Genomic DNA, 121896 nt, shown 5'->3' on the forward strand with positions numbered 1-121896 from the left:
ACCTCCGCATAAATCGCATCATCATGTCTTACAAACTTGATTGAGTTTTTTAGAAAAAGTAACAGAGAAGATTGATGAGGGCAGAGTAGTAGATGTGATCTATATGGATTTCACTGAGGCGTTCGACAAGGTTCCCCATGGGAGACCAATTAGCAAGGTTAGATCTCATGGAATACAGGGAGAACTAGCCATTTGGATACAGAACTGGCTCAAAGGTAAAAGACAGAGGGTGGTGGTGGTGGAGGGTTGTTTTTCAGACTGGAGGCCTGTGACCAGTGGAGTGCCACAAGGATTGGTGCTGGGTCCTTGACTTTTTGTCATTTACATAAATGATTTGGATGCGAGCATAAGAGATACAGTTAGTAAGTTTGCAGTTGACACCAAAATTGGAGGTGTAGTGGACAGCGAAGAGGGTTACCTCAAATTACAACAGGATCTGGATCAGATGGGCCAATGGGCCGAGAAATGGCAGATGGAGTTTAATTCAGATAAATGCGAGGTGCCGCATTTTGGGAAAGCAAATCTTAGCAGGATTTATACACTTAATGGTAAGGTCCTAGGGAGTGTTGCTGAACAAAGAGACCTTGGAGTGCAGGTTCATAGTTCCTTGAAAGTGGAGTCGCAGGTAGATAGGATAGTGAAGAAGGCATTTGGTATGCTTTCTTTTATTGGTCAGAGTATCGAGTATCGGAGTTAGGAGGTCATGTTGCAGCTGTACAGGACATTGTTTAGGCCACTTTTGGAATATTGCATGCAATTCTAATCTCCTTCCTATCGGAAAGATGTTGTGAAACTTGAAAGGTTCAGAAAAGATTTACAAGGATGTTGCCAGGATTGGAGGATTTGAGCTACAGGGAGGGGCTGAACATGCTGGGATTGTTTTCCCTGGAGTGTCAGAGGCTGAGGGGTTACCTTATAGAGGTTTACAAAATTATGAGGGGTATGGATAGGATTAATAGACGAAGTCTTTTCCCTGGGGTGGGGGAGTCCAGAACTAGATGGCATAGGTTTAGGGTGGGAGGGGAAAGATATAAAAGAGACCTAAGGAGCAATTTTTTCATGCAGAGGGTGGTATGTGTATGGAATGAGCTTCCAGAGGATGCAGTGGAGGCTGGTACAATTGCAATATTGAAGAGGCATTTGAATGGGTATATGAATAGGAAGGGTTTGGAGGGATATGGGCCGGGTGCTGGCAGGTGGGACTAGATTGGGTTGGGATGTCTGGTCGGCATGGACAGGTTGGACCGAAGGGTCTGTTTCCATGCTGTACATCTCTATGACTCTATCCAACATGTCCGCCACCTACAAATGGCCCCACCACCAGGGATATACTTCCCTCCCCACCCCTATCCGCTTTCCGCAAAGACTGTTCCCTCTGCGACTAACTGGTCAGGTCCACGCCCCTAACAAACTACTCTCTCCTCCAGGCACCTTCCCCTGCCACCACAGGACTTGCAAACCCTGCACCCACACCTCCCTCTCAGCTCCGCCCACGGCCCCAAAGGAGCTTTCCACAGCCATCAAAGTTTCATCTGCACTTCCACAACTCATTCATTGTATCCATTGCTCCTGATGCAGTCTCCTGTACATTGGGAAGATTGGACACTTTCTTGCAGAGTACTTCAGGGAATATCTCTAGGACACCCGCACCAATCAACCCCACCACCCCGTGGCCGAACATTTCAACTCCACCTCCCACTCTGCTGCGGGCACAGCTACTCCCTCATCACCTGATGCCTGGAGGAAGAACGCCTCATGTTCCCCCTCGGGGCCCTTCAATCCCATGGCATCAATGTGGACTTTGCCAGTTTCCTTATTTCCCCTCCCCCACCACCTTACCACAGTTCCAACCTTCCAGGTCAGCACAGTCCTCACGACCAGTCCCACCTGTCAATCCTCCTTCTCACCTATCCGCTCCACCTTCCTCTCTGATCTATCATCTTCACCCCCACCTCCATCCACCTATTGCGTTCTCAGCTACCTTCTCCCCAACCCCAGCTCCACCAACCCCCCCTCCCATTTATCTTTCCACCCCTGAGGCTCCCAGTCTCATTCCCGATGAAGGGCTTTTGGCTGAAACGTTGATTTTCCTGCTCCTCGGATGCTGCCTGACCTGCTGTGCTTTTAATGCACCACTCTAATCTTGACATGTAGCTTAATTAGCCGAACATATTCAATTCTGTCAATGGGTTTCTCTTCCTCTGCAAACGTCTGTCATCTTATTGCTGCATATCTGATTAAAGACGTGATGTTTTTGTAATTTTTTTAATAGATATTTTTATTGAAGAAAAAGGAAATTTTTAAACTTTTTTTACAAACTTACAAAATAACACAAACAAATATAAACATTAATATACCATTAAATATTAAATACATAATGACCAAAACACAACAAACACAAAAAGAAATGAAGAAAAAAAAACACTCAACTAAGAACTAATCTAACCTACAAATAACCAAAGCATATAATAGAATATCTTACATTACTCAAAAAAAAGTAACTAAATAATGAAGTACATGCTCAGAATGAATTAACATCAAGTCATAATAAAAACCATATTCATACGGGATTCCTCCCCCGGGGCTCCCCGGGCCAGCCAGAACCACTACCACAACTAGATAAAAGCCCGTTACAATATAGCCGAAATATCTGTATCTATGTAGTTCAGGAAGGGCTGCCATATTTTATAAAATAATTCAGTTTTTTGATGCACCACATTTGTAAGGAAGTCAAGGGAATACATTCCATGATTAACCTGTGCCAATTCGAAAGTCGTGGAGGGCCCTCAGCTAGCCAATTTACTAAAATATTTTTCCTTGCACAAAAGGAGAGAATGGAAAATAATTTCCTCCTATGCACATCCAGGGAGGGCAGGTTCGAAAAGCCCAAGAGAAGAGATACTGGATCTACTCCAATTTCCGCTCCCAAAATTTCTGTCAGCGCATTTGCTACTCTGGTCCAGTATTTATGGATCTGATGGCATGTCCATAAGCAGTGTGTGAGAGTGCCCACTTCTATTTTACATTTAGGACACTTTGGAGATGTTCCTGGCCTAAATTTTTGCCAGTTGTTCCGGTGCTGTGGGTCCTATGGAGTATCTTTAGTTGAATAGTTTGGGTTCTATTACAAATGGAGATCTTTCTGGCATTTTCCCAGATGTTGTCCCACATTTCTGAAGGGATTTCCAACCCCAATTCCGGATTCCATGTTTTAAACAATTGTTCCGTGTCTTTCAATACATGAATAATGAGTTCTGTAATGAGTGATAAAGAGTGCAGACCGAGGGTGGACCCATTGGCCATAACACTCTTCTTTCCCTATCCGATTTATAAGAGCTATCTAATAATATGGTCTTCTTCTGTATATAATCTCGAATTTGGAAATATCAAAAAAGGTCTCCATTAGGCAGTCCAAATTTCTGGTGCAACTGTTCGAAAGAAATCATAACCTCCCTATTGAACAGATCCCCTAAGCAAGAAATACGCCTGGACCTCCGGGTTTTTAAATGTAGCTTCTGTGTGCCCGGATTGAAAATCCCATGCTCCCACTAAAGGAGTATAAGGAGAGGTTTTTTGCGAATTACCCTCGTCTTGCCGCATTATTTTCCAGGATTTAATTGTATTTAATACAATCGGGTTTTTTTAATGGTCCATAATGACTTTCATCTTATCTAAAAATAAGAGATTAATGAGGGGACACTTTGCTTGAGAAACCTCAACGTCCAGCCAGATTGATTGCAGGTCACACGAGACGCAGTCGGCTACATAGCTTAATAGAGAACTCAGCTGATACTTCCTAAAGTCTGGAAAATCCAGTCCTCCCCTTGCTTGTGGAAGCTGCAGTTTCTTTAATTTAATAAGGGGCCGTCTATGATTCCAAATGAAAGAACCAAGCCAACTGTATAGTTTACACAATGCCGGCCTCGACAACATCACAGGGAGCATTCTCATAAAGTATAAGAGATGGGGCAAAATATTCATTTTAATTAGAGCTATTCTGCCTGACCAAGATATCGGGAGATCTCCCCAGTGTTGAAGGTCCTGCCTTATCCTCTCTATTAGGTGCACAAAGTTGGCTTTGTACAGCTGACCAAATACTGGGGTGATGAAAATCCCTAAATATAAAAAACCCTCCAGAGACCACCGAGAGGGAAAGCAAGACCCGTCGATAAATTGGACATAATAGCGAAGCCACCCATCGGCATGGCCTCTGATGTTGTGAAATTGATTTTGTAACCTGCGAATGCACTGAATAAATTGATTACTTGGATCAAACAGGGCACGGATAGCAAAGGATTACTAAGAAAAAGGAAAACATCGTCTGCATAAAGGGTAATTTTATGTTTACCCGAACCAATCCTCGGAGCCATTATATTAGAATCAGCCCGTATAGCTTCCGCTAGTGCTTCAATTATTAACGTGAATAATAACAGCGAGAGAGGACATCGCTGACGACAGCCCCTACCTACACTGAAGCTATCCGAGCCTAAACCATTAGTAATCACAGCTACCTTGGGTTCATTGTACAATATTGAGACCCATTTGGCGAATACCTCTCTGACACCGAACTTTTCCAGTGTGTAAAACAGATATGACCATTCAACCCGATTGAATACCTTCTCCGCATCTAAAGAGACTGCTATTCCCGGTATTCTTTCCTGATGACAAATTTGAATGACATTTAAAACCCATCTAACATTATTAGATGATCTACGGCCCTTGGTAAACCCCGTCTGATCCTCTTTTATGATGTATGGTAAAACCCTCTCCAGCCTTAATGCTAATGATTTAGAAAGAATTTTAAAATCTACATTTAGCAAAGATATTGGTCTGTATGATGTGCAATCTTCTGGGGCCTTTCCTTTTGTGAAAATGAGAGAAATATTTGCTTCTCTCATAGAAGGCAGGAGGCAGCCTTGACTATATGAATAATTATACATCTCTATAAGTGGACCAGCCAGTACCCCTGTAAACTCTTTGTAGGATTCAGCCTGGAACCCATCTGGGCCAGGTGCTTTACCGCTCTGAAGCTGCCTGATTGCATCAAGTACTTCCTGGGTTGTCAGGGGAGCATTCAGGATCGACACCTATTCCGGGGTTAAGTCCATAAAGGCCAGGTTTTTAAAAAATGACTCCATCTTCTTAACTGTCTGTGATTTATACAGATCAGAATTAAACTTTCTGAAGGCTGTATTGATCCTTTTGCAGTCATGAGTCAAAGTACCAGCACTTTCCCTAATGGACGTGATAGCTTATGGGGCCTTTTTTCTCCTCACGAGATATGCCAGGCTTATCACTGTATTTGCTTTGCAAATAATATTTCCCTCTTTGCTGTTTGGGTAAGCACGGTATTCAAGGCTGTCCTAAGGGCTGTAATCCTTTGTAACTTAGCAATAGAGGGCCTATCAACATATGCTATCTCAGCTGCCTTCAAACAAGTCTCGAGTAGACGCTGTTGTTCTCCCTTTTGTTTTTTCGGTGTCGCCGAGTATGAGAAAATGAGACCTCGCGCATCAGCCTTAATGGCCTCTCACACCCGAGTTAATTTCCAAAAAGGCTTTGAATTCTTAAGAGAAATATTTTACAAATTTACTATCCTTCATTAAGAAGGAATCCATACGCCAATGTCAGGGGCTTGTCTCATTGTCCCTAGTCTAAACATCCATATATACTGTATCATGATCAGATATTATTATATTACCTATTTTGCAGGATAATATGGAGTTCAAAAAGGTTGAGGGAGCAAAAAACATATCAATTCTAGTATGACACCTACGTGGCTTAGAGTAGAAAGTAAAGTCTCTGGCCTGCGGATGAAGGCACCTCCACACATCTACTAACCCTAGCTCCTTATTCAAATCCGCAAATTGTCTGGATCTAAGAGATATACCTGCAGTACTCTTGGGTATCCTGTCTATCTCTGGGCCCATAGTACAATTAAAATCTCCTCCTATAATTGTGTGATGTGCCCCAAAAGCCATCAGTTTGGAGAACGCTTCCGTTATAAATTTGAAGGGGTATGCCGGGGGACAATAAAGATTCAAAATTCCATACTCCTCTCCATTTATGAGGGCTTTGATCAGTATATACCGTCCAGATTAATCTTTTATCTGACTTAAGATTTTGAAAGGAAGGTTCTTCTGAATGAGAATGATTACTCCCCTACTTTTGGAACTAAATGATGAAAAGAAAGCCTGATCAAATTCTCCTTGTTGTAATTTCAAGTGCTCTTTATCCAGTAAGTGTGTCTCTTGTAAGAGAGCGATATCAACCCTTTCTTTTTTGAGGTTTGATAGTATTTTCTTCCTTTTGATCGGTGAATTACTTCCCTTGACATTCCAGGTCCACCATCTAATCGAATGATTAACCATTATTGTCCATGCAAGTCCAAGACCCCCCAGGAGGAAGAACCCGTCCCAAAACACCCTGAGCACAGACCATAGAAAATTCACAAAAGTAGAAGTTCTTTAATACATTAACGCCAATACAGTTAAAAACTATTTCTAAATAAGAAAAATATAAGGAGATTTTAAAAGGAGATTTTCCCCTTGTTCCCAGGGGGCATCACTACCTGTCAATAAACCCACCGTAATCTCTCCCAACCAGCACCCCGCCTTCGACCTAGGCACCACATACTAGAGTAAATAAATTCACGTGTACTATAAAACCGAAGTTAAAAGTGAGTGCCCCACCCCCAACAACACTTGAATATATTTCGTAAAGATAATACAAAGTATAAACATATAAAACTATAAAGTTACAATCCCAGCTAGTAATAGATAACTAAGTATAATAACAGAAGAAGAAAAAAAACACCCCTCTGTAAAAAAAATATTGAGGTAGGACAGAGCAAATGCCCCCCCCCCCCCCCCCCCCCCCCACACACACACACACACACACACACACACGAACGAATCAACTAAGTCGTCTGGCCTGTTTTAAAAAAAGAAAATCACATGGTGGATAACAAATAAGCCCCCCCCCCCCCCCCCCCCCCCCAGAGATGATATTAAACAATAAAGGGGATGAAAAGAGAAAGAAAAGATAAACCGGTGGGGGGCAGCAAATTAGCATCATTAGCCATATGGTTTAATTCTTACAGTCTATTTAGAAGAGTCCAAAAATTCTTTAGCCTTTTCCGTGATCCAAAGTTATAAACGGATCCTTCCTGGCGCGTTGCTGGGTAACGCAAGGAATATTATGTGTTTAAGGCTCGCAGACACTTCTTCACCTCATCAAATGCCCTCATTTTGCGGACCACAGCTGGAGAAAAATCCTGGAATAGCATAATCCTAGAGCCCTTGTACACCATGATTCCCCAGGATTCTAGAGGCTTCCAGGAGCATCTGTTTCTCTCTGTAACATTGGAGCCAGAACAGGATCGGGCGGGGGCGCTGGTCTGACCCGGGCCTGCATATAGCAACCCGGTGGGCCCATTCTATCCGCACCTGACTTGATCCGGATTCCAGCTTTAATATTTCAGGGAGCCATTGCTTCAAAAAACTGCCATCTGGCCTTCCTCTTCCCGTTCGAGAAGGCCCAGTAACCAAATATTTTTTCGACAACCCCGATTATCGAGGTCGTCGATGTGCTCCTCCAAGGTCCGGATTCGCTGTTCGAGAGCCCAGACCCAGCCCATGGCCAATTCAGCAGTAGTCTCCAAGTTCGTGGCCTTTAGCTCCACCCCTCCAACGCGATGGTCGAGCTTTTCAGTTTCTCAGTCGTGCTTTTGCAGCGTGACCGAGAGTGACTCCCACCTGCTCCTGGATCCTTCAATAAAGGGTCGATCCTCTCCTGCAGCTTGTTAATCATGGAGACCAAGCTCACCTTCGCAGGTAAGACCCCTGAAGCGGCCGCAGACGTCTCTGCTGCTGTCAAAGGGGGTGGGGGAGGCGTCCCCCAAACTGTTCAAGTTTGGTGCAAAATGTCTAAATATGTTGGGTAAAAGTTATTTTAAATGGTTTAGAGGGTGTGGTGGAGGCAGGTACCCCACTTTGCCTGAGTCTTGGGCAGAGTACTACAGACTCAGACTTGCTGGGTCACCGCCATCTTGAATCTCCCCATTTTTGTAATTTTAATAGCAAATTCTGTATAAAGACCGCTTGTTTGCAGCAATAAGAGGAGTAGCCTGAGAGAGCTCTTTGGGGTAAGAGCTGGCACTGCTACTATGCTAAATGTTTTAGAACCTTAGCTCAAGCCTATAGGTATCTATGTTATAGTGTAACATTGATGCCATTGGTAAATAAAGGTATAATTTAAACTAAACTGTCTGAAAGAGTTTTATATTCCAGACTACCTCAGAGTACGACCTCTGGGACGAACCAAGAAAGGCTACAGGTTGAGTCCATCAGAGATTCCCTGACCCGTCTCAAATATGTTTAGATTAGATTACTTACAGTGTGGAAACAGGCCCTTCGGCCCAACAAGTCCACACCGACCCGCCGAAGCACAACCCACCCATACCCATACATTTACTCCTTACCTAACACTACGGGCAATTTTTTTAGATTAGATTACTTTAGATTACTTACAGTGTGGAAACAGGCCCTTCGGCCCAACAAGTCCACACCGACCCGCCGAAGCGTAACCCACCCATACCCCTACATTTACCCCCTGCCTAACACTACGGACAATTTAGCATGGCCAATTCACCTGACCCGCACATCTTTGGAATGTGGGAGGAAACCGGAGCACCCGGAGGAAACCCACGCAGACACGGGGAGAACGTGCAAACTCCACACAGTCAGTCGCCTGAGGCGGGAATTGAACCCGGATCTCTGGCGCTATGAGGCAGCAGTGCTAACCACTGTGCCACCGTGCCGCCCAATTCACCTGACCCATACATCTTTGTATTTTAACAAAGGGATGATGTCATGAACAGCCAGTACAGTCCAAGATATACCAAAATAAAAGTACAAGTAAATCCCTGTTTCACTCAATAAAAGGGAAATGTTATACATCTCACAAGTGCTTGTCAGGAAGACTGAGCCGAAAAATGCTGGAAAAACACATCAGGCCAGGCAGCATCCGAGGAGCAGGAGAATCGACGTTTCGGGCATAAGCCCTTGTTCAGGAATGAGGCTGGTGTGCCAAGCGGGCTGAGGTAAAAGGTCGGGGGGAGGGAATTTGGGGGAGGGGCGCTCGGAATACAATAGATGGAAGGAGGTGAGGGTGATAGGCCGGAGAGGAGGTGGGGACGGAGAGGTCGGGAAGAAGATTGCAGATCAAGAGGGTGGTGCTGAATCCGGGGGTTGGGATTGAGATAAGGTGGGGGGAGGGGAAATGAGGAAGCTGAAGAAATCTGCATTCATCCTGTCTAGTTGGAGGGTTCCTAGGCGGAAGTTGGAGTGCTCTTCTCCAGGCGTCGTGTGGCCAGGGTCTGGCGATGGAGGAGGCCAAGGACCTGCATGTCTTTGGCGGAGTGGGAGGGGGAGTTGAAGTGTTCAGCCACGGGGCGGTTGGCTTGGTTAGTGCGAGTGTCCCAAAGGTGTTCCCTAAAAGGTTCCGCAAGTAGCGGCCTGTCTCTTCAATGTAGAGGAGACCACATCGGGTGCAGCAGATACAGTAAATAATGTGTGTGGAGATGCAGGTGAATTTGCGACGGATATGGAAGGATCCATTGGGGCCTTGGAGGGAGGTAAGGTGGGAGATGTGGGCGCAAGTTTTGTACTTCTTGCGGTTGCAGGGGAAGGTGCCGGGAGTGAAGGTTGGGTTGGTGGGGGATGTGGATCTGACGATGGAGTCGCGGAGGGAGTGGTCTTTCCGGAACGCTGATAGGGGTGGGGAGGGAAATATATCCCTGGTGGTGGGGTCTGTTTGGAGGTGGCGCAAATGACGGAGGATGATATGATGTATCCGGAGGTTGGTGGGGTGGAAGGTAAGGACCAGTGGCATTCTGTCCTGGTGGCGATTGGAGGGGCAGGGTTCAAGGGCGGAGGTGCGGGAAGTGGAGGTGTTGCGGTGGAGAGCATCATCGACCACGTCAGAGGGGAAATTGCGGTCTTTGAAGAAGGAGGTCATTTGGGTTGTTCGGTAGTAGAATTGGTCCTCCTGGGAGCAGATGTAGCAGAGACGAAAGAATTGGGAATATGGGATGGCGTTTTTACAGTGGGCAGGGTGGGAGGAGGTGTAATCTAGGTAGCTGTAGGAGTCGGTCGGTTTGTAGTAAATGTCTGTGTTGAGTCGGTCACCTGAGATAGAAATGGGGAGGTCTAGGAAGAGAACGGAGGAGTCCGAGATGGTCCAGGTAAATTTGAGGTCGGGGTGGAAGGTATTAGTAAAATGGATGAACTGTTCAACCGACTCGTGGGAACACGAGGTAGCGCCAATACAATCATCGATGTATCGGAGGAAAAGGTGGGATGGTGCCAGTGTAGCTGCGGAGGATGGACTGTTCTGCATATCCAACGAAGAGGCAGGCATAGCTGGGGCCCTTGCGGGTGCCCATGGCTACTCCTTTGGTTTGGAGGAAGTGGGAGGATTGGAAGGAGAAGTTGTTAAGAGTGAGGACCAGTTCAGTCAGTGAAAGGAGGGTGTCATTGGAAAGGGACTGTTTGGGTCGGCGGGAGAGGAAGAGGTGGAGGGCTTGGAGGCCTTCGTGATGGGGGATGGAAGTGTTAGGGACTCGATGTATATCGTGAAGATAAGGCGTTGGGGGCCGTAGAAGCGAAAATCATGGAGGAGATGGAGGGCGTGGGTGGTATCCCAAATGTAGGTGGGGAGTTCTTGCACTAAGGGAGACAGGACAGTGTCGAGGTATGCAGAGATGAGTTCAGTGGGGAAGGAGCAGGCTGAGACAATGGGTCAGCCGGGGCAGTCGGGTTTGTGGATTTTGGGTAGGAGGTAGAAACGGGCAGTGCGGGGTTGTGGGACTACGAGGTTGGAGGCAGTGGATGGGAGATCTCCTGAGATGGTGAAGTTATGGATGGTCTGGGAGATGATAGTTTGGTGGTGGGAGGTGGGGTCATGGCCAAGGGGGCAGTAGGAGGAGGTGTCCGCGAGTTGGCGTCTAGCTTCAGCGATGTAAAGATCAGTGCGCCAAACTACCACTGCGCCTCCCTTGTCTGTCAGTTTGATGGTGAGGTTGGGGTTGGAGTGGAAGGCTGCCTGTTTTGAGGGTGAGAGGTTGAAGTCGATGAGAGGGGTGGACAGGTTGAGACGGTCAATGTCGCGGCGGCAGTTGGATATGAAGAGATCGAGGGCGGGTAAGAGGCCAGCACGGGGTGTCCAGGTGGATGGGGTGTGTTGGAGGCGGGAGATGGGGTTGTCAGAGGGTGGGGCGAGAGTCCTGGTTGAAGAAGTAGGCATGGAGGCGAAAGTGGCGGAAGAAATGCTCGATGTCTAGCCACGTGTCGAACTCACTGATCTGGGAGCGTAGGGGGATGAAGGTGAGGCCTCTGCTGAGGACTGATCATTCATCCTCCGAGAGGGGGAGGTCTGGAGGGATGGTGAAAATGCGGCAGGGCTGGGAGCTAGGACCTAGGACCTGGTGTGGAGCTGGAGCTGGGAGTGGGGGGCGGAGTTAGACATGGGGGCGAAATTGGTCGTGGGGCAGAGATCGATGTGGGAGTGGCGTAGCGTGTGATGTGCTCCTTAAACAGGTGAGTGACGTCACTGGGGGCGGAAGTGGCTGCGGCGACGGCAACTCTGGGGGCAGAAGTGGCGCACCGGGCAGAAATGGCACTAGTCCCAGTGGCCGTGAATCCCGCGGTGGCCGCTTATCTGTCGGCGATGGTCTTCCTGGCGATCGTGGAGGCGGCTGTCTGGGCAGCGATCGCGGAGGCTGCATGGTTGGTGGTGGCTGTTGTCCGTGTGGGGGTGGAAGTGACGTCACTGTTCACCGCGGCGGTGGTGGCTGCAGCGGCCGCGTGGGCAATAGCGCCCGAGCGGCTCCGGAGGTCGCAAGAAGGTTCAGGAACGGTCGAGGAATCCAGAGTGGGGGGTGAGTACATAAAAGCTTTTTGTACTTACTTTCTTTAATATTCAATATGGCTAGGAAAAAATGTTTGTTCAGTGTATGAATTCTTCTGAAGATGAAGAACAGTAAAGGTCCTTTGCAGGTCTGGGAGAGTGTTGTCCTGAGCTGGGGAAGGGTTGACTGCCGGGAGTGTAGGTAGCGGCGCATGGCTGCGAGCGTGGACGGAGGATCCAGAGGGAGGTCTGTTGCTGGAGGTTTCGGATTTGTTGCAGATACTGGTTGTCCTGGTCGGGTCCAAATTGTGTTGGTCTGAATGTATTCTGGAGTCCATGCGGGGTCAGTCGATTCCGTAGGTAGGTGCTGAGGAAGGAGATGTGGCTGTGGTAGCGAGTCTGTTTCAGGACGTGGCTGAAGAGCTTCAAGGCAGAGGAGATGACCTGGAGGGTGCAGTGAGACAGGGACTCTCTGAGATCCTTGTAGAGGGAGGAGAGCTTCTTCAATGTAGGCATCCTTGCAAGAGAATTCGCAATAGGTTAAGATCAACTAGGAGAAAGTCAGGACTGCAGATGCTGGAGACCAGATTTAAAAAATGTGGTGCTGGAAAAACACAGCAGGCCAGGCTGCATCCGAGGAGCAGGAGAATCGACGTTTTGGGTATAAGCTCTCCTTCAGGAATGAGGCTGGTGTGCCAAGCGGGCTGAGATAAAAGATGGGGGGAGGGAATTTGGGGGATGGGTGCTGGGAATACGATAGGTGGAAGGAGGTGCACCGCCCTCTTGACCTGCAATCTTCTTCCCGACCTCTCCGGCCTATCACCCTCACCTCCTTCGACCTGGCTGTTCCTTGTATTACAGCCTTATAGTTTCCATACGCTTCGTTTATTATTTCATTTTAGTTTGTCTCTTTTATCATTTCATGAGACTCTGGCTGTTGTTCCTTACATTTCATCCTCATACAACTGTATCAAAACAAGTTCTTGTTTTTTTTTAAGGCTGATAATGTTGTCGAAGCATTTGAGAATTTTAAACAAAAGTGCAAATTGATGTCCAGGCATATTCTGAAAGGCACTAGTGAAAGGGATAGAGTCAACTACATCTTTTATGGGGAGGAGATTAAGGGGTAAATTTGTTTTAATCGTTGGAAATGGTGAAAATGTGGGGAAAAAAAACAGACAAAACCTATGTTAAATAAATGTGGCCCAAATTATGCCTCTAGAATTTGGTCTTTCTCAATAAGGTCCAAATTAGTCTGCCTTCAGTTAAAATCAAACCCTGTCATTGTTTACCAGCATCATAATGGTCATCTTTCAGGCACCTTTATGATGCAAGTCAATTTTTTTAATAGGTTTGGAGCAGTGACTTTGAAAACATTGCCATAATTGAGCTCAAAGCAGGATCAAAATGTGAAATCAGGTTTCAGGAGGATTTTGAAGTACATTGGACTGGAAATCAGGCAGAATGGATCAAATGTCACTTTGCATCAGCAATCTTATTTGGAAAATTTTTGCCCCATTACTATGAGTCAAAGTCAGGCTTCACAAAAAGATGCAGTGGCTTCCAAAACTGAAATGGAAGAATTGCAAAATCTAATTGCATAATTTAGTTGGCTAGCCACCAAATGCCAAATGCCAGTTTCATAAAAAAGGAACAAGAGGCCACTCAGCCCTTCAAGCCTGCTGTGCTATTTAATAAGACAATGACTTACCTGATTCTAATTTCAACCTGCATTCCTGCACATAACCTCTATCCCCTTGGTAATCAAGAATATCTACCTCTGGCTTAGAAATATCTAAAGATTCTGTATCCACCAGCTTTTGAGGAAGTGAATTTAAAAAACTCAAAACCTTTTAAAAGAAAAAAGATGTTTCCTTATCTGTTTTAGATGGGCACCCATGTATTTTTAAACCATGACCCCGAGTTCTGTATTCTTCCATAAGAAGAACTGTCCGTCTGGTTAAGTCACCTCTGACTCTAGTTCAAAACTCCAGAGGATATCAGCCTAGCCAGTCTAGTGTTTCCTCATAAGGCAATCTACTCATTACTGAATATTAGTCTAGTAAACTGAACTATTTCCAATGCATTCCCATCCTTCACTGGTGACTAGTGCCGTGTATAGTACTCTAGATGCATTTTGAATTAATAGTGTTGAATACAGCTATGGGGGAAAAAAGACAAGGTGTAAGATTTGGACAAACAAAACATTGAAAAAGTTAAAAATGGAGCATTGTGTTTTGAAATTTCCATTATCGAAAGGTACTAGAAATATGAAACCTTTTATGAAAATCCCTGTGATGAGTTCTCGAGTATACTTGTTCTTGTGGGAAAGGCATGGAAACATTGCCCTTTAGCTTAGAAGTTCAAAAGAACAAAAAATGATACAGCACAGAAACAGGCCCTTTGGCCTTCCAAACTTGCACTGATACATTTTACCCTTCCAGATTAAAATTTTCTTCACTTTCACAATTTGCATCCCTCTATTACCTTCCTATTCATGTATTTGTCTAGGTGCTTCTTGAAAGCTGCTATTGTGTCTGCTTCTACCACCTCCTCTGGCAGCACGTTCCAGGCACTCACCACCCTTTGTGTGAAAAATGTGCCTCGTACATCACTTTTAAACATCCCCCCACCCCCCCCACCTTGAACCTGTGTCCTGTAGTAATTCAAAGTTTGTGAGAAGATTTGGAGCTCAGGTGCTCGTTGTTGTGTTTCTGTTTGCCGAGCTGGGAGTTTTTGTTGCAAACATTTCGTCCCCTTTCTAGGTGACATCCTCAGTGCTTGGGAGCCTCCTGTGAAGCACTTCTGTGCTGATTCCTCTGGCATTTATTGTGGTTTGAATCTGCCGCTTCCGGTTGTCAGATGCTGTCCGCTGCAGGGTCTAGGTCAATGTGTCTGTTGATAGAATTTGTGGATGAGTGCCATGCCTCTAGGAATTCCCTGGCTGTTCTCTGTTTGGCTTGCCCTATAATAGTGGTGTTGTCCCAAATAGTGTTGTTTGTCATCTGAGTGTATAGCTACTAAGGATAGCCTGTAGTAATTGATAGCCATTTGGATACAGAATTGGCTCAAAGATAGAAGACAGAGGGTGTGGTGTGGAGGGTTGGTTTTCAGACTGGTGGCCTGTGACCATTGGTGTGCCACAAGGATCGGTACTGGGTCCACTGCTTTTTGTCACTTATGTAAATGATTTGGATATGAACACAGGAGATATGGTTAGTAAGTTTGCAGATGACACTAAAATTGGAGTTGTAGTGGACAGCAAAGAAAGTTACCTCAGAACATAACAGTATCTTGATCAGATGGGCCGAGGAGTGGCAAATGGGGTTTAATTCAGATAAATGTGAAGTGTTGCATTTTGGAAAGGCAAATCAGGGCAGGACTTATACACTTAATGGTAAGGTCCTGGGCTGTGTTGCTGAACAAAGTGACCTTAGAGTGCAGGTTCATAATTCCTTGAAAGTAGAGTCTCAAGTAGATGGAATAGTGAAGAAGGCACTTGGTATGCTTTCCTTCATTGATCAGAGCATTGAACATAGGAGTTGGGAGATCATATTGTGGTTATACAGGACATTGGTTAGGCCACTTTTGGAATATTGCATGCAATTTTGGTCTCCCTCTTATCAGAAGGATGTTGTGAAACTTGAAAGGGTTCAGAAAAGATTTACAAGAATGTTGCCAAGTTTGGAAGGTCTGAGCTATAGGGAGAACCTGGATAGACTGGGGCTGTTTTCCCTGAGTGTCAGAGGCTGAATAGTAAATCATGGATAGACAAAGTCTTTACCCTGGGGCGGGGGAGTCCAAAACCTGAGGCATAGGTTTAGGGTGAGGGGAGAAAGATTTAAAAGGGACCTAAGGGACACCTTTTTCACGCAAAGGGTGGTATGTGTATGAAATGTGCTGCCAGAGGAAATGGTGGAGGCTAATACAATTACAACATTTAAAAGGCATCTGGATGGGTACGTGAATAGGAAGGGTTTAGAGGGATATGGGCTAAGTATTGGCAAATGGGGCTAGATTAATTTAGGATATCTAGTTGGCATGGATGAGTTGGACTGAAGGGCTGTTTCCATGATGTATATCTCTGTGATCCCTCCACCCTGGAAAAAGCCTCATACTTTCTGCTCTATCTATGCCATTCACAATCTTACAAACTTCTATCAGGTCACTTCTCAACCTCCTGTGTTCCAGTGAAAACAAACCCAGTTCATCCAATCTTTCTCGTAGTTAAATTTCCCCATGCCAGACAAATCCTGGTAAACCTTTTCTGTACCCTCTCCAAAGCATCCACATTCTTCTGGTGGTGTGGTAACCAGAACTGTACGCAAAAAAAATCAGAAGAGTAACAAAAGGATCTTAGCAGTGGATACTGTCAATATTAATGACACAGTAGAAATGGAATAAAAGGGATTTAGCAGCAAACCCCAGCAATTATTGATGATATGGCACTCTGAGATAAGACACATTCAGTGAAATGTGAGAGTGATAAAAGATTGAGGATCAATATTGTAGTTTTAAAACTGACAGTGGAGAAGAGATAATCTCCAAATCAAAGCGGGTGGAAAGCAGCAATCCACTATCTGGTTATTTTACAAAGAAAGCAGCAAACTCTAAGAAACTGTAGGACATAGTGGAAAAAATGAAGCTTGAAACTTTAATGGGCAAACAAAGAAATGGGAATGTTATTTTGTTTTGTTATATTAGATTGATTAAGAAAAAGGTTACTGTGACTATGCCACTTAACATGGTCTGAAGGACTGCTTGAAACCAAATAGAATGAAAGAATAGGTAATGGATTAATTAAGGGTTAATTGGAATTGAATTGATTGTACAAATATGGAGAGCTAGTAATCAATGGGGTATGAGTATGATGGAGTGTGTCTTAACTATAACTCTCACATAAAAATGTGGACTTGAATTATATTTATAGTTACCTTTTGAAATATAACAGACAGGCAGGAGGGGAAAGGGGAAGGAGAGTATAAGTGAAACTGAGGGGATACATGGAAGTTACAAAAAAGAGATGTTAATAAAGAACACTCAGCTACCAGGAAAAAAACCCAGAAATCACTGATGTGATGAATTACTTGCAAATGAATGTAGAATCTCTAGCTTAAGACTGCTTATGCTCAGAAGCTACCATACAAGGAAAGTGCAGTGGATACTATTGTGACGATCACAGTTTCAAATCATTACATTTAAATCTGAGGTGCAATGAGAAAAGGTAGCAATGGTGCAATTTCAAGGATAGCAGTTATCTGATTAAGATTTTCCAGCATGTGATGGAAGTGACCTCTCCAATATGGAAGCTGTGTTTAGAATAAAATCATACTGTATAGAAAATGCCCTTAGGCCCATTGAATTTTTACTGCTGAAGCTACAGTAAATCCTACTTTCTAGTATTCAGCCATCGCCTTGAATGTTATGACGCTTTAAGTACTCATCCAAGTACTTTTAAACTTTTTCACACCTCCATTACCTTCCCAGACTGTACCCTCCAGTCCCCTACCACATGCAGGGTGAAATATATTTCCCTCAAATGTCCTCTAAACATCCTGTCTTTCACCTTAAAATTATACCCCCTTGTTAACGACCCTTTAATAACTAAGGAGAACAGCTGATTTTTGTTCACCTTGTCCATACTCCTCATATTCTTATACAGTTCCATCAAGTTCCCAGTCAACTTCCTCTGTTCCAAAGAATTCAAACCAAGCTCGTCCTGCTTTTCTTCATAGCTAAAGCACAATGGCAGCATCCTGGTGAATCTCCTGCACCCTCTCTACTACAATCACACTGCTTTTTAAGTATAAAACAGTGTGTTATTTTGAAAAAAGAATTACTACCTTGTAACTGTGGTCTTTTGATAATTGAAATACTGTCTCAGAATATTATGCTTTCCTTACATGTTGTGCCTTTAAATTTAATGTAGGTTTGATAATTGAGGACTTTTTTGAATTCTTCTAATTCTGTTTCTGTTGTGTCCAGATGCTCATAAATTTCACAAATAGAGAAAGTCATAACCATACCACCCAATCCATAAGTCAGTGAGAATGAAAAGATAGCCCCTGGATATAAAAAAAAAGCCCTTGCGAAAACCTCAAGATGAGCCCTCAAAAATTGTGATTACAAAGCATGTTGCATGCCAATCAATGAAATATAGTGGCTCAGATTTTTTTAAAGTTCAACAGTGGAGTCATTAACTTTAAAGCTAACAATCGTTGGAAATTTAAATTTCAGTCCAAACATAACAGGAGAGTTACCCAATACATTCTTCTACCGTTTCCTCTGAGAAAAAGCACTGTCATGTTAAACTTGCACAATGGTGGTCAATGTAATAATCAACTTTTCTTTGCAGGACAACACACCGTAGTTAACTATGCGCAGCAGGTCAGGCAGCATCCAAGGAGCAGGAGAATCGATGTTTCGGGCATGAGCCCTTCTTCAGGAATGGCTCCTGAAGAAGGGCTCATGCCCAAAACGTCGATTCTCCTGCTCCTTGGATGCTGCCTGACCTGCTGCGCTTTTCCAGCAACACATTTTCAGCTGATCTCCAGCATCTGCAGTCCTCACTTTCTCCACCATAGTTAACTACTAAGAAAGAAAACAAAGCTTACCGAACGATATCTAACTACCGAAAGCAGATTTTCAAGGAAAGAACTCCAGGAGCAAATGACTTTTTCTTTGTTTACCCACTTGGGATTGAGGTCCTCCTGTGGCTCATTTCTCCTCTAAGGTGCAGTCGACCACATGTACCAAAATGGACTTGACTCCATGAAAATAGAGGGGCATCTGAAATTGCCACCCCCACAATTCTTAGGCAAGTAGGTGATTGCTGAGTGAAGTCATACTACCTGTGCCCTTATCCTAGGGCTATAAAAATCCCAATGAGAGGTGGGAATCCTAGAAGCAGGTCCTGTCAATAATTTTAAATTCCTACATATCTACATTCCAACACAGACAGAGGTATGAATACTTGGGCATATTGTTTGATAACTAGTGAATTTTGTTGTGGAAAACATGACAGATAAGGGGAATTTCATACATTTCAATAAACATAAAGTGTCTTATACTTAATCTTTATTATATTACATCAGTTTCATTTCTTGGAAGACCACAAATAAAACACATTTCCGTACAATTTATTTTTTGGCAATGATGGAATACTCTCTACATTCACCTGATAATGATTATTTTGTGCATGTTTGTACAGAATTATAGGAGAATGTGGTTCTCTTTTTTTTAAAAAGGCACAATGACCTACTTTTGACCTGAATTTTCCTGAAGTGGCATTTTTGGCAAATGTTTGTGGTACAAATACAGCTATTGCATTTTATACTCTAGATGTTAGTGAACTAAGAGTTAACAATACATATGGTATTCCACTGTCTATTTAATGGAGACTTTGACCTATTTCATTTGCTTATTACAGCCCCATTGTCCATACTGGAGATAGTGTCTGCATTTCTGCTACAAATTCAGAATGAGGACAACGCAGGTGCTCTAATTATCAGCAGAGGTCATTTCACTTCACCACTAGTTGGTATTTATAGCACCTCCACTTTAACTTTTGGCTATCTAGTCCAAAGTCTGATATAATAATGCTGGAATTTAGAATTTATGTATGCTTTTACAAACAATGACAAAATGAAATTCTCTCTGATCTAGTACAGTGTTGGTTAGACGTGAATAAAGCATTTCCTCTTACATAGTTCCAACAGTACATCCCAACAATTTTAGAAAGGAAAACGATTATTATCATTTTCTTCACATTCTATACCTGGTTATTCAAAGACATTGATAAATTATTACCATACTAATGCTGTCAGCTTTTTCGAGAAGAAACTTGCTGAGGAAATATGTCCCTGCGAAGGATAGGCTAACTACTGTTTGTTCACATTTTTCTTTCCATTTAATGAGACAGACAAGCTCAAATGCAAACCCTAGTAGACTGTATGAGTACAATTATGTCGATTTCCTCATAGTACAGTTTCCAGATCACGTTAAGTACCAGAAATTGCACTTCCTGCACGATTTGATAACTGTGATGGGAGTCATATCACTTATTCAGTCTTTTTGCATTTCTTCTTCCTTGTCCCTTCATTAAGTTCCTCCTTTGTCTTGGCTGAGTATGGAGACAGATTGGAAGGGGTACAGCTCTGTACATTGTCGCGAGAGCAGACACGATCATGATCATCATAGATACCACAGGCATTCCCAAATATAATGGGGCAAATGAAGGCTTCAATTGGAGCGAAAGGTGACCCATGGGAGTGTGTTGCTGTCATGAATACCTAGAATGGTAGGTGTAAAAATTCAGTAACAAGTGATATCCATTTACTTGTCACATTCATTATTTTTCTGACATTATTTACAAGTTCAGAATAGGAGTTAGGCAGTAAGACATGTTCCATTGTTCAATTAGACCTTGGTTGAGCCGCACCTGAACTCTGCTTAACTAAGAAAAATCTAGTGAATGATCAGCATTGACAGTGTCTTTGAACAAAGGTCCAGATTTCCACTAACCTTTGCAAAATGTTTTCCTTGATTTCATTCCAAAATGGTTCAGATTATGGTCTGTTAACCAGGCCAGATTTATTGTTGTTAGATCTGACCTATTCAGCTTACTTGAATCTAGAGTTTGTTTTTGTCTTTTTTTTCAACTTTCTGCTCTTATCAACAGCCCTTATTGTTCCCTCTTAGTGTCGTCTGCACTAAATGACGAAAATCTGTTTATTTGTCCCCCTGGATTGTTTTTTTTCACATTTATTGACTGAACTTGTTTTATAAAGTGAAGCAATAAAATAAATAATCACAAAATTAGTGTTTTTAGAAGTAATAGTCTGAACTGTTGTTTTGGTAGCATTATGGATTTTTAAATTAATCAGTGCAGCACTGGCTTGGAATTTTCTGGATTATTTTTGAGTAGTATGTTCAGTACCAACCAAGGAGCAGGCTTTTTGTGTAATGATGTAGGATTAATTAATAACCTCATAGTGAAAGGAACCTCTAGCCAATACTGATCATAATATGATACAATCTCACTGGCAATCTGTGGCACCAATATTTTCCATCTACAACATGCATTTTATCAAATCACCAAGGCTCCTTTGACAGGATTTCATGCCTACAACCTCTGCTACCTAACAGGACAAAGCCTTCAGGGATCTGGGAACACCATCATATGCAAATTTTCCTCTGACTGAAACATTAATCTTTACTGTTAATGAGCTTTGAACTGGAAATCCTGCATTTCTCTACCTAACAGCATTCTGCATGTACATACACCACTTGGATCACAACAGTTAAGAAGAAGGTCCACCACCAGCTTGTCAAGGCCAATCAGGAATGAACAAGTGAAGGCTGACATTGCCAGTGACTTTTATTCCATGAGTGAATAAAAACCAAAGTGTCTTAATGGACAATGTATTAATGTACTGAAAGAAACATGAGAACTTTTTAATCACGATCAGTATTGAATTTCAATATTTCATTTTTTCATGAACTTTAGATTGGAAGGTAAATTAGCACTCTTGCACCCACTTGCCAAGGCAGTGCATACATAACACATTCCTTAAAACTGTTTTATTTTAATCATTTGAAAAGGCGTACTTACCTTTGTAACAACCATGAAGATGGTGAACAGGAACACAACATTGTGTTTGGATATGGGAAGCCAGCGGGCCTGCTGTAGGGTGAAGATAACTGCTCCAACCAAACTAGCTTTTGTTGGGCTATGAGAAATCAAAATAAAAACTTTACAATTTGTTTCACCAGCTGTGTAATATCTCTAGCTTTGTTTTCCTGAATTTTTTGTGACCATTGTTGTGCTTTCAGTTTCCTGATTTTTTTGGATGAACTATTTTTATAACTGAAAAGGCCTGCCTTCAAATTCTACAAATGTTTCAGGTCAGCAGCAATGTTGTTCATAACTCTTCTGTTTTCTTTTGGAGAGGCACCCTGTCTCTGCTCAAAGTCCTTATCATTTGCCCTCCACCTAACCCCCCGCCCGCCCGAATCCTTGCTTTTCCACATCGGCATGGCGAGGATCTGAAGAACAGGGCTGAACTTGTACATGTCACAGTCACCAAACACTCCATCTTTAATTCCTCCACCCAGAAATACTGAGAAGGTGCTAAGTTGTTTTGAAGGCAGCACAAACCAGCTTTGAGTTAATTGGTAACTACTTTGCATTCCATACTCCAAACATGATTTTCTTTTCCTAAATTGCTCAGGTTGTAAAAGAAGCTGCCCTTTTACTTTGTGCTGTAATTTTCACTTACAAGGACATGTTGAGAAATTCGTTTGTTTCTGGCTTCCAGACTCCACGAATTAGCTGCTCAAAGTTGGAGATCAGTGCAACTCCAGCACCTGTGGGGGAACAAAATAACAATGACCAGCATGTACTAATGGTCCACACGGTCTGGATATTTTGTTGCCTTCGACAATATAGCTGGGTTTCTTTCAATATGAACTGCAATTGCAATATCGTAAAATTGGACATTTTGTTTCAAGCCAATATCGATCCCTTTTCGGGTTTGACTTCAACAAGATGAATGTTGTTGGAGGAATATGCAGTTAGAGGGCAGTGTTTGGCTCTCATGCAATTTCCGTTAGTCAGGTGTCAGAAGGATGGGGATTGATCAACACAAATGATTGTTTGGCACTGTAATATCCAATATAACATCTCAAACATAAGGCGACAAAAGACAACTTAGGCCTCCAAGCAGAGCGCTTTAGGGAATATCTCTGGGACACCCACACCAATCAACCACGCCGCCTTTAGCCCAACATTTCAACTCCCCGTCCGACTCTGCCGAGAACATGGAGGTCCTGACCTGGGCCTCCTTCACTGCCGCTCCCTCCACCCGACGCCTGGAGGAAGAACGCCTCATCTTCCACCTCGGAACACTTCAACCCCAGGGCATCAATGTGGACTTCAACAGTTTCCTCATTTCCCCTTCCCCCACCTCACCCCAGTTCCTGACTCAGGCGACTGACTGTGTGGAGTTTGCACATTCTCCCCATGTCTGCGTTGGTTTCCTCCGGGTACTCCGGTTTCCTCCCACAGTCCAAAGATGTGCAGGTCAGGTGAATTGGCCATGCTAAATTGCCCTAGTGTTAGATAAGGGTAAATGTAGAGGTATGGGTGGGTTGCGCTTCGGTGGGTCGGTGTGGACTTGTTGGGCCGAAGGGCCTGTTTCCACACTGTCAGTAATCTAATCTAATCTAGTTCCAAACTTCCAGCTCAGCACTGTCCCCATGACTTGTCCTACCTGCCTATTTTCTTTTCCACCTATCCACTCCACCCTCCTCCCTGACCTATCATCTTCATCCCCTCCCCCACTCACCTATTGTACTCTATGCTACTTTCTCCCCACCCCCATCCTCCTCTCATTGATCTCTCCACCCTTCAGGCACTCAGCCTGTAGTCCTGATGAAGGGCTTTTGCCCGAAACGTCAATTTTACTGCTCCTCGGATGCTGCCTGAACTGCTGTGCTTTTCCAGCACCACTAATCCAGAAACTTACCTTTGGCCCATCCAACCAAAGCCATTATGATCCATCCGTGGTGGTATGCATGGTGTGCATGGACAACACCCATACTAATTTTGCGGACCCGCACCACCTCTTTCATTGCAGTGAGGATCAACTTCACAGGCATGAAGGCCACACACTTGTAGAAAAGGTTCAGTGGGCAATAAAAGATGAGGTACCTAAGTTGAAATCATAGTGTTTATTTCAATAATGACAAACTCTCAGTATTCATAACTAAATCTTATTTAATAGCTGATATGTCAACCATGTTAGTTTAAACAAATATATGTTTTTAATACGATTTTAATGTCCATAATATCATTCACTTTGAAGTTTTCTTTTCACTCATAGCAGATTGATACACTCGGCACAGGTTCCAGCTGTGCCAATTGTCTGCTGTGTTCTGAAATTCATTAAGCAATTAGTCAACTCCCTAATGGAAGCAGCTTAAAATAGAAGAGGGTAGAAATCAAAAGGTAAGGTCACTAACAGACCTCTCCTATTGTTTGATGATAAAAGTGTTAGTGAAGGCCTTGAAGAAAGACGATACATAATGTTCCGTTGGTCCAGTAAAGCTCTGTACTATGTTAAAAGAGAGGGAATCAAGCCAATAGGAGACACAGAAACCATGAGTTTATTCACTATTTAGTCGTTCACCACCTTCTACACTCCAGTATCCCTTTATATCTACCAAACAATTTAATAAGTTAATTCTAATTCTGGGCTCCCTGTGATTGGAAGGATGTTGTGAAACTTGAAAGGGTTCAGTAAGATTTACAAAGATGTTGCCAGGGTTGGAGGATTTGAGCTTCAAGGAGAGGATGAAAAGACTGGGGCTGTTTTCCCTGGAGGCTGAGGGGTGACCTTAGAGGTTCATAAAATCATGAGAGGCATGGTAGAGTAAATAGACAAGGTATTTACTCTAGGGTGGGGGAGCCCAGATCTAGAGAGCATAAGTTTAGGGTGAGAGGGGAAAGATTTAAAAAGGACCTAAGGGACAACTTTTTCATGCAAAGGATGGTACATGTATGAAATGAGCTGCCAGAGGAGGTGGTGGAGGCTGGTACAATTAAAACATTTAAAATGCATTTGGATGGGTACATGAATTAAGAAGGATTTAGAGGGATATGGGCCAAGTGCTGGCAAATGGGACTAGATTTGGTTAGGATATCTGGTCGGCATGGACGAGTTGGACCAAAGGGTCTGTTTGTGTGCTATTTCCATTTAACTACTTCCTATAATCAGATACCCTTTTCTTTAAATAAAACAAACAATCCTCCTTCTATATCTTACCTTATAATACAACTAATTAGTAATGATATTTTCATATTTCACATAATACAATCAACCTTCAGTATTCCTCTTTCTTTAAACAAAATGTTACATGGTTCGTCACAAAGCAGCCCAAAGTTGATTTTTATGTTCTTGTAATGCCTCATATCACCAGGTGTCCAAATTGAGGATCTGCAAAATTGCTTTTGTGAAACAATCTGACAACTAATGACTTATGAGCAAGCCAATTCTGAATTCACACGGCCAATTCACTGTCAATCCAATTCATCTTAATCTTCTGGATGAGCCAACTTGTTGAAAGCCTTACTAAAATCCATGGAGACAACATCAGCTGCTCTATCCTCACTGATCACATGTTTCACCTCAAAAAATTCAATCACGTTAGTAAGACATGACATTCCCTGCACAAAGCCATGCTGACTGTCCCTAATTGGACCACACTTTTCCAAATGCATCTAAATCCTATTCAATAGTTTCTCAACTACCAATGTGAAACTCATTACCCTATAGTTTTCCTGGATTGTCCCAGATTCCCTTTTTGAACAGAGGAACAACGTTAGCTATTCAGTGGTTCTCCAGGACTTCCCAGTGGTTAAGGAGGATACAAAGATCTTGGTCAAGGCTCCATCATTCTCATCTTGCCCCTTTCACTAACCTGGTATACATACCATTGGGCCTTGGGAAATTATACATTTAAATGCTCTTCAAGAGAGCCAACACTGCTTCTTTGTAGATCTCAAAATGCTGTAGCATATTAGCATGATCTACACAAATCTCACTATCCTTAATATCCTTCTCCTGGGTGAATAATAATGCAAAGTACTCATTTAGGATCTCACCCACATCCTCTGCCTCTAAGCACAAGTTCCCTCTTTTGTCCTTCAGTGGTCCTTCCTTCTAGGCAAAAGTGAGGACTGCAGACGCTGGAGATTAGAGTCAAGAGTATGGCGCTGAAAAGCACAGCAGGTCAGGCAGTATCTGAGGAGTAGGAGAATTGACGTTTCGGGCAAAAGTCCTTCATCGAGAATGAAGCCATGCTGACTCCCTAATTGGGCCAAGCTTTTCCAAATGCATCTAAATCCTATCCCGAAGAATTCTCTCCAATAGGTTCTCAACCACCAAGGTGAGACTCATTGTTCTATCGTTCCTGGTTTGTCCCTGTGATCCTTTTTGAACAGAGAAACAACATGATGAAAGGCTTTTGCCCGAAACGTTGAAACTCCTGCTCCTCGGATGCTGTCTGGTCCTCGCTTCTCCGAAGTCATCCTCTAAGTTTTGATGTAAGTATATAATATCTTGGGATTCTCTTTCACCCTACTTGCCAAGATCATTTCATGGCCCCTTCTTGCTCTATTGATTCCCTGCCTGAGTTCTTCCCTGCTTTATTTACATTCCTAATGGGGCCTGTCCGATTTTAGCTTCCGAAACCTTACATATGCTTCTTCTCCCCTTTTTGACTAAATTCACAACCTTCCTCGTTATCTAAGGATCTCATACCTTGCCATCCTTATCCTTCCTCCTTACTGGGCCTGAATTCTTATCAGCAGGTCTTTAAACACGTGTCAAATGTCGACTTGTCTGATAACAGCTCTTAGGAAAAAGTGAAGATTGCAGATGCGGGGGATCAGAGCACAGCAGGTCAGTCAGCAGCTGAGGAGCAGGGCAGTCAACATTTTAGACATAAGCCCTCATCTGGAATGTGGGTGGGGTGGTGCAGAAGGGGGCTCAGAGATAAATAGGAGGGGGGAGGGGGAAGGTAGCTGGGAAGGTGATAGATGGATGCAGATAGAGGGACAATTGTGATAGATTGGTGGAGCGGATAGGTGGGAAGGAGGATGAACAGGTAGGACAGGTCAAGAGGGTGGTGCCAATATGCACGCTTGGATCTGGGATGAAATGGCACAGAAGGGGAGATTTGAAACCTAATGAAGTTGATATTGATGCTATGTAGTTGACGGGTCCCAAGGCGGTAAGTGAGGCATTCTTTCTCCAGTCAACGGGTGGTTTGGATTTGGTGGTGGAGGGGGAGTTGAACTGGTCAGCCACAGGGCAGTGTGGTTGTTTTGTGCATGTGTCCCAGAAATGTTCCCTGAAATGTTCCATGAGTTGGCGTCCTGTCTCCCTGATGTACAGGAGACCACATTGAGAGCAACAGACACAGTAGATGAGGTGTTTGGATATGGAGGAAAGTCTCTGCTGAATGTGAAAAGATCCTTTGGTGCTTTGGACAGAGGTGAAGTGGAAGTGTGGGTACAGGTTTTACACTTCTTGCGGGGGCTAGGGAAGATGCAGGGTAGGTTGGTGGGGATCATGGACCTAATGATGGAGTCACAGAGAGAATGGTCTCTGCAGAATGTAGTTAGGGGTGGGGACAGAATTATATTTCCTGGTGGTAGGATCTGATTATAGGAAGCGATGGCAGAGGATAATGCACTGTATCTGGAGATTAATGGGGTGGAAGGTGAGGACCGAGGGGTTGTATCCTTGTTGCAGTTGGAAGGGTGGTGTTCAAGGACGGAGGTGTGGGAAATGGAGGAGATGTGCTTGAGGGCACTGTTGATTACGTGGGAGGGGAAATTGTAGTCCTTGAAACAGGAGGCCATCTGGGATGTCCTGGAGTGGAATTGCTCATTCTGAGAGCAGATATGGCAGAGGCAGAGGATTGGGAGAAAGGGATCACATTTTTACAGAGGGAAGATGGAGTCAGTGAATTTGAAATAGCACTCATGTTGAGCTGGTCGCTGGAGATGGAGACAGGGAGGCCCAATTAATACTCCCTAATTCCTGCCTAATATTGATGTAATAATTTGCCCTCTGCTAATTTAATACCTTACCCATGGTCCTGACTTCTCCTTACTCATAGCTGCTTAAGACCTAAGCAGTTGTGATCCCTATTTCCAAAATGCTCTCCCATTGGAAGGTCAGTCACCTGGCCAGGCTCATTCGGCAGTAAAAGATCCAGTATGACCCCTCCTCAAGTTGGATGATCCAACATACAGTTTCAAGAAACCCTCTTGGATGCCTTAGAGTCATAGAGATGTACAGACGGAAACAGACCCTTCGGTCCAACTCGTCCATGCCAACCAGATATCCCAAACCAATCTAGTCCTACCTGTCCGCACCCTGCCCGTATCGCTCCAAACCCTTCCTATTCATATACCCATCCAAATGCCTCTTAAATGTTGCAGTTGTACCAGCCTCCAACACTTCCTCTGGCAGCTCATTCCATACACGTACCACCCTCTGCGTGAAAAAAGTGGCCCCTAAGGTCTCTTTTGCATCTTTCCCCTTTCAACCTAAACCTATGGATTCCCCCACCCAGGGAAAAAAACCTTGTCTATTTATCCTGTCTATGCCCCTCATAATTTTGTAAACTTCTATAAGGTCACCCCTCAGCCTCCAACGCTTCAGGGGAAAACTGCCCCAGCCTGTTCTGCCTCTCCCTATAGCTCAAATCCTCCAACCCTAGCAACATCCTTGTAAATCTTTTCTGAGCCCTTTCAAGTTTCACAACATCCTTCCAATAGGAAGGAGACCAGAATTGCATGCAATATTTCAACAGTGGTCTAACCAGTGTCCCGTACAGCCACAACATGACCTCCCAACTCCTGTACTCAATATTCCAACGAATAAAGGAAAGCATATCAAACGTCTTCTTCACTATCCTATCTACCTGCGACTCGACTTTCAAGGAAATGTGAACTCGCACTCCAAAGTCTCTTTGTTCATCAACACTCCCTAGGACCTTACCATTAAGTGTATAAGTCTTGCTAAGATTTGCTTTTCCAAAATACAGCACCTTGTATTTATCTGAATTAAACTCCATCTGCCACTTCTCAGCCCATTGGCCCATCTGGTCAAGATCCCATTGTAATCTGAGGTAACCTTCTTCGACGTCCACTACACCTCCAATTATGGTGACATCTGCAAATATACTAACTATATTTCTTATGCTCACACCCAAATCATTTATATAAATGATGAAAAGTAGTGGACCCAGGATCCTTGTGGCACTCCACTGGTCACAGGCCTCCAGTCTGGAAAACAACCCTCCACCACCACCCTCTGTCTTCCTGCTTTGAGCCAGTTCTGCATCCAAACGGCTAGGTGTTCACGTATTCTGTGAGATCTAACCTTGCTAACACTTAACAAATTCCACCCCGTCTAAGCCTCTTGCACTAAGGAAGTCCCAGTCAATATTGGGTATGTTAAAGCCACGCACTATGACAACCATGTTGTTATTACATCTTCTATAATCTGCCTACGTGTTTATTCCTCAATGTCTCATTGGCTGTTGGGCGGCCTATAATCTAATCCAATTAGAGTGACTGTACCCATCTTATTTTTGAACTCTACCCACATTGCCTCAGTGGATGAGCCTTCCAATGTATCTTCTCTGAATGCAGATGGAGCATTCTCCTAATTAGTAATGCAACTCCTCCACTTCTTTTACCTTCCTCTCTCTCTTGTCTAAAAGCATGAAAGCCTGGAACATTGAGCAGCCAGTCCTGTTTCCTTCTCAACCAAGTCTCTGTAATGTAACCTTTTAAAATTTCCCATTCTCCCAGGCAGTATATTCCAAATACCCACCACCCTCTGAGTGAAAAAGTTTTTCCTTAAATTCCGTTTAAAGTCTGGCCTTTCACATTAAGTTTCCTACAGTGTGGAAGCAGGCCCTTCGGCCCATCAAGTCCACACTCTATGATTCTATGACCTTCTGAGGAGTAACCCACCCAGACTCATTTCCCTACAATTATCCCTGACGAATGCACCAAACACTATGGGCAATTTAGCATAGCCAATTCACCTAACCTGCACATCATTTGGAATGTGGGAGGAAACCGGAACAAACTCACGCAGACATGTGGAGAATGTGTAAACTCCACGCAGACAGTCACCTGAGGCAGGAATGGAACCCAGGTTCCTGGTGCTGTGAGGCAACAGTGGTAACCACTGAGCTACAATGCCGCCCTTAAAATTATGCTCCCATATTGTTGGCTAATCAAACTTCTTAACTGGTCTGTTACTTCCCAGACTGAAAACAATCAACTTTCTGTAGGGACTTGGCCAAATTTATTGGGATGCAATTAACCATTTCCAAGTAAGACTGTGAATCCAAAGTCACTCGTGATGTATCCAACTTAGTTTCTAAACCCTATATACTTAAAGGACTCAGAAGCCTGACTTCCAGTCTTAAATTCTCTTTTATCTAACATGCACTACTTCTAACACCGGCATCTCCAAATCATGCAGTATTTGAATTCCATAGAAACTCCCTCCAGATAATCATCAACATGCATCGTGAAAATGTCTGTTAGTTTCTCTTTATAATACCAGTAGTACATTACTAGGTCTTCTTTAAACTGAATGTAACCCACTTTCAATAATACAGATATAACAGAGAAATACCATACCCTCACTCAGCATTCAACCCATAAGCACATTTACTTTCATAGTTCCATACTTTCCCTTCTATACCACCTGCTTCTTTAGGTGGTTTCAAAAATGCTTCCCTTTGAAACTTGTCATCTTGCAAAAGGGCAACTTTTAAATGAAGTGACTTACATTCCCATGAGTATGTTAGTAAAAGAATGAATATCTTCAAGATCAATTTTCTGTGTTCGGGGAATTGACGTTGGTATCTGATTACCAAGCTTTTAGTTGAAACAATATTCTGTCCATACCCATCTTTATGAAAAGGCTGTGATCCCCTATTTGGTACCATAGTGTCTGCTAAATTCTTTCCAGCTCTCCAACTCTATTTGATTGGCATCCTTTATAAATTTCTGATTAATCTATAGTCACTAAAATGTGTCAATACTACATCTATTGGTATTGTCAGCATTTTTATCCTCTCTTTTTGTTTAGATTTGCTTTTTGTGTTGATGCTTTCAGCCTGTATCTGAATGGTTTCTTTTTGCCACTCCAATCGATTCCCCCATTCTTTATGATGTTGTTAAATATCCCAATTGAGCTTGTAGTGAACATGTTTCAAGGATTTTTTTAAGCATTTCTGATACCTTTTCCAAGATAGTATTTCTTTCTAAAAATGATTGGGACACTAGTTCGGAGAATGCTTTACAACTGATTATGTTTTTAGTAAGAAGTGGTAGAAGAGGCAATTACCTTCCTTTTTCTCTTAGTGTAGGCTCAACCTATGTACATATATCTACTTCATTTGTCCATGGATTGTAAGGATCAGCTTCACAGAATGTCACTGGGAAATCATAACACTTTGCACTGGTTTCAACACTCTTTGCTAAAGTAACTCCAATTATAATCTTCTGCCTGCAAAGAACTTTTAGTTTTCAATCTTCACTTTTAGGCTGCTCCCAATGTCAATCTGCAACCAAGTCAGACAGAAACCAAGACATCTTTCTTTGTCAATTGAATTTATTAATGATTCAGCCTTACAGCTTCTTCCCCATACAATCCCACTTATTTCCCCTTTATGGTCACATTAATTAAGTTGTTCAGTTATGTTTCAAAGCACCTCTGGGACATTTATGACTTGAACCCAGATCTTCTAGCTTAGAGATGGCAACACTAGCATTAAACAACAAGACTGTACCTATTTGCCCTTTACACCTACTCAGTCAGTTTAATCAATTAACCTCATATCTGCTGAACTACATTCCATATTAACAACTGCATTTACTTGCACAATGGTGTAACCATGGGTGGTAGAGACTAACAATAGTACCTCCTTGTCACCAAAAACACACATCTCCGTCTTTTGCACATGTGCTTCTCCAATTTCTCTGAAGGTTAATCAATGAAACAGTTGGTAAGTCGAGGCTTGATATCTTGTTAAATTGCATTATTTGACAACGGTGAACATATAGGTGGCACAGTGGTTAGCACTGCTGCCTGACAGTGCCAGGGACCCAGGTTTGATTCCAGCCTTGGGCAACTGTCTGTGGAGTTTGTATGTTCTCCTTGTGTCCAAATGGGGGTCCTCCAGTTTCATCCCACAATCCAAGGATGTACAGGTCAGGTAAATTGGCCACGCTAAATTGTCCATAGTGTTAGGGGTAAAATACAGGATAATAGGGTCGAGGAATGGGTCTGGGTGGGATACTTGTCGGAGGGTCGGTGTGGGCTAATTGGGCCAAATGGCCTGTTTCCATACTCTTTGGATTCTGTAGAGTAATGGCTGTGACCAGCTTCTTTTGAAACATTGATCTAACTTGTAATTATGCAAAAATGAAAATATATATAGTTTCCCCCTTTTTTAATTGAATAATTTAGAATTTTACTACATAAAAATAGACCTCCTCCTACATCACTCCTCCTCACTTTCTCAAATTATCTAGTTTCTTTATTAATTCCTCATATCAATCTCCCCTGACATAAGCACTCATTTCCAACTTCCAACTTTTTGTCAGATCTACTACTCCATAGTATTCTCATTTTAAAAATTGAGAGCAATGCGGCAGTTTTCAAACCCCTTTTTGACTATGTTTGTTCCTGTGTTTTACTTGCCATTTGCTTCACTATCAGTAACTGTTCTTTCAGTTGCCTAGTCCTAAAGGTTTGGAATACGTCATCCAACTCTCTGGCTCTCAACTTCACTTCCTCCATTAAGACATTTGCATAAGATACAGAAGCAGAATTAGGCCATTTGGCATCGAGTCTGCTCCATCATTCAACCATGGCTGATTTCTTAAAGCATTTGGTCATTTGACCTAACATTTCCTAATGTAGTTAGTGTCACACTTTGTGATAGAATGCTGTGCACCTTGTTGGCATTTGTTGATGTTTCATTATGTTTAAGGCACAATAGAAATAAATTGTAGTTTAGTTGCCAAGCATGTAGGACCAACAACTCTTCACTACAATAGGTATGAACTCTTTCATTTGCCAAAACTATTTTAACTCATTTACATCATAATTGCCTATTATTTCTATTCTTCTTTCTGTGAAGAGATTATGTTGCAACTGTACAGGACATTGGTTAGCCCACTTTTTGAATATTGTTTGCAATTCTGGTCTCCTTCCTATTGGACAGATGTTGTGAAACTTGAAAGGGTTCAGAAAAGATTTACAAGGTCATTGCCAGGGTTGGAGGATTTGAGCTATAGGGAGAGATTGAATAGGCTAGGGCTGTTTTCCCTGGAGCATCAGAGGCTGAAGGGTGACCTTAGAGGTTTATAAAATCTTGAGGGGCAGGTGGGACTATAGATTGGGTTGGGATATCTGGTCGACATGGACGAGTTGGACCGAAGGGTCTATTTCCCTGCTGTATATCTCTCTGACTCTATGATTAGAGTACAAAAAAAAAATTACAGACAAATGATTCAGCTAGACCTATCCAGTTGTGGTACCTTGCATTTCAGCACATATATACATCCCAGTTCATCCTCAACCATATAAAAGTAACAACTGATAAAAAAATTAAAATGAAGCCAATTAGAAATGGGAAAAAGACTCTGGAAAATTATTTTTCAACTCAAAACTAGTAAGCGAGAGTACTCTGGCCATGATTAATATTACAGGGTACCTATACTTGTACCAGGTGATCTTCATCCAAGCTAAAAACATGCCCAGCTTTTAGAGCATAGAACAGTACAGGCCCTTCAGCCCACAATGTTGTGCCAAGCATTTATTTTAGTCTAAAATCAACCAACCTAACATAGCCCTCAATTTATTGCCATCCATGTGCTTGTCCAGCAGTCGCTTAAAAGCGCAGCAGGTCAGGCAGCATCCAAGGAACAGGAAATTCGACGTTTCGGGCACAAGCCCTTCACAGGATTCCAGCAACACATTTTCAGCTCTGATCTCCAGCATCTGCAGACCTCACTTTTTACCCTAATGTCTCTGACTCTGCTACCACCGCTGGAAGTACATTCCACTCGCCCACCACTCTCTGTGTAAAGAACCTACCCTTGACATCTCCCTTTCACCATCCTCCAATCACCTTAAAATCATGGCACCTCGTGACAGCCATTTCTGCCCTTGGGAAAAAGTTTCTGGCTATCTACTCGATCTACATCTCTCATTACCTTGTATACCTCTGTCAAATCATCTGTCTTCCTGCTTCACTCCAGTGTGAAAAGCCTAAATTCACTCAACCTCTCTTCATAAGACATGCCCTTCAATCCAGGCTGCATCCTGGTAAATCTCCTCTGCACCCTCTCTAAAGCACCTACATCCTTCCTATAAGGATGTAATCAGAACTGGACAAATATTCCAAGTGCGGTGTAACCAGAGTTTTTTAGAGCTGCAGCAAAACCTTATGGCTCTTAAACTCAACCCCCTTGTTAATGAAAGCCAGAACACCATCTGCTTTCTGAACAACCCTATCAACTTGGGTAAAAGTTGCTGTAGTTAACACTGCCTCAGCCACTTCCACCCCCAACGACGTCACTCACTAAACACTGCTGACAACATCGCAAATGTCACGTGTTATGTCTCTTGCACCCCTTTGGATGCCACAAAAGACACCTCTTCCACCATCCCCTCCCACCCCACCCCTCTACCCCCATGGTGACCTTCCATTGTCATTTCCATTGATTGTGACACCCCTGATTCCATTACCACACCCACTCCAGAGACAGTCTCCACCCTCATTCCCAATTCCAGCCCCACACCAGGTCCTAGCTTCCAGCCCTGCCTTGTTTTTACCATCCCCCCCAGACCTTGCCCTCACTGAGGATGAATGATCAGTTCTCAGTAAAGGCCCATTTGCACCAGATCAATGAATTCAACATGCATTGCGACATCAAACTCTTCTTCCACCATCTCTGCTCCGTGCTTACTTTTTCCATCAGGGCACCCACCCTCCCTCCAAGGATCCCTTCTCCTGCCTCCACCACAACCCATCCACCTGGACACCCTGTGAAAAGTCTGTTACTTGCCCTCGATCTCTTCATTTCCAACTGCTGCCATGACATTGACTGCCCCAAACTGTCCACCCCTCTCACCTACTCCAACTTCTCACCCTCGCCACGTGCAGCTCTCCATTCCCTCTGCTCCAACCCCAACCTCGGCGTCAAACCAGCAGACAAAGGGAGCACAGTGGTAGTTTGGCCCACCGACCTCTACACTGCCGAAGCAGATGCCAAGTCGACCACAACCGCACCTCTCATCACCAAACCATTATCTCCCAGACCATCTACAACTTCATCACTTCAGGGGATCTCCCACCAACAGCCTCCAACCTCAGTTTGGGAATTCTGCACCACCCAGTTCTACCTCTTACCCAAAATTCACAAACCTGACTGCCCAGTCGACCCAGCATCTCAGCCTGCTCCTGCCCCACCGAACTTATCTCTGCATACCTTGACATTGTCGTGTACCCTTTGGTCCAGGATCTCCCCACATACATTTGGGACTTCACCCCCACCCTCCACCTCCTTCATGACTTTCATTTTCACAGCCCCCAAAACCTCATCTTCACCATGGACATCCAGTCCCGGTATACATCCATCTGTCATGACGAAGGACTGCAAGCCCTCCCACCAACACAACTAGTATCTTTCCACTGACACACTCATTCAATTGGCTGGACTAGTCCTCACCCTCAACAGTTTCTCCTTTGAATCCTCCCACTTCCTCTAGACAAAAGAGGTAGCAATGGGCACCTGGATGGGCCCCAGCTATGCCTGCCCCTTTGTCAGGTACGTGAAACAGTCCATCTTCCATAGCTACACCGGCACGATTCCCAATCTTTTCCTCTGCTACATTGATGACAGTATCAATGCCTTCTCGTGCTCCTAAGCGGAGATTGAATAGTTCGTTAACTTCACAAACATCTTCCATCCTGACCTCAAATTCACCTGGACCATCTTGGACACCTCTCTCACCTTCCTGGACCTCGCCATCTCTATTTCCGGCGACTGACTCAACACGGACATCTAATTCAAATGCACCAACTCCCACAGCTACCTGGACTACACCTCCTCCCGTCCTGCCACCTGTAAAAAATGCTATCCTTTATTCCCAATTCCTCAGCCTCCGCCACATCTGCACCTGGGAGGACTAATTCCACCACAGAACATCCAGATGGCTTCCTTTTCAAAGACTGTAATTCCCCCTCCCATATGGTCGACAATGCCCTCCAGCACATCTCCTCCACTTCCCGCATCACCGCCCTTGAACCCCACCACTCCAATCGCAACAAGGACAGAACCCCACCCCGGTCCTCACCATCCACCCCACCAATCTCTGGATACAATGCATTTTCATCTGCCATTTCTGCCACATACAAACAGATCCCGCCACCAAGGATATATTCCCCTCCCTCCCCTATCTGCTTTCCAGAGAGACCCAAACTTCCAACTTGGCACCACCCTCTTGAACTGTCTTACCTGTCCATCTTCCTGCCCACCTATCCGCTCCACCCTCCTCTTCGTTCACCCCCACCTTCATCTACATATCACACTCCCAGCTACCTTACCCCCAGCCCCACCCTCCTCCCATTTATCTGTTATCCTCCTTAGGCCACCCCTCATTCCTGATGAACAGCCTAAGCCCGAAACGTCGACTCTCCTGCTCCTTGGATGCTTTCTGACCGGCTGTGCTTTTCCACTTGTGTGGCATCTTTTAGGGATCTATGTACTTGGATCCCAAGATCCCACTGTTCCTCCATACTGCCAAGAATCCTGTCATTAGCCCTGTACTCCCCTTCCAAAATGAATCACTTTGCATTTATCCAGGTTGAACTGCATCTGCCACTTCTCAGCCCAGCTCTGCATCCTGTCAATGTCATGTTATAGCCTGAAACTGCCCTTGACACTATCTACAAAATCACCGATTTTTGTGTCATCGGCAAACTTACTAACACTCACCCCCTTCCACTTCTTCATCCAAGTCATTTATAAAATCTACAAAGAGCAGAGGCCCAAGAACAGACCTCTGCAGGACACCACTGTTCACCAACCTCTAGGCGAAATACATTCCAACCACTGTCAGATGCTGTCTTTTTTCGGCCAGGTGATTCTGTATGCAGACAGCCAAAATTCCCTGTATCCCATACCTCCTAACTTTCTGTATGAGCCTCCTAACTTTCTGGATGAGAATGTTTTTTAAAAAATTTGTTTCAAGAAATTCAATGAACCAGCATTCCCCAAACAAACCAACAACCTGTTTTGTAAATTTCTGTCCTTATACTGTCAGTAAAAGTGACCCCCATTCTCCCTAATATTTTCAGTTGGTCTCTGCAAAAACATTTTAATTCCAATAATTTTATAAATCTCACTAAAATTACCCTTTAAAATTTATGTTTCTCTAGGCATGCAACTCTTAGTACAATCTGGATAACCACTGTGTTTTAAATTGTAAACTAATCCTATTGTTCTTCTCAATATTTATTCCTCAATATATTTTACACCCTCATGTTTTCATCTGCCAACCAACCTGATTATCACACCTGCAGCAAAAAAGTGAATTTGACAAAGTGAATGACAAAATCTGTGTTTACTCACCAAACAGCAGTTGCCAGCAAGATGTGAGAGGTGTTGTTAAAATAATGGAGGGGTGATTCTCCAAGTAGTATATCAGCCATTATATAACTGGCAAAGCAATAAAGCATTGCACACATCCATGAGGCAATTGGATTACGACGGGACACTTCCACTGATCCTGGAAAAATAAAGAAGCTAATTAGCCATTTTTACTAGTCATTTAGGCTTTTACAATTGTCACTGAAGGTGAGAAACCTTTCCTCCCCTTAATGTCCATCATGCTCACATACTGTTGTAAAAATAACTGAAAATTTGTTCCTCTCTTCTTTCCATGTCACCCTGAAATTGATGGTGCAAGAGTTAAGGAAGACTTGCTTTTGTATAATATCCCTCATGAGCTCAGGGCATTTCCAAAGTGTTTTTCAACCAATTAAGTACTTTTAAAAGATAATTATTTTTTGTAATACAGCGAATTTCTGTTCATCAGTCATAGACATCAATGTGATCCTGTTAGTGACAAGATGAGTTAGGGATTGATGTAGACATCAGAGAGACCTCCCCTGCTATTATTCAAAATAGTGCCATGGGCTTCTTTAGGTCCGTCTGAAAAAGTCACTGAAAGACTAAACTGGGATTGTCAACCAAGATTTTGTGTTCAAGACTTTGGAACGGGATGTGAACTGACTCAGAAAGAAGTGTGTCTCAGAGACAAAGGTTTTATCATGGACAGACAGATAATGGCTATCAGGTATGAATGCCAATTGCCTGTGCCTTTCATTCAGGGTCTAAAATCATAACTGAGATTAAAATTTCGAAGAGGGCTGGGTGAGCTTGTGTTTAGAGCCGTTTGGTGCTGTAAACACCAAACCAATACACTCTCATTTTGACCCCTCTCCTATACCAATCAGCCAATTAACAAGTCGAATCCAAACACATTTGTTTAGTTTTCGAGCTGCAATTTACCCATGTATCTCTCACCTCCTATATCCTACATCAGCACAAACCTCTTAATTCCAAATAATAGAGTTGTTTTGAGTACAGGAATCATAGAATCTTGCAACACTAAAGGAGACCATTTCAAATTGAAGTAAGGTTCCAACTTCCCAGCATTCACCAAGACCTTTCAAATTAATCCTACTAAATTACTCATACAATGGCTAGGTTCTCTTGTTTCTTTTATATTAAAACTTATCATAATGTATGAGTTTTAGGAATCCCTGTAACCCCTGCTCTGGGTAGACCAATCCCAGTTTCTCAATGTGATTATAAAAATGAATTCTTAGGGTTTTGGTGGTAATGAACCCACATCTGGACCAGGTGATCCAGGTTCACCTGGTCCAAAGGTATGCGACAGTATGTCTGAACGTTGGGGGCGGTACAGTGGCTCAGTGGTTAGCACTGCTGCCTCGCAGCACCAGGGACCCGGGTTCGATTCCAGCCTTAGGGTGACCATCTGTGTGAAGTTTGCACATTCTCTCTGTGTCTGCTCCAGTTTCCTCCCAGAGTCCAAAGATATGCAAGTAAGGTGAATTGGTCATGCTAAATTACCCATAGTGTTCAGGGGAGTGTAGGTTAGATGCATTAGTCAGGGGAAAATGTAGATTAATATAGGGAATGGTTCTGGGTGAGTTATACTTTGGAGGGATTTGCTATGCCGAAGGGCCTGTTTCCACACTGTAGGGATTCTAATTCTTCCCTCCATGGAAATATCATGGGAGTTCTGTTACCCCTCCAGGATGTTAACACCATTCCTAACTATCCAAAATTGTATAAAACAATACTCCAGCTTAGGCCTAAACAGGAACCTGCCTTAACAACATGCTGTTCCTCCTTCCACTGCCAGATTTGGCAATATTTGCATTCACCAGATTAGTGCCTGTTAGATTCAACTGCCTTTCCATGTTGTTTTACCTCAGATTAGATTAGATTAGATTAGATTACTTACAGTGTGGAAACAGGCCCTTCGGCCCAACAAGTCCACACCGACCCGCCGAAGCGCAACCCACCCATACCCCTACATATACCCCTTACCTAACACTACGGGCAATTTAGCATGGCCAATTCACCTGACCCGCACATCTTTGGACTGTGGGAGGAAACCGGAGCACCCGGAGGAAACCCACGCAGACATGGGGAGAACGTGCAAACTCGCATCAGCGATGTGTTTGCCTATTTCATCAGTCTATCTGCTTTCACTGTTCTTTTTTAAAAACCAAATTGCCAAATTTAATATTGCCTCCAGAATCTGAAATTGTATTCACTATACTCATCCCCAGCTCATTTCCATAATAATAAAAAACAGTCTTAATATGAACCTTAAGTACCAAAACTACACCCGTCTATCCAGTCAGCAAAACAGCTGTTCACCGCAATGGTCTACATCTTATTCCAAGTTATAGCTGTGCCTTCTCGCATTTCAACCTTCTGTATGAATATGCCTTTTGAAATTTCACATTTACATTTACTGCAGTACTTTCAGCAATCCTGTAAGAAATAATGGGGTTTTAGAATTATAAGAAATGGTATTACGAAATTGGAAGGCCATTAAGGGAAATCTTCAGCAGCCTAAGTGAAACAGAATAATAGTGGTAATCAGGTCAAATGAGATTTTTCACAAAGACCCGCAATGTGACCAATGACATAAGCCATAAATAAGCCTTTGTGTGGGCATAGTGTGCCTGCTGAGAGGTTGGGATAGAAGCCTCAAGATCCCCATATCTAAACAAACTGCAAATTAAAAAAATATGCATACGCAAGATATGCAAAAACATCTGGAGTCTGTTCAGAGGTGTCTGTCTATGTATTCCTCACAACTGAACAGATAAATGTAATTGAACAAAGGATTATTGTGAGATATCCCCGCCCCCTCCAATGAAGTTTATAAATCAGCAGATCAGAAGAGAGGACCTGATGGAGGAGAACTCCCTGTTAATTTTGATTAAACAGCTCAACCATAGAGTCATACAGCATGGACACAGACCCTTCAAGTCCAACCAATCCATGCTGAACATAGTCCCAAACTCGACTAGTCTCACCTGCCTGCTCCTGGCCTATCACCCTCCAAACTCTTCCTATTCATATTTCTATCCAAATGTCTTTTCACCGTTTTCTCAGAAAATTCATTTCACATGCTAGCCATCCTCTGTGTAAAATATTTTGTGTATTCTTTAAATGTCTCTCCTCTCACCTTAAAAAATGCATCCCTTCATCTTGAAATCTCCCATCCTAGGGAAAAGGCAACTCCCATTAATTCTATCTACACCTATTTATTATTTTATAAACTTCTATCTAATCACCTCTCAAACTCTGATGCACCAGTGAGAAAAGTCCCAGCCTATCCAGCCTATTTTTACAACTCAAACTCTTCCATACCCAGCAACATTCTGGTAAATCTCTTCTGAACCCTCTCCAGCTTCATAATATCCTTCCTATAACTGGGTGACCAGAATTGGACACAATATTCCAGAAGAGGCCTTACCAATGTCCTGTGCAACCTCAACATGACTTCCCAACTCCTTTACTCAAAGGACTAAGCAATGAAGGCAATCATGACAAACACCTTTTTAACCACCCTAACGCTATATGTAACGCTAACTTCAAAGAATTATATATCTGCACCCCTCAGTCCCTGTGTTCTACAACACTACCCAAGGCCTTATCATTAATTGTACAAGCCCTACCCATGTTTGTTGTACCAAAATTCAACATCTAGTATTTATCCAGATTGAACTCCATCTGCCATTTTTCAGCCTATTGATCAAGAACCCTTTTGTAGTCTCAGAAAACCTTCTTCACTGTCTATAATGCCACCAGTTTTGGTGTTGTTCACAAACCTATGAACCATGCCTTCTATATTCATATCCAAATTATTTATTTATGTAAATGACAAACAAAACAGGACCCAGAACCAATCCCCGTGGAACTAGTTAGAGAGATTATCAAAGAAGAACCAATCATTACAATAAGCTGCAAAGATCGACCTATTCTGCTTCCACACCCATCAGTCCAATCTTCAATGGGAAGACCTTCTCAATTTTTACTTAAAGTCATCTTTATCAATAAACCGCTTGTGATTTCTTGACTCTAATAGGAGCGATCATTACTTAAATCTCTCAATAGCATCAAAAATGGGATCACAGCAGTAGGAGACATGCAGGTCTTGGTTTCTGATAACAAAACTTAATCAACCATGACCACTGCTAAGACTGGATAGGAAGGTGTTTTGAATAAGTGAAATCACAATTTCAATGGCATTTGCATTTCAGATGGATGAGTTGATAGAACACAAGACAGAGGAGCAGAGTAAGCCATTCAGCCCATCAAGTCTGCTCCATCATTTAATGAGATTATGGCTGAACTAATAATCCTCAACTTCTCTTTCTAGCTTTTGATTTCCATAATCCTTGATTCTCTCAAAGATTTAAAAATAATTGTCTACTTCAGTTCTAAATATATTTAATGACCCACCTCAAAGGTCCTCTGCAGTAAATGATTCTGGATAGGAGTGAAAGTAACAGGATCGTTGTTATGGGGGTCTTTAACTTTCCTAATATTGACTGGAAATGCTAAAGTTTGAATATCTTAGATCTGTCAGTTTTTGTCCAATGTGTTCTGGAGGGTTTCCTAACAAAGTATGTAGATTTTCTTTGTATTTCAAAAATATACTTTAATCATAAAAATATTGTGAAGATCTGTACATATGTAAACATTCCATTTCTTTGCATATTGAGATCAAGTAATCATTCATATATACAGGTCTGTACATTTACAATGCATATATTTAGCTGAGGCGTCAGCAGAGCCCACTTACTGCGTGGGCCCCCTGTTCTTTGGCAAGCAGACATTACGCGGTGGTCTTTCCCCACCACGCCTTGGCAGCAGCTGCCCAAGCTTCAGCGCGTCCCTCAACTCGTAGTCCTGAACCTTGGAATGTGCCAGTCCGCAACACTCAGTCGGGGTCAGCTCCTTCAGCTGGACGATCAACACGTTCCGGACAGACCAAAGAGTGTCTTTGACCAAGTTGATGATCCTCCAGGCACAGTTGATGTTCGTCTCGGTGTGCGTCCCAGGGAACAGACCGTAGAGCACGGAGTCCCGCGTCATGGAGCTGCTCGGGATGAACCTCAACAGACACCACTGCATTCGTCTCCAGACTTCCTTTGCGCAGCTGCTTCGAGGGCAGGGTACGGTGCGACAAAGAATCCGGGCGTGCATAAAGGATCTCACAGGCAGAGCCCTTCTCACCACCATGTCTTGGCGCTTGTTGGAAAGTTCTGGCGATGAGGCATTCTGCCTAATGACTTTGACAGTCTGCCCAGGGAACCGCTCAACAGGATTCACCCTCTCCTTTTCCCAAAGGGTCTCAAGGACACAACGTGCTGACCACTTCCTGATGGACTTGTGATCAAAGGCGTTTTTCTTCATAAATTTCTCCACAAAGTACAGGTGATACGGAACAGCCCAACTACTTGGAGCGTTCCACAGCAGCGAGGCCAGGCCCATCCTTCACAACACCGGGGACAGGTAGAACCTCAGTACATAGTGATACTTTGTGTTTGCGCACCGGGGATCCATGCACAGCTTGACGCAGCCACATACAAAGGTGGCCATCAGGGTGAGGGTGGCATTAGGTGTGTTTTTTCCCCCATTGCCTAGAGCTTTGTACATCGAGTCCCTTCGGACCCTGCCCATCTTTGATCCCCATACAAGTGGAAGATGGCCCAAGTGACTGCGATGACACAGGTTCTGGGAATAGGCCAGACCTGTGCCACATATAACAACACTGACAATGCCTCACACCTGATGACCAGGTTTTTCCCTGTGATGGAGAGTGACCTTAGCTTCCATCTGCCCAGTTTCTGCCTCACTTTCTTGACACGCTCCCCCAAGACTTGGCGCACACCCGAGCCCCTCCGAACCAAATACCCAACACCTTCAGGTGGTCAGTCCTGACGGTGAAGGAGATGAAGGATTGGTCAGCCCAGTTCCCGAAGAGCATGGCCTCACTCTTGCCTCAGTTGATCTTAGCCCCCGAGGCCTGTTCGAACTGGTCACATATGCACAAGAGTCTGTGCACGGACAGCGGATCCAAGCAGAAAATGGTGACTTCATCCACGTACAGGGAGGCCTTAACCTGCAAGCCCCCGCTGCCAGGAATAGTCACCCCTCTCAAGCTCGCATCCTTCCTGATGGGCTCAGCAAATGGCTCTATGCAGCACACAAACAAGGCAGGAGAGAGGGGACAGCCCTGCCTGACTCCAGATCTGACTGGGAAGCTATCCGATTCCCACCTGTTGATTGAGACTGCACTGACAATGTTGGTGTAAGAGCAGTCTGATCCAATTGCAGATTCCCTCCCCAAAGACCATTTTTGGAGAGAACATCTCTCATATAACTGTGTGATATCCTGTCAAAGGCTTTCTCCTGGTCCAGGCTGATGAGGCAGGTGTCCAAACCCCTGTCCTGCATGTAGGCGATCGTATCCCTGAGGGGTGCAAGATTCTCAGTGATCTTCTTGCCCAGTACAGTACAGGTTTGGTCAGGGTGGATCACCAATCCCAGAGCAGACCTGACCCGGTTGGCAATGACCTTTGCCAAGATTTTGTAATCTGCATTTAATAGTGAGATTGGTCTCCAATTTCTGATTTCCTCCCTCTCCCCCTTCTGCTTGTAGATGAGGGTGATGATGCCTTTCCTCATGGATTCACTCATGGTACCTGCCAGAAGCATACTGACATACACCTCCAGCAGGTCCTGGCCAATCAAGTCCCACAGACCAGAATAGAGCTCAACCAGTAAGCCTCGCTTCTGGGAGTTTTATTCTTTTCGAAGGACTCGTGGGCCTTGGTCAGCTCGTCCAGAGGTAGCGGCTAGTCCAGCCTCTCCCATGTTCTGTCGTCTAAGACCTCCGTGATAGAGGACAGGAACGACTGGGAGGCCGCGCTGTCGGTTGGCTTCGAGTCATACAGACTGGCGTAGAAGGATTTGCTGATCCTCATGACGTCAGCCTGAGACGACATTACTGATCCATCTTCTTCCTTCAGGCTGCTGAGTACAGAGCTCTCTTTGTGTACCTTCTGGAAGAAGAAACGTGAGCACATTTCATCCTGCTCCACAGAGCGGACCCTGGACCGGAAGATTATCTTGGAGGTCCCGAGGCAAAGAGAAAGGCTTGCTGGCCCTTCACCTCCTGGAGGTCCTCCGTGACATTGACCCCCATGATCTGCAGCAGGAGCAGGTTCTGCATACTTTCCTGTAGTTGGGACATTTTTCACCACCTCTCTCTCGCCTTCTGAACACCTTTGAGGATGAAGAACCTCTTGATGTTCCCTTTTACTGTTTCCCATCAGTCCGCTGGAGACTCAAAGAAAGGCTTCATGGTTCTCCAACCTGCGTAATCCCTCTTCAGCTCCTCAGTGTTTCCCAGGGTCAACAGCTTGGTGTTCAATTTCCACGTTCCCTTATCAGCCCGCTGCTCGTCCTGTAGGTGACAGTCGACCAGCAGGAGGCAGTGGTCAGAGAAGAACACCGGCTTAACGTCGGTGGATCTGACCAAGAACATTTGGGGTACAAACAGGTGATCTATTCTTGAGCATATAGACCCATCTGCCCGTGACCAGGTGTATCTACGCTGCGCTCCAACTGCAGGGATGCTGAAAACGTCGTGCAGCTTGGCATCTTTGACCATTTCCATCAGGACTCTGGACATGGTGTCCAGTTTACTGTCCCCCCCCCGCCGGATCGTCCATCTGCATCAATGATACAGTTGAAGTCTCTGTCCAGAATGACCAGCCTGGACGTAGCCAGCAACAGTGGAAGCTGCAGCAGGATGGCCAACCGTTCACTCTTACCCATTGGGGTGTACACATTAATCAGTCTCAGGGGAGCATTTCTGTGCATGACGTCAGTGACGAGGAGGTGCCCGCCCACCACCTCCTTAACCTCGGAGATGGTTAAGTTACCTCCTCACAACAGGATACCCAGGCCGGAGGCACGGCTATCGTTGCCCCCCGACCAAACTGACGGCCCATGGGCTCACGAGCTTGACGATCTCCTGTAGCTGCAGAGGTGCAGTATCCCACACTCCTGCAGAAACAGGAAAAAGGCCAATAAGAGGCGAAGCCACATTGATTTTGGTACTGGGTAATGAACTGGGCCAGATGTTAGATTTGGAAGTAGGTGAGCACTTTGGTGATAGTGACCACAATTCAGTTAAGTTTACTTTAGCGATGGAAAGGGACAGGTATAATTTGCAGGGCAAGAGTTATAGCTGGGGGAAAGGCAATTATAATGTGGTTAGGCAAGAATTAAGATGCATAGGATGGGAAAGGAAACTGCAGGGGATGGGCACAATTAAAACATGGAGTTTGTTCAAGGAACAGCTACTGCATGTCCTTAATAAGTATGTACCTGTCAGGCAGGGAAGAAGTGGTCCAGTGAGGGAACCGTGGTTTACCAAAGAAGTTGGAGCTCTTGTCAAGAGGAATAAGGAGGCTTATGTAAAGATAAGATGTGACGGCCCAGTTAAGGCACTTGAGTGTTACAAGTTTGCCAGGAAGGACCTAAAGAGAGAGCTAAGAAGAGCCAGAAGGGGACATAAGAAGTCTTTGGCAGGTGGGATGAAGGAAAATCTATGTTCCACAGATTCAGTACCATCTGACAGAAGAACTTCTTCATCTCTTTTCAAATGCATGAACTCTTTATTCTGAGATTATGCTCTCTGGTAGACAACCTAACAGAGATAAATAGGCTTAGAGGATGGATATCCTAAAAAGGTTAGATGAATGCAGTGGGGATTACAATTGCAGATTCACTAAGGACATCCAGAAATACATATTTAAGGTAAATATTTCGATAGGTTGTGGGGACACTTGTGCACCTCATTGCTAAATGAAAGAGAATGAAGGAATTGAAAGAACAATGAGCACAGGAGCTAAAACAAGCTGCTGAGATTATAGATCAAAAGAAGAGAAATGAACTTAAAGTTGCAAACATCACTGAAGCTGATAACAGATTTTAAGCAATAAAAATGAAACCAAATGAAAAATCACCAAGTGAAAGTTCCTTTTGTTTGAAGTCTCTCTTTAAAAGGTATTTGTGATTTATTATTTTCTGTAGCATTACCCATCTTGTGCAGTCTTGTCTTGAGTGTTAGCAGCATGCAGGCATATTTTATTTTAAGTCAAAAAGTGTGACACTGGAAAAGCACAGCAGGTCAGACAGAGTCTGACAAGCACGATAGTCGACATTTCAGGCATAAATCATTCATCAGGAATGTTGGGGAGAGGGGCCAAGGCAGCTGCAAGATAAATAGGAGGAGGGTGGGGCTGGGGGGAAAAGTAGCTCGGAAGACGATAGGTGGATGCAGGTGGGGGAGTGATGGTGATAGGTCGGAGTGGAGGGTGGAGCAGATAGGTGGGAAGGAAGATGGACAGGTAGGAGAAATTCAAGAGGGTGGTGTTGAGTTGGACGGTTGGATCTAGAGTAAGGTCGTGGGAGGTGAGACCAGGAAACTGGTGAAATCAATATTAATGCCCTGTGGTTGGAAAGTCTCTAAGCGGAAGATGAGGCGTTCTTCCTCCTGACATTGGGTGGCTAGCATTTGGCGGTGGAGGAGGCTCTGGACTTTCGGAGTGGGAGAGGGAATTGAAGTGGTCGGCCACAGGGCAGTGGGGTTGTTTGATGCATGTGTCCTGGAGATGTTCTCTGGAATCTTCCACAAGTTGACATCCTGTCTTCCCAATGTAGAGGCGATCATATCAAGAGCAATGGACACAGTAGATGAGGTGATTGGATGTGCAGGAAAAATCTCTCCTGGATGTGGAAGGATCCTTTGGCGCCTTGGATGGAGGTGAGGGGGAGGTATGCTGGCTTTGCACCTCTTGCATTGGCAAAAGAAGGTGCTGGTGGTGGAGGGTGGGTTTTTGGTGGCGGCACTGGATCTTGCAAGGGCATTGTGGAGGGAATGGTCTCAGTAGAATGCTGATAGGGATGGAGTGGGAAATATATCTCTGGTGGTGGGGTCTGACTGTAGGTGGTGGAAATGACAGAGGATGATGCGTTGTATCTGCAGATTGGTGGGTTGGAAGGTGAGGACCGGGGGGGGCTTCTATTCTTGTTGGTGTTGGAGGAGTGGTGTTCAAGGGCAGAGATGTGAGAAGTGGAACAGATGTACTGAATAGCATTGTTGACTACGTGGGAGGGGAAATTGCAGGATTTGAAGTAGGAGGCCAATTGAGACGTTCTGGATGGAATTACTACTCCTGGGATCAGTTGCGGCAAAGGAATTGGGAGTAAGGGATAGTGTTTTTACAGGAGACGGGGTGAGAGGAGGTGTAGTCCAGGTAGCTGTGGGACTCAGTGATTTGAAGTAGATGTCCATGTTGAGTCAGTCGCTGGAAATGGAGATGAAGAGGTCCAGGAAGGAGAGGGAGATGTCCGAGATGCTTGAGGTGAACTTGAGGCCAAGTGGAAGGTGTTCTTGAAGTTGATGAACTGTTCAATTTCCTCATGGGAGCACAAGGTGGCGCTGATACAATCATCAGTGTAGTGGAGAAAAAGGTAGGGAATAGTGCCAGGGTAACTATGGAAGATGCACTGTTCCATGTACCCGACAAAGAGGCGGGCAAAGCTGTTGCCCATGCTACCTCTTTGGTCTAAAGCAAGTGGGAGGATTTGAAGGAGAAGTTTTTGAGGATGAGGACCAGTTTAGCTAATCGAATGAGGGGTACTGATTGGGTTTATGGGAGAGGAAGAAATGGATGGCTTGGAGGCCTTCGTCATGGTGGATGGACGTGTACAGGGACTGGATGACCATGGTGAAGATGAGGCGTTGCAGGCTGGGGAACCGAAAATCATGGAGGAGGTGGTGTCCCAAATGTATGTGGCGAGTTCCTGGACAAAGAGGTTCAGGTCGTTGTCAAGGTATGAGGAGATAAGTTTGGTGGAGCAGGAGCAGGCAGAGATGATAAGTCGATCGGGGCAGTCAGCTTTGTGAATTTTGTGTAAAAGGTGGAACCGCAAGGTGCGGAGTTCTGGAACTTTGAGGTTGGAGGCTGTGTATGGGAGATCCCCTGAGGTGATGGGACTGTGGATGATCTGGGAGATGATAGTTTGGTAATGGGAGGTGAGATCATGGTCAAGGGAACAGTAGTGTTTATTAGTTGGCGCCTAGCTTCAGCGACATACTGGTCGGTGCACCAAACTACCACTGCACTCCCCCTTGTTCACTGATTTGATGGTGAGGTTGGGGTTGGAACAGTGGGAGTGGATAGCTGCACATGGTGAAGGTGAGAGATTGGAGTGAGTGAGAGGGATGGACAGGTTAAGTGTGTGTGTGTGTGTGTGTGTGTGTGTGTGTGTGTGTGTGTGTGTGTGTGTGTGTGTGTGTGTGTGTGTGTGTGTGTAATTAAGTCATATTTTTCTTTTCAAAAGGATCAAAAATCTAAACTTCTCTTTGCCTAAACTTCTGGTCTCCTTCCTATCGGAAAGATGTTGTGAAACTTGAAAGGGTTCAGAAAAGATTTACAAGGATGTTGCCAAGGTTGGAGGATTTGAGCTATACGAAGAGGCTGAACAGGCTGGGGCTGTTTTCCCTGGAGCATCGGAGGCTGAGGGGAGACCTTATGGAGGTTTACAAAATTATCAGGGGCATGGATAGGGTAAATAGGCAAAGTCTTTTCCCTGGGATGGGGGAGTCCAGAACTAAAGGGCAGAGGTTTCGGGTGAGAGGGGAAAGATATAAAAGAGACCTAAGGGGCAACTTTTTCACGCAGAGGGTGGTACGTGTATGGAATGAGCTGCCAAAGGATGTGGTGGAGGCTGGTACAATTGCAACATTTAAGAGGCATTTGGATGGGTATATGAAGAGGAAGGGTTTGAAGAGATATAGGCCGGGTGCTGGCAGGTGGGACTAGATTGGGTTGGGATATCTGGTCGGCAGGTTCAGGTTGGACCGAAGGGTTTGTTTCCATGCTGTACATCTCTCTATGACTATGAATCTAATATCACAAAAGGTTTGATTCTTCTGTAATCATAACGTATTCCAGAAATTCATATTTCTAAGGTGCATGTAAGTGTGACTGTGTAAAATGTGTTCATTTCAATTTGAGAATCTCCAGATTTGGCGTACTGCAGAAATGGAGTAATAAAACATTATAAATTAAAGATGATGTGGATTTATTTTGATTAAAATTTCCTTGTACAACTTTGAAAGGCACCAAATATTTTATTTTTATGAAAGAAGAATTTCAGTCCTGAAGTTACCTTTTCTGGAATGCTTGGTAAAGAATCAATTTGAACATTTATTTGGACTAATTTAATTTCAGTTGTATTTTTTATTTAAATTTTTGTCACAATTATGTGCATCTGAGAATGTTTCATTCCACCTTTATTGCAAACAAGCAGAAGTTTACCCTTTTCACTGACAGCTGATAGTTTATTCACCATGCAACAGATTTGCTTTAATAAATATGCATGTATGTATTGAGCACTATTTTTAAAGCTGTAGACAAACCAAGTGTTGCTGGTGTTTTTGCCCCTTACTTGAAGAGGAATGTGGTTGTATTGGAGACAGTTCACAAAATTGATTCCAGAGATGAGGGGTTTGTCTTATGAAGAGATTGAGCAGATTAGGTCTGTACTCTCCAGAGTTAAGAAGAATGAGAGGGGATCTAATTAAGGTATACAAGATGTTAAAGAGATTGGGTAAAGTAAACGTAGAGAGGATATTTCCTCATGTAGGGCAATCTAGAACAAGAAGCCTTAACTTTAGGATAAGGGATAGTAGATTTAAATCAGATGAGGAGAAATTACTTCTCTCAAAGGGTCATGAATCCGTGGAATTCACGAGCCCTGTAATATAGTAGATGCTAGTATATTGAGCAAATTTAAGGAGGAGCCCGACAAGGAGATAGACAGCATCAGTGACCTGGGTTCAATCCCACCCTCAGGTGACTGTCTGTGTGGAGTTTTTATGCTCTTCTTGTGTCTGAATGGGTTTCCTCTGGGTGCACTGGGTTCCTCCCATAGTCCAAAGATGTGCAAACTAGGTGGATTAGCCCTGGGAAATGTAGGGTTATAGGGATGGGGTGGGGTGCTCTTCGGAGGGTCGGTGTGGACTCAATGGGCTGAATGGTCTTCTTCCAAACTGCAGTGATTCTATAATTCATCCACATACTTTTTGAAGGTTGTGAGGTTTCCTGTCTCAACTACATTCTCAACTCCTGTCCCAGCAGTACATTCTAGACCCCCACCAACATCTGGATGAAATGCCCTTTAAATTCCCTCTCTTCCATGTTAAAATTATGCCCCTCCTATTATTGACACTTCAAATACGAGGAACACAAGCTTTCTATTCACCTTGCCCGATGTTCCTTCATAGTCTTCTAAATCTCTTTTCAGCTCCCCCACTCTTCACAGCTGAAATGCTTCATCCCAGGCAATACCCTGATAAATATCCTCTGCACCCCCTCCAGTGCAATGACATCCTCCCTGTGTTCTTATGCAGAGTGACAACAGTTTCTTTAAGCATTGCTGAGAAAGGAACAATGCTGTTGAAGCTTTTCTGATTTGAAATAAAAAATCTTGCCAGTTAATTCGTGCAATGTCCACAGTAACATGTCTGGATCAGAGTTCACTTGTTAATCAACGAACCTTCTTATGCAATATATAATGTTATTCTCTTTTGAAATCTCGTATTGTCTCAATTCTTGCAAAACAAAAACCTTCAATAACATGTAATTTTCTTCAGTAAACCTTAAGTTGTTTACCTTCAAGTGACTAATTGTTTATTTTCTTCTAACTTTAGAAAAATGAAAGGTGATCTCATTGAAATGTATCGGATTCTTAAGGGACTTAACAGGGTAAATGCTGAAAAGATGTTTCCCCGCATGGGAGAATCTAGGACCAGTGGGCCTTGTCACAGAAAAAAAGGGGTACCAATTTAGAAATCATAGAATCCCTGCAATGTGGAAACAGGCCATTTGGCCCAACAAGTTCACATTGACCCTCTGAAGAGTAACCCACCCAGACCCATTCCCCAGCCTATTACTCTACATTTACCCCTAGCTAATGCACCTAACTTACACATCCCTGAACACTATGGGCAATTTAGCTTGGCCAACTCACCTAAACTGCACATCTTTGGATTGTGGGAGAAAACCGGAGCACCTGGAGGAAACCCACACAAACACAGGGTGAATGTGAAAACTTCACACAGTTTGAGGCTGGAATTAAACCCAGGTCCCTAGCGCTGGGAGGCAGCAGTGCTGACCATTGAGGCTGAGATGAGGAGGAATTATTTTTTCTTAGAGGGTTGTGAGTCTTTGGAACATCTTGCCACAGAGCTATGGGAGAAGGATCCTTGTGTAAAATTTAAAGTTTAAATAGATAGTTGGATAGATAGATTGATAGATAGACAAACAGACAGACAGATTGTTGATCAGTTGGGGAATTTAAGCATTTTGGGGAAAAGGTAGCAAAGCGGATGTGAGGTAGACTGGATCAGCCATGATCCCATTGAATGACAGAGAAAGCTCAAATGGCCTACTCCTGTTCCTATTTCTTATGGTCTTAAATTGAGACTAATTGTTTTCTGTCAATGTGAAGAGGTCTAGTTGTTTTAAGAAATTAAGAACTCACCATTGAGGGTGGGATCAAATACTGGCAAGGGATTAAAAATGCCAGTACAAATCATTTTGCTGTATTCCTATCAATAATCCTGGTGCAGATGAGTTTCACCAGCTCTAAGGACTTGTCCAATCCATAAGCTGCATAACTAAGAGCTCATTTAGCTCTTGCTGAAGAAAGTCCAGGCGCACGGAGACAGACACATATTTGGGATCCAGTCATGCTGACCTAGGGAATCCATTGGACTCCATGAAAGGGAGAATTCCAGAGGAGGACTTAGCAGAAAACAGAGGGGGATCATTGTGTGAGCACATGATGTGGGCAGAGTGGTCATTGAGATCTCAGACCTTGTAGGGGTTTGGCATTTTGACGGAATTATGGAAGCATATGAAGGGGACAAAGCTTCCAAACATAATTGGGAGACCACCTGGGTACAAGGAAAATAGTAGCTGGAAAAGGGGATATTAGTTTATGATTATGCATCCGGTGTGGTAATGGTCATGGAAGACTGCAGAAGCTGAAAAATCCTGCAGGAATGCATTTCATTCCCTGCCAGTAATTATTAAAGTCACTTTGGATTAAAACTACAATTGACCTTGAACTTGTCTTGGCTTCTTTCTTGGTTCAGTTTTGAAGTTTAGTGGCATCTCACAAATGGCTAAACAACACAGCACTCACAAGTCATCTCACAGGTCAATGATGTCTTCTTTGCAAGTACATTCAGCTCCACACAGATGGAACCTCACTAGGGTTGAGAAACTTATCAGCCTAATTGAATGGCAGAGCAGACTTAGTGGGCTGAATGGCCTAACTTCTGCTCCTTAGTCTTATGGTCTCATCAATAAGACCTTCCATTTTTTTCAACGTTCATCTTGTTTGAAGACAAATCTCGAGCTTCCATCTTGTGTACTTTACTTTCCTCGTAATTTTATGTCTCCTTCCCCTGATAATCTAAGCTGCCACAGCTCCACCCCTAAATTCCATTTTTGAATTTCAATTGGCAAAGGCTATCCCTTAATGAAATGTCATTCACCTACAGTAAGAACTCAACATAGAATCATAAAGTCACAGATATATACAGCACAGATACAGACCATTCAGTCCAACTTGTCTATGCCATCTAGATATCCTAAATAAATCTAGTCCCATTTGCCAGCATTTGGCCCATATCTCTCTTAACCCTTCCTATTCATACACCCACCCAGACACCTTTTAAATGTTGTAATTGTACCAGCCTCCACCACTTCCTCTGGCAGCTCATTCTGTACGTACCACCCTCTGCATGAAAAAGTTGCCCCTTAGATCCCTTTTCAATCTTTCCCCTCTCACCTTAAAGCTATGCTGTCTAGTTTTGGACTCTGAAAATGTGTTGCTGGAAAAGTGCAGCAGGTCAAGCAGCATCTGATCTCCAGCATCTGCAGTCGTCACTTTCTCCTAGTTTTGGACTCTCCCTATTTACCCTATTCACACTCCTGCAATTCTCTAAAACTCGATCAGGTCATCCAACATTCCAGGGAAAATAGCCACAGCCTATTCAGCCTCTCCCTATAGCTCAAACCCTCCAACCCTGGCAACGTCCTTGTAAGTCTTTTCTGAATACTTTCAGGTTTCATAATATTCTTCCTATAGCTAGGAGACCAGAACTGTATGCAGTATTCCAAAAGTGACCTAACCAATGTCTTGTACGGCCGCGACTTGACTTCCCAACTCCTATACTCAGTGCACTGACCTGAAGCAATTTGCTCATTGAGACCATTATCGAACATCTTCTGAGGATGTGGTCCCCACGGCAGAACAGGTTACATAGCATGTGCATCATTCAGTGTCATCCTTTGTCAAGGGCCACCAAAATATAACTGCACTGGTGATGGATTTGCTTGTACAATGTGACAGTGAGCTCTGCTCTAACAGCACTTGGCTTGGAGATGATCAAATATTAGTCTTAACACTTCAGTGTCTGAATCTGCAAGAGACACTGAATGAGGGGAAACCATGCTGTAGGTTTTGGGCTTTTGCCTGCTCCATGTTTAGAAACTAATGTGAAACAGCAGCTATAGTGTTAGCTGCTATGGTGTATTTAAATCAGGCACGCAGTCTTGCAGTCCTACCTCTGTTTCTGCTGTTAATCATTCACCCAAAGTGACTTCCATATTATTAATAACCTAACTCCATGATAATTAAATGCTATGACTGGTTCTTCTTGGAGGTGAAACCTGGATCCGGAGAAACAGAGGAAACAGGAGGAAAATCTTGCCTCAAAAGTCACAGCATAGTAACAATTTGGATAAAAGTGTTTGCCTTACTAAGATTTCAAAAACTGAATTCCACTTGTTTTTTCCCTCGACAAACGTTTGGGGAAGGGAAATGTGGATGCCACCTCCAAATGTGCATACACCACCAAGCACTGTTAGTGACTACAAAAAGACTGAATTTAAAGGAAATACAGGGTAATCCCATTCTCAGTGAGAAGAAAGTGGTGGAAAGTGGAGTGGTATCAAGAAAGAGTTTTTTTGAGAGAAGAAATAAAACTGAATTTTGACATAATCTATAAGCTCAACAATGATTTGAAATTGGGGTAATTTTCAAATGATTAAAATGAGTAATCTGTGACGTTGAAAAATAGGAGCAGGATTAGGCTATTCAGTCTATCAAGCCTGCTCTGCTATTCAACATTATCATGACTGACAATATGGCTGATAACCCTTGAAGCCTTTAGTCTCTAAATATCTATTTATTAAATATGTTCAGTGACTTGAACTCCACAGCCTTTTGTGGTAGTAAATTCCATTGGTTGACCACCCCTGAATGAAGAAATGTCTCCTGATTTCAGTCAAAAATGTGAATCCAAAGATCATGATCCCTTGTCCTGGACAACTCAGCAAGGGATAAGATGGATATGTCCAGCCAGTTCAGCCCTGTCAGAATTTTGTATATTTCAGTGTAATCCCCTTTTATTTTTCTCAACTTCAATTAATGCAGATTTAGATTTTATTGTCACATGTACTCAAGTACAGGAGTACATGAAAAGTGTATAATGGTACACGGGTACCTGGATACAAAAAGTCTTTCTTAATATAAACTAGAAAAATAAAGTAATGAAGTTAGAAGTTCAACAGTCTTTCTTGCGTGCTTAGTTATGCTGGAGCCTAATTTTCTCCACTTAGCTTGCTTTCCAGGAGACCTCAGCTGCCTGTTCTTGCTGCAGCCACTGATATCGAGCACCTTCCTCCCTGCTCACCATGCTACGCCAGGTTGTGATTTCATTGCCGCTACTGCTACCACTGAAGCTGCTGCCTCTGATCTCCTTCAACTGCCTCCAAGAACATGTCAGGGTTCTATAAGTTGACTTAATCTCTCCTCACATGATGAGTCTGCCATCCCAAGAGTCAGGCTGGTGAACCTTTGCTGCAGTCCCTCTATAGTAAGTATATCCTCTTAAATAAAAAAAACTGCACCCAGTATTCTAGGTATGGTCTCACCAAGGCCTTGTAAGACATTCTGCTCCTGTATTCTTGTAATAAAAGGCAATTTCCTAACTAATTGCTGTACCAGCATGTTTTCTTTCAGTGACTGATGTACAAGGATACTGGTTTCTTTGCAGTTCCCAATCCATCACCATTTAAATAGCACATTGTCTTTTTGATTTTCCTCCCAAAGTGTACAACCTTACAGTTATCCATGTGAAACTGCATCTATCATGTAGTTCCCCACTCACACAACTTCTCAAAAATCACTTGGAAGCATCTTTACTTCCTCCTCACCACTCATAACTCCACCTAGTTCTGTGTTTCTTGCAAACTTGGAAATACATTTGATTCCTTCTTAAATAGTTGTTAAATGTTATTAATGGTTGGGGCCCGAGCACTGATTCTTGCCATATCCCATTCATCATCACATTCCAATTTCAAGATACCCTACTTTTACCCTCCTACTCAAAGTCTTGTTCATCCTTTGCTGAGTTATAAACTGCTCCCAATCCTTAGGTTTGCTACTTTTACTAGCAACTTTATACGACTCATTTTTGGATCTAACCATAGTAGGGCCACTTTTCCTGTTGTGTTCTTTCAGTTGAGAGAATTATATAACTTTTGCAATGCATGCATTGCTTCCTGAAATGTTACCCATTACCTATCCATCATCATGCCTTTTAATTAAGTTATCCAATCTATCATGACCAGCTCACTCCTCACGTATTTGTACATTTCTTTCAGATTAAAGTCCCGAGTTTCAGATTGGATGACTTCAATTTTTATCCCAATGAAACATTCCATCATGCCACAGTCACTTATTCCTGAATAACCTCTCTCAATTTTTTTTATATCCATTCATGGGATGCGGGTGGCAGTGGATAGACCAGCATTTATTCCCTCTCCTTAATTGCCCAGAAAGTAGTTAAGAGTCAGCTACAGTCTTATGGGTGTGGAGTCAAATGTAGGCCAGACCAGGTAAGGATGGCAGATTTCCATCCCTAAAGGATGTTAAGGAACTAGTACGGGTTTTTACAATAATTGCCGGTATTTACATGGTCACCATAAGACTAGCTTGTATTCCTGAGAATTTTTTAACAGTAAATTCAAATTTTACCATCTGCCATGGTGAGATTCAAACTGGTGTCCTCAGAATTACAGCCGGTGTTCTGGATTATTAGCACAGTCTCAGGATAACTGGTAGGCCATTTAGAATTGAGATGAGGAGAGGGTAGGAAACCTGTGGGATTCTGTACCGCAGAAGTCTGTGGAGGCTTATGCGAATAAAGTAGGAATATAGCATTAAGACAGAGGACTTGCCACAATAGTATTGAAGGGTGAAGTAGGCTTGAACCTCAAATGGCCTGCTTCTAGTTTATATTATTCTGTACAGGGTAGGTTTCACCAGATCTCCCAGAGAGTGAAAAACTCTCAGCAGAAAGAAATCCTTTATATTAAACCTAACATCTGTGGTAGGTAAGTTACTTGAGAAGATTTTGAGAGATAAAATATACATGCATTTAGAAAGACAGGGTTTAGCAACAGTCAACATGGCTTTCTACATGGGAGATCATGCCTCACAAATTTGTTAGAATTCTTTGATGAAGTGACCAGGAAGGTTGATGAGGACAGGATGGTACACATAGTCTATATGGATTTCAGTAAGGCCTTTGATAAGTAAGCTGGCAGGCTGCTCTGGACGGGGTACTGGCAAATTGGACACACAATTGGCTTGATGGTAAGAAGCAGAGGATAATAGTGGAAGAATGCAAGTCAGACTGGAGACCTGTGACTAGTGATATGCTCAGGGGTTGGTGTTGGGCCCATTACTGTTTCTTATCTATATCAATTATTTGGATGAGAATGTACAAGACATGATTAGTAAGCTTGCAGATGACACTAAAATAGGAGATATTGTAGGTTATCAGAAATTGCAGCAGGACCTTGATTAGCTGGAGAAGTGGGCTGAGAAATGGCAAATGGAGTTTAATATGGATAAGTGTGAGGTCTTGCATTTTGGAAAGTCAAATCAAGGTAGGATTTTCATGGTGAATGGCAGGGCCTTAAGGAGTGTAGTGGAACAGAGGCACTTTGGAATCAGGTGCACGGTTCTCTGAAAGTGGAGTCACAGGTAGACAGGGCAGTGAAGAAGGCTTCTGGCACACTGGCCTTCGTCAATCAGGGCATTGAGTGTAGAAGTTTGGAAGTTATGTTCAAGTTGTACAGGATATGGGTGAGGCCTCATTTGGAGTATTGTGTTCAGTTTTGGTCTAGGAAGGATGTTATTAAACTGGAATGAATGCAGAAGAAATTTACAATGATGTTGCCAGGACTCAATAGTCTGAGTTATAGGGAGAAGTTGAACTAACACCTTCCATCCCGACCTGAAATTCACCTGGACTGTCTCAGACTCCTCCCTCCCCTTCCTAGACCTTTCCATTTCTATCTCGGGCGACCGACTCAACACAGACATCTATTATAAACCGACTGACTCCCACAGCTACCTGGACTACACCTCCTCCCACCCTGCCCCCTGTAAAAACGCCATCCCATATTCCCAATTCCTTCGTCTCCGCCGCATCTGCTCCCAGGAGGACCAATTCCAACACCGCACAGCCCAGATGGCCTCCTTCTTCAAAGACCGCAGATTCCCCCCAGACGTGATCGACGATGCCCTCCACCGCATCTCCTCCACTTCCCGCTCCTCCGCCCTTGAGCCCCGCTCCTCCAACCGCCACCAAGACAGAACCCCACTGGTTCTCACCTACCACCCCACCAACCTGCGCATACAACGTATTATCCGCCGCCATTTCCGCCACCTCCAAACGGACCCCACCACCAAGGATATATTTCCCTCCCCTCCCCTATCAGCGTTCCGCAAGGACCACTCCCTTCGTGACTCCCTTGTCAGATCCACACCCCCCACCAACCCAACCTCCACCCCCGGCACCTTCCCCTGCAACCGCAGGAAATGTAAAACTTGCGCCCACACCTCCACACTCACTTCCCTCCAAGGCCCCAAGGGATCCTTCCATATCCGCCACAAGTTCACCTGTACCTCCACACACATCATCTATTGCATCCGCTGCACCCGATGTGGCCTCCTCTATATTGGTGAGACAGGCCGCTTACTTGCGGAACGCTTCAGAGAACACCTCTGGGCCGCCCGAACCAACCAACCCAATCACCCCGTGGCTCAACACTTTAACTCCCCCTCCCACTCCACCGAGGACATGCAGGTCCTTGGACTCCTCCACCGGCAGAACACAACTACACGACGGCTGGAGGAGGAGCGCCTCATCTTCCGCCTGGGAACCCTCCAACCACAAGGTATGAATTCAGATTTCTCCAGCTTCCTCATTTCCCCTCCCCCCACCTTGTCTCAGTCGGTTCCCTCAACTCAGCACCGCCCTCCTAACCTGCAATCCTCTTCCTGACCTCTCCGCCCCCACCCCACTCCGGCCTATCACCCTCACCTTGACCTCCTTCCACCTATCCCACCTCCATCGCCCCTCCCCCTAGTCCCTCCTCCCTACCTTTTATCTCAGCCTGCTTGGCTCTCTCTCTTATTCCTGATGAAGGGCTTATGCTCGAAACGTCGAATTCTCTATTCCTGAGATGCTGCCTAACCTGCTGTGCTTTGACCAGCAACACATTTGCAGCGGAGAAGTTGAACGAGCAAGGACGTTTTTTTTTAGAGCACAGGAGACTGAGGAGGCATCGTATAGAAGTGTATAAGATCATGAGAAGTGTATAAGATCATGAGAAGTGTATAAGATCAGTCTTTTTTCCAGGGTTGGGGAATTGAGGACATCAGTTTGAGGTTAGAGGGAAAGGATTAAAGGAAACCTGAGGGGCAACGTTTTTACACATATGGAATGAGCTGCCAGCAGAAGTGGTTGAGGCAGGTACATTACCGACATTTAAAAGGCATTTGGACAAATACATGGATAGGAAAGATTTAGAAGGATATGGGCCAAGTGCAGGGGAATGGGGTTAGCGTGGATGGACATTTTGGTTGGCATGGACCAGTTTGGGCCGAAGGGCCTGTCTCCATGCTATAGGATTCTATGACTCTAATTTTTAATCTCTGCTGACTGCATTTGCTCTAATTCTGTCACCAACCTTGAATCTTCAATCACCGTTATGCTGTATAACTGACATTGTGTTTCCATCCCCCAGCAAATTGATTTTTAAACCTTTTTCCTCATCTCCATGTGTTTCTGTTCTGCACAGCTTCATACTTCCCCAAACTTACAAAACCAATTTACATCTAGTTACTGCCTGAACACTCCACTCTTCCAATTACCTGCTTTTGCATTTCCCCATGTTTAACTGCAATCCCATTTTTCCCCAAAATCTCTTATTCTGCTAGCTGTAGGTGTCCAGTAACTCTCAGCATTTTGGCTTCTTGATTTTCATACATAACTTGTCCAACTGTATGTGATTTCTCTGCTTTTGGCAGATGGGTGGAAAATCAGTCATGGCATCATGTCACATGGCCAACAGTGCCTTCTGAATATGTTCTCATTTATACTTACACATAAAGCATTGTGATTCTTTAAAATTGTTCTCCCCATTTTGAAATGATGTTTCTGATTTATCAAGAATTAATGAAAGGAAACAGGTAGGATGACACTACATTATTTTATCATTTGATACACCCATATTCACAAGTACTTGCAGCAGAGAATCTCAAAAGTTTGAATTTGAAGCCAGTAGAAATTCCCTAAGACAAACAGGGAAAAGAATGAGAACTTGGTTATCTGATAGAGATCTTGCCTGGTCTAGTATTTCTCTACAGTGCTATCATAGTGGCTTCAGCATAGCTAGTGGAGGGATGCTGGTATTCAGTGAGACTGAAGCTGGCTTTGCAGGATAACCTTGAAGACCTCTAGACCTTGAAGATATGGTTGCAAACTGCAACAACTCAGCATCAGTGCAAACAGCAAGGTCAATGGTGTAACTGCAATGAGAGCAGGATAAATGCTGCCATCTTGTAAAAGGATAGCAAATTTGTATTCTATGATACTATTATCTCTCCCCCAGGATGGCAGCTTGCTGCCAGATCCTGCAAGCCTCTGAAGACTGGTGTCCACAGTCATGATAGCAGCCGAGTGAGCCTTCATGGCATCTAGCTAAAATAGTAATCCAAACTCGCACAACACTTGGCTGAACTTCCATGACATCAGCCAGAATTTCTACTTCAGCAATTTGGATGGTTTTGGTTTGCTCTGTACTGGAAACTGAGATATTAGTCATGAGACATTGCATCATGGTTGAGTCTGCAAGTATAGAGTGGGCCATCATGGGCTTCAAAGGTCTGCAGATAGCTCCATGCCTGATTGATGCTAGACTTCTCAAGCTCTGTGACATGCTTGCTAGTGCATCAAGTATGTCATTGTACAAAATGACTTCTTCTGCTTAGTCTCCCATTAAAGTTTTCTTCTAAGTATTCTGCAAATCTCAAGTGTAACATTGCCTTCTGACATGGTGTGGTACCATGTGAAGATCCCTGTCTCTAAGCTTTCCTTTAAATTACATAGAGTGTCAATGCCTGAACTGGTGGCTGAAAGTGTGATATCGAGTGATGATGTTTCTTCATCATCACTGCAAGTGGCATTTCTTGGTTTCTAGAAGGAAGAAAACAAAGGTAAGGTTATAGTGAGGGATGGGGAGGAAAACAAAAGGTACATATTGGAACACTGGTATTCACAGTTTTCAAATCAGTAGTGATTGTGGGATGGGGCAGTTCATGGAATATGAGCACAGGATCCAGGTATAAGCACGCCAGCCTCACTGCTGGGGCTAATCTCAGTCATGACCACTCAGACGATAATGAGTGTTATAAACAGACCATGCATTCTACTCCTCTTGCATTGTGTTCTTGTGTTTCTCTATTGCTACAAGGTCATGTAACCGTACCTGTCTCATTGATTAGAAACCAATTTAGGTTTCCTTGTCCTGCAAAGAGAGGCAAGTGTGTCAGTGATTGCAGTCAGGGTGATGTGACTATCATGATTGAATATGTAAGTTGTAAGATGTGGGTGTAAGACTGTGTGAAGTGTGTGAGGGTGAGATAAAAGTGTGAGTGAATGTAACATTGCGATAGGAGTTAAACATTATTCATGAGGATGTGGTGCATTGAGCAGTGGATAAGACTAATAGGAAGCTGTCCATGGGAGTAGTCTAAAAGCAGCAGGCAGAGAAGTTCTTACAGTACTTTGCTTCTGCTGCTGATCTACTTTATGTGCATAATTTTAGCTCAGCACATTTCACAGGGTATTTCTGTTCAAAAAGAAATTAGAATTCTAGGTGTTCTGATAAAAGTTTTGCTATTGACATCTAATAGCAATTTATCACTCAGCAGAATGCAGGATTTGTATGAAAGTATGTTACAAGGTACAATGCATAGACAGATTAGAGATTTCAGATGTTTATTTGCTGTAAGCATTTTAGAATCACGTATTATGTGGCCTTAGAGAATGTTGCCCACTTTGGAAGTGTCCTGTCAGCCAAAGCAGCTATTGATGAAGGGATCCAGCATCACCTCCAGCGTGCTAGCACAGCTTTCGGCTGCCTGAGGGAAAGGATGTTTAAGAACAACAACATCAGTTCCAACAAGATGATTACGCTTTACAGAGCTGTGCCCTCCTGCATGGCTCTGAGATGTGGACTGTCTATAGCAGACACATCAAGGGACTGCAGCAGTGCAACCAACGCTGCCTGAGCAAGATCTTGCAAATCCACTGGGAAGAAAGACACACCAACACCAGTGTCCTTGGCCAGGCTCACATCCCCAGCATTGCGGCACTGACCACCCTTGATCTGCTACGATGGGTTGAACACATTGTCCACATGACCGGCACAAGATTCCCCAACCACATGCCAACTTCCAACTACTCCCAACTTCAAAACAGCAGATGAGCCCCATTGGACAGAGGAAGCATTTCAGTGATACCCTCCAGACCTCACTGGCGAATTGTGGCATTTCCACAGACACTAGGAATCACTAGCCAAAGACCATCCAAAGTCAAGGAGGAACATCCGGCATTGCGCACCTTGAGATTTGCCGTTGGGGAGAAAATGGAAGCCGAATGAAATCAACGAAAGGAGCATGCTGCCACACCAATGCCCCAGTCACTCTTTCCTGTGACCACCACCTGCCCCAAGTGTAATAGAGCCTGCAGTAGCCGCATCTGTCTGTACAGCCACCTACAAACTCACCCTGAGAGTTGAAGAGAGTCATTCTCGCCTGCAGGGAATCACCAATGATGATGATGAAATCACATAAATAAAAGGTATGTCTGGGAAAGATTTTGAGAAATATGATAAATATCAAGTATAATGTCAGAATTTGATTGTGGTATGGAAAAATATAATCATCCCCTTTCACTGCAATACTACACCATGTTAGATTGTTCACTGCAGCATTCTCGTGAAAACACTTTGACATACAAATGCACATCTTTCTACTCTGGCTTCCATACACATTTATTATCTGCTACCTCAGTTATATTGCACAATGTGGAATATCTGTATTGCATTGAATGAATGATAGCTGAGAATGTCATATATCAGAGTGATTCATTGAGAAGTGAAGATCAGAGGGATCTAGTGAAGGATATAATCCATCATACTGAGGCCAGTTGCACACTAGACAGTCATGTGAGGCACATTGTTTTCAGTATTATTTAATAATTGGTGTGGAGAAAAGAGAGAACGACGTATATTGACTTATGTTTGACTTTAAAAATGTTTCACACATTAATTAAGAGTTATACTGATATCATGGGTGAGATATGTATTATTTTGAGTAGTGTGGTATGTCAGAGTATCACTGGGAGGCTAAAGAGGCTGCTGTATCTTCAGCAGGTTCTTCCAATAGAAATATTTCTTGTTGGTATTTATGTTTACAAATATTTTATTCTTTGAAGAATTGTGTGTGTCACTTGGCAATTTATTGCTCATTCCTAATTGCCTTTTACCTTGCTTGGCCATTACAGAGGACAGAATCAAGTGTGTGGTGCTGGAAAAGCACAGCAGGTCAGGCAGCATCTGAGGAACAGGAGAATTGACATTTGGGACATACGCCCTTCGTTAGGAATCTGATGAAGAGCTTATGCCTGAAACGTCAATTCTCATGCTCCTTGGATGCTGCCTGACCTGTTGTGCTTTTTCAGCACCACACTCACGACTCTGATCTCCAGCATCTGCAGTCCTCACTTTCTCTCATTACAGAGAGCAGCTAAGAGTCAACTATATTGCCATGAATCTGGTGTCACATGTAGTCCTGGAAAAGGTTGGCAGATTCCATTTCTTAAAGAACATAATGATGGTTTTCTGGTCACCAGTTGAATTGAAATTTCACAAGCTGTTATGGTGCGATTTGATCTCATGTCTGTGATGCAGTAGTCTGGCCTTCAGATTATACTCTAGAGTTGTTACCACTATACTACTGTCTACCCTTCTCTTTCAAGTAGCTGAGAAACTAAGGAAGAGATTGTAGAATATTTAATTACATCACAAAAAATTGTTAAATAATGGCAAGACATACGAACTTGGGTTCAGCTCTTCTTATTATTAGATAGAAGCTGGATCTGAAAGGATAATAGAATCAGAGGCTAATGCACCAAGCTCCATTTACCCAATATGTGTTTTCAAATCGGTCAACAGTAAGAACCAAGTTGTTTTCTAGGATTCCATTTGATAACAGTTTGTTCCCAACACTGTACTGAACTCCTGTTTAATACAAATATTTATTATCATTATAACATTAAGATTACTTTTTAAATCTCCTCCAGTTCACAAAAAATTTAAGTATTTTCTTCTGAGTTCTAGATCTCCATTCTGGTCTTGTCAATCGTAAACAAATTTATTATTAACTGTTTCTAATAATTCTCAATGTACTTAAAGACTAGGAGTTAATCTTCCCAAACAGCTGCTCTCAGTTAGGTCCATTACAGAATGATGAGGCTGCAGATCATGTGTAAGAGATATGGGGATTCTAAAAATACCATGATATGATCATTTCCAACACCCTTAACCTGAATACCACCACTCCCATCCACTGTCACCTGCTATACTTCTTCACCCAACTCGTCATCATGTCAGATAGAACCAAAAGCAACACACATCTACTTTATGCGAAGACCAAAAGCAGTGAGATAAATTTTTGAAGAATAACTAATTGTGTATTTCTTAGATCTAGTTAGTGGCCTTGGTAAAGAAATAAAGTAGATTGTGTGTGTATATATAGGTCAAAAGCATTAATAGTTTGAAATATTAATTTTAACTGAACTGGCCAAATAGCAACCCACTGACTTCAATGGAAACTGATTTTACACCCATGTAATTTTAATGTTAAAACCCAATTACATCAGCTGTTGAATGGGATGATTGTTTAATTACCCATGCCAAAAAATGCAAGACTTATTTTAAAAAATCAAACTGTTGAACACTTTTGGTGTGTTTGCTTTGTAATTTGGAGATAAATACAATAACAAATATTTGAAAGAAGACAGATCAGTCTGTGAGACTGTTCTTTTCTTTTTATCAAATTTATAGATTGAATAATTATGTTCATTGCTATGTTAATTCATACCATATTTGAAGGAAGGAAATGGTTTCACCACTAAATCAATCATGTTGAGTCAGGAGTTGTGTGAAGGACACTACTTAAATCTGAGTTTTTAATCAAAAGGCAACAACCTTCATTGATATGTTTCTAATGCATTATCAGATATTATGAAATCATTTGCACAGGTAACTTGTTACTAGTCTGGGATCATAACCATTAGACTGTCACATCTATGGACGTTCATCACAATCTAAATACAACAGTGTTATTCTTGAATGTAAATTTGATTTAATGTGAGTTTATCCAGCAGTGAAAATGTTTGCCTTGTTCAGGAACAATGGCATTTACTGTTTTCTCTGGGACTTGTTCATCAGAAGCATAGATCAGCAACACAAACATTTCTAACAATCTCTTATCTTGCTGCTTCTGTTTTATTTTAATCCTATAACCTCTATTTGGTTCATTGTTCAGTCAAAATTAAAGAGTCTCCATATGTCCACACCATCTGTATCTCCCAACACTTCAGATACCTGAACTATCATTTCCCTGCCCCTAACACACACTCAAACTTAATTGCTCTATTAATAGTTCACTATTTCCATTCTCTCCTCACACGTCGGAACCAAATAGCATAGAATCATCGCCAATAGAAGTGGGAGTAGGCCATTCAACCCTTCAAACCTGTTCTTCCATTCAATATGATCATGTCTTAAAATCCAATTCAGCATCCTGTTTCTACTTTTGCTCCAAACCGTTTGATCACTTTATTCCCAAGAATATTATCGAATAATCCAGAAATCATCTGGACTGTTATTTGCCCAACCTGCTCCAAATACAAAATTCCACACAATTCAAACTCATCATCAATACTGAAGAATTCTTAGCATCAAACATAATCAGCAAAAAAAAAGGCAAGTGTAGTCATTGGAACCAGTTGGATCTTGTTGACTACGAGATCCTTGATTGGGGTTTGTTAACCTGGGCCGGGGACTGACTCTGTGTTGGTTGGTGTTACAGTTGGTTTCTACTTCTCTCATTTTTTGGGGAAAGGGGAAGGGGATTATTTAGCCAGTTTGTTAACTGACATTCCTCTTAGTGAGGACTGATTGTTAAACTCCTGATGCACGTAATGTGTTTCAGGTGTAACTCAGTTCTCATTAGGGGGTTGTTGTTTCACACTGGCTGCTTACAGCCTGTGTTACTATTTCTCTTTTTTTTTTGAGAAAAGGACAATGTTAATTTTATGGTAGGGTTTAGCCCTTGGACTCTAGTTTTTGCTTTTTTGTATGTGTCTTCACTTTTTATTGGTGGTTGGACTGAGCCTTTGTGGAAGACATACATTCTATCAGAGGAGCTGTTCCTGTGGGGAGGCCTAGCCCTGGGACTGGGCCTCTGAAGATTGAACACCTGTGTGTGTGCTGGGAGGTGAGCAGTTGCTGTATCCTGGAGTTTGGGAGAACACCTTTCCCTCAAGAGTGGTCCAAACTGCTGTGAGTTAACTGCACCTGTACAATGTACTGTTCCTGTGAGTGGGCCTGTTTTTCCAAGGCTGGGCCAGGACTCTATGGAGACTAAATAACCGTGTGCTGTGGGGTGTGCATTTGCTGCCTTCAGGAGTGGACTCTGCCCTTGGTTGCATTACTTGGTTTTTAGTAACAGACTCTGCAGTTTGGAGCGGACTCTATTTCTGACCATCCACGTCGTATACTGGAGTGGACTCTTCCTGGCAATGGATTCTATATCTTGAAGACTCTATGTATAGATTTGAACTGTGTACCAGAGGACTTTTTTTTGTGTGGTGTTTCCTGGATCTATCACCTGCACTGCCTTGTGTCCCTGGGTCTGGCAGGCCTTGTTGTGAGCTGGGAGGCTCATGCGTTGCCCTGAAAGCTGTCACCCTGAAAACTGAAAGGTGGGTAGGCCATCCTGTGAACCTGAAGGTTGGTAGGCTGTCCTGAAAGCCAGAGGGTAGGTAGGCCACCCTGATGCCAGTCACCCTGAGAGCCAGATGGTGAGCAGGCTGTTCTGAGCGCTGTCGTCCCGATAAGGGGTAATCGGGACGGGCTGTCCTAGAGGTGGTCGAAAGGTGTCAGAGCAGCCGAGAGCCAGAAGGCGCATAGGGGTGGGCTGAGATCCGGAAGGCTTGTGGGCTACCCTACACGCTGTCGTCCCAGGGAAGGGGACGGGCTACCTTAGAGGTGATTGAAAGGTGTGCTAGGATAGCCCACTGGTCAGAGGTGCAACAGGGTGGGTGATAGCCCAGTGGTACGTAGGGGCAGACCGAGAGCCAGAAGGCGGGTAGCCCTCCTCCGCGCTGTCACCCTGGGCAGGTACCGGGGTGAGCTGCACTAGAGGCGGTCGAAAGGTGCTGAGGTTGGTTAATGAAGCTGGAAGGTGGGTAGGCCGTCCTGACCACTGTCACCCTGGGCGGGCTGTCCTAGAGGTGGTCGAAAGGTGTCAGGGCGGACCGAGAACCGGAAGACGGGTAGGGGTGGGCTGCCTTAATGGTCAGAAGGTGGGAGGGATGGGGGCTTGCTGGGTCTGTATTGTCTGCACTTCTGTATGTAACAGTATTGTCTAATGTACAAATGTTGTTGTCACTGTCTTATGTGGAACTGGGATTTGAGGTGTGTCCTCCTCTCCCTGTAAAATGGTCGAACGGTAGGATTTGGGGCTTAGCTTTGCTGCTCCTCTCCCTGTAAAATTGCTGTCTCTTGTACAGCTGTAAATGTTTTTGTAAACTGTTTTGTAATTTGTTTAATAAAATAAAAAAAAACAGGAGATTGAGTCTTCTCAGTTTAGGGACTGACTCTGTGTTGGTTGGTGTTACAGTTGGTTTCTACTTTCTTTTTTGGGGGAGGGGAAAGGAAACATGATTACTGAACTGGCTGAATTATTTAGCCAGTTTGTTAACTGGCATTTTTTTCTAGTGAGGACTGATTGTTAAACTCCTGATGCACATAATGTGATTCAGTTCTCATTAGGGGAGTGTTGTTTCACTGGCTGACAGCCTGTGTTACACTTTTTTTTGAGAAAAGGATAATGTCAATTGTGGTAGGGCTTAGCCCTTGGACTCTAGTTTCCTTTGTTTTGTGTAAGTGTCTTCACTGTTTTTGGTGGTTGGACTAAGCCCTTGTGGAAGACATGCACTTCAGCAGAAGAGTGGTTCCTGTGGGGAGGTCTAGCCCTGGGACTGGGCCTCTGAAGATTGAACACCTGCGTGTGCTTGGAGGTGAGCACTTGCTGTATCCTGGAGTTTGGGTGAAGACCTTGCCTTCAGGAGTGGATCAAACCACTGAGTTAACTGCACCTGTACTATGTTCCTGTGAGTGGGCCTGGTTTTCCAAGGCTGGACCAGGACTCCATGGAGACTGAACACCTGTGTGCTGTGGGTGTGTATTTGCTGCCTTTGGGAGTGACTCTGCCCTTGATTGTGAAGAACTGGAAGAGGCATGGGGTGGACTGAGCTAGAAGGTATGTAGGGGTGGGCTGCCTCAGTGGTTGGAAGGTGGGAGGGACAGGGGCTTGCTGGGTCTGTACTGTATGTACTTTTTTATGTAACTGGATTGTCCTTTTTTATGAAACTGGGGTTTGAGGTTTGTCCTCCCTGTAAACAGGTTGAATGGTAGGGTTTGGGGCCTAGCTTTGCTGCTCTTCTCTCTTGTAAAATTGCTGTTGTATACAGCTGAAAATGTTTACAGTTTTTTGTACTTTTGTTTAACAAAATATTATAAACAGGATCCCTGCTACTGCAGATTGGTGGTTCACGGACTCTCAGCCCAACTGTTTGTTCTGTGTTGCTCTGGAGTCTGTCAACCATGTGTATATACTGGTGTGGGCATTTGCACTCTTTTTTTGGCTTTTTTAAACTTTCTTCTGTTTATGGTTGTACTTCAGTCCTATGCTCCTGATCTTTGGGCACCCTGTGCAGAGTGGGAAGGGCAGGTCTGAGGGCCTCCTCGTGGGCCTGGCCAAATTGGAGGGAGTTGTTATGGCCTATTGCTTGGCCCTCTTTCGCAGTTATATTAGAGCCCAGGTGTCTCTGCAGAAGGAGCACATGTCAACAACCCTGGAGTTCAGGGAGTGGAGTGTATTTCCCTGTCCAATCTATTTTGATTTGATCCCTGCCCTTCACTGTTTGATCACACAGCATTGCCCTCTGTGAACGGCTCTGCTTCTCACTGGCCAGTTGGGTGTTTCCTTTCTTCCTGGCGGTGGAAACTGAATAAAGATTTGTACATCTGTCATCTTTCGCTGTCTCTCTCCTCCACACCCAACACAGATGCTGGGGAAATATAAGCACTATCACAGTTAGGTGGTAGTGAGGGGGGGTGGGGGGGTGGGTTGGGGGGTGTGGGCAGTGGGCAGTGGAGTGGGTGGAGGAAGAGTAAAAAGGAAAAACCTTTAAATATCCAGGAGATTTGGAAAAATTAAACTGTTCAATGAAAGAAATATAAACAGGGGATTAATTGTTTGTGGACCAGAGTGGGCTAGTCAGTAAAAGCTGCCTGAGGTAGTTCAGTCAGCATGCAGGGCAACTGGGAGCTGAGTGGTCATGAAGGGGAAAGCAGGCCTGGGGAGGGTCAGTCAGTACATAAGGCAGGAAGGCTAGTCCAGAACGATCTGATCGGTATGTTGTGCAGATGAGTGTCAGGTGTCTTTTATAGCTATATTGGGTCTGTGATGTATGTACTAATTTGATTGCACTCTTGTCTGTCTGTTTGTTACTGTTATCTTTGTGATGAATGGAAGTGAGATTTGAGATTTGTCCTCATCTCTCTGAAAACTGATTGAATGGTGAGGTTTGGCTTTGCTGCCCTTTCCTGTGTATAGCATTTTGTGAACTGCTGCTTTGTTTAGTATCAACTGTATTTTGTACTGTTTTAATAAAATTTCAAAAATTAAAAATATAAATGGGGGATTTAGACCCTCCTTGGTCTAGGGGACTGACTCTGAGCTGACTAGCCATAGCCAGTGAATACTGTTGTTTTCGGGGATACCTAATTCCTGAACTGGCTGATCTATACAACCGGTTTGTTAACTGATACTCCTTTTAATGAGGACTTATTTCTAAACTGGCTGTTCTTCAGTCAATCTGTTTCAGGTATATTTCAATTCTCAACAGGAAACTATTATTTAACTGGCTGGTTACAGCCTGTGTTGCTCTTTTTTTACTTTGAGAAAAGAACTACACTGATTTTGTGGCAGGGTTTAGCCCTTGCCCTCGGTTTTTTGGTGATTGGACTGGGCCCCTGAGAGGCAACTGTACCTTTTTTTTTCCAGATGAACTGTTCCTATGGGTAGGCCTGGCCCTCTGTGGGTGGACTAGACCTCTAAAGACTGAATACCTGTGTGCTGGGAGGTGTACAGTTGTTGCATCCTAGAATGGACCATTCCCTGTGAGTTAACTGTACCTCTACAATGAACTGTGTTCCTGAGAGTCAATCTGGTTGTGTGGATAGACCAGGCCTGAGGTTGAATGCCTATTTGCTGTCTTCAGGGTGGGACTCTGCTTTTAGTTGTGGACTCTCTCTGACATTGCATTCTGCATACGGGAGTGGACTCTGCCTTCTGTTGTGGACTGTTTCTGGCAATGGACTCTGCATTCTGAAGAGAACTGTTTGGGAATGGACTGTGTACCAGAAGGGACTCTGTTCATTGGTGATTGACTCTGTCATCCTCATTGTCTTCTCTATCCCTGGGACTGGGAGGCTCACAGGTCGTCCTGAAAGCTGTCACCCTGAGCTCCGGAAGGTGGGTAGGCCATACTGAACACTGTCTTCTCAAGAAGGGGTAATTGGGACGGGCCATCCTAGAGGTGGCCAGGAGGGGTCAGAACAGCTGAGTGGCAGGCCAAACTCCAGACAGCCTATGGGCTGCCCTGTGCGTTGTTCCCCCCAGGAAGGGGGACAAGTTGGTCTAGATGTGGCCCTGACATCTCTGTGCAGCCCACAGGCCAGTTGGAGCATTGGGGTGGGTGAGAGCTGATAGTATGTAGGGGCAGAAGAGAGCTGGAAGGCAGGTAGGCCGTCCTCAGTGCTGTCACCCCAGAAAGGTACCAGAGTGGACAGAGTGCATGGGTGGTTAGGGAAGCCAGAAGGTACATAAGCCATCCTAATTGCTGTTGTCCTAGGGTGGGGTAGTGAAATAGGACAGGCTGTCCTAGAGGTGGCTAGAAGGTGTCAGGGTGAACCAAGAGTCAGGAGCGAGGCAGATTGAGAACTAGAAGGGGCAGGCTGCCTTTGAGTGACTGGAAGGTGGGAGGGTTGTGTGGTTTGCTGGGTTGCCAGGGCTGTTATATGCACTGTTCTATTGTTTGGTTTATTGGACTGTATGTCTGTTTCCTTTTGATAGCCACAAAGTGGAATTTGAGGTTAATCCTCTCTTCCCTGTGAATTGGTTGTATGGTGGGGATTGGGGATCTGGCTTTCTCTAAATTGCTGTTTCTTGTAACCTGCTGTTTATTGTTAACTGTTTGTAACTTGCACTGTTTTTAAAATTTCAAATATAAACAGGAGCTTTAGAAACTCTCTAGTCTAGGGGACTGACTGAGCTGGCCACAGCCAGTGTACAGTGCACAAATAGTGTGGATTTTTGGTGATGGGATACTGGCCTCTGTGGTTCAGCAAAATACTGATTGGAAACTTCCAATCATAAACTGATCCAGCATAGAATGAAGCTATTCAACCCATTGAAAGAGCTCTCCAGTTAGTCCTATTGTGATCTTTCAACAAAAGCTACTAAATCTCTCTTTTACATAGTGTATATGTTCCCTTGTAAACAAGCTGATTTTCTTTAGTTCTCAATTTTGCCATCTTTCTAAGAATCCACAAGTGAATGTCAAAAGAAAATGAAATTTGGTTGGCATAAAACATCTATACATTTTAGGGGGCCAGTCCACAATTCTAGATCATGACTGATTGTCCATCTCAGTACCACATTCCTTGCCGTATTCCCATACCTCTTGATGTCATTAACATCTAGAAATCTGATTAACCTTGTCTCATACATGCTCATTGAGTTTCCATAGCTGAGGTAGAGAATCCCAAAGACGCTCTCCTTCAAGTGAAAGAATTTGTCCTCATCTCAGTCCTAATTGCCAGATATTGCAACACTGTCTCCTGGGACAAGGGAAACATCCTTTCTGGATCTACCACATCAAGCCCTTTAAGAATGTTTTAAAATTCAATTAACCATTTGACATTCTTAACTCTGAATCTGTGTTCCTTAATGTTTCAATCTTTTTTTTGAAGTATGTACATCATTCCCTCCTACAGAGCTTATTGTTGACTATACATGTTTTTAGGGAGGTTGCTGAATAGTCTGTGTGAAGCAGAACAGAATGAAATCAATGAAGATTCATCTTTAACAACAATATCACCTATTTCTGGACTACTAGTGAAACATTGAATGGAAGGAACAAAGTGAATGTGAGGACACTCACTTGTTTTCTGATATTATTTCAGATGACATGTTTTCTATCCAACCATTTTGTTTTAGCAGGGCCAATCCTGCTAAAACTTGATCCCAAACTCTTAACATCTATCTATCCATGCTTCTGCTGTTCAGTGACAACCAGCTTCCCTCTAAGAAACAAACAAATTGCTGAAACAACTCAGTTCTGAAGAAGGGTCTCTTGACCCAAAAAGTTTTGGGTCTGCCTTCTCTTCACGGGTGCTGGCAGAAAGTTTTTCTATCAATCTCTTGTTTTTTGCTTCTGGTTTTGAGCATCCACAATTCTTTTAGTTTTCCCTCTAATGAATTTAGTCTTCTCCCTGCCCCTGTATACAGATACCATTACATTCATTAGAATTTGTTCAGATCAGCATATATTGGTCCCTATGGCCTAAGATGCTGCATCAAATTCATATTTAGCCATCTAACTATTGTCCTGCTTTTGTTATCCAGTGGAGCACTAGGTCATGACAGATGAGAAACATCCAGCTTATCCATCCAATTTGAAAAACCTATATTAATCTTTTACATTAGTCCTTAGTAACCTCTGCTTTAGGGTGTAGGTTTGCTATCCATATGTTTTATTACCTGGCTAGGTAACATCAGCGGTGACCTCCTGTTTTTCAAAGTTCGTCTGTGCTGCAGTGTGTGGTGGCTCGTTGGAATAGTGTTCTGATACAGCTTCATTTGTGTGTTGGGATGGTTACATCAGAACACTATTCCAATGAGCCACCACACACTGCAGCACAGACGAACTTCAAAAAACAGGAGAACTACCTTGTCGTGTCCACAGGCGACTGACTGTGTGGAGTTTGCACGTTCTCCCCGTGTCTGCGTGGGTTTCCTCCGGGTGCTCCGGTTTCCTCCCACAGTCACAAAGATGTGCGGGTCAGGTGAATTGGACATGCTAAATTGCCCGTAGTGTTAGGTAAGGAGTAAATGTAGGGGTATGGGTGGGTTGCGCTTCGGCGGGTCGGTGTGGACTTGTTGGGCCGAAGGGCCTGTTTCCACACTGTAAGTCTAATCTAATCTAATCTTCACCTATACGATGTATTCAAGAACGGATGCTCAAAATCACTGCGCAGATTCCTCAAGAACAAACCACGACAAGCAGACCAAACACAGCCACAAAGTCTAACCACTTTACCATATACCAAGGAAGTTTCAAAAATGACAGCCAGACTACTGAGACCCCTCGGAAGCCTAGTAGCACACAAACCCACCAACACACTCAAACAAAAACTAACAAACTTAAAAGACCCAGTACAACCCATGGACAAAACCAACGTCATCTATAAAATTCCATGCAAGGACTGCCACAAACACTATGTAGGACAACCAGGAAGAAAGTTAGCCACCAAGATACACGAACACCAGCTATCCACAAAAAGACACGACCCCCTCTCCCTCATAGCCCTACATACATGAAAAAAACCATTTCGACTGGGACAACACATCTATCCTGGGACAGGCTAAGCAAAGACATACCACAGAATTCCTAGAGGCCTGGCACTCCAACCACAATGCCATAAACAAACACATAGATCTAGATACCATTTATCAACCCCTCAGAAAATGAACAGGAAATGACATCACCACAAACCCCAGGAACCCCATCCAGGGCAAACAAATAGAAAGCTGGAGACAACAGCTTCGCTTCACTTGGAGGTAGCCACTGATGTTACCTAGCCAGGTAATGAAACGTCTAGATAGCAAACTTACACCCTAAACCTCAACCTGAGCTACAAACTTTAACGAACATTGCGAGAACCTCTATACTCCATTTCTGCCAGACCTGCTTTCAGGTTCCCAATCATTAGTTTTAATTATCATATAACAAGGTTTGCAGATGATACTAAACTTGGAAGAACAGCAAACTGAGAATACACTAGAACTCCAAATGGATCTTGACAAGTTGGTGGAGTGAGTAGATAGGTGTCAAATGAGTTTTGAAGAGAAGCATAAGGGGGTGTATTTTGGTCAGAAGACAATTGAAAGACAAAAATAGAAGATATAATTTTAAAGAGTGCAGGAACAGAAGGTATTGGATGTACTGATGTATATAGAACATTGAAAGTGGTGGGACAGTGGTGAAGAAAGCCATAAATAAAAGTGTATTGGACTTCATTAAGTATAGAATACAAGAACAGGGAAGTGATTTTGAACCTGTACATAACACTTATTGTTGGCTGTGGACTCCACATTATCGATGAGAGTGCAGGAACAAATTACAATGATTCCAGGGATGATGAACTTCAGTGGCAATGATACATTGAAGAAGTTGGGACTGTTTTCCTTGGAGAGAAAAAGGAGAGGAGATTTGATAAAGGTTTTCAAAATCAGGGAGAAGCTATTTCTGTTTGTAAAAGGAACAAGAATGAAAGGGCACAGATTTAAAGGAAGCAAGGGTGATATAAGGAAAAGATTTTTCACATAGTGAGTAATTTAGAGTCTGAATGCACTGCCTGGAACTGTGGTGGAGTTCAGTTGAATTGAGGCTTTAATGAGGATATTGGATGACCATTTAGATAGAAATGGTGTGCAAGATTATGGGAATAAGGCCAAAAAATTGGCACTAGGGAATAGCATGAAATGCACTAATGATTCTGTCAACAGTAAGTGCACAGATTCTGATATTTAGAATTAGGGGCAATTCAATATCATAAACATCTCCTTTTGAGTAGTATTTAACCTCAAGGGTTAATTTCACTTTGAGGTAAACTGTTCCTTCAATGCCAAAGATCATAGTTGGGATTTAATGGAGGTAATAAGGGTCTGTGCCAATGAGAGTTCCATATTACATTCCACAGGGTATGACTGGGCATGAGCAGATCCCTGAGATCTGCTTTGCTGATCGGAGGCAGGCAGCTGTGTAATTTTTAAGGGACAGTGATTTATGTTAGTAATGGACTGCAAGGAGGTGGAGGATGACTGAGGCACCCAGTGTACGGGGGGGAGGGGCACTGGACATGATGAGGTGGGGTCACAGAACAAGGCAGTAGCTGTCAGTGGGTGATCCCCTCCAATGTAGCATCCTTCAATCTCCCAAGTACATTTTCCCTTCCACGATCTCTAAAATTATTTTTCTCATTTCCAGCTCAAACAATTCAAAAGCTGTTCCACTGCAATGATTTCAAACACTAAGTTAGATTTTGAAAGCATTGACTCGTTCCTTGATGCTTGAAGACTGGCTCAGAGTGGCAGTGAATCCTATTTGTACATAACATCTGTCTAAATATCAGTAGAGGCTGGGGTTGAAATCACATGCTGTTATAAGAATTCAGTTTTGACCCACAGTTATACCAAATTATTTCAACTGTTGATCTGACAGTGTAGAACATTATAGGTCTCTGAGAAAATGAACACAAACCATGGTCTATGCCCTGTAATCTCAATACACTCAACAGGGTTTGACCTCTATTGTAAATTATACCAAGAGATTCTTACTGGAGCCAATGTCTTGCTATAACTCTGAAAGGAGTGGAATGGAGATTTGGATGGGTGTAACTTAGGATGTGGCAGAGTAGGTGGGTTTGGACTGGAACCATGATCTCTAACATTAAGGAAGACAATACAAGGTATACTTGAAAGCCAATGCTGATGGGCAAAGATGCAAACAATGGTTGAAAGAAACAGACAATTGGTAAGATTATGGAAGTGTGCAGCCAACTCAGTTTTCAGAAATCAGCATCTGGGGAAAAAAAAAGAGACTAAGGAAATAATGTCCTCCAATGTGTGTGTTTGCTTCTCAGTCTGATAATGAGAGACAAAAATGAGATTTGACGTCTGAGAAAAGAATGGTTTGTAATACCAATATAATGCAATATATAGATTCAGCATAGTTGTATACCCAACTATTCTTTTAAGTAGAAAATTGTATTGAAAGATACAAGGCTGCTTGAGACTAGGTTAGGTCATTAAATGGGTGCATTTGGGAGGCAGCAGTAATATGGCTTGGGTTACAGACAAAGGAGGAAACATGAACTAATGGACACAGATCTATTTTTTGGTGTGAGGTGAGGCCAGTTGGTTGATGCTGCTCATGTGTTTTCCTCAAGCTTGTCACCAAAACAAATAGCTAAAGGAAGTGCCTTGTCACAATCAGACTAATTTTATAAGGAGAAATATAGAGGATCATTCACCCCAATACATCTCCACTGCCCTTTCAGTCCCCCATCCCTGCTTTTTGTCTGTCCTTGATTCTCTCGTACCTGTTCGACTGCTTTTTGCAATTATTTCAGGAATCTATTTCCACCACCTTTTTGGATAGGGCATCCTGGACCTAACAAGCAGAAGGTTAGAGTAGTACACTGTCTGTTACTTGACCAGTAGTCCAGAGTTCTACACAAATAAATCTGAGGACAAGTTCAAATTTTACCACAGTAACTCAAATTCAAACTCAATTAAATAAATCTGGAATTAAACATTATAAAAGTTATAGTTTTGGGATGGAATTTGCCATTGTTACCTGCCCTCTACGCAAGTCCAGACCTGTTGTTGGCTCTGGAATGGCCTAATAATTAGTTATCTCAATTCATTCTGGCCTTACCAATGATATCCACATCCATTGAATAATTTAAAAACCCCAACAAGTCTCTAAATGAAAAATGTTTGCTCGTCTCCTGTTCTGATCATTCTTCAAACATTGAATCCCAGTAAGGATCTGCTCGACAGATGGAATATTGTTTCTTTATTTAGTTCATCAAAACCTCTCCATCTTGAAAAGTTTCAGTGAAAATCATATCTTAACCTTCTCTATGTACAGGAGAACAGTCCTAACCTTTCCAATGCCTCTTCACATTAACACTCCTCACCTTTTCTATTCCCTTTACATCTCTCATGAAATCTGGTGCTCAGAATTATCCATAATACTCCAGTGAGTCTTTAGCCACTGTCTTACATTTGAGCAAAATCTCTTAGCCTATATATTCTGTCCCTTTTATTTACAAACTCAAATAATCCATGTCATTTTGATTACCCTATCAACTGGACTGACCACCTTTTTATAAATGGACATCAACGTCATTGAATCAGGCAGTGCAACAGAGGCCCTTTGGCCCATCCTCTATACTGCCAAAATTATACTACTACCTAGACTAGTCTCAATTTCCCACTTCTATCTATCTCCATGGTTTCCCAAAGTGAAGGCAGAACCCCAAGTGGGATTATGAGATGACACAAGCTCAGAAGCAGCAATGACCACAATATAGATCTGATCAAGTTCCAACAGTTGAGCTCCCAATTCAAAAACTCCTTACTCTCATGGTGACTTCTTCCCCAGCTCCATTTTCACATTTCCCTCTGAGGGGTTGGATGCAACGATTTTTAAGCTTTGAAATGGGTCACAATGGGACAACATTTGGGAAACATTACTGCTGTAACTTGTCACATGTTAGCCACGTTGGCTTTTAGACTTTGGGAGGGCAAATACAATCATTTCACACTTAGAGGATAAGAGAAGAGTTGACAAATAAATAACAGTGTCTTTAAGTGTTGAAGATAAAGACAGAAGACTTGAACAATACTGCATTTTTGGTGATGGGCTGCATGCTCAGACGTGGAGATATGAAAGAACAAGAATGAGAAGCTTTGATCATGCTTCCATTGGCACTGACACCTTTTGAGCAGATTGTCCATTTTCCCTCTCAGAGCATGACACAGGCAGATTCAGCACTTGGGTGGCACCTGTCCAGATCAGGGAATTTTGGGCCTTTTTATATCAACAGTGTTATCTTTGATCAACAAATGTTTCAATTGATTTGTTTAATGACAGCCCTTCCCCAGAGTAATTACAACATTCGGTCTCTGATCAGCAACATTCATGAAGCATTAAGATGTATTTTTTTTCTTTCAAATCCTGCTACTATTTGCTTTATTTCCCTTTTTTGGTTTTCTTCCCATTGGAAACTGTTCGGTAAGGAGATAGATGTGAAGGTCAAGCTCCCCCGTATCTATATTAAGAATAACTATGTAGCCTCGTTGCTTCTACTGGGGATTGATAGTTATAATCCAGACAGCTGCAGCTATTCTCGGAGAATTCCAGTTGGACTCTTTCCTCCTGACACATTAGAAGAATCCTGTAGATTCTCACTATCCCCAAGTGTGTCATAAATGCCCCATCCAACGATAGTTTGATTCCAGTTTTAAGAAAGAAATTGGGTGAAGGAAAAGACAATTGTTTTTAATTCTAGCAGCAGCTCTCGTTGTAGATGGAGCTAAATCCCATTCACAAGGTGGAAAGGGACTCCGTGCAAGACACGAGTCTGGCCAGCGTCCTGCAGTTTCTGGGATCACTGCTGTTGTTCCCCTGAAGTTATTTTAATCAACAATGTAAATAGAACAGAGTCATACCTTTAAGACCCATCGTTTTCTGGTTCACGGGAAAACGCCCCTTGCATTGACAAACCGGTTAAAACAGCAAATCCCATGCATTCACAGCGCTGTAAACGATGCTCAAACAGCGAAAATAAAACATTTGTGCCATCACCAAAACTGAATACAGTGTGTACTGCCCCCAGTTACAGCAATCAGAGTGAAATGTACAGACCTGGTTCGTATTTTAGGTAGAGAATGGACACGATGTAATAAGCCAGGTCAAACAGCGGGAACATGGACATCTTAGAAAAATAAAGAGCGATTTCGCTCAGGTTCAACACCGCCAGGATATCCATACTGAAGTTCGGTGTTTGCAGCTCCTGCGTGTGATTCTGATAGCTGCTTCGACCCAATACCTCTGAGTCTCGTCTCCAGTTCCTGGTCTCTGATATCTATCTATCTATCTCTCTCTCTGTCTATATCTATCTATCTGCCTTTCCCCAGCCACGGTTGACAGTGTAACTGCCCCCGGCTCTTCCTCAGCTATCACAAATAACCCCTTGACGTCAGGACCACAGCACACAATTGCACAGCCAACGTCTGATCCAAGCCAATCAGGGACTGAGTGTAGCTGCAGCAAAAATAAACACCACATACACAGAGCCCTAAAAAGGCAGAGGAAGCAGTGATCAGGTATAGCCTAGTCAATATGCAAACCTTCACTGAAGGCAAATATCTCCACGCACTCCCGCTTGGCCTGTTGTTTGGGGTGGGGGAAAGAAGGGGTGCGAATTTTGGAGGTTCACGAGGGGAAGATGCGAGCCTGAGACTCCAGAAATTCTGATCACAAATTTTGAACCCGAATTCAATATGTACGTTTTGTTAAACAGAAGGAAGATGCCGCAGATCATGGAAACTTGAAACTAAAACACAACAGATAACACTGCAAATATTCAGCAGCGTCCCTGGCGAGAGACTCGGAACTGCTGCTAAATGCGGTAGTGCCTTTTCAGAGGAGGATTCTTGTGAGATCGGGGCGTAATCCGAACCCCGGAAGAATAGGGGGAAAGCCTCTCCCACCTGCAGATAAACCTGTACGGACAAGTTTAAAAACACACACTTAATAGTCACACAGCACGGAAACAGACACTTCGTCCCACATGGTTCGTTCCGACCTGGTTTCCTAAACTGAACTAATCCTATGTACTATACCTGCATTTGGCTCACGTCACCTTTAAACCTTTCCTATCCATGGACCTGTCCAAAAGACTTTAAATATGGTGGTTGTACCAATCTGTACCACTTTGCACTTTCTGACATTAAACTTTCATCCCTAGTAACTACAGTGCAGAAGGTTTTCAGTATTTTTCTACTGCATCAAATGAAACACAGCTCCTCTCTTTAACATAGTACAGGCCCTTCGGCCCTCGATGTTGCGCCGACCCAAGCCCACCTAACCTACACTAACCCACTATCCTCCATATGCCTATCCAATGCCAGTTTAAATGCCCATAAAGAGGGAGAGTCCACCACTGATACTGGCAGGGCATTCCATGAACTCATGACTCGCTGAGTAAAGAATCTACCCCTAACATCTGTCCTATACCTACCACCCCTTAATTTAAAGCTATGCCCCCTCGTAATAGCTGACTCCATACGTGGAAAAAGGTTCTCATGGTCAACCCTATCTAAACCCCTAATCATCTTGTACACCTCTATCAAGTCACTGCTAAACCTTCTTTTCTCCAATGAAAACAGCCCAAGTGCCTCAGCCTTCCCTCATACGATCTTCCTACCATACCAGGCAACATCCTGGTAAACCTCCTCTGCACCCGTTCCAGTGCCTCCACATCCTTCTATAGTATGGCGACCAAAACTGCACACAATACTCCAGATGCGGCCGCACCAGAGTCTTATAGAACTGCAACATGACCTCAGGACTCCGGAACTCAATTCCTCTACCAAAAAAAGCCAGTATGCCATATGCCTTCTTCACAGCACTACTTACCTGGGTGTCAACTTTCAGTGATCTGTGTACATGGACACCAAGATCCCTCTACTCATCCACACTACCAAGTATCCGACCATTAGCCAGTACTCCATCTTCTTGTTACTCTTACAATTACCTACATTGAACTCCATTTGCCACCTTTCTGCCCAGCTCTGCAACTTATCTATATCCCACTGTAACCTGCCACATCCTTCCTCACTGTCAACAACTCCACTGAATTTCGTATCATCCGCAAACTTGCTCATCCAACCTTCTAGCCCCTCCTCCACGTCATTTATAAAAATGACAAACAGCAATGGTCCCAAAACAGCTCCTTGCGGAACACCGCTAGTAACTGCACTCCAAGATGGACCTTTACCATCAACTACACCGTGGGCGGCACGGTGGCACAGTGGTTAGCACTGCTGCCTCACAGCGCCTGAAGACCCGGGTTCAATTCCCAACTCAGGCGACTGACTGTGTGGAGTTTGCACGTTCTCCCCGTGTCTGCGTGGGTTTCCTCCGGGTGCTCCGGTTTCCTCCCACAGTCCAAAGATGTGCGGGTCAGGTGAATTGGCCATGCTAAATTGCCCGTAGTGTTAGGTAAGGGGTAATGTAGGGGTATGGGTGGGTTTCGCTTCGGCGGGTCGGTGTGGACTTGTTGGGCCGAAGGGCCTGTTTCCACACTGTAAGTCTAATCTAATCTAATCTACTACCCTCTGTCTTCTTCCAGCCAGCCAATTCCTAATCCAAACCTCTAACGCACCCTCAATGCCATACCTCCGTATTTTTTACGGTAGCCTACCACGGGGAACCTTATCAAACGCCTTTATAACAGAAAATGTAATTTGTATTTCAATAGGCCTGTCATCTCCTCAAGAATATCACGGCCAATGAATTGGAGAAGCCGGTGTTGGACTGGGGTGTACAAAGTTAAAAATTACATAACACAGGTTATAGTCCAACAGGTTTATTTGGAAGCACTAGCTTTCAGAGCGCTGCTCCTTCATCAGCTGGTTGTGGAGTGTAAGGTCATAAGACACAAAATTTATTGCAAAAGTTTAGTGTGATGTAACTGAAATTATATATTGAAAAAGACCCGGATTGTTTGTTAAGCCTCTCATTTTTTTTTAGAATGAACATATTGGTTTCACTTCTTTCATATGTAAGTTGCAGAACTTCTTAAAAGTTACATTCTCAAGTGAACTTTAACAACTGGTGCCATGTCAGCCCAGATAATGAATTGAAAGTGTGAAGTGCCCTGTGTGAGACTGTCTGTGCCACAATGTTCAGACTGATTCTAATCCAAAAAACAGGTTTAAAGAACCTTACATGGATTGATGCAGTTTTTGAGCAAAATAAAATGTAATTCTGCAAGTACAAATTCACCCCACAAACTTATATGTGTATGTGTGCATGTGGATGTATGTGTATTGGGTGGGGTGTTATGAGTGTCTGTGAGAGGGTGCATGTGATTGTGGGAGTGTATGTGTGAGAGAGGGTCTGCGTGAGTTTATGGGTCTGTAGGAGTGTGTGTGTGTGTGTGTGTGTAGTGCAGCGGGTCACCTGTAGTGTGACATGAACTCATGCTCCTGGTTGAGGGGATCCCCATTAGTATGAACTTGGCTATCAGCCTCTGCTTGCTACTTTGCGTTGTTGCCTGTCCCGAAGTATGCCTTGGAGGACGGTCACCCGAAGGTCGAATGTCCCGGACCACTGAAATGTTCTCTGACTGGGAGGGAACACGCCTGTCTGTTGATTGTTGTGCGGTATCCATTCATCTGTTGTCGTAGCCTGTGCTTTGTCTCGCCAATGTACCATGCCTCAGGGCATCCTTGCCTGCAGCATATGAGATAGACAATGTTGGCTGAGTCACTTGAGTACCTGCCATGTACATTAGACAATAGACAATAGGTGCAGGAGCAGGCCATTCTGCCCTTCGAGCCTGCACCACCATTCAATATGATCATGGCTGCTCATCCTTAATCAGTATCCTGTTCCTGCCTTATCTCCATAACCCCTGATTCCACTATTCTTGAGAGTTCTATCCAACTCTTTCTTAAATGAATCCAGATACTGGGCCTCACTGCCCTCTGGGGCAGAACATTCCACACAGCCACCACTCTCTGGTTGAAGAAGTTTCTCCTCATCTCTGTCCTAAATGGTCTACCCCATATTTCTAAGCTGTGTCCTCTGGTTTGACACTCACCCATCAGCAGAAATATGTTTCAAGGCTCCAGAGTATCCAATGGTGGGAGGTGTCCCCACACGTAATGATGGTTATCCATGTCAACACAGCATCGACCGTGACAGGGTTGTATGGTGTTGTCCTGAAAGCCAGGCAGTTTGCTCGAACAGTGATTTGTTTGAGGTTTGGTGGTTGTTTAAAGGCGAGGCGTGGAAGCATGGGGAGGGTCTTGGCGAAGTGCTTATCCTCATTGATAATGTGTTGCAGGCTGCGAAGAACATGGCGTAACTTTTTCGATTCCTGGGAAGTACTGGAAAAAGAAGGGTACCCTGTCGGTTGCAGCGCGTGTCTGTCTCCTGAGGAGGTCATTACAGTTTCAAACAAAACTTCTTCTCTATGCAGGACCTCCAATCAACTCTATACACCAGGTACATTGATGACATTTTCTTTCTCTGGTCCCATGGCGACGAGTCACTGAAAAAATTACACAAGGATATCAATGGATTTCATCCCACCATCAAACTCATCATGGACTACTCTCTACTATCTGTCGAATTTTTGGATACATGCATCTCCATCAAGGATGGGCACCTCAGCACCTCATGCTACCACAAACCCACAGATAACCTCACAATGCTACACTTCACTAGCGTCCACCCGAAACATATTAAAATAAAACTGAAATATCAAGTGTGTGGAGATCTAAAATAAAACAGAAAGTGCAGGAGAAGCTCAACTATGGAAAGAGAAACTACCCTTCGCTCCAATTCATCCATGCTGACCATATATCCCAACCCAATCTAGTTCCACCTGCCAGCACCTGGCCCATATCCCTCCAAACTCTTCCTATTTGTATACCGTCCAGATGCCTTTTAAATGTTGCAATTGTACCACCCTCCACCACTTCCCATGGCAGCTCATTCCATACATGTACCACCCTCTGAGTGAAAAAGTTGCCTCTTAGGTCTCTTTTATATCTTTCCCCTCTCACCCTAAACCTATGCCCTCTAGTTCTGGATTCCCCCAGCCCAGGGAAAAGACTTTGTCTATTTATCCTATCCATGCCCCTCATGATTTTATAAACCTCTATAAGGTCACCCCTCAGCTTCCAATGCTCCAGGGAAAACAGCCCTAGCTTATTCAATCTCTCCCTATAGCTCAAACCCTCCAACCCTGGCAACATCATTGTTAATTTTTTCTGAACCCTTTCAAGTTTCACAATACCTTTCCAATAGGAAGGAGACCAGAATTGCACGCAATATTTCAACGGTGGCCTAACCAATGTCCTGTACAACCGCAACATGACCTCCTAAGTCCTGTACTCAATACTCTGACCAATAAAGGAAAGCATACCAAATGCCAGTGCAGTCACGATGGGCCAAATAGGCTCCTGCGCTGTAATAATTCTGTGAACTCATGGTTTGAAGATGCTGAACTCAATGTTTGGTCCAGAAATTGTGGAAGCAGTTCGAAATTGAAAATGAGTTGCTGTTTCACAATCTTGCAGTGGACTTCACTGTCCTAGGCCTGTGACAGAAAGGTGATGGTGGTGACCAGAAGATTGGGAAGTGGATAAAGAGTGGAAACGATAAACAAGCAGCAGGTCAGGCGGCATCAGATGAGAAGGGGAGTCGATGCCAGAAGATTGGGATCATGCATGCAGGCAGAGTGAAACAGTAAACCAGTCTGTGTTTGGCCTCTCCAAAGTACAGGAGCTCACATTGTCAGCATATTTTAAGGAAGTACGAGTAAAACACCTAGAAGGAACATTTAGGGCCTTGAACACCTGGAGGTGGTGGAAGTGGATGATCTTATGAATAGAGAGGCTGGTGGAGAGAAGGTGAGGTAAGGTGAATCCTATTTTGGTTCTGAAGGAGAAGGAGTAGGGGCAGAAGTGCGAAGAATGGGTCAGACCTGAGCCATGCCATTCTATGCTGGGTGGCGTGCATGGCTGGTGGGGGGATTATCATTGGTTGAGAAAAAAGAAGACAAGTTAATGTCACTGCTATGGATGATAGTATCAACTGGGAGATGAAATTTAATCTTTACAGGAGGCAGGGTGTGAAATGGTGCAGCTATGGTAACTGTGGGAGTTAGTGGGTTTGGAATGTATATTCACTAAATGTCCTCTCTCTCGAATGGAGGCAGAGAAGTCAGAGAAAAGAAGGGAAGAGTCCGAGATGGACGGTGAAAATGAGACAAAGGTTAGAAGAACAATTGATCAATTTTTCTTTTCCGGACAATGACCAGAAAGTGACACCAGGACAAGTTATCCATGTTATTTCATCTACAACTCCTCACATCCTGCTTCCTGTAGCAGCTTAATTTCATTTTCCTCGGTCTCCTTCACTGTCACATCTGTTCCAGTGATGTTACCTTTCATAATGATTATGATATGTCATCGTTTCCTCTTAAGTGAGGATATTCTCTCACTTCTCTGCAGTTCTGTCCTCAGTCCTTCTCCTCTCTTCCAGGACCAAGATAGATTTTCTCTTTTCCTCACTTTCCACACCCCACCAGTCTCTTTTTTCAAAAGATCAACCTCTGCTATTTTTGCTACATCGAGAGGGATGCCACCACCCAAGCACGTCTTCACTCCCTGCCCGTGTCTTCAGGGTCCATTCCTCCATCACTCCCAACACCTCATATTCCCTTCCCACAACCCTTTCCTGTGAAATCTCAGGATGTAAAACATTTGCCCTTTTACCTCCTCCTCCCTATTGTCTGAGGTTTAGCCACTTCTTTCAATGATTTACTTCTTTCAATCTGGTCTACTATGTTTGCTGCTTACAATGCAGTCTCCTGTACACTACACAGACCAGAACACCAGCCTTGGTGACAGGTTTGTAAAATGTCTCCACTCAGTCTGTTAGAATGGCCTCAATCTCCCAGTTTCCTGCTGTTTCAATGCACCATCTTGCTGTTTCGTCACATTTCTGTCCTCAGCCTACTTCAATGAAGTCCAGTACTACATGGAGGAACAGCACCATATTGTCAACGTTGGTATTTTACAACCTTCTGGATGAACCTCTTTATTTGTTCACAGGATGTGTTACCACTGGCTGGGCTAGCATTTATTGCCCATTCCAAATTTCATCGAGGGCAGTTAAGAGTCAACTTTACTGCTGTGGATTTGGAGTCACTTGTAGGCTTGATCAGGTAAGGTCGACAGATCTCCTTTCCTGAAGTACATTAGTGAACCAAGTGGGTTTTTACAAAATTGATTAATAGTTTTATGTATTTTTCAGGCTAACTTTCCATTCCAGATTTTTATTGAATTCAAATTTCACATCAACCTTGTTGGTTTAACAAATTCAGGTTATGAACAGTGGCCTGCATTTTCATGCTTTAGTTTCTCTATCCTGCTTTTGTGTTTCAGTTGGAGCTGACCTTTAACCTACCATTACTACTGTGACTTCACCCTGACAATTACCATTCAATCACACCTTTGATCTCTGGTCTCCACTAATCTCTAACCTTTCCCTGACTTTCTTTTTGGGAGAAAGTGAGTACTGCAGATGCTAGAGATCACAGTTGAGAGTGTGGTGCCGGAAAAGCACAGCAGGTCAGGCAGTATCCGAGGAGCAGGAGAATTGATGTTTCGGGTATAAACTCTTCATCAGGAATAACTTTCCTTTGTCAAGTCCTGTCCACCTTCCCCTTTCAAGAGCAGAAAACCCATCACATTTCCCGCTTCAGTTCTGAAGAAGTCATATTGGACTTAAAATGTATCCTCAGATGCTGCCAGACCTGCTGATTTTCTCCAGTGCCTTCTGGTTGTATTCTTGTAAAAGACTAGACTGCTCAGAGATTTGTCCAGGAGATTAATCTGTACCATTGCAATTCTGAAGGGTTTCCACCTCAAGGTGCAATTTACTTACTAACTGCACTGAGATGAAAAGAGAATTTTATTGTTTTAGGTGCATTGAGAGTGACTGCTCTTGGCATCCAAGGAGCTCTAGCAAAACTGGAATCAATGGGAATCAGAGGGTTAGCTCTCCCCTGGTTAGAGTCAGATCCAACACAAAGGAAGATGCTTGTTTGAAGTCCGTCATCTCAGCTCCAGGATATCTCTGCAGGGGTTCCTCAGGGTAGTGTCCTACAGCTAAACATCTTCAGCTGCTTCACCAATGATCTTTGCTCCATCATAAGATCAGAATTGGTGATGTTCGCTGTTGACTGCACAATGTTCCGCACCATTCACAACTCCTCAGATACTGAAGCAGTCCATGGTCAAGCGCAATAAGATTTGGACAATGATGTTCTGGGGCTGCCATTTACTGACTTGAAACAACCACAACTATCTTCTTTTGTGCCAGGTATGTCTCCAACCAGCAGATGTTTGATTCTTTTCCTGAGGTTTCACACATTAGATGCAATTCGCACACACCAACCTCTGCAAACATTTAAAGCTTATTAAAGCTTATACAAGCTAGGTGACCTTACTGACACACTTCGCTGGCCATGGGAAGTCGAATCAAAAATTAGGCCCTGAACAAAGAAAACACATCCCCTTTATATAGGTCAGTTGGTAATGCTTACAGGTACTCTGGCCACTCTCCCTCATGACCACATGTCACCCTAGGTACAATGGTAGGATGAGATAATCCTCAGAGATCATGTAAATGTAAATGTCCTAACCCTGGGGAATCATTATGCAGTCGATTTCCTGAATCCGTGATTCCCCAAGATAATGTAGGTGTGATACGTCCTAGCTTCGGGGCAGCCCTGCAAACGGGTTCTGGCTCCACTACTTCCCCAGACAATGTAGGTGTGATATGCTTCAGTATCAGGGATGTTCCCGCAAGCGAACCTGATTGACTGGGGGTTGGCTATGAAAGTATTTCTGAATGGAAGGGACTGAATGAGAGTTTAATTTGATAATAGTAGGAGAATAGTAGTAAATGACTGCCTAAATGAAGTGGAAGTCGCCCACATTCCTGCATGAATGTTGTCTCCACCCCCTTCCAGAATGTTCAGCTTCTGGAGGAAAACAGTACAATTTAACCCTTTTAATATTATATTAATGTCTAGAGGAGATAGTCCAATTTAATCCATTAACATTACACAGAGTGCTCTTTCCCTGATTCCCATTGACTCCAGTTTGGTGCCATATTCTTTCAAATACTGTGTTTACCTTATTACCTACATGTAATCTGTATTGCCACATCAATAATACCTTTACAAGCTGCTAATTTTGAAATATATTTGTTATAAATTCAGATTCTTGTTACTTCAGATACAATTTGCTATTAATCAATCAACTGAAGAAAAAGACCAAAGATTCCATCATTGTTTGTAAGACCATAGAAACAGCCATTCAAGTCTGCTCCACCACTCAATGGAATCATGACTGATTTGATAATCTCAAGTCCAGTTTCTTGCCTTATCCCCACAATCCTTAATTCCCCTACTGATGAAAAATCTCTCTATCTCAGCCTTGAACATACTTAATGACTCCTGACTCTCAGATTATACTGCCTGGTTCTAGACTCTCCCACAGGGAAAACAAAGTTAAAAATCACAAAACACCAGGTTATAGTCCAACAGGTTTAATTGGAAGCACACTAGCTTTCGGAGCGACGCTCCTTCATCAGGTGATTGTGGAGGTCTCGATCGTAACACAGAATTTATAGCAAAAATTTACATCATACTGCAAATTTTTGCTATAAATTCTGTGTTACGATCGAGCTCTCCACAATCACCTGATGAAGGAGCGTCACTCCAAAAGCTAGTGTGCTTCCAATTAAACCTGTTGGACTATAACCTGGTGTTGTGTGATTTTAACTTTGTACACCCCAGTCCAACACCGGCATCTCCAAATCATGACAAGGGAAAACAATCTCCTAGTATCTACCCTGGCAAGTCCCCAAAGAATTAGAGTCATAGAGTCAAATTTAACAGAAACAAAAAGTCTCGAGAACATCAGAAAGTCTGGCAGCATCTGTGGAAAGCAAGCTGGGTGAGCATTTCGAGCCCTAAGAATATTTTGTTTCAATAAGGTCTCCTTCAAATCTCCAATGTGTACAAATCCAACATACTCAACTTTTCCTCTTCAAAAATCCCTTGATATCAGGGATCAACCAAATGAACCTTTTATAGGCTACCTCCAATGCCAGTATGTTTCCACGAGATGAGGGAATTCCTGAACAGATTGTTAGAGTATGCGCATTGGTCATTTCAAACTGGAATAAGGAGATATTCATTCACACAGAGGATGGTCAACCTGTGGAATTCCCTGCCACACAAGACTATAGAGGTGAAATCACTAATTTTCTTCTAAATTCATTCATGAAATGAGTGTTACTAACTTAGCCAACATTTATTCCCTATCCCTAGTTGCCCTCGAGAAGGTAATGATGACCTGCCTTCTCAAACAGCTGCAGTCCATATGCTGTAGGTAGACCCACAATGGTATTATGGAGGGAAATTATGGCTTTTGACCCACTGACACTGATGGAGCAGCAATCTATTTCCAAGTCAGAATGGTGAATAGCTTGGAGGGGAACTTGAAGGTGGTGGTGCTGCCTTTGTCATTCTCGATAGTAGCGGTCAAGGTTTGGAAGGTGCTGTCTAAGGATCCCTCGTGAATTTCTGCCACTACTGAGCATCAGGAGTGTAGAGAGTGGATGTGTGGCCAATCAAATGGGCAGCTTTGTCCTGAAAGGTAACAAGCTTCTCGAAAATTGTTGGAGCTCATCCAGACAAGTGGCGAGTATTCCAACACACTCATTAGTCGTGCCTTGTGGATGGTGGACAGGGTTTGGCCCAAAAAAAAACATTGAATCCTTAAGGCTAAAGATGAGGGTTCAGAAAAGATTTACAAGGATGTTGCCAGGGTTGGAAGATTTGAGCTACAGGGAGAGGCTGAACAGGCTGGGACTGTTTTCCCTAGAGCATCGGAGGCTGAGGGGTGACCTTATAGAGGTTTACAAAATTAGGAGGGGCATAGATAGGGTGAATAGGCAGAGTCTTTTCCCTGGGGTCAGGGGATCCAGAACTAGAGGGTATAGGTTTAGCGTGAGAGGGGAAAGATATAAAAGAGACCTAAGGGGCAACGTTTTCACACAGAGGGTAGAACATGTATGGAATGAGCTGCCAGAGGAAGTGGTGGAGGCTGGTACAATTGCAACATTAAAAGGCATTTGGATAGTTATATGAATAGGAAGAATTTGGAGGGATATGGGCCGGGTGCTGGCAGGTGGGACTAGATTGGGTTGGGATATCTGGTCGGCATGGACGGGTTGGACCGAAGGGTCTCTTTCCATGCTGTACATCTCTATGACTCTATGACATGCATTATCTGCCACTGTTTCAGATCTCCAGACTGTAAATACAGCAGCATTTTACACCAGTGCTTCCACTGTGACCCGATTTCGAAACTTGAAAATTGTAGCCACACTTTGGTGGAAAATGTCAGAGTGGGTGACATTCACTGTGAAAGTAGGGGTCTTCTTTGGGACAAGGAGCATAAGCATTATGATTTGTTCAGAGCTTCATGCTTAGAGAAAAAAAACCTGCAAATGCTAGAATCTAGACAGGCAAGGAGGCTGGAAGAACACAGTAAGCCAGGCAGCAATTACTGCTGTAGAGTTCACAACCCCAAAACGTCAGCTTTAAAATTGGGAAACAACGTTTTAGTGTTAATGATATTATTCTCTAGATGAAAAGGTGTTACTTGAAGCTCAGATATTTCTGCAACGGAAGCTCCTCGAATCTATTTTTTGCAGAATATTTGATGATCAGCAGCCACTGACAGATTCTCAAGTTTACAAAACTATGGAGAAGAGATCAGCAACTCAAATTCAGTTTAGCTGTTGTTAATTTGGGAGAATTTTGCACAATTTATGTTCACAGATTTTCATTGTATGACGTATTGACATGAAAACAATTAGAAATTTCTTGAAAATTTAAAAAAAAATTTTCTCTTTTAGAGTCAGAGTCTTAGAGATGTACTGTATAGAAACAGATCCTTCGGTTCAACTCATCCATGCCAACCAGATAACCTAAACTGATGAGTCCAATTTGCTAGCATTTGGCCTGTATCCATCTAAATCCTTCTGTTTGGAAAGGCAAGGACTGATTACAGATAGTCAACATGGCTTTGTGTATGAGAAATCATGTCTCACGATGTTGATTGAGTTTTTTGAAGAAGTAATGAGAGGACTGATGAGAGCACTGTGAGGTCATGCATTTTGGAAAGGCAAATCAGGGAAGGACTTATGGTAAGGTCCTGGGAGATATTGCTGAACAGAGACTTTGGTCTGCAGGTTCATAGTTCCTTGAAAGTAGAGTCGAATATAGACCGGATAGTGAAAAAAGCATTTGGTATGCTTGCCTTTATTGGCCAGTGCATCAAGTGTAGGATTAGGGAGGTCATGCTGCAGGTGTACAGGACTTTGATTAGGCCAATTTTGGAGTATTGCATTCAATTCTGGTCTCCTGCCAGAAGAAGGACATTATGAAACTTGAAAGAGTTCAGAAATTATTTACAAGGATGTTGGAGGGGTAGACAAGGACTTTTTCCTGAAAGCATAGATTTAAGGTGAGGGGGGAAAGTTGGACTGAAGGGTCTGTTTCCGTTGTGTACCGCTCTATGACTCTTTTCATATACCCATCCAGATGCCTTTTTAAATGTTGTTATTGAAACAGTCTCTACCACCTCCCTTGGCAGTTCATTCCAGACACATACCACCCTCTGCATGAAAAAGTTGCCCTTTTGGTCCTTTTTACGTCTTTCCCTTTGCATCTTAAACCTATGCCATCCAGTTTTGGACTCCAGTGCCCTGGGAAAATACTTTAGCTATTCACCCTATCATGCACTTCATGATTTTATAAACCTCCACCTCAGCCTCCAATGCTCCAGGGAAAACAGCCCCAGCCTATTCGACATCTCCCTATAGCTCAAATCCTCCAACCATAGCAACATCCTTGTAAATCTTTTCTGAACCATTTCAAGTTTCACAACACCTTTCCTACAGCAGGGAGACCAGACTTGAATACAGTATTCCAAAAGTGACATAACCAGTGTCATGAAAAGATTCTAGATTAGAGTGGTGCTGGAAAAGCACAGCAGGCCAGGCAGCATCCAAGGAGCAGGAAAATCAATGTTTCGGGCATCCCTGATGAAGGGCTTTTGCCTGAAACGTTGATTTTCCTGCTCCTCGGATGCTGCCTGACCTGCTGTGCTTTTCCATCACCATTCTAATCTAGACTCTGATATCCAGCATCTGCAGTCCTCACTTTTGCCCAGTGTCTTGTACAGTCACAACATGATCTCCCAACTTCTAAACTCAATGCACTGACCAATAAAGACATGCATACCAAACATCTTCTTAACTACCCTGTCTATCTGCAACTCCACTTTCAAAGAACTATGAACCTGCACTCCAAAGTCTCTTTATGTGGCAATACTCCCCAGGACGTTACTATTAAATGTATAAGTTCTGCACTGAGTTGCCTTACCAAAATGCAGCACTTCACATTTATCTAAATTAAAATCCATCTGCCGCTCTTCAACTCATTTGCCCATCTGATCAAGATTTCATTGCACTCTGACATAACCTTCTTCGCTGTCCACTACACCACCAATTCTGTGTCATCTGCACTTCCAGTGTTTACATCCAAATCATTCACATAAATAACAAAAAACAGTGGACCCTGCACTGATTCTTGCGGCACACCATTGGTCACAGGGTTCTAGTCCAAAAAGAGTCCCTCCACCACCACCCACCCTCTGTCTCCTACCTTATAGCCAATTTTGTACCTAAATGACTAACTCTCCCTGTATTCCATGTGACCTAACTTTGCTAGCCAGTCTACCATGAGAACTTTGATGAACACCTTGTGGAAGTTCATATAGACAGCATCCACGAGTCAGCCTTCAATTTTCTTTGTTGCTTCTTCAAAGAACTCAATTAAATTAGTGAGACATGTTTTTTCCACGTGCAAAGCCATGTTGACTATGCCTAATCAGCTCTTAACTTTCCAATTTCATGTAAATGCTGTCCCTTTGAATCCCCTCGAACAACTTACCTACCTCTGATGTCGGGCTCACTGGTCCATTGTTCCTTGGCTTTCCTTACCACCTTTCTTAAATAACGATTAAACAAATAATCAATAAATGGGATTCAAGTCATTTAACACCCCCTGAGAAAAAGAACATGAAATGACATCACCACAGGAAATGACCTCACGAACTCAAGGAAACCTAAACACATAAATAAAAAGTGGGCCATACCACCAGTGCTTCATCAGAGGCTCACTGATTATGTTACCTAGCATGGTAATGAAATGTCTGAAAACAAACCTTCCAGCTCAGCGAGCAAACTTACATTCAGAACCCCAACCTGAGCTACAAATCTCTCAACACTCGCTAATATTGCTATTTATTTCTCCAAGTTATTTAGCTTCCATAGTAAATACTGATGCACTGATACTCAGTTAGTATCTCACTCATCTCCTACATTTCCATACATAAGCAACCTAAGGGGCTCTATTCTCTCCATAGTTACTCTGTTGTCCTTAATGTATTTGTAGAATCTCTTTGGATTCTCCTTAACCCTAATTGCCAAAGCTATCTCCTTGTAAGTCTTTTCTGAACCCTTCTTTCCCTCCTGATTTCCCTCTTGAATGTATTCCTACTGCCCTTATACTCCTTCAGGGATTCACTCAATCCCTGCTGTCTATACCTAACATATGCCTAATTTTTTTCTTGACCAGAGCTTCAATTTTTCTAGTCGTCCAGCATTCCCTCCACCTCCTAGCCTTGCCCTTCACACTAACAGGTACAGACTGTCTCTGCACTTTTACGCTTCCTGGGATGACAGAACTGACATATGAAGAAAAACTGGGTTGACTAGGCTTGTACTCACTGAAATTTAGAAGAATAAGGGGGATCTCATCGAAACATACAAAGTCTGAACAGGCCAGATATGGGAAGAATGTTTCTGATGTTGAGGTCCAGAACTGGGGGTCACAGTCTAAGAATAAGGGGTAAGCCATTCAGGACTGAGATGAGGAAGAAGTTCTTTACTTAGAATTATGAATCTGTGGAATTCTCTCCCAAAGAAAGGTCCAGGGGGCAGTTTGTTAAGATATATTCTAAAAGGAAGTGTACGTGGTCCTTACAGCTAAAGGGATTAAGAGGTATGGAGAGAAAATGGGAATGGGATATTGAAATTGCATGATCAGCCATGCTCATATTGAATAGTGGTGAAGACTCGAAGGGCCAAGTGGCCTTCTCTTCCATCTATTTTCAATGTTCTATGTTAATTCATTTTTGAGGGCCTCCCAATTTCCAGTTATCCCTTCACCTGCAAATAACAGCCCCCAACCAACGTTTGAAAGTTAGAATTAGAGTCATACAGCATGGAAATAGACCCTTCAGTCCAACTTGGCCATGCCAACCATGTTCCCAAACTAGTCCCACCTGCTGCACATGCCCCATATCCCTCCAAATCTTTTCCATTCATGTACTTATCCAAATGTCTTTTAAACATGGTAACTGTACCTACAACCACCGCCTACTCTGGCAGTGCATTCCACACACTAACTACTTTCTGTGTAAAAATGTTGTTCTTCGTGTCCTTTTTAAAATTTTCTCCTCTTTCCCTCAAACTATGCCTCCTAGTTTTGAATTCACACAAAGGAAAAGACTCTTGTTATTCACCTTATCTACACGCCTCATGATTTTTTAAACCTCAATAAAGTCACCTCTCAACATGGACTTTAGTAAAGCCTTTGACAAGGTTCCGCATGGTAGACTAATTAGTAAAGGTAGATCACATGGGATTCAGGATGACCTTGCCAACTGGATACAAAATTGGCATGATAGTAGGAGACAGAGGGTGGGGTGGAAGGTTGTTTCTCGGACTGGAGACCTGGAAACCTCAGTGGTGTTTCATTACCCATTGTATTATTCTATTTATCCCATAATGGCCATGATCAATAACTTTTTAAGAATTGATACATTTACAAAATTATTTAATACTTTGTTTTATGTTCTTTGATTAGTTCACGGTTCCTTTTCACTGTCCAAGTGTCTTTTAGATATGTCTTTGAAAGCTCCCTAATTGTGATCTCTGCTGTCGATGTGCTTAATAGATGCCTCTTTCTTAAACGTTAACTATTGCCTTATGGTTAAAGTCATTCCTGGAATTGATGAGTGATTGGTTTCTCATCTCCATTGAGTGGAGTATACTTTTCTTGTCGTCATCCTACATCACTGATTGCGAATATTACAGAAACATAGAAAATAGAAACAGGATTAGGAGGTTCAGCCCATCCAACCACCTCCACTTTTCAACATCGTCACTGCTAATCATCACTCTCAATGCCATGCTCCCCCTTTTCCCTCTGACCCTTGACACAGAGTCATAGAGATGTACAGCAAGGAAACAGACCCTTTGGTTAAACCCGTGCTTGCCGATCAGATATCCCAACCCAATCTAGTCCCACCTACCAACACCCGGCCCCATATCCCTCCAAACCCTTCCTATTCATATACCCATACAAATGCCTCTTAAATGTTGCAACTGTACCAGCCTCCACTTCCTCTGGCACTCATTTCATACATGTTCCACCCTCTGAGTGAAAAAGTTGCCCCTTAGGTCTCTTTTATATCTTTTCCCTCTCACCCTAAACCTATGCCCTCTAGTTGTGGACTCCCTGACCCCAGGGAAAAGGCTTTGTCTATTTACCCTATCCATGCCCCTCATAATTTTGTAAACCTCTATAAGGTCACCCCTCAGCCTCCGACGCTCCAAGAAAAACAGCCTCTCCCTATCGCTTAAATCCTCCAGCCCTGGCAACATCCTTATAAATCTTTTCTGAACTTTTTCAAGTTTCACAACATCTTTTCGATAGGAAGGAGACCGGAATTGCATACAATATTCCAACAGTGGTCTAACCAATGTCCTGTATAGCCGCAACATGACCACCCAACTCCTGTACCCAATAAAAGAAAGCATACCAAACACCTTCTTCACTATCCTATCTACCTGCAACTCTGCTTTCAAGGAGCTACAAACCTGCACTCCAAGATCCCTTTGTTCAGCAACACTCCCTAGGACCTTACCATTAAGTGTACATGGGGAGAAAGTGAGGTCTGCAGATGCTGGAGATCAGAGCTGAAAATGTGTTGCTGGAAAAGCGCAGCAGGTCAGGCAGCATCCAAGGAACAGGAAATTCAACGTTTCGAGCATAAACCCTTCTTCAGGAATCCTTCTTCTCTCCTGCTAAGATTTGCTTTCCCAAAATGCAGCACTTCGCATTTATCTGAATTAAACTCAATCTGCCACTTCTCTGCGCATTGGCCCCTCTGGTCAAGATCCTGTTGTAATCTGAGGTAACCCTCTTCGCTGTCCACTACATCTCCAATTTTGGTATTATCTGTGTGTTGAGAAAATTCAAATGGGTTTTTTTGGGAGTGAATGTCCTGGGAAACAGCCTTTGCATAGAATTTTTAAGGATGTGCATTTTTCAGGTATTTGGGCTACTTGTGTGTGATGTTTAGATTCCTTACAGTGTAGTAACAGGCTCTTCAACCAACAAGTCCACACTGACACTCCAAAGAATAACCCATCCAGATCCATTCCCCTATCTGACCATATATTTTATCCCTGACTAATGTACTTAGCATTATGCTAACATTCACCATTTGGACTGTGGGAGGATGCCCACACAGACAGGGGGAGAATGAGCAAACTCCATACAGTCTAGATCTCAAATGTGGGTCCCTGGCACTGAGGCTGCCAGTGCTAACCACTGAACCATCAGATGGTTGGGGGAGAGTGAAGTTAAGGTTGCTGAGGATTTTGTGGCCAAGGGAATTTTGGTAGAACTAAGAATCACAGAATCCCTACAGTGTGTAAGTGTAAGCAAGTCACGGAGTCTACATGGATCCTCTGAAGAGCATCCCAGCCACTCCTTCCCATGGCCAATCTGCCAAACCCGCGCATTTTTGGACGTGGAAACCGACACCCGAACTACATTGCGCATTGCGCCTCATGGGGGATCGAACCCGCGGTCGCTGGTGCGGGGAGGCAATACGTCATAACTACTGACGCACCACGTAGCGTCAGCGGGAGGAAGGCTGTCTACGCTGTGGGTGAGCTTCGTGGTTGCCGGCGTTGATTTGAATATGTGGGCGGGGCAGTGGCCGAGTGACGTCAGGCTCCGGCCAACCGAACATGCTCGCGGGGACCTCCCTTCCGGCAGTTCCGATTGGTGGACGGCTATGAAGCTTGCGCCGTGATTCGTTGTTCGCTGCTGTCCGGTTAGGTTGCACGGTGACGAGTCGAAGGAAAATGATCGGAGACTTTCTGCTGTTCGGGTAGGACCCCTCAAGCCCGCCCCCCCCTCCCCAGCATCCCCGCCCGAGGGACAGGACCCGGGAGGGTAAACACAGGGTGGGCGCAGGACAGAGTGAACCTGAAGGGAAGGAGGTTAGAAAGGAGGAGGGGGAGTCAGATTGATCATGGAGGGGTGGGGAGAAGGATCCTGTGGGGGTGGGGGAGGGGAGGGAAGAAGATGGGTGGTTAGGGGGCGAGAGGTGGGACAGGATCCTGGGGGAGGGGAGAAGGAACCTGGGGGAGCAACAGTCAAAACCTTTATTGACTCTGCTTGTTGGAAAACGAATTCTGTAACTACTTTACAGGGTTTTTTTTTGCTTTTCTAAGGCAGCTTTTGAATCTGTGTGGAATTTTCATCCAGAACATTTTTCTTGTAAGTTAGTTTGATTTGAGGACCAGTGGCAGCAATTAGTGTGCAAATCTGATATGTGTTACAGAGTCATAGAGATGTACAACACGAAAACAAACCCTTCGGTTCAGCCCATCCATGCCAACCAGATATCCCAACCCAATCTAGTCCCATTTGCCAGCACTTGGTCCATATCCCACCAAACCCTTCCTATTCATATACCCATCCAGATGCCTTTTAAATGTTGCAATTGTCCTAGCCTCCACCACTTCCTTTGGCAGCTCATTCCACCCTCTGTGTGAAAATGTTGCCCCTTAGGTCTTTTTTATATCTTTATGACTTTTAAATGTTACAATTGTATCGGCCTCCTCCACTTCCTCTGGCAGCTCATTGCATACATGTTCCACCCTCTGTGTGAAAAAGTTGCCCCTTAGGTCTCTTTTATATCTTTCCTCCCTTACCCTAAACCTATGCCCTCTAGTTCTGTATTCCCCCACCCCAGGGAAAAGACTTTGTCTATTTATCCTATCCATGCTCCTCATGATTTTATAAATCTCTATAAAGGTCACCCCTCAGCCTCTGATGGTCTGGGGAAAACAGCCCCAGCCTATTCAGCCTCTCCCTATTGCTCAACACCTCCAACTCTGGTAACATTCTCAAATCTTTTCTGAACCATTTCAAGTTTCAAAACATTCCTCCGATAGGAAGGAGACAGGAATTACATGCAATATTCCAAAAGTGAATTAACCAAAGTCCTGTACAGCCACAACATGATCTCCCAACACTCAATACTCTGACCAATAAAGGAAAGCACACCAAACGCCTTCTTCACTATCCTATCTACCTGCAACTCTATTTTTAAGGAGCTATGAACCTGCACTGCAAGGTCTCTTTGTTCAGCAACACTCCCTAGGATCTTACCATTAAGTGTATAGGTCCTGCTCTGATTTGCTTTTCCAAAATGCAGCACCTTGCATTTATCTACATTAAACTCCATCTGCCACTCAGCCCACTGGCCCATCTGATCAAGGTCCTATTATAATCTGAGGTAACTTCCTTCGCTGTCCACTAAATCACCCTCAATCCCATGCCTCCATATTTTAATGCAAAAGCCTACCGTGGGGAACCTTATCAAATGCTTTACTGTAATCCAGATCAACCGCTTTACCCTCATCCACTTGTTTGGTCACCTTCTCAAAGAACTCAGTAAGCAATGTGAGGCACTACCCTTCATAAAACATCCACTACCACTTGTTGTCTTCTTTCAGCCAGTCAAGTCTGTATCCTATACCTTCTAACGTTCTGAATGAGCTTACCTTATCAAATGCCTTCCTGAAATCCATATCCACCAGATCTACTGCTCAACCTGTCTCACCACATCCTCAAAAGAACTCAATAAGGCTTGTGAGGCATAACCTGCCCCACATAAAGCCATGCTGACTATCTTTAATCAAGCTGTTTTTCTAAATAGTCATAAATCCTATCTCAGAATCCTTTCCAGTACCTTGCTTACCGCAGACATAAAAGTTTTACCATCAAAGTTTTACCTGCACATCCACATGTCATGGAATGGCATCAACTGTATCCATTGCTCCCGATGTGGTCTCTCTGTACACTGAGGAGACAGGGGACATCTCTGGGACACCCGCACCAACCATCCCCATTGCCCCATGGCCGAACACTTCAATTTCCCCCTCCCACTTCACCAAGGACATGCAGATCCTGGGCCTCCTCCATTGCCACACCTTAACCACCCGACGCAAGGAGTTAAATCGCCTCATCTTCCACCTTGGAACCCTCCAACTAGTTTCCTCATTTGCCTCTCCCCATCTTATCCCAGTTCCAACCTTCCAACTCTGCACTGCCCTCATGTCCTGTCCATCTTCTTTCCACCTATCCGCTCCACCCTTCTCTCCCATATATCACCTTCACACACACCTATCGCACTCTCAGCTACCTCCTCTCCCCCCCCAGCCCCACTCACTTCCATTTATCTCTCTACCTCCTCAGCTCACAAGCCTCATTCTTGATGATGTGCCTTGCCCAAAACATTGATTCTCCTGCTCCTCGGATGCTGCCTGACCTGCTGTGCTTTTCCAGCACCATATTCTCAACTCTTACCACAGATGTAAGCCTGACTGGTCTATAATTCCCAGGGATTACCCTATTCCCTTTCTTGTAAGAGGAACAACACTTACCTCCCTCTAATCAGCCAGTACTACTCCCGTGGAGAGTGAGGATGCTAGAGGCTCAGCAATCTGACTCCTTGCTTCCCATAGTAATCTTGAATATATCTGATCTGGCCCTCTCTCTAGTGAATACTGAAGCAAAAAACTCATTTAGGGCCTCCCCTCCCTCTTCAGACTCCAGGCACAAGTTCACTCCACTATCTGTGATCAGCTCTACCCTCTCTCTGACCATTCTTTTGTTCCTCACAAGTGTGGAACTTTGGGTTTCCCCTAATCCTTCCCACCAAGACTTTTTCATGTCCCCTCCTAGCTCTCCTCAATCCATTTTTGAGTTCTTTCCTAGCCACCCTGTAATCCTCTAAAGCTGTGCCAGATCCTTGCTTCCCCAACCTTATGTCAGCTTCTTTCTTCCCCTTGACGAGAAGCTCCTCTTCTCTTGTCATCCAAGGCTCTTTCACCTTGCCATTCCTTGTCTGTCTCAGTGGGACAAGTTATCCAACACTCGCAGCAGATCTTGGAAAGGTGCAGATGTAACAGAGTTGTTGTTATGGGTGACTTCAACTTACTCAATATTGATTGGAACCTCCTTAATGCAGGTGGTCTGGGTGGAGCCGATTTTGTCAGGTGTATCCAGGAGGCAATCCTGACTCAATATGTTAGGCCAACTAGTGGAAGGCTGTATTGGATTTGGTGCTAGGTAACAAGCCAGGCCAGGTGTCAGATCACTGAACAGATTGATTAGAAAACATTTAAAATTCATTGCTAATCCAACTTGCTTCATTGCTTCAAAGTTTGCAAATATGGAATAGCCTTTTCGATTTCAAAGTATTCATATTAAAACTGTATCTGTAGAAAAGTTTATTTTCATTAATCACCTTGAGCTGTGCAATATTGCGTTAGCTGTGGATGATGTTTTATTTGACACTTCCTTTCAAAAGCAAAGTTTAATTTAGTTATGCCAGCACTGTTCCAAGTACACATGAAGTCCAGGGAGGGGAATGTATGAATAATCTTTTAATGCATTTCTAATACAAAATAACTTGGCTTCTTACATTATTGTGTGATGCCTTATGCTCTCAAATCAGACCAGTATGTCCTGTCTGAACTGTTCAACCTCACCTCAATGCACCTTAATTTCCCTTCTCTTCTATCTCACCTGAAATGCGAGTAAATATAATGTTTTTCATACAGGATTAAAAAAAACTTTTAGCCCTGAATTTCATTTGCCTAGTTTTGAAAGGAGAAAACTTAACAAAAGCACAATTTTCGTTCGATGTGTCCGGTTGTTTGCTGAATGTGATTTTTATCCGTTCAATCCATTACCTCAGACTCTTCCACAAGAAACAGTATCTTAAATGTTAGCTGTGGCCTGCAGGGAGCACTGTTCCCTCTGATTCAGAAATTAGTTCAAGTCTGACTCGAGATTTAAGCATATAACCTAGGCAGACACTCAAGTCCAGTATTGTCCTGTCCTTGGATGAAATGTAACCCTGAACCCCTCAAACAAAAAAATCTGTAATTATCTCATGGGTGTTGTTGGGCTATTGGCTGCTGCTTTTCCTGCATTTCAGAAATACTTGGTCATAAAATCCTGGAGCTTTTTCAATTATGAAAGGGGCTATTAATACAATTTTTTAAAAGAAATATGACATCATTGACATTTATAGTAAATTTTTATTCGGTTATTAATGAAATTTTTGTTTTGTAAGTATATTTTAGCCTGAGTAAATGAATGCAGTTGACAGGCAATGATAAACATTTCAGGAATTAATTCATCATTTGCAATGATACATTCCCTTAACAAATAACTATCTCTCATATAGTTCAATCGTGACAAATGAGATGAGTAATAAACCTGATTGATAGGAGAGCGATCAGGAAATTTATGATACAAGTAAAGATAGAATATAAGAGTCAAAAATGGATTTTAAAAGTTTCTATAGGTATTTACGTAAAGAGGAGATGAATTTGAAGTGGGTTTCAGCAGCAGGGACAGAAAAAATCAATAAGAACCTTTTTTGTAAAAGGTGATTCACAAGCTGTGGGTGTCACTGGCTAGACAAGGGGCAAGCAGTCCCCAGTTTACAAAGGGGGTCAGTTCACAAGTCGAAATGTCTGACTTGCAAATGCAATAAAGAACAATATAAAGGAGTAGTTATTAAGTACAGGAAATATTCGTACGTTGAATCTTTAAAATTATGTCTCTGTGTAGGATTGCATTCATAAGTTTGAGCATTTGTAAGGCGAACGTTCATAAATCAGGAACCCCCTCTAAATGAATATTTGTAACTAATATCAGATTAGAAAACTCTGTCTCAGCATCAAATCAAAAGAAGTTCAACATTTCAGAATGTTTGTGGAAAATTCTTAAAATTTACTGCAACAGGAAAACTTCCTGAAGTAATCACATTTCTCCTCGTCAATGAGATAGACAATAGATGCAGGAGTAGGCCATTCTGCCTTTCGAGCCAGCACCACCATTCATTATGATCATGGCTGATCATCTTCAATCAGTATCCTGTTCCTGCCTTATCCCCATAACCCTTGATTCCACTATCCTGAAGAGTTCTATCCAACTCTTTCTTGAAAGTATCCAGAGGCTTGGCCTCCACAGCCTTTTGGGCCAGAGCATTCCACACACTCACCACTCTCTGGGTGAAGAAGTTTCCCCTCAACTCTGTTGTAAATGGCCTACCCCTTATTTTTAAACTGTGTCCTCTGGTTTGGGACTCGCCCATCAGCGGAAACATGCTTCCTGCCTCCAGAGTGTCCAATCCTTTAATATTTAGTAATTACCAAAGTTTAGTCAGGTCCACCAAATAGAGTAAATGCAAAATGCAACCAGCGTGAATAAATGTAAAGACTGGTAAATTAAATGTGTGTCTTGTGTTCACTCTGTTTAATCTCTTGCAGTACCTTGCTGATGAATGCAGGAGCTGTGCTGAACTTCAAACTGTGAGTATGCAAATCTGTATGGAGGTGGAATCACACTATAAAATGTGTACGTGTCCTGTTTAGAGATGAGGTTGGAGGTCATCTGTGCAGGAGAGTACATCTACCAGAGACATTGTGGGCACAGGGTGCATTCATGGCACAGTACAGTGGGCTGGTCATTAACCCAAGAGTTCTTCCACCAACTCCCAAAGGGAGACAAATAGGGTGTTTGGAGCGATACCGTATAAAAAAGTCTCCCATTACCATGGCTGGCACATTCCCCTCCCCCCACTTTCACCATCCCACTGGCCCCTTCCAAATCATCTCTCACTAGCTGGTTCCCAACCGCCCCCCCCCCCCCCCCCCCCCCACCCACTCCCACCACTCACTCCACCCTGCCCCTGCTTTGCCATCGCACCCGGCCTGTATCCTAGCGCTCACTAATTTCCATTCACCTACCATCTCTGAGCTCACTGATCTAAGTTGGTTCCCAATCTGGATACCTCTTTGTGCCTGTACCCCAACCTCCTCCTTTGAGGTCCCTCTCTGCTCAAACTTTGGGTTCCACCTCCATTGGGCAACACAGTGGTTAGCACTGCTGCCTCACAGCACCAGGGACACAGGTTCAATTCCTGCCTCAGGCAACTGTTTGTGTGGAGTTTGCACATTCTCCTAGTGTCTGTGTGGATTTTCTCCAGTTTTCTCCACAGTCCAAAAACGTGCAGGTTAGGTGAATTGGCCATGCTAAATTGCCCGTAGTGTTAGATGTAGGGGAATGGATCAGGGTGGGTTGTTCTTCAGAGGGTCAGTGTGGACTTGTTGGGCCAAAGGGCCTGTTTCCATGCTGTAAGGAATCTAATCTAAAATATTTCTTCATCTAACCAAGTGTCATATTTAGTTTAACGTTTCTGTGAAGGTCCTCAGATCATTTGACCATATTATAAACACTATAATTCCAGTTATTAAAATTGTCAGGCTTGTGTTAAATCCTTTCACTGCCTGACTCTGTAACATTCTCCAACACTCTCAGGTCGGTGTGTTTCTCGAATTCTGGCCTTTTGTTGAGCCCCTGTTTCTCGTGCTCCAAAACTGGTGCACCAGCTCCAGCCGCCTGGTATTATCTTCTGAAACTTCACCTTGTTCCTCTTCTTGTTTTTCCAGGGGTGGGGGGAGATGTTGTGTATGGTGTGGGGTTAGGCAGGAAGGTGGAGCTACAGACACAATCCAATCAGCCTTGATCCTGTTGAATGGCAGAACAGGGTTGAGGGCTGAATGCTTTACTTCAACTCCTTAAAATCTTGAACACTAATCAAAACTCATCAATGGTCACCTGTCCTGTGATCTCATCTGACTCAGTGTCCTGTCTTATTTGACACTGTTGTGAAGTTCCTCAGGTTATATCACAAGGTTAAAAAAAAGCCGAAGTTTAATGAATAGCCATGCTCAAAGTTTGGGAGAAAATTTGTAGCTCGGGTGCTCGTTATTGTGGTTCTGTTTGCCGAGCTGGGAATTTGTGTTGCAGACGTTTTGTCCTCTGTCTAGGTGACATCCTCAGTGCTTGGGAGCCTCCTGTGAAGCGCTTCTGTGATCATGTTGCTTGTCATCTGCGTGTGAATTCGACTGGGACAACACTACTATTATAGGACAAGCCAAACAGAGAACAGCCAGGGAATTCCTAGAGGCATGGCACTCATCCACAGATTCAATCAATGAGCACATCGACCTGGACCCAATATACCGACCACTGCAGCGGACAGCTGGAACTGACAACCGGAAGTGGCAGATTCAAACCACTACAAATGCTGGAGGAAAGATCACAGAAGCGCTTCACAGGAGGCTCCCAAGCACTGAGGATGTCACCTAGACAGGGGACGAAACGTCTGCAACACAAATTCCCAGCTCAGTGAACAGAACCACAACGAATAGCCATGCTGTCAATGCAAGGTTTACAGATGATATGTTTGGTGGGAGATAGCAGTTTAGACTGTATCCTCATGGAGTACTTGAGCAAGAGAGAGACAGGCCACATTTTAATTGGCTCCAACTCAGCAGTGAAACATTCTGTGAACTTCAGTCCATTGTGACCATTGCCACAGAAGATCCATGAGTACCCTGTTTATATTGAGCATTGTTCTATAGAGCTCATATCCATGCTTGGATTCTAGTAATAAGTTACCTGCCAAATTCAGGATAAAATATATTGGTGACAATTGACCAAACCCATCATTGGAAAAGGTAGGCTTCCCTCCCTCTGCTGATACGCTACCACAGTTGGTTATTTTATAAGCTGGTCACCCAGTGTGTTGTGCCGAACATTTGTCCTAGCTTAAGCACCTATTCATGTACCTATCCAATTGCCGCTTAAAGGTCACCAATGATTATGACTCTGCCACTCCCACAGACAGCGCATTCCACGTCCCCACCACTCTCTGGGTAAAGAACCTACCCCTGACATCCCTCCCATACCTTCCACCCTTCACCTTAAATTTATGCCCCCTTGTAACACTCTGTTGTACCCGGGGAAAAAGTCTCTGACCGTCTACTCTATCTATTCCTCTGATCATCTTATAAACCTCTATCAAGTCACCCCTCATCCTTCGCCGTTCCAATGAAAAAAGGCCTAGCACTCTCAACCTATCCTCGTACGACCTATTCTCCATTCCAGGCAACATCCTGGTAAATCTCCTCTGCATCCTCTCCAAAGCTTCCACATCTTTCCTAAAGCGAGGTGACCAGAATTGCACACAGTACTCCAAATGTGGCCTTACCAAGGTCCTGTAGGGCTGCAATATCACCTCACGACTCTTGAATTCAATCCCTCTGCTAATGAACGCTAATACACCATAGGCCTTCTTACAAGCTCTAGCCACCTGAGTGGCAACTTTCAAAGAGCTATGAACATAGACCCCAAGATCCCTCTGCTCCTCCACCTTACTAAGAACCCTACCGTTAACCCTGTATTCCGCATTCTTATTTGTCCTTCCAAAATGGACAACCTCACACTTGACAGGGTTGAATTCCATCTGCCACTCCTCAGCCCAGCTCTGTATCATATCTAAGTCCCTTTGCAGCTGACAACAGCCCTCCTCACTATCCACAACTCCACCTATCTTCATATCGTCTGCAAATTTACTGACCCACCCTTCAACTCCCTCTTCCAAGTCATTAATAAACATTACAAACAGCAGAGGACCCAGAACTGATCCCTGCGGAACTCCACTCGTAACTGGGCTCCAGGCTGAATATTTACCATCTACCACCACTCTCTGACTTCGACTGGTTAGCCAGTTCTCTATCCTACTGGCCAAATTTCCCACTATCCCATGCCTCCTGACTTTCCGCATAAGCCTACCATGGGAAACCTTATCAAATGCCTTACTAAAATCCATGTATTCTACATCCACTGCTCTACCCTCATCCACATGCTTGGTCATTTCCTCAAAGAATTCAATAAGACTTGTAAAGCAAGACCTACCCCTCACAAATCCATGCTGGCTGTCCCAAATCAAGCAGTGTCTTTCCAGGTACTCATAAATCCTATCCCTCAGTACCCTTTCCGTTACTTTGCCTACCACCGAAGTAAGACTAACCTCCCCTCTGGTCGGACAATCTACATACTGAGTTAGAAAAGCTTCCTAGACACACTGCACAAACACTGCCCCGTCCAATCTACTTGATCTAAAGAGCTTCCAGTCAATATTTGGGAAGTTGAAATCGCCCATGACTACTACCCTGTGGCTTCTGCACCTTTCCAAAATCTGTTTCCCAATCTGTTTCTCCACATCTCTGCTGCTATTGGGGGGCCTATAGTAAACACCCAACAAGGTGACTGCTCCTTTCCTATTTCTGACTTCAGCCCATACTACCTCCAAAGGCAGATCCCCCTCAAACTGCCTTTCTGCAGCCGCTATACCATTTCTAATTAGCAATGCCACACCCCCACCTTTTTTACCACCCTCCCTAATCTTACTGAAACATCTGTAACCAGGAACCTCCAACAACCATTCCTGTCCCTCTTCTATCCATGTTTCCGTGATGGCCACAACATCGTGGTCCCAGGTACCAATCCACGCCTTAAGTTCACCCACCTTATTTCTGATACTTCTTGCGTTGAGGTATACACACTTGAGTCCATCTCTGTGTCCACAAGTATTCCCTGTCAGTGCTATCTTCTCCACAGCCTCCCTACATTCTTGGACATCCTGAAAAACAGCTAACCTACTTGCTGGACTACAAGTCCTGATCCCATCCCCCTGTCAAATTAGTTTAAACACCCCCCCCCCCCCCCCCCCGAAGAGTGTTAGCAAACCTACCTCCCAGGATATTGGTGCCCTTCTGGTTCAGGTGCAACCCGTCCTGCTTGTACAGGTCCCACCTTCCCCAGAATGCAGTCCAATTGTCCAAATACCTGAAGCCCTCCCTCCTACACCATCCTTGCAGCCACGTGTTTAACTGCACTCTCTCCCTATTCCTTGCCTCACTGTCACATGGCACCGGCAACAACAAGAGATGACAACTCTGTCCGTCCTAGCTTTTAGCTTCCAGCCTAACTCCCTGAGCTCCTGAATGACCTCCCCACCCCTCTTCCTACCTATGTCGTTGGTGCCAATGTGCACCACGACTTCTGGCTGCACACCCTCCCCCTTAAAGATTCTGAAGACACAGTCTGAGACATCTCGGACCCTGGCACCCGGGAGGCAACAAACCATCCGAGAGTCTCGCCCATGTCCACAGAACCGCCTGTCTGTCCCTCTAACTATAGAGTCTCCTATAACTAGCGCTCTCCTCCTCTCCCCCTTTCCCTTCTGAGCCTCAGAGCCTGACATCGTGCCAATATAAAGATTTATACAGTTTTTCTAGTGATAATAGTCTCGGTGAAAAAAGCACTTTAGGCGTTCTCTGGAACACCAGTGGAAAGATGGACCAGCTCTGCATAGATGGAAGAAAGCAGGTTGAGTAGGCGGTCGTAGCTGGGATAGAGATAAGAAATAGAGAGTGACATAGAGAAGGGAAGAGAGGGAGGATATTGCAGGAAGTGGGATAGAAAGTGGAGAGAGGCAGATTTTCCTGATAATCTATACATCTTCAAATTGTTTTTATGTTCCCTATGATTGTCAAGAAGATCTTCATGCAGTATAGTGATGTGGCTGTAGACACCCCCACCTCCATTTACTTAATGCCTTTGTGGCTTGTGCCTGATGCAGTGCAATGTGTCCACTGTCTCCTTCATCCCTGTATCATCTTTGAAGGGATACTCTTTCAGACAGCTTTGTTTAAACTCATCTCACTTGATTGTAGGGTGAATAATTTTTTTTAAACTTTTATTCCAGAAAGAGAAGAGAGCTACAGGGTTTTGGAGATGATGGCCGTGAAACGACAACAGGTAAGAATGTGTATTTAATTCTGTCCCCTACAGTAATGTCACAGTACTAATTATTGAGGGGGCCAGGCTAGTGTATTGGGGATAGGGCTCCAAAACCCACAGTCAAGACTAGAGTAGTGCTGGAAAAGCTGTCCCACCCGTCAATCTTCCTTCCCACCTCTCCACTCCACCCTCCTCTCCAACTGATCATCTTTACCCCACCACCACCCACCTATTGCATTCCCAGCTACCTTCTCCCCAGCCCCACCTCCCTCCCATTTATCTCTCCACCCTGAGGCTCCCAGCAGGGAGGGCTGATGAAGGGCTTTTGCCCGAAATGTCGATTTTCCTGCTCCTTGGATGCTGCCTGACCGGTGAAGTCCACATTGACGCTATAGGGTTGGAGGGTCCCAAGGTGGAAGATAAGGCGTTCTTCCTCCAGGCATTGGATGGTGATGGGAGTGGCGATGGAGGAGGCCCAGGATCTACATGCCCTCGCAGAGTGGGAGGGAGAGTTGAAATGTTCGGCCACGGGGCAGTGGGGTTGATTGGTGCGGGTGTCCCGGAGATGTTCTCTAAAAGTGCTCTGCGAGAAGGCACCAGTGTCTTTGTCTATTTACCCTATCCATACCCCTCATGATTTTATAAACCTCTATAAGGTCACTTCTCAACCTCGGATGCTGCAGGGAAAACAGCTCCAGCCTGTTCAGCCTCTTTCTATAGCTCAAATCCTCCAACCCTGGCAACATCCTTGTAAATCTTTTCTGAACCCTTTCAAGTTTCACAACATCTTTCCAATAGGAAGGAGACCGGAATTGCATGTAATATTCCAACAGTGATCTAACCAATGTCCTGTACAGCTGCAACATGACCTCCCAACTCCTGTACTCAATACTCTGTCCCACCTGTCCACCTTCCTTCCCACCTATCCTCTGCACTCTCCCCTCCGACCTATCACCTTTACCCCCACCACCATCCACCTATTGCACTCTCAGCAAACTTCTCCCCAGCTCCCCCCTCACACATTTATCTCTCCACCCCCCAGGCTCCCTGCCTCATTCGTGATGAAGGGCTTTTTGCCCGAAATGTCGATTTTCCTGCTCCTGGCATGTTGCCTGACCTGCTGTGCTTTTCCAGCACCACTCTAATCTTGACTCTAATCTCCAGCATCTGCAGTATCCAACTTTAAAACCCACAATGATAGCTGGTGATAAAATATGGAAATATAAAGCTCCTCTCAGTGTTGATTACCATGAAAACTATAAATGATTGTCACAATAATACATCCTTTAGGGAAGGAAATCTGCCAAATTTACCTAGTTTGAACTCTCAGCAATGTAGTAGACCATTAACTGCCCTCTGAAATGTCCAATGAAGCCACTCAGTGCAAGGACTGTTAGGGGTGGGCAGTAAAGGCTGGTCTTCCAGTAACACACACACTCCATGCAAGAATGAAAATCTGTAATTCTAACCTGTATGTCATCGATGAGTTATCTCACTGGCCTTCACACTTCCTCTCACTGCATTCAGTCCATCTCTCTGCTTCTTTCCTGAATTCACTTATCCCAGATATCCATTTGCTCAACAGTTAATGGACAGGTTTGGAGAATTGTGGTCCTCCAGATTTGACTTCTGACCCGTCCAATATTGTTTATTTTTAGATGTCAGTTGTTGACTGTGTTGTTTCCTCTGGTATTTAGCAGTATCAAAGATTGTATTTTGTATATTTGTGGAGTGGCAACCACTTTTGATTACACCGGATCTGAGTGTAAAATGGGTGGGCCGTTTGAAAATAGGAAGTTCAGAGGTTGGAGATTCACAGCTCTGTAACACAAAGTATTCAACAGCAAGAATAATAAATACTTGGAGTATGAGATTCTGCATGAGAACGAAGAGATTTGAAATGCCTCTGTGACCCGCAAATAGGTGATGTTGAAAACATAGTGGTGCAGACTCCAATGCCTGACCACCAGGGGGCATTGCCTGACCATGTTTCAGAAGTCCTTGCTCATCTGCACCTTGCATGTGGTTTTGCAAAAATACAAACCTGGAAGTGGCTTTGTCCAGGGCTTGAAGACCACTGACTTGTAGAAAGTAAACTTCAGGAGGCATAGTTGACTCAAGTGTCTGGGGTTGCAGTGTCTAATTAAAAATCAAAAAAAGCATAAACAAAGAAAGAGGATAAGTTAGCAGGCAGAAACTCGAGGTGAATACTTCTTAATTCCCATTTTTGAACAAATGGCAGTTTAGCTATGTGAGTGTATTTGAAGGGGTTACCTGATGTAGAAATCCCTGAAGGAAGTCCCAGTTTGCAGTGGTCCTAGTTTTATGGTGTAGGCAATTGTGAATTGTATTCCAGTCAGCCCCGTCAATTGGTTTACACAGAGGTGTAACAGGGTGAGACAAGAGAATCCTCAAGTGATCTACAGGGTAAACGTCACTCACCCATTCCTCACAAACATGTTACATTTAATCACATGTCATGTCTCACTAGAGAAGTATGCTGTCTAGTCTAGGATGAAGCAGGGTCCCAAAGGATTAGATTTTCATGGCTTATGTGATTAATTAAGGTGTATTTTGCTTTGAACTCATATTTGATATTCCTGTTTTGTTCTGCTTTTAATTCTTTTACCGTTATGTTTAAAATTTACTCGCAAGCAACCATCCTCCTATCCTCCTTTCCGTCATAGTATTTCTGTGAATCTCTGACTCATTCTTCCTCTCTGTTTCTTTCCTTCTCCAACACCTCCTGAGACTTGCAAGAGAGTCTGCGCTTCAGCTACCACTGTTTTGGTTGTTCGTTGAACAGAATGGGGAACAGAATTTACCTGGCGACAGTTAACTCCCTGATGGATTTGTCTTAGTGGAATTAAGTACAGCTCTTGTGTACATATGTTTCATTGAGGCAGTGTTTTGCACTTTGCTATCAATGATCTGTATTTGGTGCTTGTTGACTAAACGTCTCTATTTTTAATATGTTGTCTCAGAAACCCAACAATCACCTACCTGTGCTTCCTTCAGTCCCCCACCATATTTTTATGTATTACAAACATTTGTGTATTTTATACTTTTGTATTCCTCCTCCTCAGAGTTTCTTGCTGTTAATATATAGCTTTGACCATACACTTTTTCTAGTTTCCCCACACACTAACTGATTAGGGAGGTTATCTTTCTAGTTCTAGTTCACTTTACAGTTCTCATTTCCTGGGAATGCTTCCAAAATTTCCCTGATGGATGCTGGCCAGAAAGAATAGCACAGATGTGACAGTTTCTACCTTTGATGCCTGCTATCTCCTAACTCCCCACCAGGATGGGTCCAGGTGCCCATCCCAATTACTTGTTGGCAGTCCTCACCACCATAAAGGAGTGGGACGTCTTAAGTGATGCAAATCCAAAAATATATTTTTAATGCCATTGACCAGAAAGAGAACCCAATACTTTCTGACTGACATGAAAGCACTTATGACAGGGATGCACTGTCACAATCACTATTAGATGAAAACTTCCTGACCATTTTGCACTTAAAAGGTCTTGTGTTTGTGTAGCTCCCCTCTTAACCTTAAGACATCCTATAGGTCTTTTCACCAAATTAAGCAGCTTTTTGAACTGTGCTTATTGAACCATTGTGATGTCAGAAACAAAACAAGTTTATTTGGTCAGTATAGACTAGTTAGACCAAAGGTTCTGTTTCCATGCTGTACATCTCTACGACTCTAAATTTGTGTGCAAAGGGATTCATAAAAAGAAACATGATGTATGTGCATCTGCTTTGGTAGTATTGTTCCTGAAATAAACAATAACACTGGAGCAAATATCCTGCCTCTTAGAAAATGTTGTAGGAATCTGTGTCCACCTGAGACAGGTTTTATTTCATGCCTCTGTTCCAATTACAGTAGAAAATGCAAATATCATTCGAAAATGATTAAGTATTCAAAGGATAAAAGAAGGAGAGGTAATACAGTAATTACAATAACATGTAGTTACACAATAGTTATATAGAGGAAAAAGTCAGAGGGAAACTAATGGGGCTAAAGACGCTAGGTTTCCTGCATTTCATTGTTTGCATCCTACGATATGAAAGTAAGTAGCTACACTGATAGTGAACGCATTGATAATAGTCTTCCAGGAATACTTAAATTCCCAAAGGGATGAAAAACTGCCAATGTAATATGTTTGTTTAAAAAGCACGGTGATAAAAACAGGTAACCATCGGCCAGTTAGCTTAACATCTGTTACTGGGAAAATGTTCGGGTCCATTATAATAGCAGAGCATTTAGAAATACATGATATGATCAAGCACAATCGGCTTGACTTCATGAAGTGGAAGTCATGCCTGACAAAATTACAAGAATTCTTTGAGGAGATAACAAGCAGGATAGATAGTTGGGGGGAGAAGTAGCTATAATGTACAGTATTTGGATTTTCAGAAGATATCTGATAAGTTCCCACACATTAAACTACTTAATAAGCGAAGAGCCTATGGTGTTAGGGTAAAATATTTGCACAGAGGATCAGATCAATGGTAAAAGACACAATAGAGATAAATGGGATGCAATTTCATGATATTTCCAATGTAAATGTCTTAGATGGGGAAAGTGAATGTACTGAGGAAGAAACAGAATTAGAAGGATATAAACAGGTTATGTGAGTGAGCCAAAACTTGGCAGATAGAATATAATATTCAACATGAGGTTGTGCACTTTGACAGGAAAAATAGTGGAGCTGTATAAATGGAGAAAGACTGCATAAAGTTACAGCAGAGAAAGACATGGCACCACATCTGCACACACCCATTTTCTTCACTACTCACGCTCATACATGCTGCTTTTACTATCTACAAGATGCACTGAAGAAATTGACCTTAAACAACACCTTCCAAGCCCACGACCAGGACAAGGGCAGCAGATATATGGGAACATCACCACGCTCCAAGCCGCTCACCATCCTGACTTAGAATTGTATTGCCGTTCCTTCACTGTTGCTAGGTTAAAATCCTGGGACTCCCTCCCTAACAGCACTGTGGGTCTACCTACAGTACATGGACTGCCCCAGTTCAAGAAGGCAGCTCACCACCAACTTCTTGAGGGCAACTAGGGCAATAAATTCTGGCTAGGCAGCGATGCCTACATCCCACAAATGAATTCAAAAAGAATACTTGGGATTCCTAGTCCATGAATCACAAAAAGTAACCACAAGTTCAAGTAATGGAGAAGGCATGTGGAAAGCAATTGGAGTGTAAAAATAAGGAAGTCTTGCTCAACTATAGACAGCACTAGTGAAACCACCACTGGAATATTGTGAACAGTTTGGTCCCTTACCTCAGGAAAGATATTCTGACACTGGAGGCATTCTTCTAGAGAAAGTCCATTAGTCTGATCCTGGTTAAGGAGGGACTATCTTGTTCAGAGAGATGAGTAGTTTTGGTCCTGTACTCATTGAAGTATATTGAATGTCCTGAGGTCATTAAAGGCACTATCTAAATGCAGGTTTTTTGCTTCTTTCTCAGGTGATAACATCAAAGATTTCCTGCTGAGTCTGCGCTACTTTCGGATCTTCATTGCCTTGTGGAATATCTTCATGATGTTCTGTATGATTGTGTAAGTGCCTTTTTTCTCAGTGAACTTTGGGGTTTTTTTTCCCCAAAACGGAAGAGAATTTTAGAATGTGTTAAGTTGCTTCAGTGAGCTCTGCTTCAGCCTCTGTAGGATCAGCATTAAACACGTTGGTGAAGCAACAGACACCAGAGTGCTAAAATATCTTCAATATGGTGTGTACTAGACAGCTTTGGTGTCCCTGCTGTGTTGTTACTGAGTTTGGTTTTCTAGTATATAATGGGAAAGGCTGGATTCCACATTCCTGCAACTGGAGAGGCATCTTGTACAGCCTCTTTGTCTTCTGGTGGCTTTATCTTCAGCTGCCAAGGCCCTCACATCCAGAATTCCCTCCTTTTAAACCTTTTCATCTCTCATTACCATTTTTTAAATTCATGGGACATGGATGCATCTGTGTAGCAGTGCTCCCTGGAAGTGGCTGCGAATCCGCTCTGCAGTTCCAATCATGCTGATACATTGACTTCTGGTTTCCAAAGTGACATTGTGCACAGACCTCTGAGGTTTCTGCAACAAAAAATAGTCAGTGGGAGTATCGCTGGCATTTATAGCTGTATTGCCATAATTTTCCTGGAGAAGGTTTTGCTGAGCTGCCTTTTGAACTGCAGCAGTTGTAGGATGTCGGGACACCCACAGTGCTGTTTCGGAGGGAGTTCCAGGATTTTGATCCAGTGCCACGACAGAGATGGTGAGATATTTCCAAGCCAAGATGGTTGAATGGCTTGAAGGGGAACTTGCAGGTGGTGGTGTTCCCATGTATCTGTTGCCCTTGACATTCAAGATGATAGATGGTGTGAGTGTAGAAGATGTTGCCGAAGGAACCTTGGTGAGATGCTGTTGTTGTTGGTGCACACTACCCTCGGTGTTTCTCTGGTGGAGAGAGTTGAAGCAAGAGTTGGGGTGCCAGTCAAGTGGTTGCTTTGTCCTGGATAGTGTCAAGCTTCTTGAGTGTTGTTGGACCTGCATCCATTCAGGCAAGTGGGGAGGATTTCATCACACTCCTGACTGGTCCTTTGTGAATGGTGGATAGTCATTGGGAAGGCAGGAGATGAGTAGTAGTATTCCTAATCTCTGACCTGCTCTTGTAGGCACAGTATTTATATGGCTGTTCTAGTTAAGTTTCTGATCACTGAGAACCTCCAGCGTAATGTTAGTTGGGGAGTCAGTGATGGTGATTCCATTGAATGTCAACGGGTGCTGCTTAGACTATCTCTTGTTGGAGATGGTCATTGCCTGGCTACTAATGTTGCTTGCCACTTATCAGTCTGAACCTAGATGTTCTCCAGATCTTGCTGCAAATGCACACAATACATTAGTGTTTGAGGTATCTCAAATGTGCAGTTATCAGCGAACATACCCACTTATGGTGGAGGGAAGATCAGTGATAAAGCAGTTGAAGTTAGTTGCGCCATGAATTTTGTCTGGTGTGCAGATAGGCATTTTTATGGAGCCTCCTCCTCCACTGAGTTCTTTAATTGTTCACCACCACTCACAACTCGATTTGGCAGGACTTCAGAACTTGGATCTTATCCATGGATTGTGAGGCCACGTGATCTTCACTATTGCTTGGCATGCAGGTAGCCCTGTATTGTAACTTCATCCGATTGATACCTGGTGCTGCACTTGGCATTCCCTTCTGGGCTCTTAGTTGAAGTAGGGTTGGGCTCCCAGTGTGATGCTAATGGTAGAGTTGGGGGATATACAGGGCTTGTAGATTGTTGTTTAATATAACCTTACTGTTGCTGATGCCCTCTCCCTGCTCACGGATGCCCAGGTTTGAGTTGCTAGACGGTTTAACATCTGTCCCATTTAGAATGTTGATACTGTAGACCCTCTTTCCTCCATGGATAGGGTAAACAGACAAGGTCTTTTCCCTGGGTTGGGGGAGTCCAGAATGAGAGGGCATAGGTTTAGGACGAGAGGGGAAAGATTTAAAAAGGACTTAAGGGGCAACTTCATGCTGAGGGTGGTACATCTATGGAACGAGCTGCCAGAGGAAGTGATGGAGACAGGTACAATTACAACGTTTAAAAGGCATCTAGATGGGACCATGAATAGGGAGGGTTTAAAGGGATATGGACTGGGTGCTGGTAAATGGGACTAATTGATTTGGGATATCAGGTCAGCATGGATGAGTTGGACCGACGGGCCTGTTTCCATGCTGTACATCTCTATGACTATTAAAGCTACCTCTTTGATCAAACTTTGTTATTTGGCCTAATACACCCATCTGTTACCTAGTGTCAAATTTTCTTTGATAATTTGCCTATGCAGTTTTTCAGTTGCTTTATTAAAGCACTATATAAATGTAAGTTGTTGTTGTTGCTGTGGCCCAGTTAACTTGGCCTGTGTTTGGTACCTATATTCCCCATGTGTTTAGTCTCCAATCCCAACAACCATGAAACATAAAAGAGAGACCACCGAACATAGAACGTAGAACAGCACTCACTCCTCTCTGCTTAAAGAACCTACCTGATATCTCCCCTATACCTTCCTCCAATCATCTTGAAATTAGGACCCCTCATGACCGCCATTGTTGCCCTGGGGAAAAGTCTCTGGCTATCAACTCTATCTATGTCTGTCATTACCTTGTACACCTCCATCAAGTCACCTCTCTTCCTTCTCTTCAGTGTGAAAAGTCCTAGCTCCTAAGATATAAGATTGCCTCCAATCCAAGCAGCATCCTGGTAAATATCCTCTGCACCCTTTCTAAAGCATTTACACCCTTCCTATAATGAGGTGACCAGAACTATTCACAATATTCCTAGTGTAATCTATCTGGGGATTTATAGAGGTGCAGCAAAACCTCGCAGCTCTTAAAGTCAATCCCCCTGTTAATGAAAGCCAAAACACCATACACATTCTTAACAACCCTGTCAACTTGGGTGACAACTTTGAGGGATCCATCTAGATGGACCCCAAGATCCAGTGTTCCTCCACACTACCAAGAATCCTGTCTTTAACCCCTGTTCTGCATTCAAATTCGACCTTCCAAAATGAATCACTTTGCATTTCTCCAGGTTGAACTCCATCTGCCACTTCCCAGCCCAGCTCTGCATCCTGTCAATGTCATCTTGTAGCCTGCAACAGCCCGCGACACCATTCGCAACATCACTGACCTTTGTGTCATCGGCAAACTTACTAACCCACCCTTCCACTTCTTCATCCTTTATAAGTTATTTATAAAAACTACAAAGAACAGAGGTTCAAGAATTCATCCCTGTGGGATACCACTGGTCACTGACCTCCAGGCAGAATACTTTCCATCCACTACAACTCTGTCTTCTTTCGGCCAGCCAATTCTGTAACCAGACAGACAAATGTCACTGCATTCCATACCTCCTAACCTTCTGAATGAGCCTACCGTGGGGAACCTTATCAAATGCCTTACTGAAATCCACACACACCACATCAACTGCTCGACCTTCACAACCTGTCTCCTCACATCCTCAAAGAACTCAATAAGGCTTGTAAAGCATGACCTGCCCCTCACAAAGCCATGCTGAGTATCTTTAATCAAGCTATGTTTTTCCAAATAGTCATAAATCCTATCTCTCAGAATCCTTTTCAATACCTTGCTTACTTCAGACATGAGATTGACTGGTCTGTAATTCCCAGGGATTTCCCTATTCCCTTTCTTGAACAGAGGAACAGCATTCCCCTCCCTCCAATCAGCCGCAACTAAACCTGTGGAGAGTGAGGAAGCAAAGATCTTCACCAGCGGTACAGCAATCTCATTTCTTGTAGTAACATTGGTCTGGTCCTGGGAACTTATCTGTCTTGATGCTTCCCAAAATTTCCAGCACATCTACTTCCGTTATATCAGTCTGTTCAAGCCTACAAACCTGGTCCAGTGTTCTCACTATCAACAACATCCCCCTCTCTAATGAATACTGAAGTAAAAAAAAACACATTTAAAGCCTCCCCTAACTCTTCAGACTCCAGGCACAATTCCCTCCACTATCCCTGATCAGTCCTAACCTCTCTCTGATCGTTCACTTATTCCTAATGTACGTGTAGAACTCCTTTTGAGTTTTCCTAATCCTTCCCCCCTCCCCCAAAAAAAAACAAGGCTTTTCATGTCCCCTCCCAGCTCTCCTCAGTCCATTTTTGAGTTATTTCCTAACTACCCTGTAATCCTCTATAGTTGTGCCAGATTCTTGCTTCCTCAACCTTAAATAAGCTCCTGTCTCCCTCTTGATAAGAAGCTCCTCTTCTCTTATCATCCAAGGCTCCTTCACCTTTCCATTCCTTGCCTGTCTCAGTGGGACAAAGTTATTCAACTCTCGCAACAGGTGATTCTTAAACAGCCTCCACATTTCAGTCGTGCATTTCTCGGAGAACAATTGTTGCCAATTTGTACAACACAGCTCCTGTCTAATAGCAGTATAATTTCCCCTCCCCCAATTAAATACCTTCCCATACTTTCTATTCCTATCCCTCTCCTTTGGCTATGGTAAAGGTGAGGCAGTAATGGTGACTGTCACCGAAATACACTCCCACCAAGAGATCTGACACCTGGCTTGACTCATTGCCTAGCACCAAATCCAATATGGCCTCCCCCCTAGTCGGACTATCTATATATTGAATCAGGAATCTTTCCTATTCACACCTGACAAAATTGGCTCCATCCAGACCATCTGCACTAAGGAGGTTCCAATCAATATTGGGTGAGTTGAAGTCACCCAGAACAACAACTCTGTTACATCTGCAACTTTCCAAGATCTGCTGTCCAATCAGTTCTTCCATCTCTCTACTGCTACTGGGGAGTCTATAGAAAGCAACCAACAAAGTGACTGCTCCTTTCCTGTTACTGACGTCCACCCATACTGGCTCAGTAGACAAACCCTCCTTAACAACCTCCTTTTCTGCAGCTGTGATGCACTCTCTAATTAACAATGATACTCCCCCTCCTCTTTTATTCCCCCTCCCTGTTCTTTTTAAAAGATCTAAACCCTGGAACACCCAGCAACCATTCCTGCCCCTGTGAAATCCATGTCTCCATAATAGTGGCCACCACACCGTAGTTCCAAGTACTGATCCATGCACTAAGTTCACCACACTTATTCCTGACACACCTTGCATTGTAACAGACAAATTTTAACACAAATTTTATCAACTGTGTATCCTTCCTGATAGACTCTCTGCATTCTATTTCTGTCTGTTCAATAACTACCCTCTCCGCACTAGCAAATGGCTCCTGAGATTACAACTCTGCTTGTCCTGCTTTTAAGCTTCCAGCCTAACTCCCTGAAATCACTTTTTTAAAGATCCTCATCCCTTTTCCAAGCTATGTCATTGGTGTCAATGTACTCAATCTCTCGATCAGAGATATCCCGAACCCTGGCACCTGGGAAACAACATACCTTCCAGGAGTCCCGTTCGCTAGTCCAACTGCTATATTGCAGGCAACTTATCCTGAAAGACCTGACTAGCACCAAAGCTCAGTCATGAGTCAAATGAACTGTGAAGAGATTCCAGGAAAGTGGGGTGCAGGGAACACCTGGGACCACATCAGATTGACGATTGTAAAACTATCCATGCTGGGAAGTGCTTTGAGCCATCCCAAACTTATGAAGGGATTAGTTCATGTTTACTGGAACATCTGGTGTTGTCTAAGATCATCCTTATAAAGTCATAATGTTAAAGTTAATTTTGTCAAAACATGTGGCTGATGTTTTTTCTTTGTTGGTTTCCAGATTATTTGGATCGTGAAGCTTCCCACTGCAGTGAAAGTGATGCAATTCAGGACGGATCCCGGACTTGAATTTTTAGCAGGCCCTTTTCCTTTTCCCAATAATTTCCACATTTGTTCAGTCTTGAGGGACAAGCAAGTGTTTTTTCACATTTACGATTGTACATATTCAGAGTTAGTGTTCTATAACAGCAGCTACAGAAGTAGTAGCAACTATCTCGTGTAACAGTCCCAAAATGTTCACCCTATTGATAAGTCATGTGTTTAAGGAGTTTCCCACATACTTTCACACTGCACAATGGAAAGACTTGCTTGTTGATATTTATCCATATAGTTCTATTGTAGTTTATCCCAGTTAAATCCTGATCCAGACCTAGAAAGTCAGGCATGCTGTGGAATTCTACCAGGGCAAATACTTAGTGAATATTAAAGTTAAGTTGAGTACATAAACAGTTTGTTGCTACCTTGGCAAATTAATTCTGGAAAATAATTTAAGTGGGAAAATTTTGTTGGTATTTAAATAGAATACTTTCATATAACAATTGGCAGTTCAAACTGTAAGTGCACCATTTGCAATCACACATGAACTGTACAAAACACAATCTGCAAATTTAGAAAGCAATGTGCCAATATTATTACACTGGTCCTGACTGGCTCAGAAATAAGAGCTAATTAACTGGCATGTTGACTCCAGATGTGATGGACTTGGTTTGTGTTGAAGCCTCTGCTAATCTGTAACACCCACACAATGCACCATCTTTCAGTGATATTTTTAATGTGAATTTTAGCTTTTTTCCTCCCAGATATCAATGTGATGTGTGCAATGGGAGAGTAAATACAGTGAAAGTGACTTTTGAAACTGCAACATAAAAAAAATCAATTCTTTTGAAATTTTGCAATAGAAATTTATTCAAATTTATCCTGATGATATGTCTCTAGCCATTAATCTGCTTCTGCATACATAGAAGAATTGATTGGCTTTCCTTTGTATGAGTGAGTTATGAAGCTGAGGTGCAACATTATCCTAAGGAGGAAGTCTCCTCACAGCTTTAAACTTGTCATAATTGTGCTCATTGCTCGCAGATTTTTTAACCAGCATTTAACCAACATCAAGTCAATGAAATAATACTTTAATGGACCACAGTTTGTCACCAAAGAGTTAATCACGTGCTGTTGCCTGCAATAAATCAGTGACTATAATGATAATGTTAATGTCCTATGCCTCAATATTTTAATTTAGCCACCCTGATCCAAAATGTTGCGGTTGAGAAGTGTGGTGCTGGAAAAGCACAGCAGGTTAGGCAGCTTCCAAACAGCAGGAGAGTCCATGTTTTGGCATAAGCCCTTCATCGGGAATGTCTGATATGTCGACTCTCCTACTCTTCGTATGTTGCTTGACCGATTCCAAAATGTTAAGCCACTGTCTTCAAGATTAGTGCTTTTTGATTGCCTTACAAATGGAAAACTTTCAAAATGTGACTAACCCTTTGGTCAACCAGTGATTTGTGCAGCAAGGGTTTATTAGAAATTCTGTCCAGAATTTATGCATTTGTCATTCTCAAGGCAATAGTTCTACCTCCCCATAATGCTTGAAAACTAAAAGGAGTAACACTGTTGTATAGTGACAGGACAATGGGGATCTGTGGTGTCTGCAGATGACATTGGATATACCATGATCTAATAGGTGAATGGAAAAATCAATCACAGAAATAACCTTTTAAAGATGTCGTGAGAGCGAACACCATTTTGACTTGAGAACAAGAATTGTTAATCTGCTCTCTTCACTATCTTCACATCATGGCTACAGTTAAATGCTAGAGATTGGGTTGGTGTAGCAAGCTACATGCTTACAAATTCTGCTTTGCCACTGAGGTTTGCAGTAGTCTCCATAAACATTACCGTTTGCACCATTAAAATGAAACTAAACTTGAAGCTGTAAACTTATACAGTGAGCACAAATTGTAATATAAAAACCTCTCATATTGATATAAAATCTTTTCAATTTCTAGAAAGCTGTTGAAATAAAATTTTGCTGAGTATAATCCTGTTATCCATTTTCCTGCGGGCTTTTTAGATCTAACCATGAGGTTGGAGATTTGGTCACATTGTTTATCTAATCCATCATGTTCAGACACTATTACAGTGTACCAAAGTCATGGTATCTGGTACCTAATCATAAGAACTAAATATAGGAAAACTGGATTCTGAGACTAAAGTGTATTTTTTAACCATTTTTGTGCACACTATCTGAATAGATGATGTAAACACTTTAAAACTTCCTTTTATTTAAAGTATTTGTGACCTGCTTCCATTTAAAGTTGTTTCATTTTACCATCGATATTGTCTGTTAGATTCACATTTCAATTGAACTGGAAGGGGAGCACAAATGATTGAGCAGATGATTACTTACAATGTGGAAACAGGCCCTTCGGCCCAGCAAGTCCACACCGATCCTGCGAAGAGCAATCCATCCAGACCCATTCCCCCTTCACCTAACACTACGGGCAATTTAGCATAGCTAATTCACCTAACCTGCACATCTTTGGACTGTGGGAGGAAACCAGAGGAAACCCACGCAGACACAGGGAGAATGTGCAAACTCCACACAGTCGCCTGAGGTGGGAATTGAACCCAGGT

At 43.4% G+C, this 121896-nt stretch overlaps 2 protein-coding genes across 2 annotated transcripts; one reads left to right on the forward strand and one right to left on the reverse strand.

The window, feature by feature from the left end:
• Positions 1-18970: 18970 nt before the first annotated feature.
• On the reverse strand, positions 18971-79124 carry tmem38a (transmembrane protein 38A). The gene is made up of 6 exons (XM_060846093.1): positions 78822-79124; positions 37166-37322; positions 23439-23623; positions 22191-22278; positions 21524-21641; positions 18971-20201 (listed from the first exon to the last, which is right to left on the reverse strand). The coding sequence occupies exons 1-6, from the start codon at positions 78943-78945 to the stop codon at positions 19971-19973; spliced, it is 903 nt and encodes a 300-aa protein (XP_060702076.1). The 5' UTR covers positions 78946-79124; the 3' UTR covers positions 18971-19970.
• A 17886-nt stretch (positions 79125-97010) lies between these two features.
• Positions 97011-121301, forward strand: smim7 (small integral membrane protein 7). Its single transcript, XM_060846063.1, has 5 exons — positions 97011-97102; positions 102573-102614; positions 107924-107976; positions 113462-113552; positions 119264-121301. Exons 1-5 carry the CDS (start codon positions 97077-97079, stop codon positions 119277-119279), a joined length of 228 nt encoding a protein of 75 aa, XP_060702046.1. The 5' UTR covers positions 97011-97076; the 3' UTR covers positions 119280-121301.
• The last annotated feature ends 595 nt before the right edge of the window (positions 121302-121896 follow it).

The sequence above is a fragment of the Hemiscyllium ocellatum genome, chromosome 28 (assembly GCF_020745735.1).
Source record: "Hemiscyllium ocellatum isolate sHemOce1 chromosome 28, sHemOce1.pat.X.cur, whole genome shotgun sequence".
Taxonomy (NCBI): Eukaryota; Metazoa; Chordata; class Chondrichthyes; order Orectolobiformes; family Hemiscylliidae; genus Hemiscyllium; species Hemiscyllium ocellatum.

What these genes read in the sequence shown, in the direction of transcription:
- tmem38a (XM_060846093.1), bottom strand. Translation starts at nt 78,945, where the DNA reads ATGGATATCCTGGCGGTGTTGAACCTGAGCGAAATCGCTCTTTATTTT. An exon ending in TTTGGTTGGATGGGCCAAAG is followed by an intron (nt 22,279 to 23,438) that starts GTAAGTTTCTGG and finishes GTTCCCCCACAG; the next exon opens with GTGCTGGAGTTGCACTGATC. An exon ending in TCTTCATGGTTGTTACAAAG is followed by an intron (nt 20,202 to 21,523) that starts GTAAGTACGCCT and finishes CTACCATTCTAG; the next exon opens with GTATTCATGACAGCAACACA.
- smim7 (XM_060846063.1), top strand. Translation starts at nt 97,077, where the DNA reads ATGATCGGAGACTTTCTGCTGTTCGG. An exon ending in GGAGACTTTCTGCTGTTCGG is followed by an intron (nt 97,103 to 102,572) that starts GTAGGACCCCTC and finishes AATCTCTTGCAG; the next exon opens with TACCTTGCTGATGAATGCAG. An exon ending in GCTGTGCTGAACTTCAAACT is followed by an intron (nt 102,615 to 107,923) that starts GTGAGTATGCAA and finishes CTTTTATTCCAG; the next exon opens with AAAGAGAAGAGAGCTACAGG.